Below are 118,722 nucleotides of genomic sequence, written 5' to 3'. Positions count from 1 at the left end.
TCCTCATCTGTTCCTTGTCCTCTTGTTGCTATCTACTGTTTCTTTTCTTTGAGAGCTGGCTGTCATAAATCTTAAAGGTTATTTGTTTCTGGAGCTACCCCTTAGCTCCAGTCATGTGAAGCTCTGCTCTTCCATTTTGTACACTGGTGGACTATCTTTGCTACAACATATTGAGTTCCTCAGATACTTTCTCAAGAGTTTTGTTTGTATTTTTACTCTCTTTCTTACCTGTTTCAAACTACAAGTGACTATTTCTCAATCCCAATCTGAAAGTTTACTTTCATCTTTTTATCATTTCCATAAAGTTGGTAGGTTATTGGCCAGATATCAGTCTGTCTAGTTTGACTCAACTTTGGTCTTTCCTTGGTCTCTGATGAGCATTTTTTTCTTCAGTTGATATTCTTCTTGGTGGTAGATGAACTGTTTCATGGTCTTATACATTGTATCTTTGCTTGATTTGGTTCAATAACAGTAGTTAAATATATGTTTCTAACTTTGTTCCTTTGAGTTGGTTATGGCTTCATCTTTTTATTGAGTCTTGAGTCTGGTGGGTTTTTATTCAGAGGCATATAGCTCCTTACTCTATGAACATTTAGCCTTTACATGATTTTTAATGGGACTTCTTCTGTTGTGACCTCCCTTTTCCTTTGAGAGTTGTTAATATGGGGTGGCTTGTTTAGCTCCTTATTTCAATCTAAACCCCACCTTGTATTTCAGTTGCTGGCAATTTCTATCTTACTTTGTATACAGAATAGGTACAGTCTTCATGACATGGTACTCTTAATACCAGAACATTCTTGTCTCCATTTCTTTCATGAGTCTTTTATTTTTGGAGGATTTTTCTCATGAATCACTCATTTCTCTTGAATGTGCCCACATATGTGTACTTTGGTGATTTCTGACTTGCTTTCATCTCTCACAGTCAGACTGGCTTACTTAGTCCCACACAACAGTGCACACCCTTCTTCCTCATCTCACATAGACCTTTATTTGTTTGGAACCATCCAATGCTTGAAGGTTAGTTGATGGGCTTCTTTCACTTATAAAGATGGGTTTTCATATTTATGGTGAGCATAGCATATGTAGCACTTTTATTGGCTTTGTGCTTATGACAATCAATCTTCATATCACATTTTTCCATTGCATCTGTTCCAGTTTGGGTGAATTTCTGGTAACCTGGCCTGTTTCTGGCATTTGGTCTTCTGGGGCAAAGTTTCTCTTTTCTTACATCGCCATAATGGTGGCTACTAAAAGGCTTCTGTCATCTTTTGTCCCATCTCTCTTCTTTCTTATCATGATTCGTTTACTCACATCCCCTACTGTTTATACCTTTCTCCCAACATCAGCAAACTTGCTCCTAGAACCTTTGTTTTGCTAGTTCAGGAGACTCCTTTTTGGACTCACTAACATGACTTCAGTTGTCAATCTATCTATATCATTTAGCACTCTTAGGTCTTGGTTATAGACTGACTATCTTACTTTGGGCAGGACCCTTTCCATCAAATGATTTTTTCTATTTTCTGGCATTTTTGGTAGATTTCCTATCATTCTAGGCATCTTTCTGTCATTGCCTTTCCATCTTCCATCCCCTTCTTGCTTTTATTCATATGGTATTTAATCACAGACACTACAATGATTGATCAGGACCTTGTGTTCTTAGTGTGATTCAACCTTCTTTAATATGCTTTGGGAATATTTCTTCTTATTTTAATTTACTCACTTAGTCTTCGGCTTCTCCCAAACTATTTGTTACAAGAACAGATTCATTTTATTCCCTGGCTGACCCAAATTTTGTATGGTTTGGGTGGGTATTTTAGATGTTTTTGTTTTCATTCATCCTCCCTAAACAATCATTCTGGCCCAACTCATTTCCTTTGTTGTGTGTAGACTATTTGTCATTATATCATTTGTAATGCCTATTTTTAGGGCACTCTGTCATGATATAAAAGACTGTTCAATGTAGATATTATTAATTATTTTATTTTGTGAATGAATGTTTTATTATTTCTTAGTTTTTTAAATTATTATAAGAGAGTTAAAAGCAGATAATAATTGAGAGTTGTGTTTGTAACTCATTGATGTCAAGAATATAGTGAACAGATTAATAAATATATAAATAGTGTGAGCTGAGTGGGAAAAGACAGACAATAACAGAAGAGAGTAGAGCCACAGCCAAGGGAAATTTAAGTGTAAAGTTAACTGCAGTGGAAGTGATAGGCCTAATTATAAATATGTTAGAGGAAAACCAACAGTTTTAAAAGAGATAAAAAGCATAATCTATTTCCTCAAATAGAGTTCTAAAGCAGTTGAACCTGCCTATGTGGACTTTGACAATATATATTTATACTTAGTATATAAGTATATACAAAGAAAAAAACCTTTCAGTTTACAATTAGCAAACATAACCTAACATATGATAGTTGGCAAACCACAACCACAATTATACAGTCGTAAACAGCAACAGAAGAAAACATGAACAACAGTTGAAAAAAAAAGTAGGCCTATACATGCTCAACTGTAGTAGCTAATGAAAATAACTTAGTTTACAGTTATGTTTTATGCATGTTAAATTTTTATAAATGAGCAGAAAATGGATAACATCATGAGTTAAAAGACAGTGAACTATAAGAGTTTGCTAAACAGTAACAGGAACTAGAAAAAAGAAGAGCACAGGCAGAGAAGAGAGGAAAAAAAGGAAATAGAGAGAAAAGAAATTGAAAGAAAGGAAATAGTGGAAATGGAGAGAATAAGAGCACAAATTGAGATAGCAAAATTAATCCAACTAAAATAAGAAGGACCCAAGAATGAAAATGGAGTGACAACTAACTGACACAAGCTACCCAAATGTGATGAGCAGAAATATCACATGGATGTTTTCTTGGAGAGATATGAAACATTTGCCTAAAGTCAGAACTGAGACAAAGGTGGCTGAGCAATCTGTATCAGCCCTCTTTTTCTGTGAGAAGTATGTGCAAGCATGATGTCAGAAGATGCCATGAATTATGGCAAATTAAATGTGGCTTTACTGAAATGCTATGAATTGAGGAAGATTTTCGTCAGAAGTTTGGATGAGTCAACCATAATACTGGAGAAACTGTTTTTCAGTTTGTGGCAGTATTTCACCAGATGAATTGACATGGTCGTGCATAAAAATAGGTTTGAAGACAAACAGACCTATTAATGTGAAAGCAATTCATGACCATGCATTTAATGGACAAAATGCTGTTTCAAAAGAAGAGAGCACCAAAAGTTGTAGAGATGATCAAACTGGCAGAACAATATATGGAAGCTCATGGAGGTAGTATAACTGGCAAGTCCAAGAATAAGTCCATGCAAAGTTAAAACCAGTAATAGTTGACCAGAAGCAGACGTTTACCAAAGGTAACAGCAGATTAATAAACAGAAGGGAAAAAGAGGTGTTTTGTTTGTTATCATATGGGAATACATTGCAAAGGAGTGCAATTAATTATCAGCAAACAACTGCAGAAATCTCAATATGAAGCAGCTGCAGCTATTTACAAAGACAGTGCTAGTAAGGAATGAGAAAAGAGTAACTGGAACTATGGATGCTGCTGCTAGAAGAAAGAGAATCAGAACAGCTCATCAGGTTCAATACATAAGAGCATGATTAATCAGTGCACAACTAATGGTTGGTTCAAGTTAGCTAATGGAAAAACAATGACACTAGCAATGTGAATATGTGAGAAACATCAAGAGGTGCCAACAAATCATAATATGCCAATATGTGAAGGGTATGTTGGGAACAAGAAATTAAAGGTTCTATAAGACACTGAGTGCAGTAGTGGGAACCATCCTAGTACTGATGATCAGATTACAGGCAAATTACATCTCTCTGTGTGGAGATGAAGCATCTGCTATAGCAAGTAGAGCAAACAAGACATTGATCCCCCTGAAAGTGTCAAAAGGCAACATCCCAAATGTAGGTTTGCAGGAATGGAGATAAAGAAATACTCTTCACTGCAGAAACTTTAAGACAATGCCTGGGAGAAAGTTGGGCTCAAGGAGAAGGGGGGAAAGATACAGAAGAGAGTGCAATACCAAATCTGAGAAGGCAGTTATACTATGGATGTTGGCTCATCAGTCCATTGTGGGAGAACATCTAGGAACAAAGAAAATGGCAGACAGAAATACCAGCTAATTCCATTGACTGGGAATAATTGGAGATGTGAGTATATTCTTCAAGTCATGAGATGTCTACCAAAGCACAATACTTAAATGGAAGGTATCCAAAGTGCCATTGGGGGAGATGCCTCTCATAGAAGAGTTATTCAGCACAGTAGCTTTGGACTTGATTGACCCACTAATGTCTGTGTCTGATAAAGGCAGCCAGTATGTGCTGCTAGTAGTCAACTGTGTGACACATTATCTGAAAGCAGTAGCACTTGAGAAGATAGAAATAGAGAGAGTAATAGAAGCCTTCCTGGAGATATTTTGCAGAGTAAGTTTTCTGAGAGAACTCCTGAGTGATAGAGGAACACAGTTTACTTCAGCACTGATGCAGGAAGTGTGCAAAATCATCAGTACTCAATAGCTCTTTACCACCTCTTACAATCCTAAATGTAATGTACTTTGTGAGAGAGTCAATGGAATTTTAAAGAGTATGCTAAAGGAGGTGTGTTAAGAAAGGCTGTGTGACTGGAACAGATACTTGTAGGCACAATTATTTACTTGTGAGACATCTTGATAAGTAAATAATCGTGCCTACAAGTACCTATTCCAGTCACACAGCCTTTCTTAACACACCTTCTTTAGCATGCTAAAGTATTTTCAGTATTTGCACTGAAAGAGCTATGGATTGGAGAAGAATTTTCAGAAGTAAGGAACACATATCAGTATGTGTTAGACCTCAGAAACTGACTGGAGGAGGCTGTCAACTCACTCACAGAGCTTGTATACAGCTCAAGGCAGTCAGAAACATTTATTTTACAAGAAGGTCAAGGATTAACATTCTAAGGTCAGACAAGGTCTTAGTTCTGCTGCCCACAAACCACAACAAATTCACTTTGCAGTTGAAAGAATCTTTTGAAGTACAGGATGTACTACTAAGAATAAAAGGTGAATGTGAAGATCTACCATATCATATTGTTGAAGAATTATTTTGGGAGAGAAAATAACCCTAATGGGTGATGCTATTGAATTGGAGATAGATGTTGCAGTTGTGGTCATCACAATTGCAGAACCAGAAGACAGTGACTTTGTCTTAGAAGATGAGGACTTATTAGACATGAAACCACTATGTGGAGATGAAATGTACAAAAATGTCGACATCAGTTTGTGAAGAACCAACTAGCAAACAGAAAAAAGTGCATAGATATCTTCATCAATAAACCAGGAAAGACAGACCTGGTGCAACACAAAACCACAACCAGGGATCCAGTCAAAGTGAAGCCCTGCAGATGCTTTATGCAATGAGAGACCTGGTAAAACAGAAAGTTGAAACAATGTTTGATGCTGGAATCATCAAGCCTTCAAGTTCAGCCTGTTGTTTACCAGTTGTAATCATGAAGATGAGGATAGATCAAACCATTTCTGTATAGATTTACAGAAGCTGAATCTCCTGATGAAGTTTGACTCTGAACCTATGGGAAACTCAGAGGCCATTACATCAAAATTAGATGGGACTAAGTTTTATCAGAAATTGACCTCAGTAAAGGTTATTGGTTAATCCCAATGGAGACAAGGTCTGAAGAGGAGACAACATTTGTGACACCACATGGATGTTACTGATTTAAGTAGATGCTAATTGGGTTAATCACCAGCAGCAACATTCAATTGCACTATATATATAGTGTTTATGATGTGCCTGTGATCTCTATATGGTGTGAAGAATTTGTTGTATGTATGTTTAACTTTTTGAATGCATTATTTTGAAACAAGCAGGGTGTAAGCTATTCATTATCATTGAATTTGTAACCAACAAGTCACAGGCACCTACTGTAGCAGAATCCATATTTCAACAACAACATATTACATATTTATACTTAATATATAAGTATAAAAAAGTCTTCTAATTGACAATTGAAAAACGTAACCTAACATCCAACACACTCCAAAAAATTTTTTTCTATGGGATTACTTTTCCTCTAATCAGTTTTCTCTTTTCACTCTGTTAAGTAGGCACATTCTTTTCAGCTAGTTTCTTCTTATGTTTTCACTTTTCATGCTTTCTACCACCATGCTTGTCATCTTAAGGCTTCTCTTGTCTCTCTCTATCTATTGATGCTCCCTGTATGAAATACTGCAGGTTGGGATGTTGACAACTCCATACACATCAATATCTCAGTACATATACCTAAAGGAGTTTTCACCTACCCTGGATTTCATCTCCCTCCATTCCTCATTCACTGTTCTGGCATGGCCAGATGGTCAGGAAGCTGGACTTTGATGTGTTTAAATTCCCATTCCAAAAGACTTGTTCACCTTTCAGTTTCATGGACACTATAATGTGATGGTTAATTTACCTATTCATTGGTAAAAGAGTAGCCCAAGAGTTAGCATTGGGTGGTGATGGCAACTAGCTGCTTTTTCTCCAGTTTGTCACTGCATGAAATTCAAAAACAAACATACAAACCTCATTCACTGCTCTTCACAATGACTCTGATGGTGATTTTCATTCTTTATTATGTCTCACAATCACCATATTCTAATTATATATGTATATATTATGGAGACAGTCAACCCTCACAGGAAATACTTACCCAAACATTTGTTGTTGAGTGCTTTAGAAGATAAAATATGTATATTACGTCTTTCAAGTCATTCTGCATGTAAAAGGATGACAGCACCAGTTGTGTGCCTGTTTACATCTGCTGTCTTTAGTCATAGTAACCCATTGCACTATCTCTCAATGTGGCAACTAATTCCAGATTATTGTAACTGATGACAACAGTCTTTGACCTCTCCTCCACCATCTCCAATATGGGATTCTAACTTTTAGTAGTTCATAGACATGAGAAGCATTTCTATTGTCAACATTATCCTTATTTGAGATTTTATTTTGATAAAATCTCACCTATCTGTACCACCTTTTACCCCTTTCCCCCACTTCTCGTGCATTTAGTTTGCTTTGTCAAGAAAGAATCAGTATTCATATGCTAGCATTCATGGTAATTACCATTCATGGATTGTGTATTGTCATTCTATTTGTGAGGACTATAGTTTAAGGATGGTTAAGTCATAGGCTGTTGTAATATATGTTGACATGTGTAGGAGAGGGAGGTTTTTTGAAAGCTTGTGGCATTTAGAGGAAATTACAAGACCGTATGTGAGAGGTAATAGAGGTGAAGAGGAGAGTATGAGTATCTGACCTGAATATATATTCAGATAAGGAAAGTGTTAACTTTTTATCAGCTACACATCCATTGAGATCACTTGGTCCTACTGTTTTTCTTACTGTTCTTGGAAGCAACATTCGTGCCTGCACACAAAGCTAGATTACTGGCAAGATCTCAAATATATTGTGATGTATCATATAAAGAGTATTCCTTGAGTTACTTAATGTTTCTTTCAAAGAGTTTGAACTTAACACAACAACCACTTCTGTTATAAACAGAACCACTTTCAACTCTACTTCTTAGAGTTTTCATAAACCTTCTAATGAAACATGAAATTTTGTTTCAATCTGTGTATGAAGTAACCCTCACCAGCCATTTATGCACACTTGTCATGCAGCATTTTTGTTCCGTGAGCTGCATTCACAACACTGCAAGTAGTATTACTCTTGTATTTTTATAGACATTATAATTGGTTGGATTATGCCAATTGCTTAGTGACCTGTCAACAGTGGCTGCATGGGGGTAATGCCATAATATTTTTATTTTTTCTTGTTTTTCTAGAGGTTATTTCTTGTTCTGTATTGTTGCTAAGTCTCAATAATTGGATATTCCCAGAGAGACTTTAGCTAATAAACCAAAAATCTATAGCTTAATAAAAACAAAATTGTACATATTCAAAAGTTGTTTAATTCTTCATGTGTTCAACTGATAGTGTGAATTCAGGCTGTAGTATATTTTCAGAAAAAGAATGTACTTGATTACAAACTTGGATAAGTCAGTTTGAGTTTTTAATCTTATTTGCATTTAGATAATTAGAAAAGTATTTTATTACTTTATAAGATTGTAGTGTCATTTATTTGTATTATCATGAAGATTTCTGCTGTATGGTTTAATGGCCTTGTCATAAAATCACACAAGCCCAATGTACAAAACAACTTCTTTATTATACCCAGTTACTTCTGAAGGTATTTCAAGGAATATCCATACTTTGTCAAGACACTCACCCATAGTACTTGAAACACAGTCACATGTGCCACATTCGGTCTAATTAGTTTGCGAGGGTGTGGTATGAATACAGTTTCAAACATGGTACTTTGGGATCCGAAGAGGATCAGATGCAGACCTGAAAACCTTTCCTTAGACTGATCCCATCATGCCATGGTAATCTTTTGGGTTCAATCTAGCCTTCCTTATTAGGAGGTTATGGTAAGGACAACCCCAAGGCTGACTTGATCCTGCTTGCATAAAAATTGTGGGAAAAGTTCATAGACAAACAAATCCATAAATTCACAAACACATAGTAAATTAATATAGGCTTTGTAAATGCATAAAAAAATATTTCCATTAATTGGCAAGTACAATATGTTATCCAAATTCATTTAAAAGTAGCATTTATTTGATGGTGTAAGTTATATATTGGAAAAAAAAAACAACTTACTAATAAAATACTTTCAACTAAATTACATGCCAGAAAGGTTTAAGTTAAAGAGGTAACTTTGAAAACAGTTGATAATATATTTGTATTTGTAACTGATGTATCTTATCACCAGGGGATACTGTGTTTCTGATTCATCTAGATGAACATTTGTGATTGATTAGTCTTGTATGAAAAAACTGAAAATGTGTTTGCATTTACTAACTGTATTTTTAACATTTGAAATAATTGTGTTACAAACAGAAATAATATATATTGTTTACAAGGTTTTTTTAGTTTTGAGGATAGATATAATTTAAAATCTTTTTCGAGTAATTTTTTTACTGTGTTTGTAAAACTCATAAAAAATATTTCCATTAATTGCCAAGTATATTATGTTATCCAAATTCATTCAAAGGCATTTCTTATTGATTTGTAATGTTTTAGCTTATTGATTATGAGATGTTTGTGTATTACAAAAAATTATTTTTATCATCTGACATTTTTTTTTTTAAATTAAAGAAATGGTTTGCTTATTCACTAGACAGAAAAAAGGAAGAGAAAAAAGGTGAGGGCCCAGCATGGCCAGGTGGTTAAGACACTCGACTCATAACATGAGGGTAGTGGGTTTGAATCCCCACCACACCCAAACGTACTTGTCCTTTCAAGCATGGGGGCATTATAATGTGATGGTCAATCTCACTATTTGTTGGTAAAAGAGTAGCCCAAGAGTTGGCAGTGGGTGGTGATGACTAGCTGCCTTCCCTCTAGTCTTACATTGCTAAATCAGGGACAGCTAGCTAAGATAGCTCTCATTTAGCTTTGCGTGAAATTTCAAACAAACCAAAAACGGTATGTGGGGGAGGGGGAGTATTTGTAGCAAATTCTAAGTAACAAAACTGTAGCAGAAGTTGTCTGCATCTTGTATATACCCAACATTAAAGTATTTATTTTTTTTAAAGATACTATTTATTACTCGTGTTCGGGCTGAAATAAGGTAGTATTATTGGCTCATAAATTTTGGATATTAAACAATTGGTCCATACTTTATATACACAGAAACTAAAAGGTTGGTATAGAGGGGTTAAATGTTGGGAAGTGAAATTTAATTGTACAAATAAGATAACTAGAGAGAGGAAATGATGGGAAGTCAAATCTAGTAGTACAATTCAGATCGATATAGAGCATTGTTTCTCAAACTGTTCCATGGAACCCTGGAGTTCTGTATCATGTATGCAAGTGTTCTGCTAGAAAATTTTATGTAATGTAGTCAGAGTAAAGGATTAGAAGATGTACAGGGTGACTTAAAAGCTTATCAGTTCATAAATTATACCATTCTCTATTCCCTCTGTCATTAGCTATGTCATTTATGGACAAAGTCTAATTGATTAATCACTGTACATTAGTCACTGGTGATAATGGAGTGCAGTGTTTGAAGGAAACAACAGGCTAGCCTCTGTTTTAACTTTTTTATAAAAAATGTTTTTTAAGATTTCTGTCAGTGGTCAGTAGTTTTAGAGCTGAGTAGTGTTCCACTTGGGAAATACTAGTATAGAGGGATAAAATGGGGAAGTAGCCATTATGAAGAAGTGTAGAAGCCTCTGATAAAAATTAAATTCCCGAATGATTATATTTTTATGTTTGTGTAATTGATATGACTGAGATATATAGTTTTAATTATAGTTTGTTTTTTTTCATTTTAGGAACAACCTTTTTGAGAATAATTAGCCTATCATTGGATAATTGTTTGTTTAAAATGGATAATACGTAAATGGATACCTAAAAAAGAGTAAACTGATATATTAGATCTCATGAATCCAATACTTATTTTTCTTTAAAGGAAACAAAAATATGTTTTTACTACTGATGTATTGTATTTTTGTACCTGTAGAATTATATATGAAACATACATTATTGTTGTGTTTATGCTTGTATAAAACTAACTTTGTTATAGTGTGAATTATATAATGTTATGTTTGAGCTTGTGCCAGGTGTGAAAGTGAATGTTTATTGGTTTGTTTGAATAAACTTGATGAATGATAATATATTTTAGTAGTAACAATGTATATGCATGCAGTTTTTATATTTTGATCTAAAATAGCCCAGAATGGCCAGGTGTTTAGAGTGCTTGACTCAAAATCTGAGGGTCATGGGTTTGAATCCCTGTCACACCAAACATGCTCACCCTTTCAACTGTTAAGGCATTGGAATGTAATGGTCAATCCCACTACGCATTGGTAAAAGAATAGCCCAAGGGCTGGTGGTGATGACTAGCTGCCTTTCTTCTAGTGTTACGCTGCTAAATTAAGGATGGCTAGTGCAAATAGCCCTTGTGTAGTTTTGTGCAAAATTTAGACCAAACCAAACTTGACCTAAAGTAGAGTTTTATTTACAGTCTTAGCTAATATTAATAACACAGAAATATTAGTAGCATTATAATTTACTGTAGCAGCAAAATAAATATTTTCTTAGCTTCTGTGTGAGAGAGAAGCATGATAAATTTTTGTGTGTCAATTTTAAAAAGGGATGGTTTATTTATATTAATAAAAAATTATTTTATTACAATTTCTAACTTTATAGCTAATAAATGTTACTAACATGCAAATGAACAACTATATGAAAGCAATTTTGATGTGTAATCTTTTGTTTGATTTAAGAAAAGTTTGACTCTTAATTGTTAACCATGCTATTGTTAAATTAAATGTAAATAATTATACTCTTACAATGATCCTGTGGTCAGGAAGATTATTTGCATTGGTATTTGTTCTGTGTTATTAATGTACAGAAGATTATGGTTTTGTAAATATTATCCTGTAAGGTAAAAACAATCACAACATAACCATTAAGATCAAATATGTGCATGTTCAAACCTTCCTCAAATTTTGTTTCTATAAATTATCATTTTATAGACATATGTATTTTCACTTTAACCTTTGACCCATATTATTCAAAACCTAATTTATTCATGTCACTCAATTATTTAGTAAATTATATCCAATTTATTCATTTTTGAGACCTTTCTGTTAACAGCATTTTTGTAACTGTATTTATAAAAATTAAACTAAATGATCCAGTGTGTGTGTAACACTTCCCCTCTTTAATAAATTCCCTTGTTTAATGATAAAGGTCATTTTTAATAGTCATCCACACCCGTAAATACAAATAAAACTGCCAGAATGTGATCAGTTAGAATCTGGAAATCACTCAACCTGTGCTCCAAGTTGTTTCTCTGTTTCCAGATGTAATATTCATTATGAAGTGCTTACATTGCCTGATTTCAAGTGTCTTCTTGTAAGAAACTAAATACAGGAAGTGTGAAGATAGCCATTTGAAAGATTCATAACAGTCTTTGAAGCTCTTTTGTAACTTCATTTGGTGTCTTAGGAGGAAAATATGCGAATAGAACGTTTTTGTACAAACAAGATAAATAAAAAAATATTGGATTTAAGAATCGACGAATACATGCTATGAAAAAGTAAACAAGGCTGAATGTACTGAACCCTATTTAGGCTTAATGCTGTCATCTAGAAGTACATTTGGTGGAGTCAAAATAGGGATTTATAGTTTGAGTAAGTAATGTCCACTGAACCTCCATACTTGTTTATTTTTTACACCCCTTCCTTTCAGTGTTACAGTCGTATACCTGTGGACTTATCATGTCCCCGTGGTGGGCAGAGCACAAATAGCCATTCGTACTTGATAATAAACAACTTTTCACAATCCCTATTCTCAGGTTTTTAAATTTCCAGTTATTTATTTATCTTGTTTTCTGGATTTTTAAGTATTCAAGTATGGGCAAAATTTAGTTGATATGGTAGCTAACTTTATACATTGTAATAATTAAATATAGCTAGTAGCTATCTGATATGTCATAATGATTTACTGTAGCTACTGACTATTTTATCGTATTAGTTCAAAATGTAAAAGCTGTAATTTGTTTGAGAATACAGTGAGCATTTATAGTTTCTGTGTAACTAAATTCAGTACATATAATGAAGAGTAAAGGAAAAAATACATACACAGACTAAGACATAATTTTACCAATAAAACATAAGTTTTAAAAACTCGTTTTAAATAAGACTTCTTGTCTTTTAAAATAATAATTTTGTCAATGTGTGTAATAAAATTCAATATTATGTGTACTGACTTTTTTTTATTCTATATATAATATAGGAGTTGGCTCCCAAAAGATAGCGAACAAACCATTGAGTATCTGTATACCAGTTATAGTTATCTAATGTTCATCTATTATTTATTCGCTGGTAATTTCTGTTTCACTCTGTTCTTAAGCTTTTTAAAGGTACATAAGATGTTTATAAGAAAACAATCTTTAAGAGATAATGATAACATCATGTACACTAGAATTATGGTATCTTTAAACCTATGTAAAATATAGAAGAAACAACTCGACTTTTCAGTACCTCCACGACCTTCACAGTACCTTTTTTAGTATTCATCAAAGTTGTTTGGGTGCAATATATTAAGCCGTTTTTATTGTAGGCTGGCAAGTTAATAATAATAAGAATTACAAGCGGTCTGTTTGTAGCGGATTTTATTTTCTTTGTAAATCAAACATGCGTGTTTTTTTTTTTTAGCATTTTGTTATGTGTACAGCTTCAGCAGTCAATATCATAGATTTTACAATGTTGTTTGAGCTGAATCTTTACAGTTTAATGTGATTTTATTGGAACGTTCTATTCGGGTTTGGTGCAATTTCGAGCGATCACTGTTATGGCCCTGCATGGCCAGGTGGTTAGAACGTTTAAGTCGTAGGGCGGAGGATCGTGGGTTCGAATCCCCGTGCCCTAAGACATGTTTGCCCTTCAACGGTAAAATCGTTATAATTTAACGATCATTTACACTATTTATTGGTAAAAGAATAGCCCAATAATGTGGCGATAGTAACTAACTGCCTTCCCTCTAGCTATCGTTGCTAAATTAATGACGGCTAGCACAGATAGCCCACTCGTAGCTTTGGGTGACATTCAAAGAACAGACAAGCCCATCATGAAAGCACGGTGAAAAAGTTTGCTTCGAATTTTTTACTTAAAATAGGTCTATCGTGAACAAAAATGTTTTCGTGAAATATATTTTGATGAGTTATAAATGGGTGTGGTACCCAGAAGTAACATTATTTAATTAGAAACCAACAAAAATACATCCATGGTCTGTTTAGATTCTTTGTTACCTGTAAATATGAATATTCAATTATAGAATTAGCATTTCTATGTTTGTGATGCAAGAAAAAGACAATTGTTATGTATACGTTACAATGTGCAATAAAGGGTTAATATTAAATTCCGATTATGTACTTAGAGCAAAACTAAACATCAATTTCGCATAAAGTAATTAAAATATATTTTTGTTTACATTTTTACTTGTAAATATTATAATGCGTTTTTCATCATTTTGGGTAAACACTGACTTTTGATTAAATATAGAATGATAAAAGTTGACGAAAATGGACAAATAGCAGTATTTACGATTAATGAAACTGATAAAAAAGCTGGTAATAAAAAACACACATGGGAAACTGCATAGAGTAACTTGTGTCTTCAATATACAAACAATGGCGATAAAGTAAAAGCCATTTTTGACAAGATTACACGTTGCAAGTTATAATACAAATGCAGATGAGTTTTTGCATGCGTAGTTTATTGCTTTTTATATGATCGAATATTTATTTTAACTAAATATGGAGTCAAAGCTTATTGCGTGGGCGTGTTGTTTTAAGCTACACAGAACACAGAATCAATAAAGTGACCAAAGTTGCTTCACAAAATACTGCAAAGATGCGGGAAATTACTACACTCACGCAAATCCGTATCAACTGATTGAGTAAAAAACAATAAAACATACTTATGCTATAGTTATGTGTGTTTGATTTTGGAAATACATCTTTTGCAGTAACTATCGTGAACATGACAAAAAATTGAAAAACATTAATGATATTTTTATATAAAATTATGTTAAACATTTTAAACTTGTCATATTTATTAATCAAGAAAATTTTAAGTTGAAAATACAAAACTTGGAAAAGTCATCATGTATATGAATCCTCATTTTATATATTTATCCTAGAAAATGGATTTTTATGCAGTAAGTTCATGTGCATTAATTAACTGACATATTTCTTAAAACTTTTTAATGTTCAATTAATATCAATTAATTTTACAAAGTATAATTCTCACTCTTCCATAAGACCTAAAAATGCATAATAATCGAAGAAACTACACCACAATAAAGTTGACAGTATGTAATATTGATATAAAAAAAAAATCTATTATAAAGTATTTTATCGTAGTGTTGGTAGCCTCTATACGTAAGGATAGCCAAGGTATTTGACAGCCATAGTACAAATGTGTAAGCTGAAAAGTCAACAATGACAATTATTTTACATTAAGATATGATTGTCACTCAATTTTGCTTCTCTACCCAGCAAGCCTAAAACCAACGCAAGAAGCTGCATGTACAACTAAGATAACAAACCAGCCAAACTGCTCATCTTTCTCCTTGTTTCGGTCGAGCTAACTCTACAAATATTTTATCACTAACGCCAGTTTAAGCCGAAATCCATTATATGTGTTTCTGGGCAACATATGATGTCATCGCTTAGTCGTAATAACTAGTAGTAATTTAAAAAGATCATAATTATAGTGTAAACGATGTAATCATTACCCCCTTAAGTTAGCTTTTCTATAAAAGTATGGTGTTCCTTCAAAAAGCTTAAGTACAGGGTGGAACTGGAATTACCAGCCAATAGTAGATGAACTTTATATTACTGTAACATGTAGAATACCCAATTTTTTTACAATATACTATATTATATATGAAGGATTAAAACATCAAAACACATACTATTTTATTACACACACCTATAGAATACACTACCTTTTAGTCAGGAGAAAAAAACCGATAAAAACATTTTGTAAATGTAAAATGATGTAGAGATGGCAGTGCCAAACAAGAAGGCAAACAGTATAAACAGTATGAATATAATATAAATATACAAGACTCAGTATTAAATTTAATGTTGAAATGTAAGGTGCACGTGTATAAAATGGTTACGAGGTCGGTTAGACCAATTTGGTACCGAGAGTCTGTAATTATCAAGATATGTGTGACTCAACTTGGATGTCCATGTACGTAAGCTAAGCTTAAGTTCTTAGTTTCACTTTATTGATGCGTACATTAACATGACTGATGTTATGATAAACAAACTCCATACCAGCAGTCGGGAATATACTACTTCCAAGTGCAGTTTAACATTAAACTTTACTATTGAAAGTCATGTAGGGTCATCTGTGTGTAGCTGTATCTTCTCCTTAATTCTTGTTTGCATTTACAAAATGACTTTTGTTACTTGTTCGTATTTTTCTCCCCTATTTTAGATGTATGTTTTGTTTATCACTCTTGAGGAAGGTTTTAGGTAACGATTAGCAGATAATTGTACAAAAATGACTGTGAAAGACCAAAATATTTTCCTATGCATCAATACATAATGTTTAATAAAAATAAACGAAGATTTGAACAAATATTGCTTGTTTTCTCGAGAGAGCATTAGGGTAAATTTAACAAGAAATATTGTTAAATTGATGTTCTTTCAAATTTGCATAATAATCAATATCAATATTTTAAAAAAAATTAAACAATTTTGCACATTGTCTGTGTAACATGTGTAAATAGCGAAGGATAATGTGCATATTAACCGTTTAATATTCAAAATTTCATGACTTAACAGGAAATAACCCCGTCCCCATTGGCATGTCCGAGAACTTAAAACGCTAAAAATCGAGTTTCGATATTCGTGTTTGGCAGAACAGAGATAGTCCATTATGTAGCTTGTGCTAAACTTCAAATAATCAAACAAATAACAGAAAATACGTGCATTCTCCAAACATTCTGGTTGATGTGCATAATAGTGGGCAGGACCAGGTGGTTAAGGCACTCAACTCGTAATTTGAGGGTCGCGGGTTCGAATTCCCGTCACACCAAACATGCTAGTTCTTTCAATCGTGGGAAGTTATAACGGTACGCTCAATCCCACTATTTGTTGGTGAAAGAGTAGCCCAAGAGTTGGCGGTGGGTGGTAATGATCAGCTGCCTTCTCTCTAATCTTACATTGCTAAATTAGGGACGGCTAGCGCAAATAGCCCTCGCGGAGCTTTGCTCGAAATTAAAAAAGAAACATAGCAGATAAACATTCAAATTTTTCTTAACATACACATAATATTTATTTTACTTCAGCAGATACATTTTTTACAATTTCTTATAGTGTTTTCGCTGAAACTATAAACACGTATATTTTGAAAGTAGGCCTTTTTCTCTTGTTGTGAAACTCACCTGTAAAAACTATTTTAAACAAACCTGAAACATTAATTAATCTATAAAAAAAAATTTCATTGTAAAAATGTCCCCCCCCCCGGTAGTATAGCAGTGAGTCTACTGATTTACAACGCTAAAATCAAGAGTTTGATTCCCCTTGCTGGACTCAGCAGACAGCTTAATGTGGCGTTGCTATGAGAAACACACACACACACACCTTGTGATAACTGAAAGCCTGCCGTCAGTTATAAATACGAAGTTCCAATTGGTCCACTACTATACAAGTATAAGTTTCGTAAATGAAACTGATAACTTACCTTGTGAGTGTGAAAATAGTTTACTTATTGATACTTTTCAAAAACATATTGTTACTGGTAACTTAAAGATTATGAAAAATAAAATACTACGTGAAATACTCAAAAAAAAGAATCTAAATATAGAATAGCTACAAAATATAATAATAATATAATACCTATTGAAAACAACATTGACGAATATATTTTAAAACTTAACTATGTCCATCTAGATGATCTTTTGGAATGGAGGTTATATGTACTTGGAATGGCCAAGCGTGTTAAGGCGTGCGACTCGTAATCTGAGAGTTGCGGGTTCGCATCCCGGTCGCGCCAAACATGCTCCCCCTTTCAGCCGTGGGGACGTTATAATGTGACGGTCAATCACACTGAAATAATGTGAACTGATTCACATAATGTTATGTGAATAACTAACACTATTCGTTGTTATTCGTTGGCGGTGGGTGGTGATGACTAGTTGCCTTCCCTCTAGTCTTACACTGCTAAATTAGGGACGGCTAGCAGAGGTAGCCCTCGAGTAGCTTTGTGCAAAATTCAAAAACAATGTTCTTAAAAAATAAAAATTACGTTATCTTGTACAAAATTAAAGAAATACCAAAGAGATTTATCGTTTCATCAGTTCAAAAATACGGTTCAAGAATTGTTATAATTTGTAAAAAGTACTATGCATTAATTATAATAAAGAAATCAGTAGTACACAAACATTTAAACCTCTTAACCAATCTAAAGATACAGTAATTAATAACTTCATTAAAGTCTATAATAAACTTTAGTGTGTGTGTGTGTTGTTAGTATAGCAAAGCTACAAAGGGCTATCTGCTCAGCCCACCGAGGGGAATCGAACCCCTGATTTTAGCGTTGTAAATCCGGAGACATACCGCTGTACTAGCGGGGGGCATAAACTTTAGTCTAAACAAAATCCTTATGTATCCTTATCCTAAACAAAATCCTTATCCTTTTCATTATGTCATTCACAAACTCCATAAATCTCCAATTACATTTAGATTTATTTCTATTTCAATAAGAACAATTATTAAACAACCTGCCCTTTCATTAAATAAATTACTTAATATTTTACTTGATAAAATTAAAAATATAAGTGTTAATAATAAAAAACATACTTTTTTGGATAATATACTTTTTTTTTATTTTGCGCAAAGCTACATGAGGGTTATCTGCACTAGTCGTTCCTAATTTTGCAGTGTAAGACTAGAGGGAAGGCAGCAAGTCATCACCACCCACCGCCAACTCTTGGGCTACTATTTTACCAACGAATAGAGGGATTGACCGTCACATTATAACGCCCACACGGTTGAAAGGGCGAGCATGTTTGGTGCGACCGTGATTCTAACCCGCAACCCTCAGATTATGAGTCGAACGCCTTACCCCACCTGGCTCAATAAAAAATAACCAACCCTTTTTAAAATATCTAAGAAACTGGGAACAAATATGTAATATTCAAACATTTGATTTCACCACAATTCCATTAAAAGATTTAATCTTTGTTTTAAATTCGTTAATAGAAGGCCCGGCAAGGCCAAGCGTGTTAAGGCGTGCGACTCGTAATCTGAGGGTCGCATCTCCATCGCGCCAAACATGCTCGCCCTTTCAGCCGTGGGGGCGTTATAATGTGACGGTCAATCCCACTATTCATTGGTAAAAAAGTAGCCCAAGAGTTGGCGGTGGGTGGTGATGACTAGCTGCCTTCCCTTTAGTCTTACACTGCTAAATTAGGGACGGCTAACACAGATAGCCCTCGAGTAGCTTTGTGCGAAATTCCAGAACAAACAAAAAAAATCGTTAATAGAACAGTTCTGTTATACTTTCATAGGACTGTAAGAAGGAAAATGTAGCTCCGAAAATATAAAAGATATGTTTCTGTATTTACAATAATTATATATTTTTCGATAACCAGGATTTTAAATAAGAGCAGTTTCAATGAGAGCTTATTACTTGTATAGCAAATTTACAGGGTGTTCAGAAAGTCACTGTGCACTGAAATATTAACACATGTTTATATATAGAATACAGGAGGTAAATATGAATGACGATTACAAACAATGCTGAAAGTGAACCCCGTTGATATCAATACAGGCCTGGATCCTTCTTATTTTGTTTCTAAACACCGCTATCAGTTGCTGGCTTGAAATAGACTGAATAAAATATGATTACAAAACTGCACAGCGACTTTCCGAACACCCTGTATATCTTTACTATTACGATAATTGATTTATTGAAAAGTACACAAATGCAGATATTTTTACCTTAACATATAGATGATTTAATTAGTATAAATAATCCTGAAATAATGTTACTAACACTATTTATCCAGTAAAATTAGAAACTGAAAATACTTCAATATATAATACAAGGAGCACATTAATTAGATTTAGAAATTAACATAATTGATTAGGACATCAATGTAAATATTTCTGATAAAATATTTTGCTTTTACAATTTATGGCTTACGCTCCTTTAATAGTAATGTATCATACCCTTCTGTTATAAGCGTTATAACTTCGCAAGTATTCAAATATTGTAAAACTTGTAATAAATTACAATATTTTATCAGTAATGTTGAAATATTGATACAAAAATTAATAGGTAATGAATTGAATAAAGAAATTTTAAATAAAAATTATTAAACTATTCTGCAATAAATATGAGAAGGTATTAAATAAATATAAGGAAATTTTACTAAAAATTTGTAATAACTATTTTTAGCTATAAATAAAGTCATTTAACAATTCGGCACTACTTTACGCGAATATACACCTTACTGCATCTAAAGACTTGTTTATAGCATGATAGTTATAGTAGACTTAATGGGTGGTGTTTGGGAGTTTTCATTAGTTATTTTAGGTAACTGAATGGGACGGGACCTTTAATACTAGTATAATTCCTTTGCTGGTCTACTAAGTAGTGTCTTTCTACCATAAAGGGGGCTGGAAAGCTAACTTCAAGAGGTAAGTTTATTTAACTTACTTACCCCCAAATGGTAGTACCTTATTTTGTAATTAAGCTTTTCTTCTACACTTTGGAAAGCGGTTACTTTCTCTCATCTATCTGCAGGTAACGAAGAGTGGTATAGATGTGAGACTTTGTGGGTTCATGTCTTGATCTCCCATATCTCCTTACTTCTATTGCTATACCTTTATTTTATTGTTTTTTATGTGAGATTTGCGAATGGATCTTAAAACTGCTAAACAGTGTATCCCCACTACAGTCACCTCCAAAACCTAGGGTGCATTTTATAACTCGCATGCACCTAATACCATGGGATCCCTTTAATCAGTGCAGCGTTTTTTATTTAATTTTGTTTCGACTTGTTTTTGGTTATTTTGTAAATATAGTTTTAAAATAGGGCTCTGGTAAAAAGATGAAGTTCTTTACTATTTACCGGTAAATAAAACCTATAACAAAACCAAATTCATAAGTATTTGGTTGTATAATAATATGATATTACGATTGTACAGGTTGGGGGGAAAGAAATGGTTGTTTACCAAAGAAATTAAGCAAAATGAGTGAATCTTTCTGACCAATTAATGGATAAAAAATGTCTATTTTCATGTTGCAACCTACTTTATCTTCAAAATGGATTGAAATACTTCTTGTTATTTCATATAATCATGCTATTAAAATGTAGTTATTACTACTATCAAAATCCTAATACCCTCAGATAAACGTTTGCAGCCTATGTACTACATTTATAGAAGGTTGGTCATGTCGAGTCTTGAAAATGGGATCTACATATGAACCATCTATTGAGAAAAGTCGCTGCAGTACGCACAGAAATTAATATTGATCAATCCTACATAATAGGGTATTAGTCACCAGTTTTCAGTGAGTCACTCTGACTCAACACGCGACTAACTACATAACCACAGTAAGCTGACGTATTGTTAGGGACATTTGAAACAGTTCCACTAAGTTTATGTAAAAAGCAATTCCAATCTTTAATAAAAGATTGGATCTTGTTAAAGATCAGGTGTATTACCAATTTCTAAAATACTGACTTTGATACTAATTCTATTGAATGAAAACAACGTTTGCAACTTTTTTTTTTGCTTTTTTGTTCGGAGAAGTTTTATTTCAGTGAATTATTTTTCTAATTCTAGCCATATGTATTCGGAATTTTTGAATGCATAGTATTTTAATTATAAACAAACAACTACCTACTTCCCCTTAACAAAAACGTCAATAGTGCATTTTACTATAAACAAGTTAAACAATAAAATTTTATTACCTCGATACCGGTCACAACTTAGTACTACCAAATTTCAATGTTCGGAATAATCTGACAGCGTTCGCTACTGGACTTTAACGTCTTAATATTATGTATATTCGTTTTTCTACAGAAATGTACTTGTTAGAAAATACATCAGCTTTGAGAACTTTCATTGTACACACAATAACACCCATATTTAACAAAGATTATTACCTCTTAAGTTGGTAACAGTTTAGAAATCGTACGACAATGGTTCTAATATTAGACTGTGTATACAGCTGTTATTACAGCTGTGCAATTATCATATATCTGTTGAAAGAAACGTAATGCTAACATCATCGAGTACACCAGAGTTTCTTCCAAGTGGTGTTAATACTACTGGGTGATGAATAGGCTGCTACACTATTGTACGAGTCTTTGAACGGTAAGTGTTGAAACTAAAATCATTATTATTATTACGACCTTTGGTAGTAAGCTTTCCATCTGGTTTATGAAGCGTACTAGTCGTAACACAACCGTGTGTACTTTTTTTTATTCACAACGCTTTTATCTCTTAACATTTAAAACTTATTTCCATGATCTTTTTTTCTTCCCCAAGAGCTTTTTTGTGTTTTTTTACATGTATTCTTATATTGCAAACCTACGTGCAACAAGACACTAATATTACTTTATTAAGGAATATATTTTTTTTGCTGAGTAAAAATTCAGTTTCCATTTTAATGTTAAACAGATAAAGAAGTCCAGCAGTTCCTCACTTTTATCTTTATTTTTTTGAAGACAATTCACATACAAGTTCATAAGTCGGACATTATGGCACATCAGTGTAAATGCTGAAACTGTGGAATATTCATTGTACATCTCTTAAAGACTTAATATAAACAAACAAAATAATACCATAAGACAAAAAAAAACACAAGATTATAATGTGGTACGTAATTAAATAATTCATTTAAGAAATTTTAATTGTTAATATACCACTTGCCAATGTCAATATTCTTTAATCCCCCCCACTGTCCCTGAGTAACTACTAAAACTTTACAATTCTGCTACCATGTGACCTTCACACAGTCAGTGCAATACTAAATTAATGATAAAAAGGGTGTCACAAGTAAAGAATTACTGAGGTAGAGAACATAAAAGAAATAAATGGCGTACACTGAGCGAAAAAACAAAACAAAACTGCATTGATTTATAACTACAGACTTTGAAATACCCGTGAGTGAAGAAAATTTTCAGTCAGAAAACTGTCTCCAAGAATAAACTCAGTAGATTGTAACATTTCTAACTGAATCCTAAAACAAAGCAAACAAACTAAAGAATTAGCTTGAAACATAATTTACATGGGATTAAAATACTTAAAGGCATGAAGTGTGACATATTACACATTTCTATGCTGGGAATTCTTAAAATCCCCCTTTTCTTTTTAAATATCTTAATGCACACACAACATTTACATGCTCGTGAACATTTGAAAATTTGGCACAACCTCCTGTATCCTGAACTATGCAGAATATTATATTTGTCTCAGCAAGATAATATAATACATTCATAGACATACAACAACAATGTATAATGAAGTTGTTACAGGAAATACCCCAATGCTGATGGACACACATAATTAATTATTTGAAACAGACACTGCCAACCTATTAGAAAAAGGATATTGTTTAAGTGGCAGGACTGGGATCAACAACTATGTGGCGGCTGGCAATACTATATCCTGTTGGGAACGCAAATAAGGTAGGGAGGCCAGCATGATTACTGCCATATAAATTTTGTCCATATGAGTCATCAATACGACCACTATCTATGTCTGACATAACAAGACCTCCCTTAATACTGCTAGATTCCTGCAATTTACTGTTTATACTTGCTGAAAATGGATTAACTTCTGTTATCACACTGGATGGTGTTGTAGTAACTCCAAAAGCAGGGGAAAAAAAGGAATACAGTGATGAACAAAAAGATGCAGGCGAAGTGAAGTTATATGTATTGATAATATTTGTATATGTATTCATAGATGTGGTCGTATTCAATAAAAAAGGCTGCGGCTCTGACTCTTCGTTAACAGTGTTTTCTCCAGTTTCATTCAATGAGGTCACAACATTCCCAGAGTCTGGGGGTAAGGTACCTTCTTGATGGTTATCATTTGAACTTTCTGATACTGGTGTTAACTCTGCCATTGAAGGTGATGTCTGTGATGGTGATGCTGGATGAGAAAATACTAAAGCTGAATTGATGTTTTGCCTTTTAAAAGGTGAAACAATAGAAGGTAGTTGAGTGTATTGGTGTGTGTGAGATTCAGTACTTTGTATTGGGTAGTTTGTAAAAGAAGGCTGGCCTTGGATGAACTCAACATTATCAACAGAATGCTGATGATGGACCTTACTGCTTTTACCCTCTTGCTGTGTAACTTCTTGGCTATAAAAGGCACTATACCTGGTCCCATTCAAAGGACTGTGCTTGTCACTTGTGGTGCCTGGATATCCTGATTGATGTGTTTCTTCCTTTGTTGTACATTCTGGATTTTCTTCTTTTATATCCTTTAAAAATGAATTTTTAAATGAAGTTTCATGTGCTGAGAACTGACCTGTTCCATCTACTCTTGATGTTATGCGAGACTGCCAATGTGGAGACATTCCTCCTCTTGGGTGAGCATAAGCACGCATTGCTTCAGAAATAGGAGGTAATGGCCCAGACATTGTTCCTGGTGGAGTCGTGTATGAGGAATGTCCAATTCTTCCTCCAGGGATGTTTTGACTATGAACTACAGAAGGAGACAATGATTGGTTGTCAACATATAGCTGATCACTAGGATTTCCAGTTGTTCCCACTTGATATGATTCTGTACGTCCTGGTCTTGAAAAGGCCTCTTCCTCTTGGTTCTGATGATTGTGCATCAGAGACTTAAGCTGATTATGCAAAAACTGACGTCTTCCCGATTCACTTGCTCCTTCATTTATAAGATTAACAGACATTGGGTTTCCCTCTCCAATTTCAGTTGGAGGTAAATGACCATTATAAGCTAAGGATGGTGGTGGATTTTGATGAAAATTACCATACTGTGAATTAATTTCAAACATTTGTTTTTCTCCTTGAAGTGGAGATTGTTTTTTACCTCCGCCTAAATTATAGTTTTGAGCTAGATAGGGTTGCATCTGTGAAGAAAAACAATTATTGTTACTATAATATGACGTACTAAAAATACAAAATATACTACAAATACAATTAATATTAAATATAAAAATAAACTGAGAAATTGAGTTGTATTAAATTAAAAAAACATTTTTACTTTTCATATACAAATTAAGATGTTAGACAAGTTACATGCTTTTTGTCATGGTACTTCAATACTTAAAATTATTTTGATTTGTATTAAATATACAATTTATTTGTTGAACAAAACTTGATAGAATTTAAATTTTTATATTATGAAAAATGTCGGCAAGTGATGAGCTTGTTATAAAATGATGAAATAAAAATTGTGGCATTTTCATCTTTTAAATTTTTGAGATATTTGGGTGCATAAAACACAAATTATATGATTAATGTAGAAAAATAATTGTCTATAGACGCGCGCGCACACACATTTTACACTGAGGTTACTAGTGGTGTAAGTAACCAGCTTTTTCCTTTTTCTATATAAAGGTTTTCATGTATTTGCCATTTTAACACTAATTCCATAAACTGAATTTTTATTCAATATGTATGTAAATGAAACTTGCATACAGCAGTGAATACGAACCAAACCAATGTTAGTGTCATTAATATATAAAAATAATGTTTAAAGGAATTATTTTATGAATATTTACAAACGTTCAAGAAAAGCTGTACATTTGTCATTATGGGGGGAGGGAAGCATTTGGTAAGGTGCTTTGACTTGTAAAATAATTCAGATTACATGTTCCCACAAATATCAGATCTTGTTAACTATTTAGCTTAAGACAAACATTTGTTTCAAAATTAAATTCTAAATTGATCATATCTGTTTATTCCTTAAACTAAATATTATATACAAGACCTAACATTAATATTCATAAAGAATAACCAGAAATAAACGTTTATTTTTGTCAAGAATAGCCTATCTCAAAATACGATAGTTTGTTACATAAATAAAACTTACTCTCTCAAAATATGAAGCAGTAATCATGAATACGAGTTCAATAAGGCGGAAAATAAACTTAACGAATTTTAATTCATCTTAAGATAACATTAACAATGAACTTGCATTACGAAATACTGTATGTAAATTAATTTTCAAAATGCAAATCGCAACATTTATCACGTTGCTAGGCAAAACTTGTAGCAACATTTGTAAAAAGGAAGTAACGTAATATAACAATTATAGTACATGGATAGTAGAAAGTATTTGTTTCTATTTGCAAAGTGTATGCAAATATATTCGTCTCAAACATGAAATTCTGCGTTAAGAACTTAAAATCAATGTTGACTGAAAAAAGAAAGTCATAGATAATAAAATTAAGTACTTGCATTCAAAGAATTTATTAAAATGAAAAGAAGCTATACATTTTCGTAAGCTCAGAAATCTGTACGTGGACTGGTGATGCCTAGAATAGTGAAGTTTAATTTCTTTTAGTGTGACGGCTCAACTGGATAGTTGTACTGGAATTTAAGTAAATTTTATTTGGTTCTATTCACGATCACTACTTTAGTGAACAAAAAAAAAAGACAGCTGGAATCAAACTCTTAAGTGCCATGTGCATACACAGCGATAGCTTCTCAAAGCTACTACTGCAAGTGTTGAGTTTTGTATTTTTTGTAAGTTGCCAGAACACAAATTAAGATGGCATTTGGAATAAATGTGTCGAAACAATAAATATGCACTTTACATTCCAAATAAGTCAGTTGTTGACTACGCTTTAGCAGAAACCTACTATCGGTTAAAGCAATCACACAAAATGACCCGAAGTTTCAGACTGTAAGAAATATCTTGCAACAACAAAAGTTCCAAAGCCTAAAAAGCATAATTACACTGACTACAAAAGTAATATACAGCTATAGGAAAGCTGTAAACGTTTATTTGTACTAGCATTTGGTACTTTATACATTTTTTAATTTAACAAGGAACATTCGACGATAGAGCATCAAACCAATAAAAGAACAAATTTATCAATTATTTAGGGCGCTTTGTTAAGTATTTACATTCATTGGTATATCGAGCCAATATAAATTCTAAAAATCATTAAGCTAAACGGAAATATAACTTTCTAATCACTAGACTGCAGTCAGAAAAGGCAAACATTATCCAAATTAATTGGTTAGCAGGGTAATAAACAAATATTTATTCATTAATTAAGAGTAATAAAAAGTATCTGTACAATGAAATATTGCAGAAATTATCCAACTTTAATAAACATAATGATGCTGAATATTAACTTTGCTATAAGAACAAATTTTGCAAAATCTTAACCTATATCGTTTTAAATAAAACATATTAAAACAAATGAAGCACAGAAAAATATGAATAAATTATAAAATTAAGTTAACGTTGGTTCTTCAAGTGTAGCAACATCTTGCAGGTGAATGGACAGAGTTAATTACTTGCACGAAAACAAGGAGGAATACTACCCTTAGATGATAAAATACTGTTAAACTGGTGTATTAAAAAAGATATTTGAAAACGTTCAAAAAGGCAATAGGGGTAAGATACGGGAAGGACAAATTCCAAAATTTAGAATTTAAATAAGTATTTCAGAAGTATGCTAGAAATAACCATATAACCATCTAAGCCTACTTTAAATTATTACCAAATGCAACAGGAGATATAGTGCATATAGTTGTCACAAAAGCCGTACTCACGTTATAAATCATACAAATTTGAAGAATGATTCGCATATCTGGTAAATGCATAAGGTACAAGCACAAAGAATTTAGTACTCAAAAAAAAAAAATCACTTTGCTCAGTTTAATATTTCTGGTGTGACCTCGTCAGGTTGACCTTTTGAAGCGTGTATTCTACGACTATCTAAAAACGAATTAACTTCTTTCATACACAGTGACCGGTAATAATAACTGATTAAAAAAAAAGTTCCAGTAATTACGTAAACAAAATGAATTATTCCGAAAAAAAAACACTCTTTACATACACTCTTTACTCTTAGTAATAAATACAAGTTTTCTGTAATTTTCCTCTTTTTAGTTAGAAACGCTGATCTCCACCCCCCCCCCCCACGTTATATTACTTACGACGTCATTTTCCATGGATGATTTTGTAATCGGCTGATACCACATACTTCAACCGTAGGTCTTAGGTTAAAACATTCCGCCCCATTGTTTAACACTTAAAGTTATGGCTTTTTATTATATATTCAATTATTATATACGTTTGACACTCACTCTTAAAGCTTCAAATTTACAGAACTATAGGAATTGTGCGAAACTGCCCATAAAAAACGCATTCACCAGTAACAATAATACAGGTTTATCGTACTTTCAGTAAATATATTCAGTCACAGCTGGATACTTTTTTAAACGATGATAATACGCATCATAAAAAAAACAAACATTTGTTATACATAGATGTTTAATACAAATGTATAACATACTGAATTAATAGTAATATGGATTAACTTCGCCATATCTAATTGCTGTTTAGTGACGTACTCAAACTTTTGACTAATATTAACACAATTTTAAAACATTTTTTTTCTTTTCCAAAACTGGTTCGAGTGGTACAACTTCATTCGATTGTATGAAGATTTGCAGTTGTATATGATGTCAATAACTTACGCTAGCATTAGTCAGGTATGTTATATCGGCAGAAATTAAAAATTAGAATTAAACAAGTGATTCTGTTCTGAAGCTTGATGAAATATTGATTGAGAAGAGGTCTCAATGTAGCGAGTTATGATTAGGAAATTCAGCACGTCATTAGCAGACGTAATGATTTTAGAATTAATTAAGTTTCAAGTATACTGAAGCTTGGTTTGTGAAAAGCTGTTAATGTGCTAACAACGAATTCTTGGTTGTGGTTATACGTTGACACAAAAGTTATTTACTGTTCCTGAAACTGTAACAGTGCAAGCTTCCATCGTGCGTACCTTGAAGTGTATAAACAAAACGTAATTAAAAACGTGTTTATTTACTAGCGGTATCTTGCAATTCACTATTACCTTGTTCAAATAGCTGTTAGAAAATCAAAAGCACTCTGGGCATACAGAACACGCTGACTAAAGAAACTAGTTTATTTACGTGGTAATAAGAATTTGCTCAGAAAATAAACGACTATAGATAAAACACTTAAAAGATGAGCTAGTTTCTGAAGGTTTTTTAATCTATTGCTCCTAAAGTAATAATAGCAGTTTGAAATGGAATGGCTTTGGAGTGTCAAATATAAACATAATGGTAAGTAATATAAATAACCAGAGCAATATATCCAATTCGGGCGAACCAAGACATGGCCGCAACTAAAAGTAACAGGAACATTCCCATTTAACTTTTCAGGGGCGATACTTATCAACTAGTTTGCAAGTGCGCACAGCATGCAGAATTTCAACTCCTATTCAATGGTGGACATCTGGAGCAAACACGTGAGAAAGAGCACAGATGGTTCGTGTTTACTTCAAGGTCTACGCTTAAGAGCTTACTTTTGACAACAGAAGATTTCCTACAAAGGGCAAAGCAGTCATCTGGTTCACTGTGTCACTGTCAAGCGAAGGTAGAAAACTCAAAAGTCTCTACATGCCTTATTTATGCACAATCCTATACAATACTCATAAAAATTCTAAGCGGATCTGTTTACTTAATACATACAACTATGAGCTTCTTAACAGAAGCGCGCAATATCTAAGTTATATATTATTAAACATGAACATTTTTTTCCCCGTTTTTAAGATTTTAAGTGCTTTAGAATTTGATATTAACTGAGATTTTCAATTGTGGGCATTTGCTCTAAATTTTTCTTTACATGAATTCAATCTTCATATTTTATGTTTTGCATTCAAACAAAAATTTTTTTCGTACGTCTTTTGTATTTTCTAATCATTTTTTGACAATTTTTGTCTCTTGCATTCGACTGAAAAATGCGTTTGACAATTTTTTTTATTGAAATAGAACAATTTATTTTTAACGAGATCCCAATTTTATGCAACAAAGTGTAAGTTCTCATCTTGAATGGGCCTGGCATGGCCAAGCGCGTAAGGCGGGCGACTCGTAATCCGAGGGTCGCGGGTTCGCGCCCGCGTCGCGCTAAACATGCTCGCCCTCCCAGCCGTGGGGATGTATAATGTGACGGTCAATCCCACTATTCGTTGGTAAAAGAGTAGCCCAAGAGTTTGCGGTGGGTGGTGATGACTAGCTGCCTTCCCTCTAGTCTTACACTGCTAAATTAGGGACGGCTAGCACAGATAGCCCTCGAGTAGCTTTGTGCGAAATTCCAAAAACAAACAAACTCATCTTGAAAAATACAAGCAATTACCAAATTACTTGACTAATTATCACTTGGAAACACTCTTTTGAAGTAATTATCCTGACGTAATTAAGTTTTCACTTTGAAACAAACTTTTAAGATGTCTTCAAAAAAAAAAAAATATAATAAAATAGACCGTATAAAAATATTCGGGTGAAACATTGTCCTTTTTTTTTTTTCAAAACCTAGCAAAACTTTGTCAGCGAGGCATTGTCCATATCCATAGAGATTTATTAATTTACTAGTTATAAACTTGTGTATTTGCAAGGAGTTAAAACTACAACTGTTCACAATAATTTAACTTTTCACAATTATGTGGTAACTTCTACCAGAAAAGTTGCTAAACGTCTTCAATTAAAAAATACATTTAACAGTAACAATAATAGTGACGGGCAAATCATGAAGTCCTTTATGGCTATTCTGCTTTAAGTTACCAACGGGGTATCCATGCTCTTAGAGGTGTTTTCGCTGCTTTGGGTGTGTTGCGCAGTGTTAAGGTTTGATGATAAAAGATCATAAATAAGAAGGGAATACTTTATTTTATAGGTGTGTTTAAATGTTAAACACACTTGCCACCGAAATTTCTAAACCGAAATCCAACTGGTCTTCATCTCGTATATTTTGTAAGATATGAGCTATAAAATAACCTAACCCTTTGTTGTTCCAGAGGGTTGTGTTGCTGCTCCGGACCCTGTTGGCCTGAGAAAATTACTGTACTTTCACCATTTAGGTTTCGTCCCATTTCTTCCATTGCAGGTTGAACACACTTTGGAATCTCCTTCATCATACTACTGGAAGCCTAGTAAAGAATACGGTGCCTTTCATTAGCGATACATGAAAACTTGTTCCCTAGTCAACAATATTTAGAGTGTAATTGTGTTTATTTTATAATCCCTACCCGATGAGTCACGTTTCCCCTCCGGAATTCATGCAACCCTGCGTTTTAAAATGGTATACCCCTAGCTATAAACACCAAGAGAAGGTATGCCGCTTCCCAAGTAGATGCATACGTTATTGATTTTTACATTGGGTTCTTGCACTTGAAGATGATTTTCTACACGATAGGTAACTTAAATTGTTTCTTCCTTACCAAAAACATTTGTTTTAATTTATTTGTGACACGTATGATGCTTTAAGATAGAAAACACACACACAGAACAAAAAGATAGTTACAAGACGTATGTGACACACAAATGTACACACTTTCTAAGTGTATATATGCCATACTCGGATTGTGTACATATTAAATTAATTTTTGCAAAGAAAACTGTTACTGATAATTATGTTCTGACCCAACATAACCGTATAATATATATGAGAGAGAGAGAGAGAAACGCAAGTAATAAACACTGTTTAACAAAATACGGATAAAAAAAAAGGTATAATAGCTGCTCTGAAGAAACTATGCTTTAATCGCCGGTTCTTGTTTTCTAAAATATATATATGAAATACAGACCCATTTTCTGAAATGAATATTTCTTCTCATTAAATACCAGCTGTGTGAATGAATAAGCTGTATTATCATTGTTTTTAAAACTCTTTTGTACCAGCTGATTCAGCAGGTGGAAAATGAAGTTTTATAATAAATATTAAAAACAATAATACCAAACAACTTCAAAGAACTTCACATCGTTAAAAACAAAGTTCAATTTTCGATCACACGGTGAGTATAACACTCACCCCATACTCCTACAAAACATTAAAAATCCTCAACTCCGAAACAACAAATACAAATTCCTTATTAAAGAAAGCCTCTCCATTTTCAAAGATTGAACACTATATGTAATTAACTTCAATGTAATTAACTTTGGATTCTCCTGTTTTTATTTGACATTTGTCGTTATTTTAAAGATACAATGTTTATAATTCAGCCTTATTTTTTACTACTTTATCTTAACAACGTTATTTATTAAAGGTGTATACCGCACGTTTTATCGTACACTTCAGTATAATGTAACCATTTAAATCTGTTCTCTCCGAACTTTCGATTGAATGCGAAAAGTCGCTGAATGCTGATGTTGTGTTCTGTAGTTCGAATATTATGAACGTTTTTTTTTTAAAGATATCAAGTCCGATGATGGAATTTTTTTACGCCTACATTAATGATCTTTTTACTAGTTCTTACCACACAACATTATACTGTAAAAAAAAAAACTCTTAATAAATCCAAATATCCTACTTAAAATACCTAACAAACAGGTTAGGCTATCACATAGTATGACGTCCATCATGAGCTAGGGAGGATATTGCCCACCCCAAGAAAGTCGGAAGAACCTAACAATAAAATACCACTTTTACGTTTATACTGTGTGTGCTGTGAAGCTACAGTAGAGTACAATGTAAAGGCAATATATAATTATAATTTCACTCAAGAAAGATATACAATCTTCCACAAACATAGCTACATTTCGATAGAAAAATTAAATCTCGAAACAGTATTTCTAAATACATTGTCATTTGTTTTTTCACAACCATGTACTTTAATTGCGGTGGCAAACACTGAAACAGGAAAAGCGTCTTACGAAGTTTTTTCTAATTGTTAAGGTAAAATAGAAAATTCTAAAAAAAAGTACTAAAAGGGGAGGGATAATTAATAAAACTTTATTTTATTTAAGTACAAGGTTCATTGGAAAAGAATATTAACTTGGTGTCCATTAATTATGCGAAGAAATACATTCTTATTGAATTCGACAAACGTTATTCTGAAAAAATAATTTTCAACGTACGCCCTAGTGTTTTCTAAACACTTCAGTCAAGGATTGTAAACGCAGCAATAACTAACGAACACTATTCATGAACAACAAATTGTGTGTGTGTATATACGAATCTTTACACAACTTGAAACAGTATAATTGTTAAAGTTTATAAAATATATATCAAAAGTTAACTTCTAATCAAAGCTATTTACATGTATACTAACTGAAAACCAACCCTGTAATGAAAATACATAATTAAATTTACTCTCCATTAAATTTCGTATAGTGATGAGAACCTATTATTTTAGCAGTTGAATACATTCGCTGTTGGCGATATTTTCGGCCGTAATCCCAACAATATCTCACGAGGTTGGCCACCTTTAGAAGAATTAGAGTAATTCTCAATCCATATACCCAGCTAACCATGTAAACTAATATCTATGATAAAAATGTAAAAATAAAAGTAACAAAAGTATATATACAAGTATTAGACATTCTAAATAATACTATTAATAAAGTACCATTTTAGAAAGAATACAGTATAACTTATGAAAAAACAAATAAATACCAGTAATTTGATTCTTGCACTATCGTAAATTACACGTTCACGTGAAGGACTTCATCGATATACGCAAAGCTCAATATAATCCTCTCTAACAACGTCTTGTGATCAACGAGAACCCACTAAACGTTTCCAACAGTGTAACTTTAGTGCAGCTTGACATCTGAGATAAATTACTAAGACACATGTTACTGTTTAGCTATAGCGTAGGGTAACAGAACAGCGCAGCAATAAACTAATACTTATAGGAATGAAAAACGTAATCGGCATGCTTTGAAATTTCAAAATTAAGTGCATCGCTTTTTCAATAAATTTAATACCAGCTTTTGATTTACCAGCAATGAAAGGTTGGTTTTCCAGAGGCTACAGTTACATTAACGATACCTCTGTGTTGGAAAGTGCAGACCACAGTAGCAAGACAACTGAACCTTACTAAGAACACTGAAAACAACTTTTTCTTTTGAAGCAAAAAATTCTTAGAAGAATCATGCTAACTTCAAACAAATGTCTCAAGAAACAGAAATAAAAGCACTCACCCTTTCTTTCTTGGTCTTAAGTTGATCACACTTCCTCATCTTACATATCTGATGACTTCTGACACTTTTACAAGGCCCACACTCGCCACAGTTGTCTTTTTTTAGACATCCTGGGCATTCGCCACAACGTTTTCTCTTCTTTTTTGGTTTTTCAGCAGCTTCAGGAATAAGGGGAAGTGCAGGAGGTGGGATATTAGCAACGTTGATTGCTTCCCATTGTTCTACTGGTGCTACCATTGACGGAAGAATTTGCCTTGGGGTAGTTGATGAGACAGAAGGCACTTGGAAAGAGTTTTCAACATTTGCTCTAGCGTCAGAGACAGGGGCATCTTGATCAATTTTCATGTGTTTTGGACTTGGGAAACCAGAACTGGCAACAGGATGGAACATGTGCTGTTGATGCCCGATATGGGACATAACGTTTTGAGGCAACTTATATTGGAGGGAATTTGGATTTCCGAAAGGGGGAAGTGCCATATTAGGTGTTGGTGAGTTGGAAGACGAAAAGTGTGATTCTGAAAATCCCATGTTTTGACTGCGATGGTGAGGATAATAAGACTTTCCTTTCTCAACTGTATCTTGGATTTTTTCATTTTGCGACCATAATTCTTGCATACGTCTATTTTCAAGTCCTGGAGAAGTCGAAAAGTGTGAAGATGGTCTTGAAGGAGGTCCACTTTGGTCTCTGGAACCAGTGAGTAAATTTTCATTTCCTTTTTCAGAATGTTCCTGTAAAGTACTGTCATTTGATTTTCTGCTTACGGGCAACATTTCCTCTTGTGTTAGTGAAGAATCATGAGATCTTGGAAGCTCGGTTTGTGGTTTTTGTAAGTTTATGTTCTTTTCTTGTTCTTGTCCACTTTCTTTTCTCCAGGTTTTACAGCTTAATTTTTCTGATCCGTCCGACACAGAAATTCCTGGACTTGATACTTTATTAGTAGTTGAAATTGCATGAGAAATGTTATCAAAATGTCTAGACTTTAATTCACCAGTTGATAACCCTTGACCCGTCAAAGGAACTGGGTTTTCTGAAGTCAATGTTTGCCTCAGAGTTTCAGTGTGAATTTCATGAAAAGTATTAGAATACGGAGGGCCAGGAGAATGGTATGCAATGTTTGAAGCTAACGATTCGCTTGTTTGGAAATGAGGTACAGAATAATTCGAAGCACTAGTAACGTATTTACTAAACAAATCCTGTCCATGAGTATCCATCTGTGAATGTGGTTGATTAAATGAAAAAGTAGATACTGAAGAAGAAGGAAGAAGTCCCATTCTTGGAGAATAAGACGACGATCTGGCAGGATCAATATATGAATATTCTGAAGATCTACTGTTCATTGGATAACGTGGAGAAATTCCGTGAGGTTGCCCTTGTATCCATTGTTCCTGCCCGCTAAAAGTACTCGATTCCGAAGTTTCTTCCATTGATTGGGGTTGGATGACCTGATTCTCGGGCAAGGCCAAGGACACACTGACCTGCTTTTTGTCGTCCATTCTTACGAAGCTCTGATCTATGAAACACAATTTTAAAATTTAATATTTTTCTGAATATACTAAGGCATACAACAGTTTAAAACAAACGTCCGAAAATTCTATTGTAAATCACACTTATAAATATTTAGCTCAATAACGTAAGAATTATGAAAGTTAAAGATGACATTAGAAATTTCCTAACTGTGAATTACAATAAACACATTAAAATGTTTAATACATATAATGTGACAGTCAATCCTACTATTGGAATAGAGTAGCCCAAGCGATGGCGGTGGGTAGTGTTGATTAGCTGTTTCCCTCTAGTTTCTCGCTTCTACATTAGGGATGGCTAGTGCTGATCGCCCTCGTGTTGCTCTGCGCAAAATTCAACAACAAACCAAGTAATTTTTCTGTTCATACACTTAAAATCATGTTATAGTTATTTAAAATGAAAAGCGTTATTGATAAGATACGACTATGTTATTTCTTTCTCTCGAAAATGTTTTAATAATGATCGAAACTGTACTATCAAAACGATTTTTTTAGTATTAAAACATGCTTACCTTCTTCATGCCCCCCCCCCTCTCCCGGCAAAGCGGTATGTCTGCGGACTCGCACCGCTAAAGAAAACCGGGTTTCGCTACCCGTGGTGGGCAGAACACAGACAGCCCATGGTGTAGCTTTGTGCTTAATTACAATCAATCAATCAACCTTCTTCATAGTGTAACAAATAAATATTTAGTGTAAATCTCACTTTGCTCAGGATATATAATTTTATGTGTAAAATTTTAAACTGTAAAATTAAGAATACGGATCTCGAGCTATGTACAGTGTTCGGATGATATTATAATTCATGTATTCGATAACACGAACAAAATTAAGTTCTACAAGCTTTATGTTCACTATGATCCAACGCAATCACGAATGAAAGCAGCTCCCCAGTGGTACAGCAGTATGTCTGAGGACTTGCAACGCTAAAAATCGGATTTCGATACTCGTGGGAGGCAGAGCACAGATTGTCCATTGTGTAGCTTTGTGTTTAATTCTAAACAAAGGAACGGATGAAAGCAGTATGGTGAAATATTTTAAAAACAGATCACAAGAAAGTAGAAAAAAGGGTGATAATGGTTTAACATTTGATAACGGTAAAAGTATATTCTAAAGTAATCCAAAAATATGTGAATGAAAAATGTTCTTCCCGCTTTACTATTTATCGTAATATTTTTATATATGAATACTTCTCGAGTTAAGACTAGTTTCTACTTAACAGTTGCCACTGATTTTTAAAGTTTTGTAACAATACAACAGTGACCATGGTTTACTGAATTGATATAAATCTATACATTATAATATTTCGTCATAGAAATTAGTTTAATTTCGAAATTTTAAATTGAGGGCCATTCAAAGTTTATCTTGTGTGTGACGTCTTAACTTGTAATTCAGATATAAAATACACTTTGAGAGAAGTTAACGTGTGTGTGTATGTGTGTAATATATATATATATATATCACAAACTCTTACTGTGGCCAAGTATCGAATTTCAGACAATTATTGTGTTAAATGTATTCATTTGTTTTTCAGTTTGGTAATATGTTTTTGAAAACTAACAGGTTTAAAAGCAGCTTATGAAACTTATCCAGCTTTTTGTATGTGTGTATTTTCTGAATAACTTGTGTACCGACTGGTTCTAAAGAAAACGACACACACACACACACACACACACACACACAACAAGAACGAAAAACAAAACAGAGCACTAAATACCTCATGAGCCAGTGCTTTACCAAAAGCGTTTTGTGTGGGCACCACGCTCGCTAGTCAAGTCCAATTTCAAAAGCTTTTTGTAGATTTCAAGAATTAACTTGCCCAGCCTGTAATACTTCCCTCAGGCTACCTCTAACTCAGCAAGGCGGTTGCTGAGAAGAATGTTCTGGGTTAGTAAAGCTATTATATGATGCCTCTTTGAAGAGGAAGATATAAGAGTAATGATGGTGCTTCATATCCTTTTAAACACAACAGTGTTTTACAATCCATGCATTCTTTCTTTAACTTTTAACACTGCTAAGCGTTTGTCAGAAATTTAAGCCTATCAAAAATATACGAATTATATAGATGGTATTATAACTTCTTCCACGTATTCATATTCATACTTCAGGGAATATTTTCTAATGTCTGATGATCTTTTGAAAATATTGCAATGTTCAATTTATATAAAAAGTTTGTATTTTGTAATTAAGCATAAAGCTACATAATGGGCTATGCTCTGCCCATAATGGGTACCGAAACCGAGTTTCTAGCACTGCAAGTCCACAGAGATATCGTTGTATCACTGGGAAGGAGGCTGTTGTTGTTTTTTTTTGTCTGTAGTTAAGCAAGCACAAAGCTATACAATGGGCTATATGTGCTCTACTCACTATGGGTATCGAAACCCGGTTTCTAGCAGTAGGTATCCGCAGTCATGCCGCTGTGCCTCTGGTGGAATAGAAACGTGTTGTTTCAGTCGCACGTATATAACATACTTATGGTAAAACACTGCAATGAAAAATTTAAGAGAATATCTCATTACTGTCAATTTCAAGTTGATGCTCAACCAAGATCACTCAAGCCTATCTTTTGATCTCTACCTTGCTCGAATTCTATCTAAACACGTTTAACTGTTAATCGTTAAACATACGATACATTTATGTATGGATATTTTGATTTTGAACTTGGAAAAGTCAAAAGGGTGTCTTAAAACTGCTAGCAACAGTAAGCTAATAAAACAAACCACGAAAAGCACGACAGTTGTGCACAGCGTCAATAATTAAAGCGAATAATGGTACTTTAAAGCTTACCGTTGAGCCACCAGGGTTTGTTTGTTTTGAATTTGAATTTCGCACAAAGCTACACGAGGGCTATCTGCGCTTGCCGTCCCTAATTTAGCAATGTAAGACTAGAGGGAAGGCAGCTAGCCAACTCTTGGTCTACTCTTTTATCAACGAATAGTGAGATTGACCGTCACATTATTACGTCTTCACGGCTGAAAGGGCGAGGATGTTTGGTACGACGGGGATTCGAATCCACGACTCTCAGATTACGAATCGAACGCCTTAACCCACCTGGCCATGCCGGGCCCAAGCTTTAGGACTTGTAGCACTAAATTTTGGTGCCTGCATTTTGCGATGGGCACTGCGCAGATAGCCCATTGTGCAGTTTGGAGCTAAAACAAAGAAAGTTACTATATAAGTATATAATAAGTCTTTTGCGAAATCTATGATATGTAAAGGAGGTTACATAGTTTCTCGGTTACTTTTTAAATTCGTTATTTAATATTTTTGGTAAATAAAACTGTAAATAAACCATGGCTTATTTCTGGTCAACGTACTATGAAATAATAATATAAGTATGTCAAAATGAACGGAATCTGAATAAAAAAATCAAAGGAATTCGGATACAGTAAATATTCTAATATGAAAACTGGTGTTTAGAGATGTATAAGTGGCTAACTGAAAGTTAAAAATGCCAAAATTCGTAGACCCCTTTGGAGGGCACAATGCAGACAACCTATTGTGTAGCTCTGCCTTTAATAAAATAAAGACGGCATTTTGTTAAAATAATCTGTTTTTGACTTCTACAAAATCACTTAATACAGAACTATGGCTGCCTGAATACTTACTCGGTGGTCGCACGATGTCTGTGCCCTTTGTGTTAAGAACGATTCAGAATATATTTGCTAAAAGCTAAAATTAATTTGTGAGTATCTTTGTTAATTTGCTTATGTAAAATGATTTGACATAAATCACTAATGAATGGATGTCCTCATTAGTTCTACAGTTGCAAACATCTGCCTGTTATGTATCGCATACTAATAGAGAAAAACATCCTTTGTTAATAAGATGTAAGAAAGATTTGAGCAGCCGAAAAAAATCGAACAAAACGTGACAACCGCTATGAGATAAACCGGAAGCATTAACAATATTTTATTTTTTTAGTCCGAACTTAATGAGTCTTTTTTCGTTATGTTTTAATGAATATTGTTTAGTCGACATTTTGTCAAAATTTATGTTTTAAAACTGAGTAAAACCATTTTTAATCTGTACCATTCTCTACTCACTATTTTCCAATTCCTATCTAAACGCTCATGGAAAATAAACAGATGCTGAATCCGTATTTACTATTTTATCAGATCATTCCGTACTTTTTTATATTACAGATAAAATTGACAAAACACATGGTAAGTTCAGGAAATATAATTCAGGATTTCTGTGCATTAAAGAAGTAAAGAAAATTCTTTCCAGTTAGCCACAGCTGGTGCGAGGCATTCATACTAGTTGCTTTTGCTTAGGGGACCTGGCACACGGTAAAAATAAAAATATTTGTAATAATGTAATTATAGCACGAAATATTACAGAAAAAAAATTATTAGCGTACTACACAAATTTAGCAATAAGAGCTTCAGAAGTAGAAAATAAACAGATAAACCTATACTTGCTGTATAGTCAGGCAAACAAAACCCTATTATGATGATGCTACGAACTCCTTTTGGACTGACAATCAGTATGGTCACAATGACTCATAGGCTTTAGTGTCAGTTATCTCTGTTTACACCACTGCTTCTTGGACTCCAGCTTTCAGAAGTTGTATCACCATGTTATGACCGCTAATCTAGTCGGCAGAGTTCGATTATTTAAGCTTAAGTTTCTAGATATTTCTAAGGCTATATAAAAGGAGTCGGATACCAAAGTGAACCCTAATGATAACAGATTAGTGAATTGTTAGTATTTTCAAATACTACTAGTCATTTTGTGGTGTATTTTACGATTTCTAGTAATTGTATTAAGAGGTAAAGTAAACTTTGTGAACAGTCATTTGTCAGTTGGATTTCAAAATTAATGTAGAGGTAGAACTGAAGATCTAACAGTAAAAAGTTTAATAAATTAGTGCAATTGGAGAAAACGATAAACAGCACTAAGAGCGAATCTTTTACGGAATAATTTTCAATTAACTGCATATTGATCTTACAACAAAAATATAAACTACTGTCATTCACCATTTAAATCGGTGGTTTCTAACCTATTCCAGTTAGAGACCTACAATTTCGAATAGTATTAGCATTTTAAATTACTTTTATTTTATATTATAAAATAATACATTACAACAGCTGTATTTTAAATATATATTTCTTTATCTTTTACTTAAGTGGTCTTGTTCATCGATTGAAATCTCTCTGTGGACTGACACCGATCCACGAACCAGCTGCTGGGGACCATGGACTTAAAATAAATGAAAATACTTATGTACTTGTGATGTGCATTAGCCAACATATTATTCCTCGTGGTGTAAGAATACATATTACGGATTAGTTTACGGTACCTGTAACTGAGCCAGAAACATGTTTTGGAAAAGAACATCACCAAGTTTCTTTGTTGAAATAAACGTATAAGGCATAAAGAATAACCTGTCACACTTTATTTTCTGTATATCCTGTTTTATATATTTTATATTTTTACATATCAAGTTCTTATTTTTCAGAAATCTTAAATAGTCTATGAAAACTAAAAGGATCCGGTGGGGTCCTAACATGTTACAGTATTGAATCATGTATTCATCATTTTTGGTCACTTGAATTCTTGACATACAAATCAGAAATTTTCGAAATTGCAAGTAAGTGTAAGAAGTTTCAATGTTTTTACTCTTACAATTTTCAGTCTCTGGCAGTACATATCATTGTAACATTGTTATTATTTTTGTAACTAATGTAAGAGAGAAAAATAACAAACAGCTTATGCAAACTTGCAACTTCACAATTTATATTTGCGTAACATTAACTTTATAATATTTAAATAAGTTAACATGAAGGTAATAAATTGAAACAATTAAAGTTAAATCCAAATAAATAGTATGCACGTGTTTAATAGGTATCCAAATTGACATAGAGGGTCATATTAAAATTCAAAACAGAAACTGCAGTTGCAAGATTTGGTTACGGTACTAATTGTTTTCTCTATGATAGGTTTTAAAACCTAAATGAAATATCAGGCGAGAACCTTATTATTCTGAGCACAAAAATATACATATTACATCAACCTTTTATACACACAGTCATTTCTAATAACGATTAATTAATTAACATCCATTATTTTTAAATCAGAAGTTAAAGTTCACGTAACAATTCAGCTTATAATGCATTTACTGTCATATATTTATCTTAATACAGACGTTTGTTTCAGTTTGATGCCTGTGACGTATATTGTTGGATGCGTGCTGCGCAAGTCTCGCCTGTTTTTTAAATTTGTAGAAGATTCTCGAGAGTAAGAATCAACAATATATGGTTTACAAAAACACCAGTGTGTCTTCGAATAGTGTTAAACATTCGATAATCTCGCCTTGAAGCATATAAACCAACGCGCTGAAAGACAGAACAGAATATTTTTTGGTCGTTACAGTTAATATGCTACAAGCCACGGAAGCTATAAATTGTGATAAACGCTTACTAATAAGGAAACTATAGATATTTGACCAAGAATGTTTATAGATTCGAACATTACAAACTTCAGTGAATTAACGTGAGACGTTAGTATTTCTATGAGGAAATTAAATACTTTCTTCGGTAAAATGTTAACTTGTAAGCAGTGTGACACATGCCAAGAAAAGACAGCTAGCTAAGCGAGGTGTAACAATATCAAGTCAGAATCAATTTGCTCACCGTAGATGTGGACCATCGATAAAATATTCAGTTCTAGACCAAAAAGAAGACTCAGCGTGGTTTGTAAAAATCCTTGTTTTTAAACCAATATTTGTACTAATCGTTATATAGATTGTATTGTTGTTTGCATATTAAAATTATTTGTGTTAAGAAAGAAAATTGTGTGTATCAATCTTGTTGGTAAATATAATACACCTGATACATATCAAAATGCATTTAACTTCTAAATTAAAACTAATATGTCCGTCTATTTGAAATCGTAATACGTAACGTGCATAACATGAATTATAATACGTAAAAAAACTATTTATTCACACGAATTGTACACGGTCTTTCAATAAAAATGTAATTCTGAAAATTCACTGACCATAACGATCCCAATGCCTGTATGAAAAACCACGAATTACATCATATTACAAAAAGAAGGCAGGATTTCTTTTCCTGTGTTCCTAATTATATTTGCATAAAAATGTTTCAAATACTAAAAAAAAAAAAAAATGTGCAAACTAGGAAATGAGATAAACGGCCTTATCTTTACAACATAAATTATTCTGTTGGGTATATTTACTTCTTATAACTTTTTTTTTCTATATAAAGATCCCTTAATAATTACCCATCATGTTTCGAAATTAGTTACAACTGTACTTCAGTTTTGGATTGTGATATTACAAATCCCACAAAAAGTCTTTTTCCCACACACTAGTCTAGCTTATACAGTAATACTTTGTGGGAATAGATTTAAAAAAAAAACAATTACATATTACAGTTTGTTTGTTTCTGAAGTTTGCGCAAAGCTACACGAGGACTATCTGCGTCCCTAATTTAGCAGGTAAAGGCAGCTAAATCACACACATCGCTTATTCTTGGGCTTCCCTTTTACCAACGAGTAGTTGGATTGACCGTCACACTATAACGCTCACACGGCTTAAAGGACAAACATGTTTGGTGCGACGGGGTTTCGAACCCGCAACCCTCAGATTACGAGTCGAGTGCCTTAACCCCCTGGCCATGCAAGGCCACACATAAGAGTTCAAGAAGGGTTTACTTCAATGAGAAAGTAATAGATCGAAATTATTGGACAAAAATAAAATAAATTTATCTATATCACCCAAAGCCAGATAATACTGGTTTGTTGGGACAAAAGTCTAAAATAAAACATGAGAGAGAGATTGGTGTACATGTCCAGATTAGAGGAGATATGCGGACGCGGACTATTTTATAAAAATTCAACAATTTCTAACTTGAAATGACCTAAACCACATTTCACAGGCCATTTTTGTTCATATTAAGGAAATCTAAGAAGTAAACAAATATACAGTCCCTTCCTCCACAACAAATTCTAATAATATACAGATACCACATGAGATTATAAAGAAATACAAAATGGCAAAACTCGGTATTAACGACAAACCGGAAATGCTAGTTCTAGTCGCACACAAAAAAATTATTTCAAACTTGGAAGAAGCCATAAAACCAAAAACAACAAAAAACAACATAAAATATTTACCCCAATTAAACATGAAAAGTATACGCAATTTGAAAATATAATCTTTATCGCACCCACTAAATGAATATTCTATGAAAGATTTTTAATTTATTTTTATTGCATATTCTTACTTTAGGTTTAAACACCCAGTATGTACTAAAGTACTACGTAATCGGCATACTATATATATGCGTGTGTGTGTGCATTTTGTATTTTAAATTTATGGAAATTTTTATGCAAAAATTGAGTTGTTTGTTTATTTATTGTTAAAGTAAATCATTGCTTACTTACTTAACTAAATAGTCACCTGACAAAATTCTACTTCTAATGCAAAGCGAATAAGCCATATACCATACATAATAAAGCGAAAAATAACAAGTGCAAGAGACTAAAAACAAAACCTGTTAAATACGTCAAACATTTAAGGTCACACTTAGGGTAAACAGTATTAACATACCAGATCTATATACTACACACAATGTTAAACGCGAGTCAAATTTTTTTACTGATAAATCCTAAACATCATCCCGTGCTCCACAGGAAACACGTGCACCTAACAGCTGTCATGGCTGTCACTAGGGACCGACCCCGACGGCGATAGGGCTTACCCCCGCATCACAGAAACGCGCAGCGAAGGGGAACGTTGGTTTTCTTCAGTTGATGCTCTTCTCACAAAACAAAAAAAGAAAAAAGTTTGTTCTTACAAAGCACGTGGTGTTAAGACAACACTACTATCGCGCTTTCCAGTGAACTAGTAAACTGTGTAAGATTACACGCTGGTTTTCTTGTTTTCGCTTCCTCCAAGTTCTGTGTCCATGGAACAGGAGATGCGTAAAGAAAAACAAAATTCCCCTACCGGTGTTCGAGCAACAAAAACAAAGAAGTGAAGCGTTTAATACAAAACTGCAGTTTTTTTCAAACTCATAGGGAAAGCATATATATATAAAACCAAAGGTTAGGTGGGGTATAAATGATAAAAACTTACCACGATTTTTATCCCTTCATAGTTAACATCTCGAATCACACTCGCTGCTTGCCCGCTTCCCTTTGTCCCGAATTCGTTCCCGACCAACTTTGTCCGAGGGCCGTATGTAAATTAGCCCGCTCCAATGATCACGTGATTTAGCAACTCGATTTTTCCGGTTTCTTCATCCGCTGAACTTGTATGGCTGACTTGGGTGAATGAGCAGCAACCACAAAGAAACAGAATGAGGTGAGAAGAGGATGGCTGACGGCTTGATCGTACCCGGGACACTTCACAGGCAGGAGAAATAAACTCCTTCCTATGATGTGTATCGTCGACTAATGCGCGTCACGAGCTAACAGTGATATTAGAAACACTGAAGCAAAGCGGAAGGATTTCGGAGCACACTGGATCTTTTGTTTTCTCGGAGTGTTATTTATAATTACTATTTACATTATAGATATTTATCTTTATTTTCTTTGCAAATATTTATTAGATAGATTTATGTCACATATAAAGTGGTGTGAACTGGTATAAGTACAAATCTATTGAAATATTGTTATAAACAACGCGATTAGCACATGTCAGACTTATTGCTATATTCAAATTTACAGTTATCCAATAATATACATATACATATATATATATTAATTTCATACTTTTACACCAGTATCTAACTATGAGAGGGGAAAAAGTCGATTTCAGAGTTAATTTTAAAAAGAGACAACTCAGAATAAGGTCCGAGTAAAAAATGATTTCTTAATATTTGTTGACACTGTCGAGGCAAAAAATACGTACATATAAAGTTACTTAATGGTTGTATAATTTTTTAATTTTTTTTCTTTACATTACTATTTGTCTTGTGAATCAAGTTGAGCAATGTGTTCTCAAAATATTTGGGAGTCAATTGCAAAGTGAGAATGTATACAAAATATTTCAATAAAAATCGTATATTATCCCCCATTTCTACTGCCTCGCCATCTGCTGGTAGCTTTTGCAAATGTTCCAGTTATGTTCTAGATAATGTTTATGAAACTTTATTTCGTGATGTTTCTTTAGCTGTTGCTTATTATTATCATTATTGAAATGTGGTCATATCAAATAATAATTGAAGTACTTAAAAATTAAGTGATGTTATTGTTATATAAATATTAAGCAAGTTGCAGTATCTCTGTAGATGTAATTTGAACAGATAGTCGTATACTATATTTAAAACAGTTGTTTACTAATAATTTTTTTATATTTGCTAATAGATAAAGCAAGGTTGTGGTGCAAATTTCGTAGGAGCTGAAGTTTTGATATTGGTTAAACGGTTGGTTGGAGACCCATAAAGTTCAGAGTTCAGCTATCATCACTATTTCTAATTTAGAATTGCTGACTAGAAGTAATAAGACTGCATCGACTTTTGCTTGTCAAGAAAGTACTAAAGGAAGTATTGACTGTTTCAAGTATAACGCTTCTACAGCTCAAAGAACGGAGCGTATCTAACAGCATATTGTTACCCAAGTTTTAGATCTTTCGCTCTGCTACCTGACATACCTATTATGCCCAGCCTAACTAAAAGTTCACTATGTTTGAAGAATGTATTTTTAATAAAGTTTTTGAGTTACTTTTACATAATCAGAAACACTATTTTTACATTAAGCGCACCTATAATATGTTTAAAGAAGATACCAAATTAATTTAGACTGTGTAATTTGTGCTACTTAGCTTTCTCTTACTGGATACACAACAGTGAAGTTAATTTGTTGTTAATCATGAGTCGTTAGATAATATTTCAGTATTTTCATTTCTTGATTCCTACTTGCTAAAAATACAAGTTATACAACTCAACAGTAAGACTACTTTTCCTAATGTGATTCTATCGTGAATCCTTTTTAATCTTTATTAAGGGGAAAATATAAATAGAATTTATTTATAAAAGTATTTGAGTGGGCTAATTATCAGAGTTTCAAGAAATGGTTGCATGAAACATTAATCAAAATTTATATAAAATGTCATACAAATCGATCGTATATATATTAGGAACCGAAGTGTGTGGCCGAGCGTTCCTCTGTCACCTGTTTAGGGCGGCCAATTCCCGCGTTGCGTTCGAAAAGTTGCGCACGCAAGCAAAGTTTAATATTCACTTGTGAAATAACTGGAGAACACTAAATTGTTAGGAAATAATCACACTATTATTCATATTCCAAATCAATCGTGACGTAGGTTAAAAAATGTTCCACTCTTGGTTTCATGACATGTAATCCAATAGTATAGTTGTGAAAATTCTGATGAAAGCAACTTACGTGCGAGGAAGCGATAGTAAGCGTTTTGCGAGAGAAATAATGATTAATAATTCTGATTTATTTCTGAATCCTGTCAAAAAAAGAAAGAGAATTAAAGCATTTGGTTGAAGAAGAACATAAAAATGTTAGAATTGTTGACGTAAGACAAATAAACGTTTAAGTGAAATATTTAGAGGACATGTTAGTGATTCCAAAATAGCTTCAAATAATATATTAAAGGCTAACTTTGAAACAATCATGGATGGATGCCTTACATTCAAAAAGAAATGTTGCCTGAGTCATAATAAGGTTTTATTAGCAAGGCTTACAATATAATGAAAGGCAAGATCGTAAAGTAGACATTGTAAAAACTAAAACTAAAAGAATACCTTTAGGACAGGTACTTCTAACAAAAACCGCATTCCAAAGAATTATAGTGAAATATAATGCTGTTGACAAAAAAGAGAATGACTTAGAACATAAAAGACAAAGGGTGCTAGTTTACAAGTAGATTTAGTGTTCTTACATCGAGAAAATTATAAATGGTAAGATTTCTTTCTCAACAATCTCCTGGTATCTCAGCGGCAGGTATAAGAGCTTATAACACTAAAACTTAGGATTCAACACTCGAGAAAGGCAAAGCACAACTAGCCAATGATATAGCTTTATACTTAACTACAATCAGACAAAACGTCTTCCCCCACGAAAACAGGTGAGAAACACTAGTTTGTAAGCTCATTGTCAATGTTCCAATTTACTTTTTTAAATATTAAAGTAACGAAATAGTGAAAAAATTATGTGTTACTAAGATATTCACATTTTATTCATTGCTAGTGTTTTTATTACAACGTAATAAAGCATTCAAGTCAAATTCTTCAAGACTAATAAAAACTTGGAATTTGGAAGATTTTCAAAGCATTATTTTAATCGACAATAACGAAATAGCACACATATATTTTTAACAGTGCTCCCACGGGCTTTCACTCTAGTTTTAGTGTTTTCAGGCTGAACTAAAATATCACACAAAGTTTCACGAAATATTGCGCAGATTTAGTGATGCGATCGCAAGTTTTTGATTCCAGTAAACTCAAAAGATGGACTCGGCATGGCCAGGTGGTTAAGGCACTCGACTCGTAATACGAGGGTTGCGGGTTCGAATCCTTTTCACACCAAACATGCTCGCCCTTTCAGCCGTGGGGGCATTATAATGTGATGGTCAATCTCATTATTCGTTGGTAAAAGAGTATACCAAGAGTTGGCGGTGGGTGGTGATGACTAACTGCCTTCTCTCTGGTTTTACACTGCTAAAGTAGGAACGGCTAGCGTAACTAGACCTTATGTAGCTTTGCGCGATATTCAAAACAAAACCAAAACTTAAAAGAGGAAGAGATCTTTTGCACCTGACCCTCCTGGGTATCTAAAATTTACATATCCAAATAACCACAAAAAAGAAAGCGATGTACTTATGGTATTGTGTAGTTGACCTGCTCGCTCAGTCTCTTGACTAAGGTCCAGCACAGTTTTTTGTTTGCTGTGTTCTTGACTATTTGCTCCCGTTCTTGTTCTTTTGTTTTCAGACTAAATATTAAGACCTTGACCTTGGCGTCCGTAGAATAATTCTCATGACCTTGATATATCATTTTCTCTATCATTTTCAGTGCAACTCGCTTATATTAATGCTGGACAAGTCGTCCTGTAAGTTCTAGTTGAAACACAAACTTCAATCGACGAAAGTGCCACCTAGCTGTTTCAGAAGCTTTTCCTCAAATTTTCAGTTTCTCTTTCATTTCTTTGAATGTCATCGACTAACATAGCAGTGCAAGTACAACTTTTCTCTTAATATATTTCTTTGGCAAAAGTTGTTGCACATGGTTGGCTGATGAAAATAGTTTTGTATAATCAAATTTCTTATAAATGTTATTTCCAATCAAGTTCATAAGATTATCTGGTCCATATAATCCTTAATACAGTCATGCAGAACGCAAGGAATCGATTGTTATTTTCCAGAGCTCTAAAACTTGATGTCTTCCTTCGATCTTTTTCATGTTGAAAGTTTGATGTCGCTGTGGATTCGACATCAAAGAACTGCCTATTTGAATAGACATTGTTCCGGTGCCATGTTAAAGTACTACAACAAAGCCTTGTACGCCTTGCCTTCACATGTGAGTTCTTAAATGATCTACGTTGTTTTCGGCGTCGCAAAGTTTAAGGAATTATCAAAAGTATCGTCGGACATTTCATGGTGTAATCAGTCATTTTTTTCTTCTTTCTTCGTGACGTTAATTTGTTCTTCAGCGATTTCCCACCTGATTGTCGTGGCAGTTTTACTTCTGGGTCTAAACCATTGCATCTACACTGACATCAAGGGCATTTCCCACAAGTTCCTCACATACGCACTTGGTATTTACAAGCCATTTCTTTTTTTTCCTGTATTTATGTTGCTTTATCAATACAAGATCAGTACACTTACTCACTAAATGTCGATAGTATGTTTCGTGGCCAGTCCTGGATCCTGTTTTCACAAAGGGTGCGGTAATCATCTGCTTTTTGTCCAATAAAGCTTTGGTAAAAGTGTTAGCCAATAAATAAACGATCCGAAATGACCTGCGAAATCCATATTGTCTGTCCCGTGGAACCACTGATGAATTGTATGCATAGTTATCCATGGGATTATCTGCACCTAGCCGTTTCTCCAGTTTTCAGGTGATAGACTAGAGGTAAGGTAGTTAGTCAACAATGCTGAGAGCCAATTCGTCGGCCACTCTTCTGATCATATAACTGGATTTTAACACCATTGTTTTAGCACATCAGTAACCGTAAAGTGAAAAGGGTGTTGCTGCAGCATTAGAAACTTTGGATTTACAGTCTGAGCACTATACTACGTCCACCTTTATATATATATATATTGAGTTTCAACACAGAACACATATTAATATAAATTTAGCATGATGTCCAGTAACCATACCAGGAAGCATTTTTAACTTTAATTTAGCAGACTAAAGAGAAGTGCATATTTATGATTTTTAGTTTTTGGTAGATGTGTTATAGTGTCACATATAATTTCCATTGAACCATGAAATATATCCATTCATTGGTTTTTGTATTAATACTGTGAAACATAAAAATAAAAAGCCTTATAACCCGAGCGCTTTGAAAGTTCGATCATTCTTCATCAGAGGCAAACTTGGAATATTAATGTTATTTATATTTATACAATCAGTCCTTTCAGATATTGTTCTTTAAACACAAACTTTAAACATCTATTTTAATAGTAGTAATATTTAATTTGTATCGTACCTCAAACTTCCATAAAATAAACGTTCCTGAAGAAAACGGAAAGTTCCTCAAAAAAGTATTTGAAATATGTGTATAAAATATGAACACTAGATGGCGACACATAAATACTTTACTTGCACGAAATACACTCAGATTTTAATTTTTTTCTATTTAATGTCTGTATTTGCTGGCTATTAGTTTAAGCACATGGATATACGCAGGAGAGGGGGAGGCTGTAATATATTTATACACAACTAGTCAAAGGATCTGCATGACTGTTCTTTTACACAAATTGTACCATACCTCCTCTCGTAATTATTATACACTTTACACAGTTTCAGAAAATATATTGTTACAACTTCTCAGTATTTTAAAGCACATGTAAAATAATTTTTTCAGGTGATATTTTTATTAAAAAATGTAAAATAATAATAATTATTGTATTTCTAACATATATGAGAGCTCCCCGCTAGTACAGCGGTAAGTCTATGGATTTACAAAGCTAAAATCAAGGATTCGATTCTCTTCGGCACAGCAGATAGCGCGATTTGGCTTTGCTATAAGAAACACACATATGAGTCGTGTTTTTGTTATTTCAAGGTATATACGACTGTCCAACAACAAGCCTAGTTTTCAAATACAATAAAATTATAAACGAACTAGGTTTGGTAGAAATTAAGCACAAACCTACGCAATGAGCTGTGTATGCTCTGCCCACCAAGCGTATCGAAAGCCGCTTTCCAGCTGTGTGAGTCCGCAGATATATCGCAGTGCCACTGGGAAACTAGACGCATTTTGTGGAAAAAAGTATTTGAGCCTTGATATGTTTAAGCTGAGTAATTTTTTTTCATAGAGGGTATGCTTGAATTAAGTAATGGTTACGCAGTTAAAACTATATGGTTAAGGGTAGAGAGGATGCATGATATTGTAGAGCTCTGCTTAATACAGAAGCAAATACATTTTGTAGAAGACAATTGTCAAATTAATACTAAAAATAAATCGATATGTAAGTATTTTGTTTGTTTGTTTGAAGTTAGGAACAAAGCTACACAATGGGCTATCTGCGCTCTGCTCACCACGGTCAACTCACGGCCAGTTTTTAGTGTTATAAGTCTTCAGACATATAGCTGACCAACTTGGAGTTAGTAGAATAGGCTTTTATGATCAAAATCTATCAGACGGTTTATTTATTTGTTACTTAGTAGGCACCCGTTCGATAGAAATTGGCTCCCATGATCGGGTAGTTAAGGCACTCAACTCGTAAGCCGAGGGCCGCCGGGTTCGAATGCCCGTCACATCAAACATGCTTGCCCTTTTAGCCATGGGGACGTTATAATGTTATGATCAATCCCACTATTCGTTGGTAAAAGAGTAGTCTAAGAGTTGGCGGGGTGGTAATGACTAGTTGCCTTCCCTCTAGTGTTACACTACTAAATTAGGGATGGCTAGCTCAGATAGCGTTGTGTTTGTAGCTTTGCACGAAATTCAAAATAAGTCAATCAATGGACACTAAGTAAAAAATCTTTAAAAAAAATTAAGCGTTTCACACGAAATGTCATGACCTTCTACAGTTTGTTTTACTTTTAAAAACGAAATTAACCAGAATGAAGTAAGAAGTATAGGACTCATTTAGCATTATTAATATAAGATGTGCTCGTGTTAAGAAAACATATGATTAATAACAAACCATTCCCTTGTGCAGGCTATACTCGTTTTAAGTGTTTTATTTAACTAACCTGAAACTAGTTTGAAATTGCATACAATTAACCCATACTTGCTTTCCCCAGTGGGTAAGCGGTAAGTCTTTCAGGCTTGCAATGTTAAAACCCAGGGTTTGATTCTCCGCAGTGGTTGGAGAACAGACAGCTCATTTCTTAGCTTTCACTAAAACAACAGTAAGAGCAACGATAGCTACAAAAGCATTTCGATTTTATAAGACTTTAATGTCATTTAATGTCTTCATGTTGTTCATTTTATACTTATTTTTTGTTCGTACGCTTTAAAGAATGACCAAATGGACATTTTATTGATGAAATGTATAGGGGAAACGAACTGTTCCATTGGGTGAGCAGTAAAATGAGTTAGAAAAGCAGCCTCATCTTAGGGCTTGCAAAATGAGGTTTAAAAGAAACAGATTAACGTAACATTATGAAGAGGTAGGATTAAAGTAATATTTAAATATTGAAAAAAATATTTGAAAGGATTTTCAAAATTGTTTAAAAATAGAGAAAGAAGGAAAAAACGGAAGAAAAATAAAAATTCTGGTTATAGTTTTTTGTCTACCACTTTGTTCTTTTAGAAAAATACCGATAGCATTGTTCAGTTGTTGTTTTGTTACTTTTTTATTAAGCACAAAGGGATATTTGTGCTCTGCCCACCATGGGTATCGAAACCTGGATTTAGCAGTATATGTCCGCAGATAAATCATCGAGCCCGCATTTTTCAGTCTTTTAGTAGTTTCACATTAATAACGTCTACAAATTTAAGTATTTAATACGATAAAATATCCTGTTTTCTTATTACCTATGGTTATTGCTTTTCGGACAAACAAATAAGTTGTTCAATTAATTACATTAGCATAACGTCATATTTTTTTATTTTTATGAACATTTCTTTTTAGTTTTAACTAGGGCGCCTGATTTAATGTTTTTATAAAGTTCAACCTACATGAAAAAAAAAATGGTATAATGACTGATATTGATGAAAATAAGGAATAATATTTTCCAGAACGTTACATTTCTCGAGCTTCTGTGTTATACGTCGCTTTATTTTGTACAATGCCAAGGTTCAAGGTTCATTCTTAAATTTTCTTCCAATTTAGTTTAAGCGTTTTAAAATTACTCTTAAATATTCTAGACTTATGTGTTTGTTTATTTGTTTTAGTCAAGAAAAACTACCAATGGGCTAATTGTGTTCTTTCCATCACCCCTATCAAAACTCAGATTTTAGTGTTATAAGCCCAGTGACTTACTGTTGAGTTACTAGGAGACTCTTTTAGGTTTACTTTTCATTACAAATCTAAAAACCTTCAGTCACAGTTGAAGGTGTATCTTTATATTTTTATAACATTATAAAGTTATTTTGATGCAGTTTTAAGTCTTATTTGATCGATATACATCTTCGCATAAGCACAATTAATTTGGTATACTTACTGCTTTTTTTCATAATTTTACTTTAAGTTTCTTGTTTGAAGGTTTTAAATAATTTCCAGTTTATTTTATAAAATTAGAACAACAATTATATTTCAGGTTGAATTATATAAATAGGTTTCCTAGTTGTTGAGAAATACAAGGAAAGTTAGGTATGCTATCCGATAGTTTTTCTGGGAAAATACTTGAAGGCTAATTTAGAACATCCCATTTACACATTTTTTCTTAATAATTTGAAAAGCTTAACCAGCAATGATAGGTTTAAAACTGCAACTAAAAGTCAACGATATCATATACAGCTTCTCATAATTTAAAATTTTCATGTCCGAACAAATATCAAGCGTCTGCCATGGTTACCTACAAAACAAAATAAAAAACAAGTAATTTCTGACCTAAAGGTTAACTAGGTTTTTGATGTGGCGACATGTTGAAAAGAAATGACTTCGATCTGCGTTATATTTTAAACTCAACTTTAACCACATCTAAAATGTTACATTTGTTCCTTAATTTCTACAGTAAATATAATTTTTTCCTTATTCTTATTCAAGTACTGTAAAAAATCCATTAAAGCATGTTTTTTATGTCTCCATACCATGAAAGAATGAACAATAAACTTTTTACACTAATGGGTTCTTAGATTGCTTAATGTAATTTAGTTATTTCAAAGAAAAAACTCAAAGCCATTCTACAAGCCGCTATACCGCAGCTAAACCACTAATTAGTTCAAAACTTATAATTAATTTTTAAGAACAGAATGGTTAATACTAATTTCGACCAAGTAAATTAAGTTTTTACTGTTAGGTACTACGATTATCCTATAATTTACTTAACAAAGGACGCATTTCTAAATATTGGACCAACATCTAAAGATATAGACAGTTCATTAGCTTCTATTTCTGTACCTTTAAAACTTTCTATAAAAAAAAAACAAGAGTATAAGACGTGAGTTTGAATTCTCAAATACCTAAATTAGATAATTTCTTCATTAATTGTTTTGAATTTGGTGCAAAGCTACACGAGAGCTATCTGCACTATCCGTATTTAGCAATGTAAGACTAGAGGGAAGGCAGCTAGACGTCACCACCCATCGCCAACTCTTGGGCTACTTTTTTACCAATGAATAGTGGGATTGACCGTAACTTTATAACAACCCCACGGCTAAAAGGGGCGAGCATGTTTGATGTGACGAGGATTCGAATCTGCGACCCTCAGATTACGAGTCAAGTGACTTAACCACCTGGTCATGTCCGGTCTTTCTTGATTAAAGAAGATGCTGAAAAATGCGTGGGTAATTCTAGGCTAATTGCAGTAGGTCTATACTGAACAAAAAACTCAATGGATTTTTGATAATGCACATGATTTAGAAACATGATAATTATAAGGAATATATCATTTTTTCACTGCCAATGTTAACAATTTTGCATTTTTAACAGCAGTTTTTACTCTTTTTTTAATTAACGTGAGGAACTTCTTTTTAAATTTTTACAAGTTTTATTTTTTTAGTAACTCAGAAATATCTTATTAATAATTTTTAATGTTAACAATTACAATCCGACTATCTTCAATACCCTTGTAAATTATAATGTTTTAATTATCCTTTAGTTCATTTAAAATATTCTGGACCCTTTTCTCACAAGAAAGTATTTTTATGTTAAAATATTAATACGTTCATTTCTTATGCTACTTGTATTACTCACATTATATATTCCCTAATCCATTATTTGTTTCAACACTTGAGTCTTCAGTTTTTGGTCTTTTCATTTCTAAGACAAAGTTAAATCCAAATGATACGAACTACTTTTTGTTCTAAAGTTAAATCGAAACGCGGTTATATCTTTGAAGGTGATCTAAATTCGAAGGTTATAAATTATTTATCTACCTTAACATTTTATTTTCGTTTTTTACTACATTATCTTTAACCTTCAAAGGCTGCTTTTGTCTTCTTTTCTATATGAAATTCTATTTCAATACTCTAAATCAAATAAACTCTATTCTTGTGCGGTTGCAACCTTAACAAGTTCGTGAAATTTTCACTTCTTTCATTCCTAATTTTAGTTGGTAAAATAGTAATTAATGCAAGAGTTGATGGATGGTGAGATTGCCTTCCCTCTAGTTATGTAAGAGTTGATGGATGGTGATGTTGCCTTCCCTCTAGTTTTACACTGTGTGTGTGTGTTTTCTTATAGCAAAGCCACATCGGACTATCTGCTAGGCCCACCGAGGAGAATCGAACCCCTTATTTTAGCGTTGTAAATTCGAAGACATACCGCTGTACTAGCGGAGGGCAGTTTTACACTGCTAAATTAGGGACGGTTGGAGCAGATAGCATTCGCGTAGCTTTGCGCGAAATTCAAAAAAACAATACAAAACAATAATATCATCTCTGATTACCGTTATAAGAACTCTCAGTTCCGGTACCACTTTTCTGCTTATAATACAATTCACTGTAACAAAGGTCGGTGACGGCCTATGTCGATTATATCCAGTTAGAACATCAAGCTATATTATACGGCTGTGTAAGTTTCATCGAAGAAACGTAAAAATCTTCACCTCACGACCCGTCGACATTTCATTATAACTCGTTCCATGATGAGACAGCGTTAAGTTTACAAGACTTATAACGCTAAAACGTAGGTTTTGTTTTTCCGTGGTTGATATAGTAGATAGTTCAATGTGGCTTTTCTCTAAACAACAAAGAACACTTATATTTACAATTTTTATTCTTCTAAAAGTTAATTGTTTCAGTTTTGTTCTCCAGTGGCTTAGCGGTATGTTTGCGGACTTACAACTCTAAAAATCGAATTTCGATACTCGTAGTGGGCAAAACACAGATAGCTCATTGTGTAGTTTTGTACTTAACTTCAAACAGCAAAAGTTTCGGTTTTAGAAATAAACAGCATGAACTGAATTAAACTAAATTATATACATTATCAATTCAACATAATATGTACAAAACTACAATTTTAAAATGGTGTACGAGATATGCATTAATATTTAAACATTTCACTCAAAAGTTGTTATAGAATGAATGTTCTTTATAACAAGTACGTAGAAACTCTATGCTATTTAAATATAAAGGATTCCAAACACTGATTGAAGGGCCTATCTTCAGGTCACATTTTCTTTTATTACCGCATGTTCTGTTGTACACCAACTTGTGCATAACCTCTTCAAAAAGACAAAAAGAGAGATTTTGCATAATTAAAGCAAATATTTCTTCGAGGTATATAAGTCATGGTTTTCCTTTCAATTATTTCTTGTATACTCTAGCCAGCACTATGTCAATTAAAAGGGAGAGCACGCACTTATGATTCACATCTGAACACCGAAGGTATTAACTCAAAATAACGTCAAGCTAAGATTCGCAACGCCTTTGTTTTAATCAGTGGTTGGATTATTCTGATCTGTAACAAGGTACTTCTTTAACATGTTTCTTTATGTGATTACATTCTGCACGTGTCTATATTTCCAATGCTTTTAATTAACGACCGATGTAGTAGCGTTGAATATCTTGTCTCAGAAGATAGACTTTAGATATTAAAACAATAATAATAAAAAGCAAATAAAACGCTTTATATATATGTATCGTTGACTTTCGTATTGTATTGCGTATGTGGTACTGAAAAAATACGGAGTGTTGTGGGAATCCGTACTATATCAGCCATTTGTGGCGTCCATCCAGTAAAAATAACAATATAGGTATATAAAAGTAAACAACATGTTCAGTTTTTTATTGGAAAAACAAATATTAGTTTTATACACACGCACACACATTTATATATATATACCTGCATGAATAAGTTGTTATAAGTTTGTTTGATATCAGTTTCATAACATAATAATTGTTTATATATATATATGTAATTGCTCTATACGCTACAGACTAAAAATTATGCAAAATTTAAATATAAGCAATGACAAGAAACTCGAAATTCTTTAAGAAGTGGTGTAAAAATTACATAAAAATAAACCTAAAAAACACCATTATTAATGGTATTTAATTAATGGTATTTAATTAATGGTTGTTGTTTAGCGTAAGGCTACACAACTGATTTTCTCTTCTTTATCCATTGAGAGGACCCATTATTATAAAAAGAAACCTGAAAATCTCTAATAATTATATTTTCTAGAGTTATCAGACAGGGTTAATTTTCTTTCTTTTATAACAATAGGACGAAAAATTGTAATAAGGTTGAATGATATTTATGCCTGAAAAACAACAAGAAGAAAATATTTATATGGGAGGAATACAGAACATCAGATCTCTTTCAGGATTTCCTGAGACAAATTTCACGGGAATTTTCGTTAAAATTCCATTCCTAGATCCTAAGTAATTTAGCTAGAATTATCGGGAATTTAAAATTGTTTTCGAAAATTGCTAAAATCTTGCTAATATTTGAAATATTTTACGAGGGTTTAATAATTTTAAAAACAGAAATTACTAACATAACATAATAAATAATAGAACTGTTTATGAAAGAAAACTCTATGATTATTTTTTTACACAACTGAAAGTCTTTGAATTGGAAATCTGAAATTTTGGCGCCGATTGAAAAACACGAAGCGAGTTTATTTTGTTTTCGAAATGACGAAGCCCAATGCAAGTCGCGACCCTCATTTTTCTTATGTGATTTTAGAGTAAGAAAAGTAGGAATTATCAAAGGTTATTCCGGATCTGAAGAGGAATATCCTGACAGAGAAGTAGAAATTAACAATTTATTGGACATTCAGACGATAAAAGTGAGCAAGGAGATTTTTTGCTAGATCTAATATTTGGGGCCCGGTATGGCCAGGTGGTAAAAGCGCTCGACTGAGGGTCGCGGGTTCAAATCCCTATTGCACCAAATATACTCCTCATTTCAGCCGTGTAGGCGTTATAATGTTATGTCAATCCCACTATTCGTTGGTAAAAGAGTAGCGCAAGACTTGGTGGTAGGTGGTGATAACTAACTGCCTTCCCTTTAATCTTACACTGCTAAATAAGGGACGGCTAGCGCAGATAGCCCTCATGTAGCTTTGCATAAAATTGAAAACAAACCAAACAAATCTAATGTTTAGATATTGTAATGCATGGTAGTTGCAGATAAGAAAACAGTTTAGACAGTCTCCCGCTCGTACAGCGGTAAGTTTACGGATTTACAACGCAAAACCAAGGGTTCGATTCCCCTCGGTAGACATAGCAGATAGTTCAGTGTTGCTTTGCTATAGGAAAGCCACAGTTTAGATGATTTGCTAGAGATAATTTTGACAATTATGGTATTATAAAAGGGAAAACTAGATTTCAAAATGAGTAGGAAGTTGACACAGAGGTTTACAAACTATGTCTATATAAACAGAAAGGGGGCGTTGCTCACAGCTGATGATAATTCGTTAAATTTTGTTTTTAAAATTTTAGGATTTAAACTTTTATGATTGATTTATTTTAGAACTAATGCCCCGCTCCAGATTGCAATAAATCTTCAAACAAGGAAAGTAGAATGTATGAGCTAACTGAAAAGCTTGCTTTTGGTTTGTTTTGAATTTCATGCTATATGAGGACTATCTGCTCTAGCCGTTACCAATTTACCAGTGAAAGGCTAGAGGGAAAGTTACTCGTCACCACTCACCGCCAACTCTTGGGATACTATTTTATCAACAACTAGTGCGATTGACTGTACCATTATAACGACCCAAAGGCTAAAAGAAAAGAGCATGTTTGGTGAAACGGAGATTCAGATTGCGAGTCAAGCGCCCTAACCACGTGACTGCACTAGGCCAACTGATGAGGCTAACAGGTAATTTAATTTAAGTATTTACTTAAAACTGAGTGTTCTCAGTCATAGAAAACTTTAATTAGGCGCTAATAATGTCTTAAAAATAAAGTGATTATTGCCTTATGCTTCCTCAAATGCTACTTTAATTAAAAAATTAAAATTTCTTGTATTTTTGTTTTATAATTTTAATTAATTTTTATTTTGTGCTCTTATAAGTTTAATTATTTTTTAGTTGTGTTTTTGTGCTATAAAATGAATATATATACATTTTTATACCTTATTTAGAGAGGACTTAGAATACATTTTATCTTTGTCACCACTTTAAAAATATTTTTAAAAACATTCTCCAAGAATTCCTCGAATAACCAACAACATTTCACTGCAAAATATTTCTAATCACCACCATCAGCTGGTTTTGGTTTATTTTATTTTATTAGCAGGTTTCTAGATTTTAGCGTTGTAAGTCCATAAACTTACCACTGACCCATCGCTGACATTTTATTGGGTACTAAGACTTCTTTTTTTTGTACACATTGTAGGTGGGGAGTGGTATGGTCTTATAATAATGTGTGTGTTATTCTTATAGCCAAGCCACATCGCACTATCTGCTCAGTCCACCGAGAGGAATCGAACACCTGAATTTAGTGTTGTAAATCTGTAGACGTATCGCTGTACTAGTGGGGGACGTATTATAATAAGGCTTAACAATAATTTATGCAATGAAAACACTCATTGTCTAAACCTATTATTAACACATGGATATATAAAATGAGGAGATTGTGGAAGATTGGTCGAGATTGCGGAAACATCTTAGTGCAAATTACTATTAAGGTGAAAGTATGAAAATAGAACATAATAACTGAAGGCAAGAAATTTTTAAGAATGCATCCACGGGCCAAGCATCCAGAATTTTGCAAAACCTAATTTTACAAGTAATTTCGGATCGTTTGTTTATTGGCTAACACATTTACTAAAATTTGATCAGACGAAAAAAAAAAAAAAAGAGACGATTTCCGCACCCTTTGTGAAAACCGGATCCACGATTGGACACAAAACAGATATCGACATTCAGTGAGTAAGTGTATTGATCTTGTAACGGATTTAATATTATATATTTATCTTAATGTCTGTGTTTGTTTCAATTTAATATATATTTAGAAATGCATGTTCTCTATGTTTGTAGAAAATTATCAAGTATAAACATCAATAATGTATTATGTGTATATTGAATACTAGTGATTACCGTTATTGTTGCCAGCTGAACTATCGAGAACCTCGCCTTAAAGCTTATAAAAGGCAACCGGCGCAACGAAGAAAGACAGTTTTATATTGTTGGTTTGCTGCAGTCGGTATACTATAAATTTCGGAATCTGTGAGAAACGCTCATCAATCGGTAAACTACAGATATTTGACCAGAAACGTTTATAGGTTTCGAACATTACACACAGCTTAATTCAGTAAATTAAGTACGGACGTTAGATATCTTCGTCAGAACAAAAGTCAGCTTGTAAACTGCGTGAGGTCAGCCAAAAATAAAAAGATAGCTAAGTCCTTAACTCACAATTAACTTGTACATCGTGAATCATAGATAAGATATTCAGTTCTAGACCGGACTTAATATTGTTTGTAAGTTTGTAAAACTTTTGCATATAAATCATTATTTGTAATAACCATTATTACAAATTGTATTTTTTTTCTATACTAATTATATTTATGTGAATAAAGTAAATTGTGTGTATCAACCTTGTTGGCAAATATCGTAAATTTGATACATATGGCCATTTAATTAACGGCTCAATCCAAATTCAAATTTTCGGTTATTTGAAATCGTATTACCTATTGTATGTAGCATAATAAATCGGAGACTTGTCCTAGATAAATTATAATACATAGCGCATACAAACCACATCCTTGGTTCTTGGCTCATGGAAGCACTGTTAAAAACGATTCTATGAAACAAGAAATAGTCTTCGTACTGTGGGAACTGAAATTATTTCCATGTATTCGTTTTGAAAATGCAACTTCCCATTCCATTAAATATATAAGTACATAAAAATAATTATATTTATATTTTGGTTTACTTAATTATTACAAAATTGGTACTATAAATACATACTTAAAGCTAAAGCCTAAAGCCGTTTGAATATTTTAAAGTGTTTTCTCAAACAGTAAAATGTAACAATGACATTTGTATATTTTGTATAAGCTTTAAGAGAGGGCATTTTGCTTTTTTATTGTTTTTCTACACAAAATACAACAGCATAAAAACAAATGTTTTATTCTGGTCTATTTTACTTTTATATCTTTTCTCTATAAATGAATTATAAATATTAGATACTCAGATAAAAGAAAACAATAAAAATAAACTCTTTCTTGCCTATTCACGAGCTATTGAAGTTGAAAATGTGTTTATTTATTAACAGAGTTATACACAACATAGGAAACAAACTTCCTGTGTGGGCAGTTTTCAGACATTTTGGTTCTAGATTAAAGGCAGATATTGGCTTTATCAATGATTTTTAATTTTTCTCAAGAGCAAAATAAAGAACATTAAAGAAGTTAGAAGCAAAGACAAGTTTAGTGCTTTGTTTTGTAAAAGGCAAATATTACATAAGTCACAATAAAATTACACAGTGATCTTTAAATAAATATAACATTCATTACACCACAGTATTTCTATAACACACCAGGAAGACCTTCTAAAATAACGCTTCCAGAAATGTTATCCACAATTGATCTAACCGGTAAAACACAGTAAGACAGGACACAAAGGCCAATTATAAACTACTTAACAATCAATATACCTAGCGAAATGAGTTCATACGTAGCAGTTTACGTTATTTGAAGTTGCGTAATGTAAAAACAAGTAATGTGTACACTGTTATGATGTACAATCTTGAATTAAGTTGCGTAATGCAAAAACAAGTAACGTGTACATTGTTATATTGTACAATCTTGAATAAACTTGAATACAGGTTATAATGGAGGATATAAAATGTGCGATAGGTTTTGGAGATGAATAAAGAAGTAGGACCAACATTGTAGTGGGGATACGCTATCTGTCAGTCTTAACCTCCGTTCTCCAGTCTCACATGAATAACAATAAAACAAATAAAATAATCAAACGAATAGAAATATAAATCAAGAGGGCAAGATGGGGGTGCTCAAGCTCATAACGTCTTCACTACCTGCAGACAGTTATGGGAAGGTGAGTGCTGTCCAGAGTAAAGAAGAATAAGAAATATTAATAAGGTACTACAACTTGGGGGTAAGCAAGTTAAATACGCTTACCTCTTGGAGTTGATATTCCAGCTCATATTATGGTGATAAGGCACTAATTAGTAGCTCAGTAGCCAAATTTTCGATTGGTGTATCATTTTGGATTTTTGTTTCGGCTTGTTTTTGTTTATAGATAGTTATCATTAATCAGTGTTTTGGATTTGTTCTTTTTAACGTAGTCCTTCCATTTGATTTTGTTTTATTTTACTTGAGTGCTCAGTATAATATTCTATATATATATATATATATACACATTAGCGTTTATATATTGAACGTAATTTCTAAAACTATTATTGTCCAAGGAGATTCATTGATATTTTATCTTATAAAATTTATCTATTTGGAAACCTCTCGTTAGCTAGAAGTAAGCCTTTTCCCATTGACATTTCTTACAGATTACCAAGTATTAAACCTCAATCGTATTCATCAACATCTGCTTTTGTGTTCATATGATCTAAAATGTTTTAGACGAACGTATCGCGAAGTATAACTAATCAGCGTTTTTTACCAATACCCGAGAGACAACTGGAAGAATCACAACCAAAGATCACCTGAAATATTTGAAGTGCTGTGCATATCTCTTCCGAGATGTTCTGATACATTACGGATAGGAACACACCATAACTTGTCTTTGACTCTTATAAGAAACAATAGCTCTCAGCAGTCAAGTTTATGGCATAGAGAAACGTGTACAACCAAGCAACGTCTGTTTCTGGTAATTATAAGATTAGCTGGTTGTTTTCTGATTCATTTTTAGCATGATGTGGCCCATTCCACAGTCACTGAGTCATATTGAACTTTCTCTATAACTCGCACAGGTATTCAATAATACAAATTACTTTTGTTTCTTGATGTTTCTAGCCTACTTTGTCATTTTTTTTAAGATGTATATTTCAAAGGATGAGTTAAGTCCTCTTCCATTTTCGTCAGCTTTGACCGTATTGTTTCAGTATTGGTCAGCTACTGATCAACCTTTCTGCGATTGTTGTGACCAAAAGAAGCTGTGACGAGATCGCAGTGTTTCTTGGCCAAGTAGTTAAATGATTTTGAGTGGTATTACCTGAAACTTACACCTGAGTCACAACATCAAAAGATATGAGCAAACGAATGGGGAAGAGTTATACGGACTTTTCAGGAAGGTAAGGTGAATGGGGAATAATATACATCGTTCACAGAAAGGAATACTTTATTATAACAGATACTTTCTTTTTAAATATACATATTCATTTGAAAACTTCTATAATATTGTAGACCGTAATAACATCTATTAGAACATGTAATAATTAATCTTGCATTGTTAGAGAAGTAAATTAAAATGTTGTAAACTGTAAATAGCATTATATAACATGCCATTACAAAATTATACATAAATATTATTGGCAGCAAATTTTACTCAGAAAATAACAATAAGAAAACAAACACACGAGCCTTACCATACTTTATTATATAGTAAAAGATACAAATGTTAAAGCATAATTCTCTAACATAATATTTCAATACCGTACAATCGTAATTGCTTATGAACTGGAAAATTAATCTATTTTTGGATAAAATTAATACATGTTAGAGAATACTGTCGCTTAGGTGCATAAAAAACAATATCATTGATACTTCTACTTAGAGTTTACCAATACAAATAGAATAGCGCAAATATACAGCATAACAGATGTGTAGTGACTAAGATACAAGACATCTCAGATACTGCAAAAATGTTATCTTAGCTCGTAATATAATGAGACAGAGCAAAAACTGTTAGAATAGTTTGCGACAACAAACGCTTTTGGAGCAGTTTTGTTTGGATACGAAGCTAGGATAATATCAAGTCAAACCTTGTATATGGGATAGGTGGGTGTCATATAAGAATTCCTGGTATACAACGTTATAGAAAGAAGATGGATACGAGGGACAAAAAAAAAAAGACAACACACAAACATATTTTCGTCTTTCATTAAATAACAATAAGAATAATAATGCACATGGACCGCATTTTGAAACAATGTTTTTATTTATTGTTGTTTTGAATTAAGCACAAAACCATACAGTGTGCTATACCCACTACATGTGTTGAAACATGGTTTGCATGGTCAGGTGGATTAAAGCGTGCGACTCGTAATCTGAGGGTCGCGGATACGCATCCCCCCGCACCAAACATGCTCGTCTTTTCAGCCGTGGGGGCGTTATAATGTGACGGTCAATCCCACTATTCATTGGTAAAGGAGTAGCCCAAGAGTTGGCGGTGGGTGGTGATGACTAGCTGCCTTCCCTCTAGTCTTACACTACTTAATTAGGGACGGCTAGCGCAGATAGCCCCCGAGTAGCTTTGCGCGAAATTCAAAAACAAAAAACAAAACAGAAACATGGTTCCTAGCATTGCAAGTCCGCAGACTTATCGCTGTTCCACTAGGGGGCAATGTTTTCGATAATAAAATAAACATGAAAATAAGAAAAAAAACCTGCTTTAATAAAGTAAAAGTTTTGTTTTTTTAGGATTATCGTAAATGTTAAATTTACGTAGAAAATATTTATAAAATGAAACATTTGGGGAAACCTTTATTTGTGCTTGTATGACATTAATTAACTACAGTTTACTTGTAACACCTTTTTTTTTTTAAATTCATATCAGTCATTGCTGATTTAGTAATAATGTTAAATACCATAAGATGGTATATTTTTTTCGGATTTAAATGATAACTTTAATCCGTATAACAGTACAAACAATTATATGATAATGTTAATATCACGGAAAACTATGTTTTGTTTTCAGATAAAACTATTAACAGAAATAACAGTTTATACAACTTTAGACCATCTGAAAAACTGTTTATACAGATTCAGTTTTATGTATCTTGGTTTATCTTGACTATTCCACAATACTATACTGAAAAGCTTACGTAAATTGAGCTTATTTGTCGTTAAGCACAAAGATACACAACGGTCTATCTATGCTGTGCTCACTGTGGGTATCGAAACCCAATAATTAGTATTGTAATCCTTCAGATTTGTTGTTTAGTCACCATGATCTACGTAAACTGAGAATGAAAAACAGGTCACGTTCTGATATAGGATGTGTAACACTATATTCATTACATTTTGTGTTTCACGAGTAACCTTAATTAAATAATTCCCCATACAGTCTTCAGCTGTTCTAACAATTTTTCAAGCTTTTTTTAAAATAAAATAAACACAATATAAATAACTATACAGCGTCCATTAATAAGGTTCAATTACATTTTTTTTATCCAATAAAACTTTTCTCTCGATTCAAATCCTCCAATTGAAGCAAATACATTCAGAATCCGCCATTTACGCGCATAACCGATTCAGACTTCAGGACATTACGTGATTTTTTTAGGGAATTTGGTATTGACGAGTGTACCCTCCACGCATCTTCAGACCATAGGTTTTAAATAAATATTGCAGAAGACGAGAATGCGATTTGAAAAAGAGAGAGAACTACAGATTCTTGTTCGTACGAATCAATTTTTGAAAACTAAATTTATTCTCTCAGTTATCCACAAAATTGAACGATCCATTGGCAGTTTGACTCAAACGTCTAACAATTTTGTTTTAATAATTTCACTTTTTTCCTTGCAAACCAGACAATTCGAGTGTTTAGAATTGACAAACACCGTTCCAGTACTTTTTTTTTCACTGACAAGACCCTTTAAACAATTTTTAATGAGAACAAAAATACATGGTTACTCAAACTAATTCCATCAAACACTCGAACGTTTTTCATTCAGGCATTAAGTAAGAACGTCAATATGAATTAATCAGATCACACGTTTGACAACTCTTCCCTCTTATCGACTGGTTTTGGGGAAAGAATGGGAGTACTGAAGCTTCCACTACCATTCAGAGTTTCAGTAACAGTGTGAAGAGTTACATTAGCGTTTCCGTTGAATGTCACCTTGGTGTAAGCATAAGGCTCTGAGCAACTATAATGACCAGTCGCATGGTGGCGCTGCTCATACAGCCTCATGGAATTCGTTTGTATATCACAAAACACATCAGAAATACTTTCTTGAATCCTTGACGAAACCTGCAAAAGTTGACAGAACATTCTTATTATAAGCGGTAAAATAGTAGGTGTCTGAATAATGAAGAATTAATGTGATAGCATTTGATACACAATATAGTATTCATCCCATACACACAACGACAAAATGAAGTATTATGCTTAGAGAACACTCTTTTCTAATAAAACAATGCAAGCTAATAAAACTTATGAATACAAATATCTCTGCATATTATTACTTCAAATAGGATTGCTAGAATAAGCGTGGTTTGTTAAGTGTCTGCGAAGGAATGTTTTACAAATAATAAACGAGATCCACTGTTTTGATCATTCGATACCGGCTTAAATTTATTGATCAATATAAGTTTTTAGTATAAGCAGATTTGGCTTTGCGAAACTTTAGATTGTCCTTTACTTATAAGTTCATTGCACCATTTTAGTACGTTTTTTCTATGCTTGAAAGTAGCTTGCATGTTCTTGTATACAAACTGTTAACCACCTAGTGGTGCATCCAATATAATCTTTAGTACACTTACATACAGTATTAAAAGTTTTGAAGTCAAGCATTTGATCTTTATACCTGAAGAAATACAGGCTCGTAGCTACATCTCAGATTAACTTGAGGGTATACACAGTAACACTACTTTCGTAACTGTTTCTTTGTTTTCGAATTTCGCGAAAAGCTAGCCGTCCCTAATTTTACAATGTAAGAATAGAGGGAAGGCAGCTAGTCATCACCAACCACCGCCAACCCTTGGGTTACTTTTTTACTAACGAATAGTGGGATTGACCGTCATCTTATAACGTCTCCTCGGCTGAAAGAGCAAACTTGTTTGGTGTGATTCGAACCTGCGACTCCCATATTACAAGTCGAGCGCCTTAAGTATCTGGCCATGCGAGGCCTCTTTCGTAACTGATTTCTAATCAAAAACAGTTTGTTTCCCTGTATATGGCAATGCTAAAGATTTTTTAAAACATATCACCATTCAAATTAGGTTGGGTAGAAAATCTCTTCTTGTTTAAAACTTTAAACGGTCTTAAGTAACATGACTTATATTGCCTATTGGAAAGGAATTTATCAATAAAAGGTTATTACTAATTTCTATCTCTTTATGAAAATAAATCATATTTATTGGTTACTTTATATACCTTCTTTAGTTTTAAACGAATCTTTATCTGATTTAATAAATTTAGTTCTATCACTTAATATTTCATTAGTTTTAGTCGTTTAATCAGTTTTATTTAAAATAACGACACAGTTTCCTTTACCAAGTTTAACAAACACAATATTTTCCCTTTTATTCGGCCCGGCATCGCCAAGTGGGATAAGGCACTCGACTCGTAATTCGAGGGTTGTGGGTTCGAATCTCCACCACATCAAACATGCTCGTACTTTCGTCCGTAAGAGCGTTATAATGTGATGAGCAATCCCACTATTCGTTGATAAAAGAATGGCCCAAGAGTTGGTGGTGATGACTAGCTGCCTTTCCTTTAGTCATACACTGCTAAATTAGGGACAACTATCGTAGATAGCTCTCGTGTAGCTTTGCGCGAAATTCAAATAAACCAATCTTTTTATTTGACCTATTTTCAAGTCGTGCTTATTGTGTTAGACGGGTAGTGTCTGGCATTGCGACATAAAATAATGAACTTGCGGGTTTCTGGTTAAGTTATTAGAACCATTAATTAGAAATGATTATACTATTAGAGACACTTTTGAGTTTTGTCAAGACATAAATAATTTGAATTTTAAAAAAAGAAATGTCCCGAGCTGTTTTTAGTGTACTGTCTCTTAGTACTAGCATGTCGTTAGATAAGACAATAAATTTGTGTAATGCACTTTTGTATGAACGACATTTCCAAGGCCCATGTTTCAGAAACTCGAAAACTTGGCTACTGAAAATCTTACTTCCAAGTCGACAACAATATATATAACAATGTTGATGTCGTTTCTATGGGTTATAGATTAACCGCGAAACTCGCTAATTTGTTCCTGTGTCACCATGAAATATATTGGCTTTTTACTTTAAAACAGTATGTTACAGAATATTTGAAGATAATACCTTCAGATACCTTTTATCTTTAGATAGTTTTTAACTGCCTTAACAGTAGACATCTTGATGTTAAATTCACAGTTCGATATCAGCAAAACCACCAAATTACCTTTTTACACCACATTATTAAATTTCTCGTACGGAGTCTTTCACTAGTTTGTATTTCAACTTTGACAGTTTTATACCATTTACTTTTGAAACAAATCCCATTAAAATTTAAAATACTGGTTCATCAGACGGATAATAAATCGGTAAGTATGTAGTTTCCATAAAGAGATAGAAAATACTAAAAATCTTTTGCTAAAAATGTCTTTCCAATAGGCCTTCCAATTCATGTTATTCAAGACTGTTTAAACGATATGAGTTAAGTTGAATTGAGACATGATTTCAAGTCTGTATGCTTGTATCAGGAAACGTGCTCTAAATGAGTGTCATAGCCCTATAAGCAGAAGACAATTTAGCACCCTTGCAAAAACACAAAAGGAACAGAAACTGCTTATGAAGGAGAGTCTGTTAATCAGCAGTTAAACAGGTATAGAATGAGCAAACAGTGCAACTCGTTTATTATTAAGTTTATAAACGTTAGAAATACCGTACCAATGTATTACAAAGTCGTTATGAGAGTGAGGAACATTGCATGTAAATATATTACAAGGTTATTTTATTTACAATGATATCGTATATCTCAAACGTTGCACACTTCCTTCTACAAGATATACCTTGTTGAAACTGGGCACCTATGTTTCAATAAACAATAATGTTAGTCAGAATTGTATCAACTAAAATCAACATAATTATTTTCTTAATCTCTGACAAGCCTCAAGAAAAAAAAACACCAAAAATATGAACAACTACGTTGACCAACAAAATAAGAAAAAAATTATAATAAAAGTAAGAACCAATTAGCTTATCAATAAAAATGTTAATACACATACCAGCCGTTCTGAGATACATTTTTATTTCAAGAACCAATATCGCTGATAAACTAAAGTATAACAGCATAAAATTATTACATTCATTAGTTATTATCAAGTGTTTTGTACAATTTTTGCCTGGAACACCAAGCAAAGGAGAAAATAAAACAGTTTGTGAAAACAGTTCTTATATCTGAATCAAATGATTGAAAGCGCTGAGATTTTGATTCAGCTAATAGTATATATTTATATATATTATGAATAGATTGAGAAACTTCCAATAATTTAATGCAAATTTTTCTTAACAGTTTTCTTAACAGATCAGGTTTAGTAGCGACTGGATTGTGGTATTTTTTTCAGATTTTAATTGTATAAGAGTTCGCATACCCTTAAAATTGTCTTAATACATTAGTGTAATAAACTCTCATGAATTACTTCGTTGTAGATTGTCTGGATACAAAACAACGTTGTCTTCTTCATAGTAACTAAACGGTATGAGAAAACATAAACATGGGTGTGACAGCTATATTAAATAAATAAACAGAGACGATCTGTTTATCATTACAAGTGTTTATCGTTGCATACCAGCCTCATTTATTCGAGTGTTCAAAGTCGTCGGTTCTTGCTGTTTTCTAGTGGTCTAGTTATTGTGACAGCACGAGTTACTGGGAATGCAATAACGCAGAAAATAAGTTAAATACACACGTTTTAAGGTAAAAATAACCAGTGAATAACTGTAATTACATCTTTCCAGCTCAACGAATTATTCTTTCCGATGCAATTTACTTTTCCATGAATTATAGAATAATATTCGTTGTTAAATATTTTACCAGAAAATGATGGGACGTAGATGCATGTCGATTGTCTAATTCTACATAGTACTTATGTGAGCACTTAATGCATTATTAACGTACAAGAACACGGACGAAACTGAAATATATTTTTTCAGTTGAAAATCGTAAGACGTCTTAATTATGATGGCGAAGCAGTTAGTGAAAAATGAATTGGAAAATGTTCGTTCGACTTTTAGTATTTAAGTTGATATAGTGACAATAATATAAGAAGTGAACATTGTGAAATGTAAAAATATAAATTAGGTGTATACTGCTTAAAGAGTTTTATAACTTAACAAAGTGTTAAGTAATTCTTTCTTAAAAAGTGTCGTTAAGATTATCAGACCAAAAACAATTTCCCAAAATTTCCATCTATTGTTTTTCTCAGCATTTAACGCTATTAAAGAGTGCATATGAAATATATATTTTACTGTAAACAAATCAAACCTATATGCTAAAATATAAATAATATTGAAATCAAGAACCATTCATACGACGTCTATGCAATAATAGACCGTATTTTGTATATAACACAGAAATCAAGAATTAACAGCTAATTGTTTAGAAACAACCCTGATAAATAAATAAAGTTAATTGAATATAAAACTCTTATGGTTGACTGAAACGTAATATGGTGAGTTATACATATCACATTTAATGCTATTTGAAAGGTAAAGATGTTCTGAAGGCCTAAGGATATACGAACTTTGTCTTATGTTACCTGCTGTTCATCCAACAGTAAATGATGGGGTTGTACATTGAGTTAGACATAGCGAGCCAGTAAATTGCCAAGTAAATGTGTTGTACGTAGTCGGAGCTAATAATCTCTGGATGATGGTGAGCTAACAAGAAATAAATGTGGTAGGGCAGCCAGCAAACAGCAAAAATAAATACAACAACAATCATCATCTTCACAATCTGAAAAAAAGTAAAGATTCTATTATAAAGAGAACGCTACCTTAGTTTAAAAAAATCACATGTATACTTTCGATAAATCTTTAGTTAATACAAAGAGTGAATGTGTTGTGTTTTAAATGTTCTGAACTCCATACAAGCTATATATATTCAAAATGTATTTAAAAAAAGTGAAATTTAGTGAAAATAAATGTAAGACTTAATGCATTTCTGAGTTTCTTCGAAGAAGACGAATGAATAAGTGTTTTTTTCTTACATCCTATATCAGTATATGTTACTTGTGGTGATATTAAAGAACATTTTAGACACTACACACATAGATTTTTCTTGATCTTTGCAAGAAGCCTGGTTTTGTTCATTGGTTTAGTGTTAACGAGAATATTTTCCGAAACTGTTTGAACTCAGTGACGAGTATGAAATAAAATTTGATGACAGGGAACCCACTTTGAGACAATGAAGTTTAAAGACAATTTGAATGGGTAATGAAGAAAAGTTCATTCAAACTGTCTTCACACTTTAGTGGCAGATAAAAAATGCAAAAATACGCTAGGTTCATCTTTCTTTCTTTTTTAAATGAAATTCGCAATTTTGGTGACATAAAAAACAGTATTTTAAATATAATAACCAGGAAATACTATTCTATAAGTTTTTTGTATGTGTTGAGTACAATGGTTTATTAGTTTTTGAACCGCTGCAACACTGAATGTTAACCAAGTGATAAATAACCCTTTTTTTGACATATTTCTAATATAGAAAAACTACTGTTCTATACGTTTTATTTCTACTTGAAATATTAAATATTTATTTTGTAATAGGACAGCATTTGAAGGCAAAATGTGCTTTGAAGCCTCAAGTTATTATAGTTTGGTCATCAGAATAATCTATATATCATGCTTTATTATTATCCTTATTACTATTTAATTTTGATGTATATGTATTGAGAGTTAAGTCTTTTCTTAACCCTATAGACAGGAGCAGATGTCAGAGGACATGTCGTCACAGTTGTAGCCTTATATTCAAAATATCATATGATTGTTAGTTCAGAATTGTATGCCAATAAGTTTCGCATCAAACTGTATATTATAATTCAAATTTTAGTACAGTACATAAACTGAATTCTTAATTTAAAGTAAATATTAAGAGAAAAGAGGTTAAGTATCGATTTTAACGCCCACAATACAACGTCTATAGTTTATTACGAATTATAACTTAAATTTTTATACTGGCAAGCTAGAATTTACAAGATCCTCTTACCTTTTCTATTTGACGAATATTTTAATATTTAGAGAATCCACCATATCGTATCCTCCTAGCATTTCATCATTTGAGAAAACTTGTTTATCTACTTTTACTTTTTATACCAATAAATTTATAACAAATCGAAAGCTATACATTTCTTCTGCGTAATTCTGTCACTCTTGTTAAGTTATTTACGAGAGAAAAGCTTTTATATCGCTGGAAAGTTTGAAGTATTACGATCGAGACTATTTACTGAACAGGAATTGGATGTTTTTTGTACTGAAGTACAATTTAGTTAGGAAGCCTGGTAAATTACAATGGATTTTTGTTGTATGAGTACAGTAATTGATATATTTATGGTATTCCAAAGTGCATGTATGAAGTCTAGAAAAATTATTACTTTTCCGTCTCCACGTGTGAATTTGAACGAGGCTTAGAAAGTACGATTCGTGAGTGCAAACGAGGATTTCGTAACATCGTAAGTTTGTTTTGTTTTGTTTTTAATTTCGCGCAAAGCTACATAAGGGCTACCTGCGCTAGCCGTCCCTAGTTTAGCAGTGTAAGACTAGAGGGAAGGTAACTAATCATCATCACCCACCGCCAACTCTTGGGCTACTCTTTGCCAACGAATAGAGGGATTGGCCGTAACATTATAATACTCCCACGGGCTCGGCATGGCCAAGCGTGTTAAGGCGTGCGACTCGTAATCTGAGGGTCGCGAATTCGCATCCCCGTCGCGCCAAACATGCTCGCCCTTTCAGCCGTGGGGGCGTTATAATGTGACGGTCAATCCCACTATTCGTTGATAAAAGAGTAGCCCAAGAGTTGACGGTGGGTGATGATGAATAGCTGCCTTCCCTCTAGTCTTACGCTGCTAAATTAGGGACGGCTAGAACAGATAGCCCTTGAGTAGCTTTGGCGAAATTAAAAAACAAACTAACAAATACTCCCACGGCTGAAAGGGCGAACATGTTTGGTGCGACGGGGATTCGAACTAGTGACCCTCAAATTACGAGTCGAGTGCCTTAACCCACCAGGCCATGCCGGGCTCAGCATCGTAAGTACTGGAGATCATTATTTTCCAAATATGGTTTATTTACTGTTCTATGTTTTAAGAAGAATAACTGACATTTAAGTATTTATTTGAAAATAAAAATATGCATATATATGTCATGTATGGTGACTAAAATATTACTATATTATACAACATTGTGATATACTACCACTGAGAGTGAAACATTTACATTTTATTTAAATTTGTGTTACATTTTTACTACTTTACATTGAGGTAAAATAAAAACAAACCGTACACAACTAAATACTTGGTAATATAGAAAAGGTTTATTTTGTAATTTGAGAAAGATGGAATGGACTATAAAAGTAAATGAAATACATTTATCACTGGTAAACTTATCTTAACACATGGAAAGGAACATCTTTATATACAAATATATACATTAAATAAAATATGTATTACGATGTTTCAGTAAAAACCAATCTTAAAAATAACAAAAAAATGAGAAGTTTTATAATATATTATTGTACACTCAAACAAATGATATTCACTGAATAATGTATTTCTAAATTGATAAGCAAGAAGGCTAAGCTAAAAATACTAGTTCAACCAAAACTGGTCGTATTTATTGGTTACTGTGAAAGCATGATAATATATGAAACAGGATGTTGGTAAGCACTTATTGGGTCTTATATCTATACTAACACTAAACCCCAATCACCCAGGAAGTTAAACATGAAACAAAGATAAAGTACCAATATCTGTTTATTAAACTTCTCATTGCCCAAACTGATCGAGACCTCCAGAAAATCAAACTTAACTCTGAAGACGTCGGTTTATGAGGATTTTAAATTAAATCAGCATATATATTTACCTATCAAAACATATATGGTATAATGTAGTAATATAATAGTTCAATGAACTCTCTCTGAGGATTTAGCTCATTATTTTGAAAAATGCCATGCTACTTACTGTATGATGACTTTTAGCTAATAAAATGCATATTTAATGCAACATGTTTGATGTCTTGATATTTGACTCAGGCTTTGTCCCGAGTGTGCTCTTGAGTATCATTCTAGAAAAAAAAATTACCCGCCATCCAAGAATTCTTGTGACAACGACTTTCGCTAGCAGCTTATAATGAAGATAAACAGCGTATACCCAGTGAAAATTCTTTGATTCCTCAACGTTTCACCTTACGGCTTTATGAAGAGACAAACACCTCACAGAACTCAAGCCCGGTCTCAGCAGAACAAAACAGCTGATGTAATTTGAAATATTAACAATAAATTGTATGTATCGTCTGACATGCAATCATTTTACATCAATGAAAATCTATCAGAAATATATGTATGACAATATAATCATGGCGAGGAAAATTTTGATTTAAAATCGAAAACAAAAGATGAATTGTGTAAGCATTCAAACTCAGTAAATATGTGCATGTAAAAAGTAATTAAGATCACGTATAATATTAATACATTATTACAAAAGAAATAAAATAGATGGCGTTAAAACTTTTATTTGTACGTGGAAGAAATTCCACTACTTTAACTAGTTAAAGCAACAACCTTCTATTCCTTTTTGACTGATGACCCCTTAGATCTGATGAGACTCACTGATAAATGTACTGCAACTGGCGAAGCTTATAGAAGGGCAGTTGTAGCACATTTTATGAACTAGCATTCTGTACCTAAACCCGATTACCATTTTAGTACTATAATAGAATTGAAATGTCACATTTTCTGGACCGGAAGCATAAGGAGTCCATAGGTTTATTTTCTGAAGATGAACTGTCATTATTTTGAAATTATTGGACTTATGCCTTTATTCTTATATATGATAGTAGCTTTCAGATGACTATATTTAATACCATCAAATCGAGCCTTTGAAAAAAAACCAACCTATGTTGTTAAATTCCGAGTTGGATCTCAAAGAGCTTTCTATGTTATGAACATGGATGTAATACAGCGTCTACAGAAAATAATCGATGTTAAATTGTACTTGGTTTAGATTCAAAGTGTACATAGACAGATATGATCTGTTCCCTGATGTATTTTCTTACTGTGATCAGAATCTATCAGAAATTTGTAAGAGAAAAGTTTATTTCTTCAACCGTAGCTTTGTTCATATATTTTTAAATCTTTCACTTAGGAATATAATTCCAGTATTTTGTCCAAACCTATGCGCGTGTTGTACTTTTCATTCTTGTGCATACCATTTACCTTTATTTCACAAGTTCTGAATATTTTTTACGAAACCGTCAAAATGTTTTTTAAAAGATAGTTTCGGTATAAACAATTTGGTTTCATATATTTCAAATCATTGATTGGATTAATAATTAAAACCTTACCTTCCGTTTGGATCTAACAGCTTCTAGTTGTTTTTCGGTACACTCTCCAATGCTTTGACTTCCCCACAGCTCTCGGCCCACTCGGAAGTATGTGTAAGTCATAGAAGTAATGGGCAACATGTAAGTAAGTACTAGGATAACAACGTTGTAGCTGTAGAGAAAAAAATAGTGTAAAATAAAACGTACACGAAGAAATAACAAAACAGCCAACAGGAATAAAATACAAACTACTATAAAGGCAGGAAAATGTGAACAAGTGGTTAGGGAAGATAAATATTTATTGTGGGGTATGGGTTCAAGAGGATTATCCCCTCACATGAGAGGTCCGATACGAAATAAGTTTTTGGAAGGATCTCATAATATTAATACAGTTTTTGTATTTACTGTGTAATAAAAAGGAAAAACAGTTAATGGGTAAAATAGACATGTAATTATGTGGAATATCACTTTGTGAAAATGAAAATATATGCATTATGAATAGTTGATTTACAAAACGCTAAAACATTTCCATTTATCTGCAATAGAATAATTTGAATATAATATTATTTTTGTATTTTTAGTTGTGTGAAAATTATCTTCGACAAACACAGGTCAGACTACGTCAACAGACGATACACCCAAAGAAGATGATTTGATGAATACTATTTAAATCCGCCACTGAAATATTTATTTGTATGTACATGGGATTTGGTACAAAGATATATTTATGCAGGTTCTAGACATGTATTTAGGCGGTTTTCATTTTCTCTCTATTTTTCACGTTTTTTTCTGGCATCAAAATTGGTCGTGTTGAGATTGTGTGAAGGACAATCATCCAGGAATTTTGCTTCTTGAATTTGAAAAACAACAACTTTCTTGAATTTAATGATTTAATCAGTCTTGTATATTTTAACATGGGCTAATGGCTTAGCTTGGTTTGATTTGCTTTGAATTTCGCGCAAAGCTACACGAGGTCTATCTGTGCTAGCCGTTTCTAATTTAGCAGTGTAAGAATAGAGGGAAGGCAGCTAGTCATCACCACCCACCACCAATTCTTGGGCTGCTCTTTTACCAACGAATAGTTGGATTGCCTGTCACATTATAACGCTCCCACGGCTGAAAGGGTGAACATGTTTGGTGTAACGTGGATTCGACTCCGCGTTCCTGAGATTACGAGTCGAGTGCCTTAACCTGGCCATGCTGAGCCATCAGAGGCTTTGTGTTTTGGACACTTAGAATAATGGTCTACGTCATGCTGTTGTGTTCTTTAGCAAGTCTACCGAGCTTTAATAGGTTTATTGGAAGATAAGCACAAAGCAACATAATGGACTATCTGCACTCTGCTCACCACGGGTATCGAAACCTGATTTCTAGCAGTATAATAAGTTCGCACACATACCGCCGTTTCACTGGGGGGCGCACTTTAATGGGTATCTAAGTATTAGTTGGAGAAGGGAGGGATTAACTTTCGATGGACTGGTATTCTCATTTATTGGAACCTGAATTGGAAAGTATATTTTAACTTTTTAACATACCTTCTGCACAACTGTTAAATTCAACGTGTTTTAAACTATTCGTGATCAAAGCTTAATTTATTCTGCGTTAAATTAGCGATGAATTTTCATTTATCTTTGAACCTTTTAACGAACTAAAGATACAATAAAACAACACACGCCAGTAATCAGATTATTGAAATGACGAAAATTATTTCAATGAATTCAATGCATTTTTGAAATTACTGTATTAATCGTTCACTTGTTACGTTTGAAGTAACAATTTTAATGTAATATTATTAGTAGTAATTATTATAGCTCTTGTGAAAGGAGATTTTGAAGTATTTAGTACGTGTTTAAACGTTTATATGGCGTAGGATGTTCAGACCGTATTGGACTAATTGGCACTTTAATGATTAATCGATGAAATTACTAGTACCTTTCGAAAACATTCTTTTGAAGTTATTCTTCCTGGACTGATATGTAAACATATCAAATATCATTCAGAAACTAATCTTGACACGAAAATAACTTCATGCTTTGAAGGCAATCAAACACAAATCCAAAGTTCTGTTACTTGCCGATCTAAAAAACGCTAAAGATATATTTCAAGTATTGTTGTGTAATAATAAACCAGTTGTACAGTTTAGTCTTTGTTTCTACCACAACTTGTATGAGGGTAGTACTGATTAATACGATTCTACGTGTTTTTAGGACCAAAACTGTGAAATGTGGTTTGGGTGCATTTTAATTATCAATTTCACTGGTATATAGCATAACACTGTGGCGGAGTTTTTGTTAAGTTTGTAAAATAATAAACCCATTTCACTTCAATGAGAGATGGTAGTTTGCATATTTGGCCAACTACAAAGATTACCATTTCCTTTAGTCTATGTTACCCAGTGGGACAGCGGTAAGCCTTCGGATTTACAACGCTAAATCAGGGGCTCAGTTCGCCTAGGTGGACACAGCAGGTAGTCCGATGTAGCTTTGCTACAAAAGAAACACACACACAACTTTGGTCTATCTAAGACATTTATTCAATTATATATTTCCTAAATGGTTATAAAAGTCAAATTTGTTTCATTATAAAAGAAACAGTATCAATATGTCAATGAACTTAGACAAGTTTTTATGCTAAAATAGACAGTGTTAACCATTAGAAGCTACAAATAGATAAGGTTGTACTGGGTGTTCTTCGGCAGGACAGAGGTAAGTTTACGGACTTTTAACAATAAAATCTGGGGTTCGATTCCTTCTCTTGGACACAACAGCCCAATGTGCTTTAAAACAAACAAACTGCATTACTTAATGACAACTGCGCAATGAAAATTATGAAAGTTTCAGTCAAATATTTATTTTCTCTTTTATTCAACAGTTTACCTTCACGGAATCGGCTATAAGTTAACCAGTAAACATTTTAATAATTCACTTTCCGTAGAAAAACGTGTGAAAATATGTAAAAAAACGTTATGTTTTAATGAGTATGCGTATACAAAACTGTTAGAAAAACCACTGTTTTCCATGGTAAAAAACTTGCATGAGCTGATCAAGTATAATTATTATTCACGAAAGCAATATTCAAACAAAATACACGCATACCAGGGGAAATGACAATAAAATTTCTAGCGTTAGTAGTTTCTTTCTAAAGAAAAAAAGACATCAAAAATGATATTTTATACAAAACGTTAACAAACCTACGTGCGTGTTTCCCAGACAAAAAAAGAGCTTACACCAAGTCTATAAACAGGTTTTTTATACAATCACTTCCCGAGTATCAACTGTGCTATCACAAGTATACTTAAGCCGCTCAATTAAATTAAAGCTACTTAAGGAAGTTAAACGATATTCGTAGAATTGTAAATTGGTTATTTGAAAATAATCCACTATCTATTAACTTCGTGCATCTATACACTTATTTATTGGATAATGATATTTATCTGATATTTAGATAGAAATAACTGTACTACTTGTAATAGCCTCAAACATAATAAATAAATTTTATATAAATTAACTTCTGTAATACACGAACAATATGATTAAGGAGATATCCCTGGTTCTGCTGGGTTTTTGTTTCTTTTATTCCCGTAGGTCTACTTTCAATTGTCTTTTCAAAGTGGACAACGTGATCCCCTCTTTCGTAAAAAATATTTTAAAATTTCAGTGCCTTTCCTCGGGAAATTCTATGCATCTGAGGGAGGCTAATAATATAGGTCTGCGAACTTAAACTTCATAAAAGTCATTTTGGTTTAAATAACGGATTTCTCATAATTTAGCTGTCCAGATTTCGAAAAAAATATTCATTTTTGTCTATCACGTAAAGATTTTTCACAAAAAGGAAGAAAAAACTCTTACTTTGATAAAATTCTTATTTTGTTGACCAAAATGAACATATTTTATTATTATGTTTTTTAAAACAAAAATACAAACAAACTGCTTTTGTGAAATCTACGTCTTTAGTCTCAAACTACGTGTTCTGGTCTTTTTTTTTATGTATTTGGTTTAGAACATCTCGTTTCCATGGCCAGCAGTAATCAGCCTTCATGATGATGTTTCCCCTTCTCTGACATCTCCTCTCCATTTCTTTGATGTCTTAATGAAACTTTGTTGTGGCTCGACAGATGTTTCAGGTTAAAAATAACCTCTGTTATTATTTCTATTGACATCATAATCAGCATCAGATGAAACTACATAAAGAGTCTCTGATGAAGTAGGTATAGGTACATCAGGTCCATCAGGTCTTATAGCAGACTGAAGTTTCGAATAAGAATTTTTTTTTTTTTTTGAGTGTTGTAATCTTGCATGTTGTATGAACAAAAATAGCAGTCACCTCCGTGGTTTTTAGAATCACACCACACCACTAAAATTTCAAAAGACAAAGACTATTTCTTATCTTTTGTCCATTGTCTCAACTCTTTGACACAAACGATGCAAACTTTGTGCAAGGCCATGATTTGTCTTGGTCTTCAAATACGCGCAATACGCTTTTTTACGAATTGTGTAATGTTTTGCCTTTGTTTTTTAATAGCGAATTTGCCATCAATAAAACAAAATATGTTTAAATTACTTACACAACATTTGTTGCCTTGGTGATGAATAAATAACATTGAAAAGAAAAAAATAATGTCAAAGTGCAGGCATAAACAAATATTATCCAGAAATGACATGTCATGCGGTTTGTTAACCATTTATATACTAGCGATGGGTTTCTCGTGGATTCTAGAACAACCGATAAGACTGACACGTCGCGATTGGTCTACAGTAATCTATAGGTAGTGGTTGTCAGACAGTAAAACCATTGCAGGCCTGAGTAATCTTCTAACTGGTTCAGTATGTGCAGCATAACCCACTCTATACTTAATCCACTGACTCCTATTCAGGCCTCGCATAACTGGATAAAAAAAACACTTACAAAATATAATAACAGTTGTATTTATCTCGCTTGATGGCAAATTCTGAAACTGAACGATTCATAAAGTTTTTCAGTAGTTAATTCGGTACAATAAGTAATGAATTTAGTGATTCTTTTTACTGTCTAAATTTTGTAACATAGAAACATGTGATGTCTCAACGTTTGTCACGCTATTTTGTTCTCTATTTTATCACTCCCTGTAAAATTGTTAAGTTACGCCTTATACTTTGGAACTTAAAAGAAATGTAAACCACGCATTTTTGTAAATTAAGAAATGTTCATGAATTCTAAGTGTTACAAAACGTTTCTAAGCAACGTTATTCTTAAATTCTACCCTTATGGAATGTTCACAAGAAATTTTTATTCCTTAACTAAATTCTACATGCTGTAAAATTTTCTCCAGAAGTCTTCTTCTGTTTTACACTGTACACTTTATAAAGTTTCCACACGTAATATTATCCTCCTAATACATTCTATGCTCTAAGAAGTGTCACACATAATGCTATTATCTTTTTCAATACTTCATGAAAGTTTTCACAAAAAACAACATTTATTGAAAATCGTATAGTAGAGAAAGTGTTCATGTGCAACGTTAAACTTTAATCAGCTAAAAATCTTAAGACAACCTCCACAATTTTAAAACAATAGCACATATATTTACTAACCATAGGACATGCATGCAAAACATTAAGAGAATAGGAGTGCCATGAAATTTTTTTTTTCTATACAATAAAGACTTTCCATACAGAATATTAAACTTATATACAAGCTATTAAGACAACTTTCACAATTTTAAAGCAACAGCACAGATATTTACTAACCACAGGACATGCATACAAAGCATTAAGATAATAGGAGTGCCATGAAAAACATTTTTCTATATAATAAAGACTTTCATATGGAACATTAAACTTATATACAAGTTCAATAATCCTGTATACAAAGTTTTCTAACGTGTTTCATATGAAATGTTATAAAATGTCCACCTACGCAACGAAAGTTACGACAGATAACTCACATGTATTCAGTATAACTAACGTTCGAGTATCCATCAGGCCAAACCATGAAACAGATAATTCGATAATCGCCGTTAGAAAACATTTCTGTAATGGTAGTAGAGTAGAGAAGATTGGGTAGAGAGAGAAGACTTCCAGCCACCCATATACACAAAGTAATTATAAGTGTAGTCATTCGAGACATTCGAGGCTTCAATGGGTGCATGATGGCCATATACCTGATAAATAAAAAAGCATAAAAGTGAACTTTGCTTAAAATAATCATATTGCCATAAACACCTGTAAATAATAAATTACTGTATAATTAAACTTGTCTTTTATTTCACTTCATCTATTTGTTTAAAGACTTGTTTGAGAACGACGTTTCTATATAACAGTAATGAATACTTGTGCCAACAAAGCGAAACGTTGTTTTCAAAGAAGCTTCAAAACAGATCAGTAAAGTCCGTTAAAACCTTTCAAAGAAATTACAATCCTCTGCAAGATTTTCCCTTTCCTTCTATTAAGACGGAAGCTATTTTTAGAATTACATAATATATAACAAATGATACTTCATCTTTGAAACGGGATATCTTGTCTTATTTATGGGACGACGTTTCTATCTGCTGGTGGTATAGATTTGCACTGGTAGCAGGCCCGGCTAGAGCTTTCCTCCGTTGCTTGAGAGGGGAGGCGTTCAGTGGAGATTTTGTTGACTTTTATAAGCGGTTTAAAGAGTTCGTACGACTTTTCAACATTGTTAATTTGATGTTTTAAACCGTAGGAAGAATGAACTTGAGTGAGCTAGAGTGAAGTGTGTGGAGACTGGCTCACCTCTATTGTCAGCTCTGACTGGAGATCGAAACCAGGTCATCAAACAATCTTCAAAACAAGTGGATGAGGTACCTTAAAGCATTTCAGAAACGTTGGCATGTTTGTATTTCATACGTATATTCTGTTTGTTTTTTTTAAACGAATTGTTCTTAGTACTAGGTTTAGTGGGTATATTTGTATGTTAAATCTTATCTTATGGCTTAATATAAATATATAGATTTATATACACAAAATAATCGTTCACTTCTGTGTTAAAACATTTATAGCTTTAGGTTAATAAACCAAATAGATCTTAAACATTCGAATGCCACAAAAAATTAGATTATTACACAAGTGACTTTTCTTCACATATTGACGCTAGGATGTATTTTGTTTTATAATATTTCAAATTGTCTGTAGTATGTCCTTCACGTATTCTTAAAGCAGTGGAAATATATAAAAGAAACATTTTGTGTAGTTAAGCTTTCACCAACAACATTAGAAATAACGATTATCAGAAATAAATTAGAACTTATAATGAGTAATACTTAGTTGTTTGCTTGAAATTTCCAGCTTAGCTGACCATGCTTCTCACAATGGATTGTTAGTGCACACACTTAATTTCTTATACTTTATACAGCAGGGGGTACAAAATATTTTGACAGCTAAACGTCTCGCTATTTGCGCTATTACACAACGTGTGGCTGGTTTTTACGTCTAACAATGAATAGCGTTTCGCTAGTCATTTGCTGTGTCTATGTTAACTGCTGTTAATGGCAGCTCAAAAACCACCAAGTGTAAGATTCTCAAGCAGTAAATTTATTCAAGTCTCTGCATGGGTACGTGTGTATATACATTTTCTATAAACACAGATAATGGTTGTTTTATCTTTCTCTTTATAGAACCACACACGCACATATGCACTAATGGAAATACTTATTGAAGCACATGCAACTGATAAACGTACATACGTCACAAACAAAGAGTAATGACAACCAGATGATGGTTCAATACATTATCATTAAAAATGCAAACGAAAAACAATTATGTTACACAATGAGCTGGTATTTTCTAAGTCAGTTCTTAGCTTTGTTTTCGTGCTGCCACACAACTACCAACTACAAATTATCGAATGGGATGCTCTTAATCAGTCAAAACTTTGATTTCTAAGTACTTTCATTCAGTATTTCAGTTTCACTAGCTATGAGTGAAATAACTGTATTAACTATCTATAGACATTGATCTCTGGATCATTATTTAGATCCCTTTGTCAGGATCTGGGAGGGACTGGTATTTTGAAAGCCTCTTCCTCCCTGCTGTACAGTTACTGTTATTATCGTAGAGGCTGCTATATGCTAAATTAATTATATGTGCGGGTTGTGCAGTGTTTGCACGCCATTTACAGGTTTTATTTCCAACAGCCCCCTTCAAAGCCATGCATGGCCAGGCGATTAAGGCACTCGACTCATAATCCGAGGGTCACGGGTTCGAATCTCCCTCACACCAAACGTGCTTGCCCTTTCGGCTGTTGGGCCTTCATTATATGCGGGTCAATCCCACTATTCGTTGGTAAAAGAGTAGCCGAAGAGATGGCGGTGGGTGGTGATGACTAGCTGCCTTCCCTCTAGTCTTGCATTGTTAATGTAGGGACGGTTAGCGTTGGTAAACCTCGTGTAGCTTTGCGCGAAATTCAAAACAAACAAAAACCAAACGAAAGCTACGTGCATTCATATACCACGTGTAACATCTTGTTTCAGAATATACATTCCTGCATAGACATGATAAACAGTTTTGTGTATCATGAAGCATTAATTTCACTAATTCATGACAAAACTATTAGACATAACTATTTTAAATATTACTTTTATTATAAACTTGTTAAACTATACTTAAAGTCTAGCATTAGGTGGCCTGTTGCCTCCCTTAAAGTATATATTAACTGGTACTTAGACATCTTTTCATCATCTATGACATATCGAGACATTGAAATCAGTTACTCGTTATTATTCAGAATCTCCTTAAAATAATCATTTGATATAATATATAACTGATTGGACGTTTATACTTTTGTGACAATTTCTCATTGGTTAAATGGCAATCAATCATACTATACACAGGCGCAATTCCTTTTCAGAATAAAGCTGTGTCGCTTCTGTTGTATTTGAATAATAAAAAATCTTATACAGGCCAAACAATGTTAGGCTGAATTCTAGACCCAAACGTTGAGAGTATATATACTCTCCTATTTTAAAAATATATATGTGCATATATGTATATGATTATCAAGTAGAATTGTATTATGAATACAATTACTAAAGCGACCATACACAAGTGAAGTTAATAAAAAAGATATACAAGTTAATATTACCACAGGAATTGGACGTGGCACGAAGAGGGCGTGTAAATTAAAAGTTTCAGCAATGGACAAACTTTAACATACTGTGAGTAATGTAACAACATAACAATAGTTATCACCAAGACTTCAGTAACAGTGTAAACAAAGCAACAATTCCAGAGAGGGGGGAAGAAGTTAATGCTGAACCTGATACTTCCACAATCCAAAGCCTGGATCGAATTTCGATGGACATGAAGAAATAGTATTTGATTTTTATATCCCCTTTTCTTATTGTTTCCACAACCATATATATATAGTACTATATAAGCCTCCCACTAGTACAGCGGTATGTCTCCGGATTTACAACGCTAAAATCAGAGGTTCGATTCCTCTCAGTGGGCTGAGCAGATAGCCCAATGTGGCTTTGCTATAAGAAAAACAGACACAAACACACAGTACTATATAAAATACCCTAGGGTAATACTGTATACTGGAAACTGTTTGATCATCTGATGTATAATCCATATAGAATAATAAAAATTACGACGGATAAAGCTTTTTAGTAATTTATTTTAAATTATCACGGGTTAGAAAACTAACCAAGATAAAGATGAGTGGACATATAGACTGTTTTTAGTTAAAATTAAACCAAAATATACTTTACTGGAACACTGACAACTTATCTTCACTTTCTGTTATAGATTTGGTAACAGTCATCATATTCTAAATTAATAAATAAATTCGTGCATCTCACCAACTACTTATAATGATTTCCTTTGAGTCTACTTAGGTATTTGTAAGTGATTTCTCATATTTTATTTACGTAATAGCTTATCCCTTTTCTGAGTATTTTCATCATGTTGAAAGAGTCCGGCATGGCCTGGTGGTTAGGGCGTTAGTCTCTTAATCTGAGGGTCGCTGGTTCGAATTTCCGTCACACCAAACATGTTTGTCTTTTCAGCTGTGAGAGCATTATAATGTGGCGATCAATCCCATTATTCGTTGGTAAAAGAGTAGCCCAAGAGTTGGCAGTGGGCGGTGATGACTAACTGACTCTGTTCTTACACTACTAAATTAGAGATGGCTAATGCAGATAGCCTTGGTTAGCTTTGCGCATAATTCAAGAAACAAACAAATATTCTACTGGAATTTCATTTCGTGGCTTTCATCGATCAAACTTGTTTATTATTCTCATTTATAGTACAGTATATTTTTTCGGAGCAAGATAAATTTTCACTAAACTTTTTCAAGTCTTTAACACATGCATAAGTAGATTTAAGAAATCTGAGCCTTCAACTAACGTTTGTAAAATTCTTTCTTTCTTTTTTTACCCTCGTTTCATATAGAATTGCTATTCAACTTCACGAAGTCGTTTTCTTCTTAGTGATTGTAAAAATATTCGCCGTATGGAAAAGTTAAGAATGAATTTATTCAAATTGTTTGTGTTAGCAAATGTATGATCGCCTGATTATGGCTTAGTGACACAAATATAATTACAATTTCGTTGAAGTCTGGTAATGATGCTTTATCCTCACAACTAATGAAATAAAAATGATACGTAAAGTGCTTTTCTTTAAAATAAATGTTTTTGCTTTGTCTAGTTCCAAAATAGCTAAAATTTTGCGGCATATTTTAAGTTTAATTCAAAGGGAAATTGTCCATTGTCCGCATTTGTAACTGACATACCGATTTCGTGCCACATCCAATTCATGGGGAAATATTAACTTCTATCTATTCTTATTAACTTAATTTGTGTATGATTTCACTATTAATACAAGTGAGGAAGAGCCAGACATGATTTTTAATAATTATGGTCAAAATAGAATAATTTTATTAACTATTTTGAAAGTTAAAAACGACAACGATTTTAAGGACAGGGAGGAATTTTGTCATTATGTTCAACAAAGAAAAAAAATCATAGAAGAAAGAGAAATAAGTGTCGCATAAAAATTCTTAACTATCAAGAAAGTGGCGCCAGCCAAATGTTTTCCGAAAGATTTGTTGAATACGTTGAGAGACAAATGTAGGATCGTTAAGATTTTCAATATTGGTACTCTTAGTTGAAGTTATATTTATTACACTGATATCTATTTTTCAAATAAACAAATGAACATTGGGGGCTATCTTTCTATGGTAAGTATTTCATTACAGAAATAAAATTGCTTTGATGCGCTGCCGATTATGAAATTATTCTAAGAATAATCCTTATTTTCGAAAGCAATAGAAAAGTTCTGAATAAAGAATTAATAAAAATGTTGTTCATGAATTAGTAAATGCGTTTATAGATGCTTACATACAGACTTGCAGTTCGATGAAACTTTTCACATGCAATACCAGTGAGGTGAAGAAATCGAATATTGACGTCATCTTAGAGTTCCATACTAATAATATCAGTGAAAACCATGCAATTCGTTGAAACTTTCCTGAACTAAAAGTCACTTATGCCATAAAAAAAACAATTTACTGAAATTATACAGTTTTTTCTTTGTGAAGCATATAGTTATACAGTGAGATATCTGTGCTCTGCTCTGATATCTAAACTAGATTTTTATCATTATAAGCATTCAAATGGACCGTTAAATCACTCTGGGAGGCGACTTTATAGCTATGAGATTTTTAATATTTAATATCACAGCTAATTCGTATTGTTTTATATTTTTAAATTTAGCTCTCTCTGCACTTTTATATTTTATTACATGACAAAATTAACGATATCATAGCAAGTTTCCATTGTCTCGGGCCTAGCATGACCAGATGGTGAAGGTATTTCACTCGTACTACGATGGTCGCGTGTTCGAATACCTCTCGCTTCCAACATACTCGCCCGTGTAGCTGTGGGGGCGTTATAAAGTTACGATCAATCCCACTATTCGACCAACTTAAACTTTCTTTAAGCCAAACAAATTTACAAAGCGTCCATAAGCGTTTGAATTAAATGAAAGTGAATTTATCTGAAACGCCAACATCATAGGAAATTTTCCTTTGTCCAACAAAATTTGCAATGTTTAGCTGCTCTAAGAGACTACATATATCTGTTACAGATTGCTTTTCAATTTTAACAAAAAGCAAAATTAAAAGGATAATCTGCGATATAAACGTTCAATGTTTTCTGTGTTTGGTCACACCATTTGATATGGAGTCCAGTTTTGTTTATTAAAGGCAGGCTTATCAACACATTTTGGACTGGAAAATCAAAGAAATGTTATTAAACCTTTTATAATGGCGACTTTTATACAATACCAATGAGGGTTTATGTTTTTTTTTTAAGTCGAGCTATAACATTATTCAAATACCTAAATTATTTTAGATTACTTTACTTGTGATTGAAAATGACTTAAAAACCACATTAACTGTTAGAGACTGTTATCGTAATTTTTCAAGATATATTACCATAACAATTTTGCGTGAATTTTGTTTTGGTGTACACACATTTTTGTTTCTTGGTACAAGTTTGTTTGTTTTGAATTTCGCGCAAAGCTACTCGAGGGCTATCTGCGCTAGCTGTCCCTAATTTAGCAGTGTAAGACCAAAGGGAAGGCAGCTAGTCATCATCACCCACCGCCAACTTTTGGACAACTCTTTTACCAACGAATAGTGGGATTGACTGTCACATTATAACGCCCCACGGCTAAAAGGGGCGAGCATGTTTAGCGCGACGGTGATGCCAACCCACGACCCTCGGATTACGAGTCGCACGCCTTAACCCACCTGGCCATACCGGGTCTTTTCAAAAGAAAGATGCATTTATTAAGTGGAAATACGTTACACAGTCATCTTTTTATTTATAAAATTGTTGATGTTACAAGATAGAATTCACAAAACGTTACGGCTTTTAAAATTGTAATCTTATATTCAAACAAGCTTTGAAAGAACTTGCACGTTCTAATAAGATAGATGGCTCAGTGACGTCATTCGTTTATAGTGTACCAAGTGCTGAAAAGGTTGTTCAGTTTTATCCTTATTATTCATGTAGTTGGTTTTCGCTAGAAATAATTGGATTACTGGATACTGCATGAAAACAAAGCAGACATTGACATTTATGTTTCATATCATTGAATTACGAAAATTGGAAAATGCGAAAGGCAGGAATTAATCTCATTTTACACACTTTTTGTTTGTTTTACCAAGTACAAACTTTTAGCTCGTAGCTCCGTCATCTCTTGACTAACTTCAGATTTAATTATACTTTTGGACTCAAGAAGTCAATTTGTTTGTTTCGAATTTCGCGCAAAGCTACATGAGGGCGATCTATGCTAGGTATCCCTAATTTAGCAGTGGAAGACCAGAGGGAATGCAACTTTTCATCACCACTCTCGGCCGAAGCTAGACTGTTAGGATATTGATGAGAAGTAAAATCGTATCGGTACACGCACGCTTCAAACTTGGTATACTGGCGCACAAAAACATGACTAATAAAAGACTTTATAAATTCATTTACTTTAATCTTGCCTAAAATACTTTAAAGTGCCGTGACTATTGAAAACTCCCTCTTGTTTATTATTAGGCACCACGTACATTATACAGTTTTGCATATATAATAATGGTTTTACGACTTTTTAGGTGCATAGATATTAATACATCCGGGTAAATAAATACACCTTTGCTATTTTTCTTGTGTTTGTTCTTAAGCACAAAGGTATACAATGAGCTATTTGTGCTGTATCCACCAATTTTATCGAAACCCAGATTTTAGCGATATAAATTTCCTCATTTGCTGCTAAGTTACCGGGAAGCAAATTGTTTTTCAGATGATTTCGCTGTAATAGGCATGTGTAATTAATAACGTTACCTCTTTCTTGAATTTGACGATGACCGAGAAAGATTGAAACGTTTTCGTTCCTCTAGATAAAAATTTTCTCAACCAAAACCAGCCGTTTTTACATATATATTTTTCTCGTCATTACTGATTAATAACGTGACGTGTTTGTCTTTAGCGTTCGTCTGCATCTCAATGGTAAGCTTGAGTGCTTATAATGGTAAAATATGAGGCACAATTTTTCTAGTGGTCACAACATATACAGCCCATTGTGTAGCTTTTGTTTAACAACAACAACAACAAAAGTCTTTAGTTTGAGAAGTATATTTACACCAGCTCATAAAATAGTTTAGTTACAGTTTATAAGGAATATTAATGCTGTTTACAGTAGGTGAAGGGAGAGAAAACAGTACCCTAAGGTAAAACAACCACCCAGTATATCATCAGTTATGACATGCTGTCAACTAGAGAGAATTATATGTAAATATTACTTGCGTGATCAAAAACACATTGCAGGCACGAAGGTGGATGATGAAAGTGAGACTTCGATTTCGAATTTTTGAACAACAATAAAGATTTATGTTTAAAAAGCAGATATTTTAGTAATTTATTTATTTGTTGGCTTCCAACAACGAGAAGATATAGACAACGGAATGTACCGCAAAATGAACATATTCTAAGCTCAGTTATTTTGTATACCTTCTGACTGTTTTACTATGAGTGACTTAGGGTAAGGCGGCAGCTCGTGGAGCCGTCAAACCTCACGCAAGTTCCAACACTCTTTTGCGCCACTGTTATAGACAATGTGTAACTTACGCATAGTACATAGCCTTTCGATCCATGCCGAATAATTAAAATGATTATTCAAATTCAGTTGCTAAACGCGGTATTTATTTAAAACTGCAGTTGTTATAAATTAGGGATTTTTCTACCCCGTCTATAAGTTAATTTTTACAAACTTCGAGTTAAAACGGCTCTCAACCGCTAGAGTTGTATTTGTATATGTCTAAAAAACAAAAAAAAAGAGATCCATGCTAGACCTTTGTTTTAACTAAAAATTACACTTGCAATCAAAATAATTTTAATGTTTATTATTAAGTACAAAGTTACACAAACGGTTGTCTGTGCTCTGCCCACCACGGGTACTGAAACCCGGTTTATAGCGGTGTAAATCCGTAGATACTCCCTGTGTCACTAGGGGCGGGTAATGAAGAAAAAGAACTCGTTTCAAAACTTTTTATTTTCTTTCAAAATATTCATTTTGATGAAAACTGCATTAAAAGTTGAAGCGATCGTCTTACACCACCTTTGTCCCCTGTCGGTACAATGGTAGGTCTACAGAGTTACAACGATAAAATCAGGAGTTGGATTTCCCTCAATGGACTCAGCACATAGTCTGATGTGGCTATAAGAAAAAAACACACACATACACCACCTTTCTCTTGTTAGGTATTATTTGATTACACCAAATTGCTACCTTGATCAGCTTAAGTTCCAGAGTCTGTTATTATGGTCTTTACATTTTTCTTTGAGTTGATAGAAAGTATTGGTGATTATTTTCTAATTACTTATCGTCCGTAACTGTAACTGAAAAAGACTAATGAGATTAGCTCTTGTCTCTGTTGATAATATGCAGATAACAGAGAAATTTTGTCTATTCTAAAGTGATAATTGGAAATTTTAAAGTAAAATGAATAAAAACAACACATTTTTAATTATTAAATTCAACGTTGGCTGTGTATATTGAAGTTTACCAGGACTGTGAATCCAAGGGTTCATGGCTCATTCAGCCAGATTAGAGCAGCCAAAGAGTTGTCGGATGGTTATTTTGGTTTGATTTGTTTAGAATTAAGCACGAAGCTACACAATGGGCTATCTGTGCTTTACCCTACCCAGCACTGGTGTCGAAACCCGTCATAATTTTGATTAGTCACTTTTCCTTTAACCCGTTAGTTCAAAAGTAGGAACCATTATGCGCACAATAACACTTGCGTCGTTCTCCCTAGTGGCACTGTATATCTGTGGACGTAAACGCTAGAAACCATGTTTCGATAACGTGGTTGTCAGAGCACATAGCCAGCTCATCGTGTGGCCTTGTATTTAATTACAAACAAGAGAAACAAACCTTTGTTTAGTTGTACGAGATAATTCTGAACAAGCGAATTGCGGCATTAACTTTTATTTCGTCTGTACGTGTGAAACTGTTTCACTGATTGTGCTGTGATCAGAACACAAATCGAGAAGTTTAACAAAATTTTTAGATGGTTTTCGAAAACTGGAAACTTTATAAAATGAATCAAATAATTACAAAGTATGCATTAGTATACATTTTACCTAATCTACAGTTAAACTTATGAATAAGCTTTGAATTTTTCTTCATATTCTTCAGACATATTTAAATACATGTTCAACTGTAATTATTACAAAACAGCAATAAGTAGTGCTACGCAACAAATTATGGGTGCAACCTGAAAATAGACAGACAGCAAAGTAGAAATATATTAAAATAGAATAAGCTCAAACGTAAACCCATTGAAAGTTGTGGATATTATTAATTATTTTTTATGAATGCATTTATAAACGTAAAGAGGGCATCTCTGTGGTTAGCATGTAAGCCCATGGATCTGCGATGTCAGTGTTCGTATCCCGTTACCGAAAAATAGTGCCATCAGTTCGTTATAAGGGTAACAGTTAAGTCCCAATATTCGATGGATGCTGTAAACTAAATGTTTTTCCTCTAATCTGTCAATTCAAACTTGAAAGCCGACTAGCGAAGATAGTCTTTGAGTAGTTTTTCATAAGTATTTGAGAACTAGCAAACAAAAATACTGAGAATATTTATTGTTCATATTCACAAGAATAACTAGAGGTGTTGAGAATATACTTAGTGTATTATTGGAAAATGTTATTTGTATCTCAGCCTGATAAAATACACACGACCCGGAGAAGCCAGGTTTTTCATTGATTATTTTGAATCCATCTTTGAGTTTCTGTTATCTTTTCAGTTGGCCTGAAGGATGCGGGTTCCAATCTCCGTCCCATCAACATGCTAGCCCTTTCATCCGTGTAGTGTTATACTGTGACGGTCAATCCCACTATTCGTTGGTAAAAAAGTAGCCCAAGAGTTGGCGGTGGGTGGTGACGACTAGCCGCCTTTCCTCTAGTATTTCATCGCTAAATTAGGGACAGCTAGCGCAGTTAACCCTCGTTTAGCTTTGGGTAAAATTCAAAACAAACCGAAGTTTATAAATTACGAAAATTCATAAGTAGAATTGTTTGTTCTTCTTTGTTATTATGCACAAAGCTACACAAAAGACTATCTGTGCTCTGCTCACCTCACGGGCATCGAAACTAGGCTTATAGCAGTATTAAGTCCACAGATATACCAGTATGCCACTGGAAGGCCATAAGTCGAAAAAAATAAATGTAAAATAGCTCATATAGTCAACTTATAGGTACATGAAGATTTCGATTTTGAGAATTATTGACATGAGGTAAAGGTGCGAATATTTTACTTGCTGGTCGATTTACAAGCAAACGTTGTTATCTCGACATCTAACCGTAGTCAGAACATACTGTTAAACTTAATTGATTGGTAGAGTGTAAATTAGTAAAGTGTTGGTTGAAATATGTAATTAGGCATAGACGCCGTTTAATTTTTGACAGTATTTGTGGACATCCTTCTTTACTCTTGAATTATATGACATAGTTTATATTTGATAATGTTAATACTGACGCAAAACATAAACTGTAAACATTTCTTCGTAAGTCAGTAATATGTTACTGTATAAAATTCTGACTTCATTTATATGACTCAAGCATTCGCTTTAGATTAGATTAATGTTTATTTTGGCAACTTAAGTAGTCCAACACGGACCATTCATTACGAAATGTTTAAATTGAACATATACAACATATTTTCCAGTCCTATACTGTGTCTGCCGTATGTTAGTTTATTTACTTTTGATACATTACTGTGATGTCCATCCAAGCCTTTAAATTTGTGTCGCTAACCGTATGAAACTTTCATTTTTCACAGTTTATAAAAAGAAGCCAACACGACACCCGTCCTAGTTAATTTTGAATTCGAAGAATTAGGTCGAATGTTTTACTTAGAAATATCATGAAATGACCGATTTCCTAAAAATGAAGTAAAAAAGTACTTAAATAAATTCGAAGAACCAAAACATTAGTTTCTAAACAGATCCATAATCACTTTGACAGTTCTGTTTAGTTCAAGCACGAACTCGTATTTTGATGTTTACAATCCTTCTCTGGTTCAGTTTTGCTTTGTTTACATAACAGAAGTCACAAGTTGTTTTGCTTTTTTTTTCAATAAAGACATTGCTTTCTTTCCACCTCTAAATGTCTTAAATTTGGTTTCTCTGGCTTTTCTCGAAACACGAAACGCATTGATCATTTGGCACGTAATTTAATACAAATTAATTTAAAGTTATCCAAACGATTTTTGTTTATTATTAAAGCGGTTGTTTTCTTGAATTATATATATGTTTGTTTGATCAAAATCTTACTTAAGTTTTTGTTTCTTTACGTACTTTCAGTTTACATGGCTGAGCTTTTCGCTTGCTCATACATTTCAGATTATCCACAATGGGCTCATTATTTTAAAACCTATCTTATTTAATTAGTTATCTGCAACAAATTACATGAAGTCCGATCTAATCATATAAGAACATTAGTTTTATATACAGATTTAAATGACATATTTTACATGTTTAATGCGTACATTAGGTAATACGATATCCTGTCAATTTCCAAAGTAAAGCTATTTTTAAAGTAGTTCAGTTTTAAACTTGGAATTCAAGACTAATTCATAGGTTAAAAATAAAAGACCAACTAAAGAAAGTGACATTCAAAACTACACCCTCATATATATTTATATAGAACAGCATCAGTTAACAAACACTGAAACACAAGTTATTCTTTCTTTATAAGAACGAGGATCCAGGGAACGTGTTGTTCTCAATAACTTCTTCTTTTATCCTTCTCAATCTAGTGGCCAAGGTTGAGCATTGTTGCCCTACACTGTAATTTTCATTGTTACAAGCTTCTGTTAAAAAGGGGAAAGCTAACGTCAGACAACATTTGTTAACAAACTGTTCACAATACTTCACCATACCTGATTATATGTCGAATGCCAAGATCACATTGAAGCAGATCAAACACAATATATTGGTGTTTCATCAGGGAACTTAACAAATTGGGAACATAGTTTCCAAATTCTTCGACTATATTTCTCACGGAAGCAGTCGTTAATTTTGAGATATGAATGGAAACTTTAGAACATCTGGCTCGTGAATTTTTATCATTTTCCAGCTGTTTATTTATTTTTATTTTGCTAACAGCATTAATTATTATTATTGTTTTAGATTGAAAGATTCTCTTTCATAACTATAGCCTTCGCTTTGAGATGAGGGTATCTTCCAGATCCAGGAGGGATATGGTGTCGGGGATGTGATCTTCAAATTTTCTCCTTTTTACGGAAAACAGTGACGACCCCTTTATTTTAAATAATATTTTCTTTAGTTCTACATCATTTCACAATCTCGCTCTACGAATTATCCCTTCTCAGAAAGAACCATGACAGAATATATATATATAGTTAATCTATGAAGATACTTGTGGAATAATATTTACAATACTTTTCTAAAAACTGTCGGAGCTTACTTTTAACTATTTTAGTTTGTCTTATACAAATTTCAATACGAGTCAAAGACATAGGTATTTCTGAAAGGTGAGTTGTTGATCAGGTACACAGACATATTTTAGCTCAATACATTATCTAAAAGATATATACACATAATAGTATACTATAATAAAACTTACAGAATTTAAATAATTATACCAGTCTTGGCATAAATAAACTATTATAATACAAAAACTTTTCTCCTGGTAAATCAACCTATCATTCGAGTCTCTTAGATCGTCTTAAGAAATGACGTGCCAACCTTATTTTGAAATGACGTGCCAACCTTATTTTGAAATGACGTGCCAACCTTATTTTGAAATGACGTGCCAACCTTATTTTGAAATGACGTGCCAACCTTATTATGAAATGACGTGCCAACCTTATTTTGAAATGACGTGCCAACCTTATTTTGAAATGACGTGCCAACCTTATTTTGAAATGACGTGCCAACCTTATTTTGAAATGACGTGCCAACTTTATTTTGCTTTTCACGGTAATTATTTGTTTCTAATAATTTGCAATAATTGTTTTTATGAGGTTCACAAGAATAAGAAAGTTAACTACCTAATTTAAGCATAAACTTATAGTGGGCTCATTTGATAATTGTTACATTTACCTTTTGTAGGTTTTGATTCTGCAGATATTACAAAGCTTAATTCTTTGACGAATAATAATTTAAAAGAGAATATATAGAAGTTGTTCCTTAATACGATTGTGTGAATCATGTATATATATATATATATATATATATATTTCTGTACATTTCAAATAAGCTTTGGATTTAATTCTAGCTTATTAAAGCCCACTGTTTTAAATCGTAGTTTTTCGCTATAGATTTTATTTTACGCCTGTATAACATCTTAATTAATCATTCAAGGTTTGTTTGTATGTGTATGTTTTCTTATAGCAAAGCCACATCGGGTTATCTGCTGAGTCCAGCAAGGAACATTGTTTGTTTTATCATAGTTAAGCACAAAGCTACTCGAAGGGCCTTCTCTAATCTTCCGACTACGCGTATCGAAACCCAGTTTCTAGCGTTGTAAGTCCCAGCCATACATCTGTGCCAATGGGAAAACATTTTGAACGACAATTTTTAATTAATTTGTTAAAGCTGAGGGTATCATTTTAGGAAATTTTCGTCACAGAAACTCCTATAGTTAGAAACTATTAAATCCTTTAGTTTTATCAGTTTCATGGGTTTTCTGCCTTAATTTCAATTACTTGATCTATTACATTACTACCATTAAATCAAAATTTATTATTGTTATTATTAAACGGTGTTAAACAGTTCTTGAACAATTTTTATTTGACATATGTGTGATCGTTATGTCTTTTATACAAGTTACACGTTTAGGCATTTAAAAAAAGGTTTCTTACAATGAATTGGACTAATGCTATGATACGCAAATGCAAGCATGTTTATCATTATATCCTCATAGTTGTATTTATTTAAGCACAATTAATAGCTTCATGGCATTTAAGTTTTTTAATAATAATAAAGATTCGGTTGATATAATGAGATACGTTTAGCGTAACTTGTTAAAAGTACTCATTAATGCCAGCTAACGTCATAGCTATAAGATGCAGTGACATTTAAAAACAATACTTTTATCTACAAACTCAGATATTAACAGTCTTAAGAAGTCATACTTTTTGATTTGACAACATTAAACATGTTCAATGTGTGATATTCTACTGAACTACTTTTATATAGAGTAAAAGTATTCGGTAGAATTTCAAGCTGATTTTATGGTCGACAGACACTTGAGTAACGTGTGTCAAATCTACATTCCAAAGGTTCATAATTTTCCACACAAGCGCTGTAACATTTACGAAACGTACGAAATGCAATCTTTCTGTGGGTTTGTTCACTCGGGAGATAGAGAGATTATAAATACGTTGTTTTACGACTTGTCGAGTTTTAGTGCTTTCTAGTCACAACAAAGATATATATCTAGTAATTAATACATGCCTTGTGATAATGTCATATATAAGAAAGTAGGTATGTTGAAATAAATAACAGGAAACTTATTAACAACAACGGCAAACACAGCACGAAGAAATATTTCTCCGAAAAATAATTTTAAACTAACATGTGTGAAGATGAATTACATAACTTAATAGCATTTTTACGAAAACAGCTACAGCTTAATCCACTAAAATATTAACGCAATGTACAGCCTAATGGTATTTTCAGTGTTTTAGTGTACTATGTTTGTTGGAAATGTTGTGAACGAGCAGTTTGGGATTTCTGCGAAGAGGCATTTGTGCTAAAGTTAAGGTGTAAACTGTCTAAGTTGGCCAGAAGTGTGCCATTTAGAAATAACATATATTGTGCAATAACACAGTAAGACTGGTAATAATGTTCAACATATTATTCTCAACTATTCCTATGCGAGTTTCCAATAAGAAGTGCGCGTAATAGAATTTCATCCATAAAACTTACTACATCCAATATTTGCTGAATATCTGTAATGGGCTTCTAAATAAAACAAAATCAATGAGAGGAAAAAAACTTCAGCAATGATGCTGATGGCCAGCAGGGGGCGCGTAGAACCATGGAAAGGAGAGAAAAAGAGAACATTGAGACATCACAATTTCATTTAGTAAGAGCAGTTAAAAGCGTAACAGTTTACAGCAAATCCATTCATTGTTGTTATTATATGTAGCAGGTATTATGAACACCTAATTCGAGGATTCATGGTTTACTATTCGTTAACACGAAAACCCGCTCTACACGGTAAACACCATTGTTGTGGTACATGCGTCTTTACTAGACGACGAAGAATTATTACAATTTTATTTGCCATAAAGTACGTAATATTTAAAAATTAGATAGGCTTATACTAATGTCTTATTGTAAATATAATTGTAAAAGACCTTATTCAGTCAGTCAAGAGTAGACAAAGAGATAGCGTTCGGTGCCGGTGACAAGCTTTCTTCACTGTAACCTTGTAGCTGAAAATTAGGGACACCCAGCTCAACGCAAATAGTTCTCTCGTGCGTAGCTTTGCGCAAAAAGTATAAACAACGACGACAGCTTCATAATATAATACAATTGAATAATAAAAAAATTGTTAATTTACTCGTACTCGATTGTATTTAATCCTATCGAGAATCCAAAAAGAAAATAAAACAGCTTACTCTAATACTTCTCACTAACCCTGAAAAATGTCTTCGATTTTGTTTTTGCTAAAAGCTAAGGAAAAATATTATTTTGATCTTAGATAAGACCAGTAATATCTTAAAACTTATTAATACATAATATTTTTCTGTTTTTCATAATTAACTACAAAAACTACGATTCACGAAAAAAGTATTTTCAAAAGTATATGTTTAGTGATTATTAATCAAATCGTTCTACTGACCGGACCCAAAAAACGCAGAGGTAAAAAATCTAACATTTTTTTTTATTATTATTTCGTAACGGTAGTCAGTTTTTCCTTATCAAACATAACTGGTAAAATGTAACTAAACTTTCACTTTTCAACCTTTTTTAGTAATACAATCTACCTAAACTTTAAGAAATTTCCCTCGGCCTACAGCAGAAAATTAAAAACGTATTACAAAGATGGCACGTTGTTTAATAGTTGCTGAGTTTATGAGCGTGATAATGGATGGCACGTGAAACGTACTTCGCTGCGCACTGCAGACAATATTGCCAGTGCTGCTTTTTTCACAGTGAATCAACTAATATTCCTATTCAGCTCGACCAATTTAATGAAAAATATAATATAATTACGGCAGTAAATTCTGTTAAAATACTACGTTATTTTTTTAATTCTTCGTCAATTTACAGTTAGTATTTTACGAGGTATTATGTAGTTTGCATGATAATTTTACCGTTTTGTAACTTTTAAAATTAAAAACTGTTATCTAAACTTAAGCCTTTTTGCGAACTACTTTAAATTTCTTGGAGGCCTATCAGCGATCCGTGACCAAAAATTTATAAAAATTAATATTCTTAATTTCTTCACCATCTAATCCTAAAAACAGGATAAGAAACTTCTCTGCATTATACACAACAAATCAAAATTGCTTGATTTTCTCATGAATAATTATTAAAATTGTCAGAAAATCCTGAAATAGAAAATAAAATCTGAATTTAACTTTTTTATTGCCATTAGCGTGCTCTAGTTTTATGCACAAAATCTTAAAATGTCACGGTTGAGCCTTAAATAAGCTTTAACCATCAAACAGCGCGAATATCTTTTGATGTGTGTTGTCATTATTTACTTATCCATCTATTTGGTGAAATATTTAGAATTAATAGAAGTTTATACTATTTTGTTCTTATGAATGAGAGGGAAATAAACTGAAAATAAATGTTTATTTTAGTTTGGTAATTAATTTATTTATTTGTCTTTGAAAAAGAGGAGAAAGCAGCAGATGTAATAATTAAAAGTTTTCAAAAGAATACACGCACGTTTTCTGCATGTTAAAAAAACACACAATTTTTTCGAGTTACAAAAATTAACAGATATTTTGAAATAATACAAAACTATTTATTTTTTTATTTATTTTTTTATTTGCTGCTCTTTTTAAGTACTCAAAGTAAGTGGTTTTCAAATGTCAGTTTTTAAAAGTCCATATTAATTATTCTGAATGCCTGCAAGTGTACGGTTACATAACAAGGTGTCTCTTATAATTGAAGGTAATAATTTTATATATTTACTTCATGCATATGTAAAAGTATTCAATATTCGTAACTGAACAAGGCTATTAATTTTTTTAAATTGTAGAATTTGCTCTCGTTTCTTCATTAGTTTCCAAGGCTATACCTTAACAGCTAAATATTAGTGAAAATACGTTTACAGTTGAAAAAATTTGTCCTTCATGAACAGTAAAGAAAAACGAATAATTCATAAGCACGATATCCCTACGTTTAAAACACATGGTAAATTGAATTTAGATTCATTATTGCAACGGTTTAGTGTATTCTATGAAATTAAATATAACAGCTTATGTAAGTAGTGTAAATAATAAAATGTATGTGATTTTGTATTGTATGTTGATTTTTGAGAGTATCTATTCACCTAACCGAATTATACAATAAGATATTGATAGTCTACGTAATATTACAATATTTCATAACGTATTGGAGTTTTCACTTTGTTTTCAGTAATTAGTAATCAAGAGATAAGTTTCAACTGTATTTTTCAATATGTGTAATATTGGGATGAAAACTTAGAAAGTTTCTGTACTCTTCGTAAACAAAGGATTGTGTATACGACTAGGTTTGTCATCGGGTTAATACTTCTGTAGTATAAGCTTGCAGGTGTTTGTTTTCGTGTCTTAGTTGATATTTATATTGGAATTCATTGATGACACAATCGTTGACCAACGATGACACAATGCATTTTGATCTTAAAGCGTAAAAACGCAAGAAAAGTACACTGCTAGCTAGGTTTATTCTTATTTTTGTGGTAAGTACATTGTTTACTCTGATTGGAAGTTATAAATATTTAAAACAACATTTCCTAAAACGTTTCTGGGGTTTGTTAGATATGTGGAATGTTTGAGTGATCTGGTGAGATATGCTGGAAATAACTAAACGGAAAAGGTTTGTAATGTAAACAGTGTTCCTATGATTCAGTGAGAATTCCTGGTGATAGGGAGCTGAAGTAATACTGTGAACAGTTTCTTTGATTCAGTGAGATTTGTTGGTGTAAAGGAGATTAAAGGAAGAAGGAAGGTTTTGTTTGAATTTCGCGCAAAGCTACACGAGGGTTATCTGCGCTAGCCGTCCCTAATTTAGCAGTGTAAGGCTAGAGGGAAGGCAGCTAGTCATCACCACCCACCGCCAACTTTTGGACAACTCTTTTACCAACGAATAGTGGGATTGACCGTACCATTATAACGACTCCACACGGCTGAAAGGGCGAACATATTTGGTGTAACGGGGATTCTAACCCACGACCCTCAGATTACTAGTCGAGCGCCTTATCCACCTGGCCATGCTGAGCCTTTACATAAATGTTTTGTTAATATTACAGAGTTGAAAGCTTTCACAAGCTAGTAAGGAATTTAAGGAGTTTCTCTTTATATTGTACTTTTTGTCTTTTTTATTTATCGTATTTTCTGACTGATGAATCTTGCATTATTTTCTAAGACAGAACGTATAAATATCACAATGAAACGTTCTGTTAATTCTGGTAAAACTCTAAACATAACGTTTTGAAATAGAACACATGTGTTTGATATTTATGTATCGCACTGATTATAAATTATGAATCATTTTTAACGAAATTTTTTCATGCAATAGTCTTGCTTAAAGTATGTAGTTTTGGAAGTGTTACTTTTTAGTAAATATTTTTAGTTCTAGATATGCTTATTCAAAAATTTATTTTGCATCAAAAGTTCAGTTGTTAGGACTGATACGTTAAAAGTTGATACGATAAGTATCTGGATACAGCGGTTTGACAAAATACAAAAGTTTATCGAAAATGTTGGAAGATTATTTCGGATGTTTTTCGGAGATTACATGTAAGAAAGTTGTTAATTCTTAGATAGAGAAAAGTGTTTTGAATCTTAACACGAAATTAACTTCACTTTCAGAACAGTGATTACTTTGATTTCTCTCCCTTTTAATGGCACAATGAAGTCTCCGGACTCACACTGCTAAAAACTGGGTTTCGATACCCGTGGTGGGCAGAGCACAGATAACCCATCGTGTAGCTTTGTGCTTAATTCTAAACAAACAAACTTTGACTCAATATATTAAAACATTAGTTACTTTATTAGAAATTTTGATTCTTTTTTTGGGCAAAAGACTTATAATGTTCACTGAAAGCTTGCCAAATTTCGTGAAGATATGTAAATTGTATCGTATCCGACAACGTATGAACACAATAGTATTACGGCTTCACGCTACGATATTCGTATCGTATTTGTATATCACCGCACCTCTAGTTGTAACAAACGAGTATTTATTTTATTACTTTGTATTTATAGTGACTTATCATTGAACTATTATAAACAAAATTGTCTATGCATTATCTATTTATGTGTATGATGAGCTTTGCCTATTTTCTCATGATTCTAATAACGCAGTAAATGTGAAACTGTTTGTAAATAAATCAATATATGTATATGTCTAAAGTTCTATGTTCGTTGATTTATTCTGTTCGACAGACATAACCTGTTATTGAATGTTGTTATATTGCTATAAGTTGTTTTATGACGCAAGCTGCTTACACTGACTCCTTTAAATAGAAACTGATGGAAATCGATTTTGTTCAAAACTACAGAAATGCAGAAGTCGAGTAATCGTGGTAGGTCATGTTTGAAACTGCGAACCAAGTTGTTTTATATTACAACAAAACCAGGAACCTAAGTTACCAATTTAGTTGGAAATTAGTATATTTGGTGAAAAATAGCACACAACTGTTCTGGATACGAAAACTAACAAGGCATTCAGATAATACAACTGTTTCACGAATTGTGTTTTTTTTTTCATTCGCAGGATTCAAACAAACTAAAATATCTCACCCACCACCTCCACCTCTCACACACACACAAATGTATGTCTGGGTACCAATATCCTGTTTTTATCTCAATTTGGTTTTTAATATTGGCCTATTTTTGTTTACAAGTCCCTTTTTGACACCATAGCTATAACGATAGCGATTGGTCTTCAGTGTGACTTTGACCAATGAGTTTACATTCTCCAAACGTTAATCGATTGGTTCTTAGGGGGCTACTCAACAATTGATCAAAATCATATGAAAATGTTTTGAGTGATACTGTTCACACCTAGATAGACACGGAAATGAAAATAATATCTCTACCGTCGGTCGTGGGTTGTTATTGGGGGCGCTTTATGTAAAATATAACAAGAAAGCTGTATCTCTCAAGAATTATTTTTGTACTTAATTCAAGTGTAGAGAGTACTAGAAATATTTAAAGCATGAGAATTATTTTTGTACTTCATTCATGAGTAGAGGGTACTAGAAATACTTAAAGTATGATAATTATTTTTGTAGTTAATTTTTGAGTAGAGGGTACCAGAAAAACTTAAAATATTGGAATTATTTTTGTACTTAGTTCATGAGTAGATGGTACTAGAAATACTTAAAGTAGGATAATTATTTTTATACTTAATTCAAATGCTTAAGATACTAGAATCAACCTTGTTTTTAACATTGTTTTTACCTACTGTTAGAGCGACTAGAATATATTTTCCAACATAGCGTTTTTATAGAGTTACCTCTTTGGAAACAGTAGAAATATTGTATTTACAGTTTTCTTGTTTTTAGAAATATATGTTTATTACGAATTTCGGTAGCAACAATGTTCACGATGTGTTGTGTAAATAATTTGATTGTAACCTCCCATTTACCTAACCCAATTAATTAGTTTTACCACGATCCGTAAACTGTAAAGCCATGTTTGGAAATGATAGGTTTGTAACTAGGGAGGGACAAGACCCTCCTCTCAATAACTGTATGCATATGGACTTAGTAATTTTCATGAGTTTAATGCTGTTTATGCCTATTTATATGATGTATCTGCTTGTGCTGATATTGTTTATATATGTATATGTTTAATGTACCCTCTCCCCTAAAATTCCCCTCAGTAGCACAGTGGTTTGTTTGTGGATTTACAACGCTAAAAAACGGTTTTCAATACACATGGTGGGCAGAGCACAGATAGCCCTTTGTGTAGCTTTGTTCTTAAGTACAAATAACCAAAACTTTCCTGTGCAATATTGGTCAACTTTAGATACCTGCAACCAGAGCAAGATATAATTAATTTGGAGATTATATAAAAGCTACGAATGTGAAACTAAATGTATGTCTTAACACATCCCCCGAATTGGTAAAGTGTAAATCAAACATTACTTTAAATGGCGACTTACTTTAGCAAAGTTATCAAGAAATGTTACTCATATAGTTTCCAGTTTATATCATAAAAATAACTGTTTAAACAATAAATTTCATTTCCGTGTTAAAACATAGAATCTTTTAAAATAAAATTACTGAATTTTTCTCCCTAAATATTATCAATCTTAAACACATATTTGCTCATAAATAGAGAATCTTGTTCAGTTTATATTATTTGATCTTATAGAATTATACAATATAAAAAATACTACACTATTTAAGCATACTTGGTTCAGAGGTTACTATGGAGATTCTAAGTTTGTGAATTTTGTATATAAAAGGCACGTAAATAAAGGATATAAACAAACACATATTTTCCCTTTAAATTGCCAGATTCGAAAAAGTTAATAGAAGTATTAAAATTATTAGCAGGGATTATATTAAAATTATCCTATCTTGACAGTTTGTGTACTGAAACTGGCTTATTAAAAGCTTCAAATTGTGTATATTATTTGTATAAAGTGGCATCAATAAGTTCGAAATTACCATTCAATTCTGATAATATTCTGATTGAAATACAAGCTAGGTTGTTTTCTTAGTTTCACAGGTCTTTACAATTAAGCAATTTACAGATACGCCATTCAGTTTACTTTTTTATTGTGCTATACCTAATTGTTATGTCAATGTTTAATTAAGAACGGTAGACGTGTGCTTTAGTATTTACTGAAGTAATAGAAGTTTGTACGATGCTAATGATATTTATTGTTTAAAGCTCAGTGATAAACTCTGTATAGTAGCACTGGAAGACTTTCTTGGAACCAATGTTTACACGTAAACTATCACAATAATGAAAATATTATAGCTAAAATGCTTATTTAAATGGAAATGTAGATCTATATCTTCGTAGTACATCTACTCATGTAATTAAGAAACTGATTGACTATTTTCTTTATGGAGACATTGTTCTAAATCTTTGTATTTGTTTTGCTTATTATTATTTTAGTTTAATGTTGTCAAATCAGATACCTATCAAGTTTACCCGTTTTCATAGATATATCCACGAGGTGAATATTAATTTCATGAGTGGTGGTATCGTATTTATAAATTAGGCAGAATGTGGAGAAATTGAAATTTCATCCAGAAACTTATGCTTACGGCAAAGTAGTAAACGTTTTTATATGACTTTTTATACAGCATTCTAGAGAATCGGTAAGGTTATTGGTTCTACGATATAATATGTTAAAAAAAAATTAATAGCCAGTAGTAACAGGATATAACTTGTATGTCATCAGTGTCCACAGCACCTCAATGTTTGAAAAATAATTTTAAAATAATTATACAACTTGAAACAGTACTGTAATGAATTCTCAAATTTTCGTTTTATGGGTGTTATCTACGCTGGAAAACCTCCTGGTATGCATACAAGTCGTACGTCACAGAATAACAAGTTTCTGTCAGTTACTAAACGTACTTATACGTAGAAATTCGTATTATTCATACGCCTAAATACCAGCAAATGTTTTTCAAAACATTTCAAATATTATATGGGAATCGAATGTGTTTTGTAAAACGAGTCCTTTTAAATGACGTCACAACTGTTTAAATGCGTATAAAAATATACGCGGAAAAAGTGACAGTTCCTTATAAGAGAGGTTAAGAACCCACATGCGTTAGTTTTAATTTTATTACGCTAATCCCGAAAATTGAGGAAGAAAGTTTCATGGGCAATCCCAGCCCTCAAAGAATTTTTTTTCCTGATTCATGTGCTGTTAATGACTGTTATGTATTCGCCACGTTTCCAAGCTACAACTGTAGCGGTTAGCGGTTTTCTTTTTGTCAACTCAATGTGGTGAAAATGATTAGTTCAGTAAGGCACAATACAAAGTTCTATAAGATAACGAGACGTATACGAGGGCTGTTCAAAAAATACGCGGACTGACGTCATAAAACAAAATGTACTTTATTTAGAAGTTACAGGTCTGGAACCCCTTCAAAGTACTCTCCTCCCCAACCCACATACTTATCCCAACGGTGTTTCCACTTGTTGAAACAGTCCTGGTACGCCTTTTTTGTAATGTCCTCCAGCTCCTTCGTCGCATTTGCCTTACTCTCGGGAATCGTCTCAAATCTTCTTCCTATCAGGGGTCTTTTGAGTTTGGGGAACAAGAAAAAATCGCAAGGAGCAAGGTCAGGTGAGTAGGGAGGGTGGGGAATAACAGTGATTGAGTGTTTGGCCAAAAACTCACGAGTTCTGAGGGCTGAATTTCGCAGCAACGCGGTGCATCTTCAATTTTTCGGTCAAAATCTCGTAACAAGATCCAACTGATATCCCACACTCTTCAGCAAGCTCTCTGACAGTCAGACGTCGATTTGCCCGCACCAGGGTGTTGATTTTGTCGGCGTGTGGGTCGTCAGTTGACGTGGAAGGACGTCCAGGACGCTCATCATCTTCAATGGACTGTCGACAATTTTTAAAACGTTCATGCCACTTGAAACATGCCGTACGCTTCATAGCAACATCACCGTAAGCCGTGTTAAGAATAGCAAAAGTTTCAATTGCAGATTTTCCAAGTTTAACACAAAATTTCACAACAAGTCGTTGCTCTTTTAGGTCATTCATTCTGAAATCCGCCAAACGAAAAAATCGCACTTCACTTAAAACCGCGTAGCTAATACACAAATGAAGATATCTGCAATCGGGAAATGGCGTCGTAATCAGCTGATCTGTGCGAACCTAGCGACACCAAACGGATTCCCCTGGAACCAACTGGAGCCGAGCAATTCAAACAGTCCGCGTATTTTTTGAACAAACCTCGTATTAACCCTATGCTGTAGCGAATAATATGGGTACAAGAAGTACGTATATTACACTGGTATCATAATCGATTTGAACATATTTCATGGTTAAATCTGTCAAATAGTATTACTTCAGTATTTGACAAAATAGTATGTTTATTTTTATACATTGTAGAATTTCTCCTGTATACAGAGAAAAATACACAGATAAATTTTATTTTGTTTCGTCTATTCCCCATTTGAGGTTTTAATGGTGTAATAACATCAGAGGCACAGCATATCCTTAATATAATTAAACTTACATGATTTAAGATAAATAACCTACACTTATATTTTTACTATTGCTTTTCTGTGATGTTGTTTATATCATTATAATATTCTAGACAAAATTATATAAACCAGGAATTATAATCCAACATAGATAATTCTGTTTGACAGTCTGTTTAGAAATGCTAAATGTATTAAATCAACAGACCGGAAAATCAAAACCTATGATAATTAGAACGTATTGAAGCATTAGCTCAGGGTGCTCGCTGTTCATAATATTTCAGTCACAATGCATTTTAATACTGATGTTATACGCCATACGATGTTATGAAATATTTAATACGTATAAAAATAACTCATATGTATATATATATATATATTTAACAAATCAGCTCAGTAACCTATTCATATATACACCTTAGTGTTGTACAATGTATAGCGTATACACTATTTATTTTGAGGAACAGACGTTGCAATTTTGGTATATGAATATAATAATTTACTTATGTACACTTATATGACAAAGTAATAACGCATAATTGTATGCATAGCGCAATAGAATGCATTTTTTTCTATGAAAGATAATAGTGACGCATATAGGATATTAGAATGTTTATCGAACAAACATATAGTTTTTCTGAACACAAAATACAATAAAATAATAAATAAAAGAGTCAAAATAGGGTTCACGAGCGTGTGACGCTGGTAAGATTATTAAGATAATAAAACACAGGTTAAATAGAAAAGTTTCAATTTTACAAACTAGCAACAAACTCCTCAAACAACGCCTCTCCAAACAACGCCTCTCCAATGATAGAAAATCTGTCGGAAGTAATAGTTTATGTGATGTTATATCATATACATACACATACAGAATGCATGTTTTACGTACATTTAAAACAAAATAAGAGCATATTGTATTGTAAATATTGTGGTTAGATAAGTAATTAGTATTTGCATTTTCTTTATTGTAGTGGACAAATAATTATAGTAAAAACAGCAGTTAAAAACTGAAACCAGAATATTAGTAATTTATAAAGTGTTTATTTATAAGAAAATTTAATTAGTTGGATATTATTAATAGTATTTATTATTAATATCAAGCAGTTCTAGAGGTACTGATTTAGTAGTTTTGATTCATGTGTTTGTTTGTAGCCTAGCGCAAAGCTACACAATGTGCTGTCAGTGCTGTGCCTAACAATGATAAAGAAAACCGTTTTTTTTTTTTCGTGTCATAATCCTTCAGATTTACTACTGAGCTACTGGAGAGCTTTATGGTTGATGTAGGATAACATATAAAAATTATTTTGAAAATAAAATGTAAAATAATTTACACAGCATGAGCGTTTATATATATATATATCTACAATATATACATTACATACATTTATCTATACATCAATACAAAACAAAGTACATTATTATAACTAAGCAATAATTAAATGAATAATAAAAACGATAAAATATTAGGCCTATATATATATATACGCTTATAAATACACAAACGTGTTTGTTAAAGGTCACTTTATGCTACGTGGCACACCAGCTTTGAAAATGAGCATTATAAGGTCTAAATAGCAAATAGAGGGCAATTATGATAATATTTCAAAAAACACCTGAACAACACAGATTGGCATAAAACATCGGTTAAAATATTTATTATTTTATTATAACTAAGCCGAAATTATTTAACTGAGACATTTTGTATTTCATTATCTATTTTTCCATGTGATACTTTTCGTTTCACTTTTTCGTTATTTTCGTCTTCTGAGGAAGTCATGCATTGAAAATTACTATTCTGCGCAGCAAACCACCCAAAGTGTTGGCGTTTTAAAATAAAAAAAAATAAAATACAAGAGTACTAACATATGACTGGTGCTATAAAAGGTTTTTAGAAATAACCAGCCTATTGCTTTTATCACAGCTCCTAATAATTAAAATTGTACGATCTGAGAATAAACATTGTGTGTCTTTTATTGTTTGTCTGGTTTACGAGCAAGCTGTCTGTAAATCTGTTGAACATGAAATATAAATCTATACTTTAAAAATGTATATATTATAGCTGTCACTGAGAAATATCTGTAAACATGTCTATCTTTCAGTACGGGTCCGACATGGCCAGGTAGGTTAAGGCGTTCGACTCGTAATCTGAGGGTTACGGGTTCGAATCTCTGTCGCACCAAACATGCTCGTCCTTTCAGCCGTGTGAGCGTTATAATGTGACAGGCAATCCCACTATTCGTTGGTAAAAGAGTAGTCCAAGAGTTGCGGTGGGTGATGATGACTATCTGTCTTCCCTCTAGTCTTACATTGCTAAATTAGGGACGGTTAGTGCAGATAGCCCTCGTGTAGCTTTGAGCGAAATTCTTAAAAAAAAAAAAAACAATCTTCAGTACGAGTTATGTATATGCTTTACTTTTCAGTTAGCCCCCCAGTAGCACAGCGGTATGTTTGCGGACGCACAACGCTAGAATTCGGGTTTCGATACACGTGGTTGGCAGAGCACATATAGTCCAAAAATAATACTTTAAAACTTAATCTGCAGTAAAAACAATACTTATCAAAACGAGAACATAAAGTAAAAGGACGTTTGCATTTATTGATTTTGTTACGTCAAGTAGTTACAACTGGCTACCTATGAGCGTTTCATAGTTTCTTATTAACGCCTGTTCAAGCAGCTGAATTGTAACTGATTATGCAATGTGTTACACACATACATATATCTATATTCTTGTACAGAATGTTCCATACGCATTTGATACATGTTCCAAATATATTTGATATGGTGGCTTAGTGGTAAGCTTGAGGCATTCTGTCGAATATCAGCGAATAGTAAAAAGTAAATGTTTTCTTTAACGACCTTCAACTAGTTTTATGCTTCATTTAATTTGTGTAATGCATAGTGGTGCATAGAAGGCGTTTTAATATTGTAAATAAACGATCTTATTACACCAGTTTGTTATTTTCTTCATTTGGACACTCAACGTTTCGCTCTACAATTTATTCAGGAATGGTCTGCCGAAACACAAACCGTAACTAACAGCGTAAAGCTTTCTTTAATTCGAGTGTTATATTTTAAAAACTCATTAGAAAGATAGTACGTAAGGACACGAACGTTTTTCTCATGTGCAATTAAGCAAGGACAGGTATCTTAAACTAACTGAAAAGTTCGATCTTCCCCAGACTGTGTAAATAGGACCACATAGAAACTATGTATACTATAATAATAACAAGACGTATAGCGAGGTTTAAAGAAGTGTTTTTATCACATCACATTTATACGTTTTGATACTTTACTTTCATTGCGCACAACATGTCCTTTTTTTTATTTGTCTATCAATACTCTCGACATTACTATTCTATAACTTGTATTTACATTGTAAGCAAAATTTTGTTAAAATTGTGACTAAATTATTTCTTTACCATAATATTGTGTATTCACTGCAAGCTATAACTGTGTAAGTTGTCTCAGCCGTTGTTATATCAAAAGAAAATATTTCGTCATTTGTCTCAGATGTTATTAGATCATTGGCAAGTACTTTGTCACTTGTCTCTGTTGCTTTCACATTAAAAACATGCGAACTGTCAATTGTTTTAACTTCATCTACATCAGAAATACTTTTTATAACACGTAATCTTACCAACAATGAAACAGGAGAAAACTGTTCTTAACTTTCGAAGAATTTGTTCCCTTAACTACTCTATCACAGATTTCAAATGTAATGAAAAATAGCTACGAGAGTTCCACCACACTTCTCAGATCGAATGCATCTTTTAACGTTGCCTCATAAGTCACTTTCACATCTAAAAATTCAATGATTCAAATGTTTATCAACTTTATTTTGTGAAAGATATGTAAATACAAATATATCTCCTTTGCTTATGTTGTTCATGTTTCTCTATCAAAAACAAATAAATAAAATATTCAAAATAAAAATCGTGTCTCATCGATATCTACACAACAGAATCATTAGATACAAACATTTACTATCTCTGTATGGCAAAATCATTAAATGTAGACATTGAAACACTTGCGAAATCAATTGTGTATCAACTATCTGAAATAAAATCAATAAATACAAACATTTACAATCCTAGTTGTTTCTAAACTGGCACTGAAGCATAACTAAATGAAGTCAAACAATAACAGAACCAGCTGTCACTACCTCACGTAACAAAATCAATAAATACAAACGTTCATATTTCTGTTTGTTTCTCATCTGGCGCTACGAAATAGCTACATGAATTCAACTTGACATAACAAAATAAACAGATGTTCATACACTCGGCACTTTCTCTCAGTTGGCACTCAGTTTGAGTTTCTTGTTGTGTTAGACAGTACATTAATTTTATTGTAGTATGCAAAAATAGATATTCATATTTTTTCATTTCATGTTTATATTTTAACTGACTATTTATTACAACTGAAGAATAGCACATGATTAAAGAGTTTTTTTGACATAGTATTTTAACAGAAGTATACAGGATGTCCGGAATTTATTATAAAGAAATGTTCGTTGGTGTTTCAGAGACAAGAGGTTTGAACCTTTGCTACAGTAAATTACAGTACAGTAATAGAATCACATTGAAGTATTTATGAGATTTCAAAGTAATGCGATACGGTCCTAGTTGGAGTCTCGACACATTAGGAATAAATATCAGTAAATTCTTTCACATAATATTCTGTAGTCTCTGATTAAGGAAAACCTTACATTTTTTATCAATTTTGGTTAATTAATTAAAAAACAGTGCACAGTGATTACCATTAATTTGTAATTATTCTACAACACAACTGTTTAAGAATGTTTTATTTCTAATAATCATAGTTAATTTCCATTAACGTATAATTTGTGACACTTGAACTTAAATAAGGGCTAACATATTTCTTAATGATCTACTCAAATACTTATTGTGAACTTTAATACGAATACTTCAGTAATTGTTTCAGATTTCTATTATTAATGTTTAGAAACAGGTTTTAGAAATAGGTTTTACTTAAAAATTTCTGTTCATCAAATAAATATGGACAACAGCAAAATACAAAGAAAACCAAATGTAAAAATATAAATATTTTTTTAGAAATTTTAATACACTAGAAAGTACACGATAACTGAAAAACAACGTTATTTACAGAACACAAACTTCTAGCCATGATAGTGTTTTACTAAAGTAACTTACCTGTCAATTGATATAGCCATCAAGGTGAAGACGCTTGCAGACACAGAGACAATAGCGATAAAATTGGAGATCTTACAATAAACCCAACCAAAGGGCCAGTCTGTGTTCAACATGTAAGTAAAATTAAAGATGACATTCAGAGTAGATACCATGGTGTCTGCTAAACTAAGATTGACTAGGAAGTAATTGGTGACCGTTCTCATCTGTTTGTGAGCTAAGACTATCCAGATGACGATCAAATTGCCACCTGTGGCCACTAGTACCATGCCTCCGAACACTAAGCTCCAGAGAGTCTGTTTCCACCAAGGAAGGATGAAAACATTTTCACGAGGAATATCTTTCATAAGTTCTTCAGAAATGTTTTCAGAGGTGGAGTTTTCCAAGAATGTCCAGTTAGCCATTGTGGACGATATTCGTCGGGTGTTTTCTACTCAAAAAATAGTTGCTTTTGTGTGAATAACGAAGCTTAGTTTTCTCTGTATTTTAGAAGATTAACGTTGTTTCTGGTTGATTAAGAGACATTATAATATTAAAGATATAAAACAATAAGTTTCTGATGGTTATACACGAACTGACTTAGTTCAGATGATGATATTTTCTGGTCCACACTTAAAGCTTTCTTTATGATGAACAGGTTTTTCTGTTTCTAACACTGCCTAGTCTATTTGGACTCAGTGGTATAACTACTATTCTTCACGATCAAGTTTAAAGACGAACGGCTCTATAAATGACCTTGGAGGCAAACTGCATTCCACAACCTCTATGTGACTAGAAAGCGAAGAACTTGTCTTCTGGGTCTCCTAAATGTTTTTGAGAGGCACGCGCAAACTCAGATGAGTTGAAGCTCGACCCAATTACACGTCAGGTTTCGTCGCAGCTGAAGTTGTTCATTAATGCGTTCTCTTTCGCAATTGAAAGACCGCTATAGACAATTAGGACCGGAAGCAGACACAGGAAGTAGCTGAACATACCTGTTATCAAAGGCAGTTAAGAGGTACAACAATGTGTTAATTGAAGTTATTTCTTTGACTTTTACAATAAAATCCATATTACTTAGTTCACGATCTACTTCTGTGTTCTATTGTCAATGAAGATGATGATAACAATATATTAACATCCGTTTTTTTTTTAAATAAGCCAGATATTTTAGGATACTCACAAACACATTGATAAGAACCTCTCATTCCTACTAGGTCAGCTAAAACGTCAAACATATTTCACAGCCGATCATAATTACAGACTGAAATAAATAAAACAAAGATTCATTATATTGTTTATTTGGAATTATGCATAAAGCTAAACGATGGGCTATTTGTGCTCTGCCCACCACTGGTACGGAATCCAAGTTTTTATAATTTTAAGTCCGCATACATGTTGCTGTGCTATAGGTAGGACAAGGCAGTTTAAAACCTAATTAAACAGTCCAACATTAATTTTGTTGTAGCATGCAAAAATAGAGATCCATATTTTTTTTTCATTTTTATCTAGAATAACCTTAATTGTCTGAAAAAAACATGCTCTTTTGACTCTGTAAATGATTTGTATAATGACTGATTAGCGCATGGCATTGCATTAGTATCTAGTACTAGTTCTTCTTGTATACTTGTAACTTTAATATCTAGGACTAGTTAGGTTTTTTTGTTTTTGAATTTCGCGCAAAGCTACACGAGGGCTATCTGTGCTAGCTGTCCCTAATTTAGCAGTGTAAGACAAGACGGAAGGCAGCTAGTCATCACCATTCACCGTCAACTATTGGGCCACTCGTTTACCAACGAATAGTGGGATTGACCGTCACATTATAACGCTCCCGCTGCTGATAGGGAGCATGTTTGGTGTGACGGGGATTCGAATCTGCGACCTTCAGATTACGAGTCGAGTACCGCCTATTTTATGTTTACTGTCAGTGTAATAATGTCTGGTTGGTGATGTCTAGCTTTTTGGTGTATCAGTGAAAGTCGGCCATTAGTAGCTTTTGAGTAAGAGATGCCAGCCTAGTTGACCCTCATTAGCTTTTGGGTATAACAAAGCATAGTTGGTTCTAACTAGATTTTTGCGTGTAACATGCCTAGTCGGTTACAGTTTTAGCTTTTATATGTAACCGTTGCCTGTCTGTATGCACACTTAATACTTAGATAGTCTTGACTATTTAGTTGTCGTCATTTATATTTTAATAGAATCATCATTGAATAGTGCGGTTTATAGTCATTAGTTCTGAATGCTACATGTTATGATTTTAATTTTTTTTTTATAATGTCTCTTATTTTCTTCAACTTTGAAATTGTGAAGTATTAAAGACTTATTGTATAGCTCATGTACATCTAATTTCCAGCTACAATGAGTACAATGACGACTTTAAAGCTAAGAATTAAACGATTATATTTTACATTTTTAGACTTATTTCGTCAGTAAATGATTTATTGATTATTTTGAACTTTGTTCAGTAAAACTACATGATATAATTATTAGGCAACTTTGGTCTTCTTAAATGTCGCTCTAATTCTTAAAACAGAGTTTTAAATATTATTAGCTCATATTAATAATTATTAGGATTAGTGTGTTTTTGTCATTCTTTAAATTTGAAACTGAATTCACTTTATATTGTTTTATCCTTGGTTATTATAATAAAAAATTTTCTGTTTATTTTCTGTAACAATTTTCATTCAAAATCTATCAAGTTAATCAATTTTGAAAGTACAAATTCTAATAACTTATGAATGAGAGTAAAGACGAATGTTTAACAATATTTCAACCTTGCTGTAATAATGTATAAGTGAAAGTAAAGAAGAATGTTTAACAATATGTCAACCTTGCTATAATAACGTATAAGTGAAAGAAAAGAAGAATGTATAACAATATGTAAACCATGCTATAATACTGTATGAATGAAAGTAAAGAAGGGTGTATAACAATATGCCTACGTTGCTATAATAACGTATGAGTGAAGGTAAAAAGAATGTTTAGCAGTATGTCAACTTTGCTATAATAATGTATGAGTGAAAGTAAAGAAGAATGTATAACAATATGTCAACCATGCTATTACAATATATTAGTGAACATTGTTTAACAATATATCAATCTTGCTATAATACTGTATGAGTGAAAGGAAAGACAAATGTATAACAATATGCCAACCTTGCTATTATGACGTGTAAGTGAAAGTAAAGAATAATGTTTAACAATATGTCAACCTTGCTATTATGACGTATAAGTGAAAGTAAAGAATAATGTTTAACAATATGTCAACCTTGCTATAATAACGTATGGCAAAAGTAAAGAAGAGTGTTTAACAATATATCAAACCTGCTAAATGCGCTATATCGAACGCTGACTAGGCCATTTGCCAATCCCAGGGCTGATCAGGCCAGTTGCGATATGACTTATCGAGACACATGGTAGCGTGTCGTTAGGAGTAGTAATGTAGCAATTTTCCATCTTCTGTAGCATGGATTGTGTAATCCAAACTATCACATATTGATGAGAATGGTGATAATTAATAAACTTCTAATTTATAGCAAGAGCAAATTTCTGCAAACCCATGGTTTCAACCAGTAGCTTCGTATCATTGTTCTGTGTATTATACTTTTTAAGGTGCAATTATAATGCTTATGCCAAACGTTTCTTAACTTTCTTAATTAAGTCATGTCGGGAGCAGGTTTAAGGAGGGTAAAATATTTGTGATTGAACTCACGTAACTTGTGTATTTATATATTTGTTAAGTAAAAGGTTAACCTTTCTTAAAATGTTTCACATTTAACCCTAATTTTACAGCAACACTACCTGAAAAAAACACTGATCAAAACGTCGTGATTTGTTAAGTATACACAAATATGGTACCTTTCCTTTATGGATTGAAGCAAAGTTTGAAAGGACACTAATTATCGTAAACAAAATTTACATCGTGGTAAAGGGGATACATCCCCCTTATTATTTCATGAACAAACAATTGTTTTCTTCCCATTTGTACACCAAGTATATTTTTTATTATAGGCCAAATTCGTTAATAGTCGCACTAGGATCTAGCAGAAACCAATGCTTAATACTATTATTACAAAGTACTAGCTGGGGTACCCATACTCTAGACGGAAGTTATGTAAATTAATGAGTTGTGAAAGGATATTTTAGGACATAAAAAGTTGTCTCCTTTATATAAAAATTAAAGAACCAAAACCAAAAAACTCAAAAACGTCCATAAAGACAGCAAAACATAAAATGTAAAACCGTAAATTTGCATGTATTTCCTCATGAACCAAACAAACCTTCATGTCAAAATTGGTGAAGATACATCAACAAGGGCGGAGTAGTGATTAAAAATGACTGCAAAAACACTCATAAAAACCGCAAAATGCAAAATTGAAAATCTCTTTGTATTTCATCATGGACCGATTAACCTCCGTAACCAATTTTGGTGAAGATCCATTCATATCCTGCGAAGTATTTACATGGACTTACAGCAGACAGTACTATTATATTTATATAGATAGCGCCAGTGATTTAGATCCGTATGTGACATCATATTTGCACCTTGAGAATGGAGAAAAATAAAGATTTTCGTGACGAGGAACAGAGGTGAAACGGGAAAGTCATGACACCTATTGCAAATCTAAATGCGCAGAGAATAAAAATATCGCAAAGTTAGGGGTTGCATATCGTGTACTAAAAGGTTTTTTAGTATAATATAAGCAAAAGTTACATTGTATTAGGTCATCCCTTGAGTAATGTCCGATTTTAGGTTCAGGAAAAGAGAAAACATTTCAAATGCTTTTAATGTTATGTAATCAACAATGTATGTCCCATTATTATTAATTACTTTCTGCCAACGATTCACAAGCTTCTGAATGCCACTTCTGTAAAATTCTTAGGGTTTGGAGGAAAAGAATATAGAGAGGGTAGTTTTGACATCTCCATACGTTCCGAGCTCTTTTTATCAAGATAGTTCTGCAAACTTCGGAAAAGATGATAATCATATGGGGCAAAATCTGAAGAAAAAGGAGGTTGTAAAAGTTTTTCACAGTCTGGCTCTTAAATCTTTGCAACTATGATCCTTGCTGTATGGAGCCGTGCATTATCCTGTTGTAATACACCACATTTACGATTGATCAAAGCAGGCCTCTCTTCTTCCAGTGCAGCATTCAAGCGCTCCAACTGTTGACAGTAGAAGTCTGATGTAATCGTTACATTGAGTGGCAGCAAGTCAAAGTGGATCACACTCACATTTTCCCACCAAACGCTTAACAAGACTTTCCTAAGGTGGAGGTCCATTTTGGGCTGTGCTTTAGCTAGTTTACCTGCATTTAGCCATTGTCTGCGGCGCTTAATATTTTGATAATATATTTATTTTTCATCTTCAGTCACTAACCTGTCCAGAAAAGGTGAGTTACATTCACGAGAGTGCAGAGAAGTGCAAATGTCCACTATTGCTCTAAGGTTGGCTTCTGCCAAATCATGGGAGACCCATTTTCCAACTTTTGACACCTTTTCAAGCTGTTGAATGAGATGAATTAAGCTTCTGTACTCGTTCTTCAACTGTTACAGCACAATCTTCATCAAATGCAGCCAGCAGCAAGTCATCATCAAACTCAACAAGACAACCTGAACGTGACGCATTACCTAAGCTGTAGTCACCTGATCTGAACTTCTGAAATCACCTTCGACACTTTCTTTCATAGAGAGACTCCGCACCATAAACGTCTTGAATGTTTCGTGTGGTTTGTGCTGCACTATTGCATTTTTTAAACTCACAAAGCATTATATGCCTAATGTTGTCCTCAGACACATCCATCTTCATAAGAGCTTACTTGATTAATCATCTGAAAAAGTGGAGTTGGGTTAGTTTATTTTACTTGTCTGAACATTTTTATACACGTCCTACTGCATATTTTAGTCATTAAAGCCTTCTACAAAGACAGAAATGATTATGCACTTTCTGTATTAAATTTTCGAGCATTACTTATGGGATGACCTGATAGCATGATATAACAAATCTTATGTTATTTGAAATTTGAAATTGAAGTTACGCTAGTGAATGCTTTTGATCACACCATAATCTTAATGTTTAGTCATTTTGATTCACGGATAACTGATCGAAAGAATTCTGCTGCAACGCATGCACGTGAATGGTGTATAATATTTTTCAAACTGCCATTCCTGTTTAAATAATAGTCACGACGTTAGGATAAAGTGATGATGGAAAACAGGTTTAATGAGGTGCATGTTTTTGGGAGGGGGATAAAATAGAAGATAAATGTATGCACTGTTTATGAGTATTACCAAATTTTATTGCTCAAGGTACTATCTAATGTCAAACCAAGCTTAAAGAGAAGCAGCTTTAGTAATTAAAAGCATTTAAAGATTGCATGAAACCCTTAAGTTAACAAATTAAGCAAACTAGAAAGCTTTAATGTTTCGGTTGAGCGTAAGAAAGATACAATGTTTTTATTACTTTAAATGAGTTTATATATTTAATTCTGCTTTGTATCCATGGATATTAAGCCACTTCATTACCTAATAAATATCATGCCAGTTTGCAATATATCTGATATCACTTCGTAATAATGTTTAAACTTTTTATAACTTGAAGGCTTAGGCAAACTAGTTTCAGTTAGTCCTTTGTTATCTGAGCACATTAAAACATGGAATATTCGTTGTGTTTTGTACACCTTTTGCATTTTCAGATATAGCTGTGGAATTTATT

General features: G+C 33.0%; 1 protein-coding gene and 1 pseudogene across 3 annotated transcripts; both read right to left on the bottom strand.

Annotated features, from left to right (window-relative positions):
* Positions 1-22,323: 22,323 nt before the first annotated feature.
* Positions 22,324-44,761, bottom strand: LOC143246333 (uncharacterized). Of its 2 annotated transcripts, XM_076492877.1 has the most exons (4): positions 44,429-44,760; positions 33,799-35,309; positions 30,657-30,803; positions 22,324-24,734 (listed from the first exon to the last, which is right to left on the bottom strand). In XM_076492877.1, the coding sequence occupies exons 2-4, from the start codon at positions 35,290-35,292 to the stop codon at positions 23,244-23,246; spliced, it is 3,132 nt and encodes a 1,043-aa protein (XP_076348992.1). In that variant the 5' UTR covers positions 35,293-35,309; positions 44,429-44,760; the 3' UTR covers positions 22,324-23,243. The 2 variants fall into 2 exon arrangements, with proteins under 2 accessions (XP_076348992.1, XP_076348993.1); XM_076492878.1 differs by lacking the exon at positions 30,657-30,803 and having other exon boundaries at positions 44,429-44,761.
* Positions 44,762-63,554: 18,793 nt separating this feature from the next.
* LOC143246332 (tachykinin-like peptides receptor 99D) lies at positions 63,555-113,022 on the bottom strand (annotated as a pseudogene). Its single transcript, XR_013025918.1, has 5 exons — positions 112,032-113,022; positions 81,375-81,590; positions 75,473-75,623; positions 70,672-70,868; positions 63,555-66,173 (listed from the first exon to the last, which is right to left on the bottom strand). The product of XR_013025918.1 is annotated as a tachykinin-like peptides receptor 99D (transcript).
* Positions 113,023-118,722: the final 5,700 nt, after the last annotated feature.

Source organism: Tachypleus tridentatus, chromosome 3 (assembly GCF_004210375.1).
Source record: "Tachypleus tridentatus isolate NWPU-2018 chromosome 3, ASM421037v1, whole genome shotgun sequence".
In the NCBI taxonomy this organism is placed as follows: Eukaryota; Metazoa; Arthropoda; class Merostomata; order Xiphosura; family Limulidae; genus Tachypleus; species Tachypleus tridentatus.
The sequence above is the reverse complement of the archived record's forward strand: the minus strand, read 5'-3'. Positions and strand labels throughout refer to the sequence as shown.

Excerpts from the sequence above, each read along its gene's own strand:
- LOC143246333 (XM_076492877.1), bottom strand. The coding sequence starts at position 35,292 with ATGGACGACAAAAAGCAGGTCAGTGTGTCCTTGGCCTTGCCCGAGAAT. Across the intron at positions 30,804-33,798 it reads TTAAGACCAAGAAAGAAAGG|GCTTCCAGTAGTATGATGAA; the intron begins GTGAGTGCTTTT and ends ATTCTTTACTAG. Across the intron at positions 24,735-30,656 it reads ACCCTCTGGAACAACAAAGG|ATGCAACCCTATCTAGCTCA; the intron begins GTTAGGTTATTT and ends TTTTCTTCACAG.